Source organism: Elaeis guineensis, chromosome 12 (assembly GCF_000442705.2).
Source record: "Elaeis guineensis isolate ETL-2024a chromosome 12, EG11, whole genome shotgun sequence".
NCBI lineage: Eukaryota > Viridiplantae > Streptophyta > Magnoliopsida > Arecales > Arecaceae > Elaeis > Elaeis guineensis.
This window is the reverse complement of record NC_026004.2, coordinates 20,402,482-20,546,660: the sequence shown is the minus strand read 5'-3', so window position 1 is coordinate 20,546,660 and position 144,179 is coordinate 20,402,482. Positions and strand designations below refer to the sequence as shown.

The 144,179-nt window shown below is 39.1% G+C and overlaps 5 protein-coding genes across 14 annotated transcripts; 2 read left to right on the top strand and 3 right to left on the bottom strand.

The window, feature by feature from the left end:
• Window positions 1-2,368: 2,368 nt before the first annotated feature.
• LOC105054730 (salt tolerance receptor-like cytoplasmic kinase 1) lies at window positions 2,369-4,003 on the bottom strand. The gene is made up of 2 exons (XM_010936309.4): window positions 3,417-4,003; window positions 2,369-3,321 (listed from the first exon to the last, which is right to left on the bottom strand). Exons 1-2 carry the CDS (start codon window positions 3,796-3,798, stop codon window positions 2,612-2,614), a joined length of 1,092 nt encoding a protein of 363 aa, XP_010934611.1. The 5' UTR covers window positions 3,799-4,003; the 3' UTR covers window positions 2,369-2,611.
• Window positions 4,004-45,654: 41,651 nt separating this feature from the next.
• Window positions 45,655-77,712, top strand: LOC105054729 (uncharacterized). 6 transcript variants are annotated; one of them, XM_029267502.2, is made up of 8 exons: window positions 45,655-45,874; window positions 47,724-47,851; window positions 47,944-48,154; window positions 48,261-48,395; window positions 54,995-55,066; window positions 71,240-71,302; window positions 76,106-76,177; window positions 76,967-77,712. In XM_029267502.2, the coding sequence occupies exons 3-8, from the start codon at window positions 48,011-48,013 to the stop codon at window positions 77,129-77,131; spliced, it is 651 nt and encodes a 216-aa protein (XP_029123335.1). In that variant the 5' UTR covers window positions 45,655-45,874; window positions 47,724-47,851; window positions 47,944-48,010; the 3' UTR covers window positions 77,132-77,712. The 6 variants fall into 6 exon arrangements, with proteins under 6 accessions (XP_029123335.1, XP_010934608.1, XP_010934610.1 ...); XM_010936308.4 differs by lacking the exon at window positions 47,724-47,851 and having other exon boundaries at window positions 45,656-45,874; window positions 76,967-77,138; window positions 77,287-77,712; XM_010936304.4 differs by lacking the exon at window positions 47,724-47,851 and having other exon boundaries at window positions 45,656-45,874; window positions 76,967-77,138; window positions 77,241-77,712.
• Window positions 77,713-79,563: 1,851 nt separating this feature from the next.
• Window positions 79,564-94,446, top strand: LOC105054728 (dihydrolipoyllysine-residue acetyltransferase component 2 of pyruvate dehydrogenase complex, mitochondrial). Of its 2 annotated transcripts, none has more exons than XM_010936302.4 (20): window positions 79,564-79,705; window positions 79,803-79,879; window positions 81,528-81,621; window positions 83,448-83,581; window positions 83,667-83,764; window positions 83,845-83,885; window positions 86,419-86,474; window positions 86,568-86,642; window positions 86,746-86,838; window positions 89,530-89,769; window positions 89,939-90,011; window positions 90,651-90,742; window positions 90,835-90,920; window positions 91,022-91,097; window positions 92,914-92,981; window positions 93,094-93,160; window positions 93,237-93,332; window positions 93,412-93,514; window positions 93,847-93,942; window positions 94,099-94,446. In XM_010936302.4, the coding sequence occupies exons 2-20, from the start codon at window positions 79,841-79,843 to the stop codon at window positions 94,167-94,169; spliced, it is 1,698 nt and encodes a 565-aa protein (XP_010934604.1). In that variant the 5' UTR covers window positions 79,564-79,705; window positions 79,803-79,840; the 3' UTR covers window positions 94,170-94,446. The 2 variants fall into 2 exon arrangements, with proteins under 2 accessions (XP_010934604.1, XP_010934602.1); XM_010936300.4 differs by having other exon boundaries at window positions 79,798-79,879.
• A 1,082-nt stretch (window positions 94,447-95,528) lies between these two features.
• Window positions 95,529-101,110, bottom strand: LOC105054727 (uncharacterized). Of its 2 annotated transcripts, none has more exons than XM_010936298.4 (4): window positions 100,770-101,110; window positions 100,494-100,606; window positions 99,090-99,259; window positions 95,529-96,205 (listed from the first exon to the last, which is right to left on the bottom strand). In XM_010936298.4, exons 1-4 carry the CDS (start codon window positions 100,804-100,806, stop codon window positions 95,722-95,724), a joined length of 804 nt encoding a protein of 267 aa, XP_010934600.1. In that variant the 5' UTR covers window positions 100,807-101,110; the 3' UTR covers window positions 95,529-95,721. The 2 variants fall into 2 exon arrangements, with proteins under 2 accessions (XP_010934600.1, XP_010934601.1); XM_010936299.4 differs by having other exon boundaries at window positions 100,494-100,601; window positions 100,770-100,788.
• Window positions 101,111-103,156: 2,046 nt separating this feature from the next.
• LOC105054725 (protein ENHANCED DISEASE RESISTANCE 2-like) lies at window positions 103,157-110,617 on the bottom strand. 3 transcript variants are annotated; one of them, XM_029267501.2, is made up of 3 exons: window positions 110,358-110,617; window positions 104,955-105,959; window positions 103,157-103,473 (listed from the first exon to the last, which is right to left on the bottom strand). In XM_029267501.2, coding segments are annotated over exons 2-3 (954 nt in total). In that variant the 5' UTR covers window positions 105,908-105,959; window positions 110,358-110,617; the 3' UTR covers window positions 103,157-103,472. The 3 variants fall into 3 exon arrangements, with proteins under 3 accessions (XP_029123334.1, XP_010934598.1, XP_029123333.1); XM_010936296.4 differs by having other exon boundaries at window positions 104,955-105,934; window positions 110,358-110,609; XM_029267500.2 differs by lacking the exon at window positions 103,157-103,473 and having other exon boundaries at window positions 104,954-105,934; window positions 110,358-110,616.
• Between the last annotated feature and the right edge of the window lie 33,562 nt (window positions 110,618-144,179).

The window sequence follows — 144,179 nt, the reverse complement described above, 5'->3', positions numbered from 1 at the left end:
TGGAAGCAAAGGGAAAAAAAAAAAAAGAAAGAAATATTACAATCTTGTTTTACTATTATACCCTTGAAAGAAATTCAATAAACTTAAGAAAAGAACCGAGAAAATATCTTATCTTTTAATTTTTTTCCATCTTTTTTTTTATTTTCATTGATTTTTTTCATCCACAAGAGTTCAATCAGATGGGAGACTCGAAATAAGTTTTAAGATTGAAATGTAATATTAATTTTGATCTTCATTATTAAAGGGGTAAGATAAGAATTATAAAAGATTCATTAACTTTCAATTTCTTTCTCTCTAATTCCACTTGATTTGAAAGAGAAAAAAATTACAAATTTGAGATGATTTATATTCCCTCTATTTTTCTACTTTTCTTTTCCTTTCTTTTATAAAAAAACTTTCAACCAAGAGAAAGTTAATACTTTCTTTCCTATTTTTTTTTCTCTCCTATTCTTCCCTCCCAACTAAGGCATTAGAGAGTGAGCTCTTGAGGGGGAGTGGTAAAACATGATATTCTCACAAGGACAAATTGGCATGGAGTTTAATTGGAGATTGGTGGATTGGAATTAAGGAGAGTTGAAATGGCTCGTATGTGAAGAGGAAGATTGTTAAGGGTCATGTGTGAGACTTGTCATACCTGGAAAAATTAATGGGGAGTAGATGGATTAATATAGATGATTAGTTTTAAAATTGAATTGGATAGGATTCTAACTTGTATATCTTATCATTCTTCTGACTAGACTCGAACACTATTTTTCTCTCCAATAATCTGTCATTGCTCCGCTAATACCCTGTCTGTCATTTTGCCTCTTAGACCTCGACTTCACTCGCTACTTTATCATCCCGTATAGCCTCACCTTCTAGGTTGCTAATGTTGCTGCTATTTTACACATCCCACCCAACTGTCTTCCAAGTGAAACTTAGTGTTGGCTTCACCCTTTCCATGGTCACGTTCTACCACTACTACATCTCCTCCCCTAAAGAAACCCTCCAAGATCTCATCTATCGTCAAAGAATCAAAGACTTGGGAGGAATTAGAGCCAAATTTGTAGGATTACGGCTCCAACGGCTCGACGGTAGTAGCACACACCATTGGATTCACGGGTTCTATGAGTATCCTGAGATCACAACGAAGGAGATAAAGATGGTGACTTATATTTATTTTTATTTGAAATTACACAATGATGTATGCATATACCAAACTACTACTACTCAACTCCTGCCTGTACACAGGAGCAAAAGTGGCCAGAACAAAATCAATTCATCCCAAAAAAAGAAAAATCTCCTACCTCATTCTGCAAAATCAATTAGGAAGTAGCTTTTCTTTTTTCCTTTTAATAAAAAAATCTCCAAAGAAGAAACCACAAAGAAATACTTCTTTCATGATAGAAGTCCATATCTATTAAATACTTTGAAGTAATAATTCTAATGGCAAGAATTTCAATAATCATCCAATGTTTTATTGTCTCACCAACTATTTTACTGTACAATTTCATTGAAAAGAAATTGCAAGGAAGTGCACAATTCTAATCTAAGTGCTTTTATAACCTAAGTATTTAACCCTTTTGGATAGTTGGTTCTTTAGTTTCTAATATTAGTCTGTGATTCACTGAAAGGTCAAAAGAAAAAAAAAATGTGCAGTTAAATGCATACTTCATTTCGTTTATAATTTTTAGTTCACCATAGACCAGCTGACATTGTCGCGTTGGCCTTTGCTTGAACTAAGGTATCCCATTGTGTTGGTTCCTGAGACTCATACCACTAGTCTAAAGCATGCAACTAAGGTTTTGAAATCTCGAGATATCACTTATCTAAATGGGAGATGATTAATTAAGATTTCGGCTTATCTCAACCACCATGGTAATAAAACAAAGATTTTCATCTTGGCTGACATTTTCAAACCAGTATATGCATTTCTTGACGGAATCTGGATTAAAAAAAAAAAAATTAAACATAAATTCTAAAATTTATTAATTACAAATTATATTTCAAAAATAAAAAGTGATTAAAAAATATCAATCGAGATTAATATATTGTATCAGCTAATAATTCGATTTTAGGACCAAGATTTTCACGTGTATTGCATCCCTAGGCATCGATACGAGATGAAACCTTTATGCACAACTAGGAAGTCATCATCCTTCTTCAGCACCAAACAAGCACAAAATCTTCCTTATAAAACTTAGAAGAGAAAAAAGGTTTCATGGAACCATCAGTACAAGACTACAAGTTCCATTTTAGATATTAGCCCACCATAGACATAAGCAAGACATTCCTCCGAAAAATGATGAACACAGAAAGACATCAATTCATCAAGCTTGTTCACTAAGGACTAGAAATCTTCCAACAATATTGGCTTACGGGCTCACAAAATAAGAAGAAAGAAATGAGTGACATTCATCTGATCCCCATTCAGCACCACACAAGCAAAAGCCATCAACGTAGGTTACACAACACTGTGAAGCTGCTCCCAACGTTGCTATTTACATCACTAACCCTTCTAAACAATTGGCCCCCATAATTTCCCCATTTCCCCCAATCAACTCTTTTAGCTTCTCTTGTAACAGCTTTCCTGCCTTCTATTTGCGTCTAGTCCGTTTTAACGGTCGGCAGATCAGAATAGGGTGACAGGGGAACTTAAAGACGCCCTTTTACCGTCTGATCCTGCAGCAACGACTGATAATGAGGAGCACACCTCCTCCCACATGATCGACCGTATCTCCGCCATCGATGGCCGGAGGCTGGGTTGCTCCCCGATGCAGCGGGCGACAACCGCTGCCATCGCCGCCGCCTCCCTGGCGTCGTACTCCCATCCCAGCCTGGGGTCCACCACCTCCGCCACCGCCCTCCCATCCTCTCTCAGCAGCGGCCCCATCTCCGCCGTTAAAACCCTCCCCTCCCCCGATCCGACGGCCGGCAGGCCCGTGATGAGCTCCAGCAGGAGAACTCCGAAGCTATATACGTCGGTGGACTTGGAGACCATCCCGGTCCGGAGGTAGTGCGGGTCGGCGTAGCCCGGCGAGCCGATCATCGGCCCCGCCGACCGGACCGCCGACGAGAACCCGGCCCGCGCGGACCCGAAGTCGCAGAGCTTCGGGTCGAGCCCGTCGTCGAGGAGGACGTTCGCCGTCGTGATGTCGCCGTGGACGATCGGTAGCTCGCCGCACCCGTCGTGGAGGTACTCGACCGCGCCGGCGACCTCGTATGCGATCCACATCCGCCGTGCCCACCCCAGGGCGGCGCCGCCGTCGCCGCCGCCGCCGCCGCGGAGCTTCTCGTGGAGGCTCCCATTCGGCACGTACTCCAACACCAGAACCCCTTCCTCTGTTATCAAGAAACGCCCAAATTAGAATTAGAGGCGGCGAGGGACGTTGGGTTTTGATCTGATCACAGGGGGGGGGGGGTGAGCGTTGGGTTACCTCGGTCGTCGCAGAAGCCGAGGAGGCGGACGATGCGGGGGTGGCGGAGGCGGATGAGGACGTCGAGCTCCTGGAGGAAGGCGCGGTGGAGCCGCTCGCCGCTGCGATGGACCTTGACGGCGGCCAGGGAGGAGGGGGCGGCGGCGCCGGTGAGGCGAGCGAGGTAGACGATGCTGAAGCCCCCCTCCCCGATCACCGCCGCGGTGAAGTTCCCAGTGAGCGACTCCACCTCCAGCCACCCGTACCGGCGGACGTAGGCGGTCTCGGGGATCTCGTCGGCGATATGGGAGGCGTTGGGGCCGCTCCCTGGGTACGCGGGGCTGGGGCGGAGGCAGCAGGGTAGGGCGCACCGGCGGAGGAATTTAAGGTAGACGACCGACATTAGCGCGGCGGAGGCGATGCCGAGAGCTCGAGCGAGGCTTATTCCTCTCTCGCTCCCGGTTTCGGTCTCCGGCTTTCGGAAATAGGATATATTAAGTTGCTCCGGCGGAGGAGAGGAATGTGGATTTCGCTGGGTTTATAATTAGTACAAGGAATAATAATAAAAGAAGGGTTGACCAAGATCTTCTGATATATACGAGAGCCCGACACGCTCTCACAACCGCTGTTGCTATAATGAGACGGAGGATATATTGAGAGAGGAAGGGAAGTAGGAACAGAGGCAGGGAGAGGAGGGGAGAAGAGGAGTACTTATATAGATAAACGTAGAAGGCACGATGGGCCTCGGGAAAATTTTCAGAGCGTTAACATCGTTCTCAGGGGGATGGAGATGGGGAGTCCATTACTTTCAGAAGGAGACGAATGGAGGGGATTGGTGACGTGGAGGCATGAGAGGGTTAGTTTACGTGGAGGCATCAGGATTTGATCTTGATGTTGTCGGTTAGCGTTTTGGACTTAGTGCAGCTCTGACCGGTCAAAGAGGAGTGGTGGGGGCGAGGGGAAGGGGAGTAGCAACAGAGGTCATTTTCTTTCACGATGTAAAACGTGGTATTTACGATGGAAAGAAGGTAGGATGGGAGATGGTTGGCGGAAGGCAGCGTTCAAGGTTTCTGGGCCCGGGTTGTGGGTCTGACGAAGCCGACCCGAACAAATGCCATCCATGTCGCGGGGCGCTGGCTTTTGCGGTGGGCCATAAATGATAGCTAGGAAGAGGGATGAGATGGCCTTGAGGGATGGTGGAAAGTGTAAGGTTGAGTAATCCTTGATGTTTATGGCGAGAGGATGGCAATGTTGACGTCTATTTTTGCATTTGGCATTGTGCACGAGGGAATCGTTTGATTATGGCAACTCCTAATTTTATTTGGGAATCTACGACTACGAAGGACATTTCTTTGATGGAAAATGGTGCGTGTATTTATATGTATGCCAATTTTTGATCTTTTTATTTATTTTCTCTTGCATGCATATGGTTGGTAGATCCTTGCTTCTTGCGCGACCTTGTTGACAAGCAATGGTGCTGTAGCATACAAATTTTCCATCTCTTGTATATATTTTACTTAGCCCCTTCTTTGTGGACTGGACTACTTGGACATTAGATAAACTCTTGATTCCATGAGAAAAAAAAAAAGTAATTCCTTCAACCAGCTCAACTTGAATTTATATATATATATATATAATGAAAATATGCTTTAGATCATCTTTTCTTTTATTAAAATAAAGTAAGTTATAAAACTTCTATTTATATATACAAGTGATGTCTGTCATTACATAATTTGGATCGAAATATTTTTTTTGTTAAAAAAGGATACAACTTTTCTAAAATACATATCACGGTTTAAAATAATAATAATAAAGTTAAAATTCTATAAGAGATGGATCTCAAATTTTATATCGATTTTGTTTTTAGTTACTTTATTTAATTCTTTCCAGATCCAAAGATATATCCAACCAAAATTTTTCCTAAATTGTTCATTTGAGAAAATAATAATAAAAAAAATAAAAAATTGAAATAAAATTAAAAAATAAAATAAATATGATAGCATTTAAATCAAATAAATTTAAATAGATAATAGAAGATTCAAACATGAATAACTTGTTAAATATAGCAAAATGATGTAAAATATAAAAATACAAAAAAATAAATCAAGGCATAAAAATGAAAGAAGCAAAAATATAAAATCATAGTAGGACCAAAACACTAAAAAAATCATAAATAAATCAAAATGCAAATATTTAAAATAAAAAAATAAAAAAAGTATGCAAATAAGAACAAAAGAATGATAAAAAATATCAAAATAGTATTCATGAATTAAAAGTTAGAAATAAGTTGCTCATAAATAGAAGTCATAAAAGTGAAATAGAGGATTTCATTAAAAATAAGAGGTAATTGACATGATAATCAAAAATATTAAAAAATGATATAATTATAAAAACAAGATTATTTGAAATATGAAATCAATTATGTAGAATTATAGCTGAAAATATATTAATAAAAATAAAATCCCGCAACCTAACAAAAATAAATGAAGGATGAAAATATATAAAGAAGAAAAAGGGTAAAATAAGAAAATATCAAATAATGTAATAATGAAGATACAAGAAAATTTATAAATATGATAATTTTTTTAAAAAAGAAAAAAAAGTGACCTAAATGTAAAATAAAAATATAAACAAATTAATAAAAGTTAAACATGAAACAGGACTCTCTAGAATACGAAATATTAAAAAATATGAATAATATTTTCAAAATAATAAATATATAAAAAGATAATAAAAATAAAATATATAGATATATGTAAAAGAGGGATAGAGATGGGAGAATAGGAGAGTGAAGAGAAAAAAAGGATAGAGGGGGAGCGCTATGGGGCAACGGGTAGAGATGGAAATAGAAGGTTATTGGCTTGAGAAGATTAAGTGAGAGCAGGAGGGTGCCCATAGAGAAAGAGCGCAGGAGAAAAGGTTGGAAGAGAAACTATTGAAGAGGAAGGAATGTGATAGAGAGGGAGAGAGAGGAGGGGAGCCAAAAGCATGAATGAAAGGGCAGGATAGAGGGAGACGGGGAGGGATGAAAAAGGAAGAGAGATGTGTGAGAGATTGGAGAGTGGAGAGAGCCATGAGTGAATTTTATTTATTTAGAATTTTAATTATTTTGTTCATCTTTTGTTATTTTATTTAGAGAGACTAATAAAATATATTTTTGATATTTTTTTTGTATTTTAAATTTTAAAAAGTGTCTAATTAGTTAAGAATGTAGATAAATGATGAGTATTTTTTAAAATAAAGTTATTTTATTTGAGAATTGCATGAATTAGAGATATAAGTATAGAAATAAATAGAGCATTCTCGAATTATATATTCAGCTTGTCAATTGTACCTTTTCATGGATATTCATATAGAGTTTAGTTAAAAGGGTGTTTATAGCAAAATTTGATAGAAGAAATCTACAATGATATATTCTTCTCTCATTTAACAATATAGCATATATTTTTCACTTGATCATTGTCTAATGTCGGTGAGGTATAGCAAATGATGATGTAGATCAAAATCGTGATCGAAATTAGAACACCTTCCCAATCTCTTATTACCCTACGTGCATTAATTCATGCCTCGAATATTAATCCTATATGGTGGTTGATAATATATTGTGTCTTGTGGGAGGATAACACCAGATAGGTGTTAGGAAATGTGTGAAAGGGCAAAGGGTCCCAAGAGTAGTTAGACATAGATGTCACATTCTCCTAACATCAACCAGGTAATATTTATTAAGGAGTAAAAGAAGTCTTATTCTATTTAATCGAACAGTTGGATTCCAACCTACGAATATTAGTGCATGCGATGCCTAATCAATGGAATCAACAAACCCATGATTGAGACTAAAGACTGCCAGTGTCACAATCCATATAAACATTTTACCTATGGCATCCTCCCAAACAGGATAAATATGTTCCAAGTTGCTGATAGCATCACACAAAACCAACAATTTGGAACATTGGGCTTCAAACCTAAAATAAGAGATTTTTTTTTTACATTTATTGGTTATGGGGGTCCATAAGCACAGGATACCTTTTTTTTTTTTTTTGACCCTTTCATTACAAAGGGTAATTAAAATTTTCAACTACTAATAAATAAGGTAAGTTCCCTAATCAATTTAGCTGTGATTTTGCAGCTTGGAAAAACTTGATATATGAATGTCGCATTTCAAAATGAAGTTTGTGACGCCAAATAAATTGGAGCAGAGTTGAACTTCATGCCAATGGAAAGATATGTAAGTGTTGATTCATGTGCAAGAAGATAGAAATTGATGAAATGTCTAGAAATATTGCATATTTTTTGTGATATTATCGTGGCCATAGCAGTCATAGTCTCGCTATATTTTAAATAATAATATGAGACCAATATGTTTGAAGATTCTTCAATATTTTTTCATTAGGCATTTTTTTTAACATTTTTTAGGGAGTTCAGGGTATAAAAAAAAAAAAAAAAAATTATGGACACCGTGTATTTATGATAATATGATGTTTATGTTAAATACTGATGTAGTGTGTGCATTTTAGAGGTATTTATCAAAAATAAAAGCTCAACATTCTGCAAATTGAAAAAGAATAACTCCATTTTAATAGAATCTTTTTTTCAAATTGTTTTGAAAAAAAAAATACATTTTTTGAGAGGGTATGTATGTAATCTTTTGTGCTCTCTATTCTTTGAAGGCCAAGACATGAACCCAATAAAATTTGCTTTTGTAAAATATTTAATGAGATGACGAAAGTAATCAACTCATTAGTCTAATCTCCATCTCATAGAGCAACTTAATGATGGAGAGAGACAAAATATATTGCAAAACCATGGCATGAAACCAAAAAATGGATAGCAAATAATTCTAAATATAGTTATATTTTTGTGAGACCATTGCATTCTATGCTAGTCTATATCACTCCAGCACTTTAAAGAATTGAAAGAAATAGAAAGGAAAAAAATTAAAGATAAAGATATATATATATATATATATATATATATATATATATATATATATATATACACAAGCCAGTGCTCACATTATGCAAGTGTAAGTAAGATATTGGATCACTTCACTCATACCTTGAGAAGTCTTACGATAGGTTGGTATTGGCATTCTTTTGTGGACGAGGGAGAGAATTTCACCACGGAGACTTCCTCAAATTATATCCACAATGGCCAGACGATTGGTTATGTGGTGCCCTAGAGATGTCATGCAATTTTGGGATTTGGCCTGGTATGATTTTAACTATAGTTGTTCCAAATAACAACCTCCAATATAGCCTCATGAGAGTAGTATCTGATACCCATCAATTTGGATTGCAAACAAGTCTAGCTGCTTGCGAGCTATTCGAGCTCTACTCGAGTCTAGATTCGACTCGATTTTTGTCGAGCTCGAGTAACTTAAATAATTTTTTGAGTTGAGTTCTAGTAGTAGAATATTCGACTCGAAAGCTCATGAGTTTATTCAAATTTATATATATTTTTAATAATATTATTTTTATTTATAATATATGTATATTAATATATATTATTAGTAGGTTAAGGATCGATTTTGAGCTTGAGCTCAAGTATGACTTGGTTGATATGCGAATTGAGTCGAATCAAGTCGATTTCGAGTTTTGCCTATTTTTCATAAAACCGAGCTTGAGCTTGGGATATTAAGATTTGATTAATCTCGAATCGAATTTTGAACTCAAATATCTTAAATCAAATCGAGCTCAAACTTTCAGCTACTTGACTCAAGTCGACTCGATTGCACCCCTACATGCTACTCCAACCTCTTTTTTTTCAATTTTTCCTCCTCTCGAGTGAAAGTCATAAGAGGAATCCAATTTATAAAATTGCTTCAGTCTAATGGATAGGCATGGCAATCTAGTTTGGAAAAGCTATGCATGGCATCTTAACTATCTTGTATCAATTAAAAGCCAAAAGGAAATACCCTAAAAATTTCTAGTAGCACTCAATTTCTCCTCCCCCCATACCTGATGCTTTCCCCCACCACCCTCCTCTCAAGACACCTCTTTGACACTGTCGGCCTACATCCTCCTCTCGTGTAACAAGAGTGCTAACTCCTCTGCCTTCCTCCTGCTAGCTATATCTTTGGCCTAAAACTCTACACTTTACCCACCTCCAATCAATGCCTACCAATGGACCACCGCTTAGGTAAAATTTTTTGAAACAATTTAGAAAATTACTATTTGTGACTCATTTAATCAAAGTTTAGCTCGTGCAAGTGTGATATCATATGTATAGCTCTTTTTCATACGTTTCTTTTTTATCACTACCATAGAAGGTGTCAATTGATTTTAAATCTTACTTTACAAGTAAATTTTATCTTCTAAAAAATAAGTAAATAATTTAAAATTTATATATATATATATATATATATATATATAATTTATTGGACATAATAAAATATCACCTTATATCTAAAATATTATAATCTAATTCTAAACTAACACCAGTTGAACCGATAATATACCCAAATCTAATTTAGAAAAATAAACAAACTCCATATTTTAATCCAACCTTGACTACTAATTTTTCATGCCTAATCTCTAGTATAATATTAAACTAATTCGGCCCAATATGTCTTGAATAGATACAAGCTCATAAACAAATTATTTATTATTAAATATTAAATCTTAAAATCAATCAACAAATATAATCTATAATTTTAAATTTATTTTTTAGATTTGAATTTTCTAAGCTGCGTGTGTGTGTGTGTGTGTATTATAAATTCATATAATCAGTGTGTGTATTATAAATTCATATAATCAAAACTATCAACTTTATTTATGTTGATCTTTGGATATTTTTAGATCATATACAATTAATTTAAATATTTTTATATATTTCAATATAAGATTATAAACTTTATTTATACTAATTTTTGGATATTTTTTGGATCATATATAATAATTTAAATATTCTTATGTATTTCAATGTAGGATCCTAAAATTAATCTTACAAATCCAAAAAATATTTTTTTAATATAGTAGTGCCATCCAATTAATACAATCAACTTTATTTTTTCAATTTCTCAATATTTTTCATTGATATATAATAAACCTAAATATTTCATATATTTGAATCTAAATTATTGAAATTTATCTAAAAAATTCAAAAAATTCATAGTCGGAGGGATTTCTTTGCATATCCTATCTATCCCAAGAGTAGTTAGACATAGACGTCACAGTCTCCTAACATCAACTAGGTAATATTTATTAAGGAGTAAAAGAAGTGTTATTCTATTTAATTGAACAGTTGGATTCCAACCTAGGAATATTAGTGCATGCAATGCCTAATCAATGGAATCAACAAACCAATGTTTGAGACTAAAGACTGCTAGTGTCACAATCCATATAAACATTTTACGCATGGCATCCTCCCAAACGGGATAAATATGTTCCAAGTTGCTGATTGCATCACACAAAAGAAACAATTTGGAGCATTGGGCTTCAAACCTAAAATAAGAGATTTTTTTTTACATTTATTGGTTATGGAGGTCCATAAGCACAGGTTACCTTTTTTTTTTTTTTTTTTTGACCCTTTCATTACAAAGGGTGATTAAAATTTTCAACTACTAATAAATAAGGTGAGTTCCCTAATCAATTTAGGTGTGATTTTGCAGTTAGAAAAAACTTTACACACGAATGTCGTATTTCAAAATGAAGTTTGTGATGCCAAATAAATTGGAGCAAAGTTGTGTTAGATATATGTCCTAAAAGTCAATTATTGACTGACACATTTTATAATTTCAAAACTTTATTTTGTACTAGTAATAATTTTATTATTAATGTTGCTCCTAGATTGATTTTGATGATTACAAAGCAGATTGAAGGGGTACCAATATTTTTATTTGAAAAAGTCTTTGTGCTCTTCAGGGGCAAAATCATAATTTTATCAAAACCCTAATTTAATAGTATCATTTGGTAGAACAAAAGATTTGTGATCTTTTGGCGAAAATTTCATTATTTTTGGACTTGTATTTTTGAAGTTATGCATGTTTCAAATCCATGAGTCGACTCATGAGTCAGCTCATGGCACAATGAGCAGTTTGGCACGCTGAATTTTTGGCTTGGCACGGCCTGTGAGTCGACTCATGAGTCGACTTTCAAGACATGAGTCGACTCATGAGTCGACTCCTGCAGTTTTAGGCCAAAATTAATAGAACCCTATTTTCTGGTTGCTTCAACAGAGGTCGACTCATGAGTCGACCCCTGCGACGGGATTTTTCCGCAACGGCTAGTTTTTAACCCGTTTTAAGTGCTTTTAATGCTCATTTAATGTGGTCTAACGGCTCTTTTTCAGCCTAGAATGTTTTTCTCTATTTTTTAAAGCTATAAAAGGATTCAAAGGTGGGAAACAAACAACAAGAAGAAAGAGAGAGTGCAAGAGATTAAAAAGAAAAAGAAGAGCATTCAAGAGAGCATTCAAGAGCATTCAAAAGAGAAAGGGTTTCTCAAGCCAACTTTTCAGCCCTAATCAAGAGCTCATTTAAAGCTTCCAAGAAGCCATCAATCCAAGCTCACCAACTCCTCAAGCGCTCAATCAATTCTCCATCCACTTTGAGGAAATCCAAAAAGGGGCTTCTTCTCTTGAGTAAAGTGTATTTAAAGTTATATTCGCTCATTAAAGGGGCTTTTCTTGTACTTATTTGTGCTATAAATTATTTTACTCATTTTGAGTGATTGTTTTTGTTTTGGAGGGGTTCCAAAATAAGGGAAGGTTGATCCGAACCTAGAATCGGAGTGTTTTGGGTTGGCTTGTACCCGAGAAACAAGTGGACTAGCTTGGGATAGCTAGTGTCGGAGTTTTCAACGTTTGTATTCGGGTTGAATACAAGTTTAGTGGATTGAAATTTCCAAGTAGGAGCTTGGGGAGTGGATGTAGGTGCAAGGTTGGCACCGAACTACTATAAATCTTTATGTTTGTGGTGTGCATAATTGCTTCTCTTTAACTCTTCATTATTTCCTTGCATTCTTGCTTTTGGCAATTAATCTTGAACTTAGGTTTTTCTCCTCATTCATTTAGCTATTGACAAACATTTTTCATAAGTCATTAGTTAAGCTTAAAATTTTTAGAAACCCAATTCACCCCCCCTCTTGGGTTGCATAGCTGGGCAACAAGTGGTATCAGAGCCCGGTGCTCTAGCCCATCTTTGATCTAAACAATCAAAGAGCCAAAGATCTATGGCAACCCACGTCGGTACTTCTCTTGCCGAGGGGCAATCTACCAACCGACCTCTACTTTTCAATGGGTCTAATTACACCTATTGGAAAACTCGGATGAAAATATTCATTCAAGCACTCGACTATGATATGTGGAGTATCATAGTGAACGGTCCTCACACACCCACTAAAATTATAGATGGTGAGGAATCAACCAAACCCGAGAAAGAATGGGATGAGGTTGATAAGAAGATGGCCCAATTAAATGCTAAAGCAATGAATGTACTTTATTGTGCTCTTGATGCAAATGAATTTAATCACATTTCTACTTGTTCATCTGCTAAAGAAATATGGGATAGGTTAGAAGTAATCCATGAGGGAACCAATCAAGTAAAAGAGTCTAAAATAAACATGCTTATGCATAAATATGAATTGTTTAAAATAGAGCATGATGAGTCCATAACTGTTATGTTTACTCATTTTACTGATATCATTAATGGTTTGAAGAGTCTTGGTAAGTCCTATACTAACAGTGAGCTTGTAAGAAAGATTCTCAGGTCCTTGCCAAGAACTTGGGAAGCCAAAGTGACTGCCATCCAAGAAGCCAAGGACTTGAACACTCTACCTCTAGAAGAGCTTCTTGGATCTTTGATGACTCATGAGCTAAGCATGAAGCAACATCAAGAGGAAGAAGTCAAAAAGAAAAGAACCATTGCCCTCAAATCCACAGCTTCTCTTGATGAAGAAACGGATGACATTGAAGATGAAGAACAGGATGAAGAGATGGCTCTCATCACCCGAAGATTCAAGAAATTTTTGAGAAAAAAGAAACAGGGGATGAGGAAGAGGCCATTCACAAAAGGAGAACAAAGCAAAGAAAAAGAGAAAGACCAACCCCTTATCTGCTACGAGTGCAAGAAGCCGGGACACTTCAAATCCAAATGTCCACAACTGAAGAAAGGTCCCAAGAAGTTCAAGAAGAAGGCCATGATGGCCACATGGAGTGCGAGTGATGACTCAAGCTCCGATGAGGAAACCTCAACTGAACAAGCTAACCTGTGCCTTATGGCACACGAAAATGAGGTAATTTCCGAAACCCCTAGTGATTTTACATTTGAAGAATTGCATGAAGCATTCTATGATTTAGTTGATGAATTAAAGAAACTAGGGGTGAAAAACAAAGGTTAAAATTGAAAAATCAATCCTTATTGAAACAAGCTCAAAACTTTTCAATTGAAAAATCCACCTTGCTTCAAGAAAATCAAAGCTTAAAGAATGAAATTGCCAAGCTGAAACCAATAGTAGATAAGTTCACCTTAAGTTCAAACAAACTCAATATAATTCTTGATAATCAAAAAGTCGTATATGATAAGGCTGGACTTGGCTATAAACCCTTGAAGAAACAAAAAATATCTGAAAAATATTTATGTAAATTCTTTAAGTAACAAGTCTACCAATATTACTTGTTTCAAATGTGGTAGAGTAGGACATAAGTCATACACTTGCTTCCTTGACAAATCTGCAAACTCAACTATAAAGAAAATATGGGTTCCAAAAGGAACCATTTTGACTAACCAAAAAGGACCCAAGAAAGCTTGGGTACCTAAAACAAAAACTTGACTTTTGCTTGCAGGTGTGTCTAGCATCCCAAGAAAAAAATAGGAAATGGTATCTTGACAGTGGATGCTCGAGACACATGACTGGTGATGAATCATAATTTATCACGCTTGATGCTAAGGATGGAGGGATGGTCACCTTTGGAGATAATGGCAAAGGAAAGATCATCGGTATAGGTAACATTGGTATCACTCCCTCCAAATACATTGAAAATATTTTGCTAGTTAATGGTTTAAAGCATAATTTACTTAGCATTAGTCAATTTTGTGATAAAGGGTATAAAGTTGTTTTTGAATCATCTGTCTGCATAGTAACTAGTCCTATTAACGATGGCATTAAATTTATTGGACATAGACATGGCAATGTTTATATGGTAGATTTAAATGATTTAGCCAAACTAAACATGCAATGCCTAGTTTCCTTGAATGCTAAAGTTAATTAGACTAGTTGACTTTGGCATCGTAGACTTGCACACATTAGCATGCATTCTCTTTCAAAATTAATGAAGAAAAAATTAGTTCTTGGCTTGCCTAAACTGAATTTTGAAAAAGATAGAATTTGTGATACATGCCAACTAGGTAAACAAACACGAGTTTCATTTAAATCCAAAAATATTATTTCAACTTCTAGACCTTTAGAGCTTTTGTATATGGACTTATTTGGACCAACTAGAACCACTAGCCTAGGAGGAAAATGATATGGTTTTGTAATTATAGATGATTACTCTTGTTTTACTTGGGTTTTCTTTTTAGCACACAAAGATGAAACTTATCATATTTTCACTAAATTTTATCGAAAAGTCACTAATGAAAAAGAATTTTCAATTCAAAATATTCGAAGTGATCATGGAACTGAATTTGAAAATCAAGACTTTGAAAATTTTTGTGATGAAAATAAATTGGCCATAACTTCTCTGCTCCTAGGACACCCCAACAAAATAGGGTAGTTGAAAGGAAAAACAGAACCTTAGAAGAAATGGCCCGTACCATGCTTTGTGAAAGCAACCTTCCAAGATATTTTTGGACGGAAGCAATTAACACAGCATGTTACATTTTAAATCGTGCTTTGATTAGACAAATTTTAAAAAAACCCCCTATGAACTTTGGAAAGAAAGAAAACCAAATATTGCATATTTTCATATTTTTGGGTGCCGATGTTTTGTGTTAAATAATGGTAAAGAAAGACTTGGTAAATTTGATGCAAAATCAGATGAAGCAATCTTTCTGGGTTACTCCTCCACTAGTAAAGCTTTTAGAGTTTTTAATAAAAGAACTTTAGTAGTTGAGGAGTCCATACATGTTGTTTTTGATGAATCTAACGATCTTCCTTCAAGGAAGAATGAGGGTGTTGATGATGCAGATCCTCTAATAGAAGGAATGAAGGAGATCACTTTAAAAGATTAACAACTCCAGAGGACGAGGAACAAGAAGACAAACAAGATGAGAGAGATGAAGAAATTCAAGAACAATCTCAAGGTACAAATGACCTACCCAAGGAATGGAGGTATGTTCACAATCACCCTAAGGAGTTAATTATTGGTGATTCTATGCATGGGGTAAAAACTCGTTCTTCACTTAGAGATGTATTTAATCATTGTGCTTTTGTATCTCATCTTGAACCAAAAATATTGAAGAAGCTGAAAATGATCATAATTGGATTAATGCAATGCAAGAGGAACTTAATCAATTTGAAAGAAATAATGTTTGGACTTTAGTATCAAGACCTAAAAATTATTCAATAATTGGCACAAAATGGGTCTTTAGGAACAAATTAGATGAACATGGTAATGTAATTAGAAATAAAGCAAGATTGGTTGCTAAAGGATATAATCAAGAAGAAGGAATTGATTTTGATGAGACCTTTGCACCTGTTGCTAGATTAGAAGCCATTAGACTTCTACTTGCATATGCTTGCTTTATGAAATTCAAATTATTTCAAATGGATGTCAAAAGTGTATTTTTAAATGGATATATTGCTGAAGAAGTCTATGTAGAACAACCTCCGAGATTTGAAAATCATGCTTTTCTAATCATATTTTTAAATTAAATAAAGCTTTATATGGATTAAAACAAGCACCTAGAGCTTGGTATGATAGGCTAAGCAAATTTTTACTAAATAATGATTTTTCAAGAGGTAATGTAGATACAACCCTCTTTATTAAAAAAATCAAAATGATATGTTAGTAATACAAATTTATGTTGATGACATAATTTTTGGATCTACTAATGAATCTCTTTGTCAAGACTTTGCTAAGCTCATGCAGGGGGAGTTCGAGATGAGCATGATGGGAGAACTTACCTTCTTCCTCGAACTTCAAATCAAACAAACAAAAGAGGAATCTCCATCACCCAAAGCAAGTACACCAAGGAACTACTCAAAAGATTTGGAATGGAGAACTCCAAACCAATTGGCACACCAATGAGCCCCTCATGTAAGCTTGACAAGGATGATGAAGGTAAATGTGTAGACTTAAAATACTATAGAGGTATGATTGGCTCTCTATTATATTTAACTGCAAGTAGGCCTGATATCATGTTTAGTGTTTGCTTGTGTGCTAGATATCAATCTAATCCTAAAGAATCTCATTTGAATGCTGTTAAAAGAATCCTTAGATACTTGAATGGTACTCAAACTCTGGGGTTATGGTACTCTAAGGACTCACTAATTGATTTATTAGGATATTCAGATGCTGATTTTGCTGGATGTAGATTAGATAGAAAAAGCACAAGTAGAACTTGCCAATTTCTTGGAGTTAACCTAATCTCCTGATTTAGCAAGAAACAAAATTCGGTAGCACTGTCTACGGCTGAGGCCGAATACATTGCAGTCGGAAGTTGTTGTGCTCAAATCTTGTGGATTAAGCAACAACTCGAAGACTTTGGAATCAAACTTAATAAAACACCAATAAGATGTGACAACACAAGTACCATAAATCTATCTAAAAATCCAATTCAACACTCAAGGTCCAAACATATTGAAATTAGACATCATTTTATAAGAGAACATGTTCAAAATAAAAATATAATTCTTGAATATGTTTGCACTGAAAATCAATTAGCTGATATCTTTACAAAGGCCCTTAGTGAGGACAGATTCTGTGAAATTAGGAGAAATCTAGGAATTCTTGATCCATATGCCTAAATATTTCTCCAATTCCAAAGATTTGATGTCAAAAATTCTTTGAGCTCAATTTCCATCATCTCTCTTGGTTCTAAATGCTCAAGATTATCACTCTCACAACTTGTCACTGAGCAAAATTCTTCTCCTAAAATTTTAAATTTTTCCAAAATTTATTCATATTTTTTCTGAATTTCTGAGTTTCATGAGTCGACCCCCTAGGGTCGACCCTTTGGCAAACTTGTAATTACTGCCAACTTCCCACGGGCTCTTTCTTTTTAATTGGAAGCCTGTTCATGAGCCGACTCATCTCTTCGTCTTCCTCCTTCCAAGAACCGACATCCTCATCCTCATTCTCTCCAAAACCAAGGATCTAGCTCAAGATTGTTCTCCCTTCTCCTCTCCATCACAAATCACCGCCTGGGAAAGAAGACTTTCGCATCTTTCCCCTTTAATTGAAATGGTTGGAGCGTGCCCTAGCCTCCACCGTTCTTCTCAAAACCGCCTTTCTCTCCGCCAAAATCCCTCTCCATCCTTTTGTAACCCTTCTTCCACTCATCCACTTGATCCTCCAAGTCTCTCTGCCTGCTGCTGTGGTGAGAATGGCTCCAAAGATGAAGCTCCCTCAGAGAAGAAAGTCGGTCCGTGAGCTAGAAGAAAATGTTCGCAGAAAAAGGCAAGCTGCTCAGTCCTCCACTGCTCCCACTCCGGCTTCTGTGTCAGCTCAAGGTCCCTCTCAGTCTTCCCTTAGCCCCAGTAAGATCTCTCTATCTGATAGGAAGGTTGAAACCAGAAAGAATGTAGATTTTAGATTCTTTGAAAAAGAGGGTTTCACCTTTGGAACAAAGATTAAAAACCAGGGTTGGGGTTTCTACTGCTCTCTTAAGGAAGTCACTTTTGTAGACCTAGTTAGAGAATTTTATCAGAATCTGCATTATGGGAATGGAACAGTGACTTCGACAGTTAAGGGAGTTGATATTTGTCTGGATCCTGTCATTTTGGGAGAGATACTTCATTTGTCCTGTGAGGGTTATTCTTACATGGAACTCCCTGTGAAGGAAGAGGGAATCAGTGTGATTTTAGAGGAAATCTACTCAGGAAGTTTGAATAAATTGGAAGCCAAAATTTTATCTATTGAGATGAGGATCTTACATCAGTTAGTGACAAAGCTCTTCTTCCCTAGGAGTGGTAGGCATGATCTACTTTCTAGCAGAGATATTTGTATCATGTTTCATGTGATCACTCAAACCCCCTAAACCTCCCTGCACTAATGATTGAGGCCATGAGAGAGACACTGAACAGATCCAAGGCACATCTGCCTTTTGGTATGGCCCTTACATGAGTTTTTAGGAGGTTTGGAGTCAGCTTTGAAGGGGAGGTATCTGCAAAGATTTCTCATGTAGACACCATCAACCAACATACTCTGCACCGCATGGGATTTACTAAAACTGATGGTGGTTGGATCAAGGGTTCTGAGGAGAGAGCTGAGGACAGAGTAGAAGACAGAGCTGAAGAAGAAGATCCATCATCTCCTATCCATGACTTCAGGGCTGCATCTCCAGATATCCAGTTTATTCCAGACCCAGAGGCTGGCCCTTCAGAGTTCACCAGGAGGCACACACCAGTACATCAGCCAGAGAGCAGAGCACCACCTTCAGAGTTCAGACTGGCTGATGATCAGATCGAGCAGATATCTCAGCGTGTGGCTTCGTTGCTATCTCGACAGTGGAGCACTACTACATTTGCACCAGGGTCCACTTCATTAGATTCATCTGATCAGACCCTGATTCTCCATATCTCCATTGTGTTTTAGTTGATCTCAGATCAGTCTATTCGGATTCAGCAGCTAGAGGACACTGTTTGGAGACTGACTGGGAGAGTTCTTGACTTACAGGGGCAAGTCCTAGCTTTGGCCCATCCTCAGCCACAGGAGTCCACTATTGGGGTCACAGACCTTACTGCAAAGGCTGGCAGGCTCAGAGGTGCATTGGGGGTGGCTATGAGTTATTGAGGAGAGAGATCAGAGGCTCGAGTGAGCATGCATCTACTCAGTTCACTGCTCTACTTCAATCTATTTTCAGAGCACTGAACGTTCTTGATTCCATCAGACTCACTCTTTCAGTCCAGTCCTTGGCCTCTCAATGTTTTCAGCCTCCTAGTTCATCTCGCTCACCTGCTCGTGCCAGAGGCAGACGGGGTAGAGGACGTTCTTCTGGTCGAGATCCATCATCTCCTCACCCTATATCTGATGACTCCGATCCTTCTAGTCATGATCTTTACTAGATCCTAGGTGTTAGTCTCTTGTTCTTTCTAGGATCTGTATTTTGGGGCCATGTAATGACATTAGCTAGCTGACTTTTATGTTATGAAATTTGTATTGAAACAATTATGGTTTTAATCATCTTTTACCTATATATCTACTTTTTGTAATGATGTCAATCATCTTTTTGGTTATATATATTCTCCTTGTTGAAATATCTTCTCTTTGTTGATGATTGCTGTTAATGATTGCTGTATTAAGGGGGAGCAAACATCAATGATTAGCACTAGAAGTATTAAAGAGAAAACATATTCAGAAAAAGAGGGGGAGTTAACAATGTTTGATGATGTCAAAAAGGAGGAGAAATTAAAGAAAAAGCAACCCATCAAAAGCAAAACTACAAATTATGAGAAATTAAAGAAAAAAAAACCCATCAAAAGCAAAATTATAAATTATGAGAAATTAAAGAAAAAAAACATATCAAAAGTAAAATTATTACATGACTTAAAAATACAATGAGTAAATTGCTAAGTACAATGCAAATGAGCAACCTTTAAAATTACTTCTTTAAATATGCTCTGATATGCTTTAAAATTCTTACTTGCTCTGATACATCTTAAATTTAACATGCTCTAATATACTTTACAAATTAACTCTTAGACATACATTGGCACACTTAATTATTTTTGCTCTAATACTAAAACTAAATAATCAAATGAGAATGAGCAAATTTTCAAGATACAGCTTGCTCTGATAACAAAAACAAGTTTTCTGCTCTAACACCGAAATCACATAATCCAATGAGTAAATTTTCAAATCTTCAAGCAAATGGGCAAACTTTTTTTGCATATGACCATTTGTATCACATGCCAAAAGAATCAATATTCTTTTCAAGCATATGCACCTATAATGCATCCTTTTGAAATTCATGATTCACATAAATGCTTTTGTTCAAGTATTTTGTCATCATCAAAAAGGGAGAGATTGTTGCTCCTAGATTGATTTTGATGATTACAAAGCAGATTGAAGGGGTACCAATATTTTTATTTGAAAAAGTCTTTGTGCTCTTCAGGGGCAAAATCATAATTTTATCAAAACCCTAATTTAATAGTATCATTTGGTAGAACAAAAGATTTGTGATCTTTTGGCAAAATTTTATTGTTTTTGGACTTGTATTTTTGAAGTTATGCATGTTTGAAATCCATGAGTCGACTCATGAGTTAGCTCATGGCACAATGAGCAGTTTGGCACGCTGAATTTTTGGCTTGGCACTGCCTGTGAGTCGACTCATGAGTCGACTCTCAAGGCATGAGTCGACTCATGAGTCGACTCCTGCAGTTTTAGGCCAAAATTTACAGAACCCTGTTTTCTGGTTGCTTCAACAGAGGTCGACTCATGAGTCGACCCCTGAGGCATGAGTCGACTCATGAGTCGACCCCTGCGACGGGATTTTTTCGCAACGGCTAGTTTTTAACCCGTTTTAAGTACTTTTAATGCTCATTTAATGTGGTCTAACGGCTCTTTTTCAGTCTAAAATATTTTTCTCTATTTCTTAAAGTTATAAAAGGATTCAAAGGTGGGAAACAAACAACAAGAAGAAAGAGAGAGTGCAAGAGATTAAAAAGAAAAAGAAGAGCATTCAAGACAGCATTCAAGAGCATTCAAAAGAGAAAAGGTTTCTCAAGCCAACTTTTCAGCCCTAATCAAGAGCTCATTTAAAGCTTCCAAGAAGCCATCAATCCAAGCTCACCAACTCCTCAAGCGCTCAATCAATTCTCCATCCACTTTGAGGAAATCCAAAAAGGGACTTCTTCTCTTGAGTAAAGTGTATTTAAAGTTATATTCGCTCATTAAAGGGGCTTTTCTTATACTTATTTGTGCTATAAATTGTTTTACTCATTTTGAGTGATTGTTTTTATTTTGAAGGGGTTCCAAAACAAGGGAAGGTTGATCCGAACCTAGAATCGGAGTGTTTTGGGTTGGCTTGTACCCGAGAAATAAGTGGACTAGCTTGGGATAGCTAGTGTCGGAGTTTCCGATGTTTGTATTCGGATTGAATACAAGTTTAGTGGATTGAAATTCCCAAGTAGGAGCTTGGGGAGTGGATGTAGGTGCAAGGTTGACACCGAACCACTATAAATCCTTGTGTTTGTGGTGTGCATAATTGCTTCTCTTTAACTCTTCATTATTTTTTGCATTCTTGCTTTGGCAATTAATCTTGAACTTAGATTTTTTTCCTCATTCATTTAGCTATTAACAAATATTTTTATAAGTCATTAGTTAAGCTTAAAATTTTTAGAAACCCAATTCACCCCCCCTCTTGGGTTGCATAGCTGGGCAACAATTAATGAAAGGCTTTTCATTCCAATCATATTTATGTGTCCATGATTTGTCCTAAAAAGTAACAAAGATGATTTTTGTATATTCTCAAAGTATTGAGAATTTGAGATATACATTAATTAGTGGTTAGTTTCTAAAAGCTCCTGATCAAAAGATCGTCATAGAGGACAGTGATCAATCCATTCGAGATCGGTGCACGGTTCACCTCTCTTGTGAGCAGATGAGTCTCCGAACTATAGTGTAGGGACACTGGGATGAGGATATGAGTGGTTGTTAAAAAATAACTTGTATTGAGCATGACCAACATGAAAAATCACTTGGATGTCTATTCACTCGTCAGTAGTTGATTCGATGCTGTAGTGGTATGAGTGATTCTTTGACCTACGGTGTCATCGACTATTCACAGCGAGGCTATTGAGTTTGACTGTATGTTTTCTTGGTTCTTAGCCATTCAGGATCTTGCTGTGTATGTTGGTTACAGTAAGTTCAAGTTTGCTGTTAGGAGTAGGATGCACCTACATAGAATCTATTGACTTTGATAGAAAAGAAGAAGTTCTATGCGATTTGCGAGACTGAGTTTAGAAAGTTTTTGACCAAAGTAAGTGTGAATACTGAAAAAAAAATTTCACGAAATTTATAAATGAACTCGAGTTAAGTCAATTTAGCATATGACTAATGATGGGATCTGACGAGTTCTCCATGACCTCCATCAAGTCGGAACTCATGATAGAAGGACTAAATCATATGATAACTGCACCTATGGGTTCACATTTCATTCTACAAGGTTGCCACTACATACTGCTAGGTATCACTGATGGATTGTGGGACTCATCGGACGTCGTCTTGATGATCGATGACCCTCAAAGGATAGAGTTGAAATTATTCCAATCCATCGAAAGAAGTTTCGATGATGTTGTAATGGAGATCACAATATATCTCACTACTAGATAGAATGGAACCTATGGGATCACACATTAAGGGATTTAATCTTGAATTAACCAACTGGACTTGTGAAGTTCTAATTAGATTAGGATTTATTGAAATCTTATTGGGTTTAAGAGAACAATGCTAGCACATGGTTAAACCCAATTCTTCTCTAGATTTCGATTTCTTATTAAATAAGGATTGGATCAAGTCCATATCCTTGAACCTAATCTAAATCCATTTTGATTTAGCTTTAGCTGGACATCTATTTGTGAGCCCAAGAGAATTGAATCATATCAATGAGTTGGCAAACTTATCTCCTCTTTTTCTCTCTTGATATTTTCTTTTATAGCATGAAATTGATGGAAAGAAGAGAGGAGGCGCAAGCCTCCCTTTTTGGTAGGACCAAGAGGTGCCAACCCCTTGGGATGGCGTGACGATGAGAGAGGGGCCCGCCCCTCTTTTGACTTGACGTGGAAGGAGAGAGAGAGAGGGACTATGCCCCCTCTCTTGTGTGTGAAACCTTAAAAGGTGCACTAAGAGTTGGTGCTCCAACTACTCTTCTCTTTAGTTAAGGGGCACCCACTTAGTCTGCCTTTTCTGTTGTGGGGCGGCCCATATACTTGCCAAAGGAGGTGAAGACCATACCAATTAAGTCTGAGATAAGGATCAGTCTTTTTAGATTGATTGGATCTTGATTTGGAATCAAGATAAGGTCTCTATATAAGATATGGTCTTCTACAATTTTAGAATTAAAAAAAAATTCATAATTAGATTTTTATTGATTAAAATCAGATCTCTCTCTCCTCTTCACGCCTCACCCTCTCTCCCTTTTCTCTTTTCAATGTCCAAGGGTTGGACATCCATCATATACATGCTTGAGTTGAGAAGAGTCTCTTATACGGTAAGGAATAAAAAGAAAAGATTGCAGTTCAAGGGTTGTGATCGCAATCAAGATCAATAGTTGATCAAGGTTCAAAGAAGTTAGGATCCTACTTAGATAAGAAGGATCTACCATAAGAAAAAAGATTTAAGATTGATCCCGGTGGATATCTGTAGAAGTCAGATACATGTGCGGCTCAAAAAATTCGGATCTAAGATTATCGGTAACGGTGTATTTCAATCCGCACAAAGGTATTGAGATTTGATCTCATCTTTATTTTAATTTTTAGATTATATGTATATCTTTATTTCTGGGCTCGGGTAGGAATAGATGAGATCTATTGCATGTGGGGTTAAAAGGTTTAACTCAGTTCGTTTCCGTTGCTATTCAGAAAGATTTTTAAAATCTATGCATGCATCCTACTTGATTTTGTAACAGTGGTATCAGAGCTACTGATTTTTAAGACATATATATTCTGATTTTTATCTTAGATCTGAAAGCTTAGATGATTTAAAATTGATCTTATACTGGTATAAGGTTGTCCTGGTATAGAGTTTACCCCTATATTAAAAAAATTATCCAAGTACAAGATTGATGAATTTTGAGAACTATTTTTGAAATAATTAAATCAATCTTTTAGATCTTAAAATTGATATATATGATATATCTTTATTCAAATTAGATATGAAATTAGAATGATTAAAAGTTTGCATCAGATTGGTATAAGGTTGTCCTGGTATAGGATTTACCCCCTATATTGAAAAGGTTGTCTTAGTTTGATACGAACTGATTTTTAATAAAATATTTTTAAAATATTTTAATCATTATTTTAGATCTAATTTTACATGTATTTGATATGTGTAATTCTTGTTTTAGATGTATAATTTAATATATATATATATATATATATATATATATATATATATATATATATATATATATATATATATATATATATGATATATGTTTATAGTTTAGATCTAAACTATATATATATATATATGATATATAACATTAGGTTAATATCTGAAACTGTTTTAAGATCATAAGCGACTAATGCATGCAATAAAATATAATCTAAAAAATATTTTTAAGATTTAAAATTATATTTTTGTATGTGGGTATGGGTTGAACAAATTAGATCTAGTGATCAAACTACAATTAGGGTCAATTGATTAGATCAGGCTAGAACTTGTTGTCGATTTTGATCAGTTGATTGAACCTAATCAATGGTTAATTAGGATTAAGTCAAAAGAGCTCAAAGTTGAGTTTAGTTATAGTTGGTCACATCAATTCATATTTTGATGTGAGTTGATTGACTCAAAACTAAATTTGGCTCAGTACTTTGGGTTTATTTCAATAGGTTAATCTGATCGATTTTAATCGATCAATTTGATGTTTAAGTTAAGTATCTAGATGGTGGTTATTTAATTGGTTCTGTTGTCTAACCTAATCAATTCGTTGGTGTCTAAGAAAAGCAATGGGGGGACCCCCACTCATCTTAACTTATCTGATCATTTTGGAAGATTCAGTTTCGCACTACGTTGCTTGTTGACTCGAGTTCACCTATGCCGACTAGGCTGGTCAGACATGTGGATGTACTGATCTGAACTTGATTAGTCAGATGTTATATCTATTGATTTAGAAGAGATCTAACCCTAAATTTTTTTACTAAATATTAAGTCTAGAGGTCTTCTATCGTTGTAGAGATGTGGGTGTCTTTCTAGTGTTGATCGTTCTCGATTGGTTATAGTAGTTCGATTGCATTAGAAAGATACAACCACTCTATTAACATTTGATACCCTGGGATAGAAATAGGGTTGGACCAAATAACTATTAGATGAGGATCTCAATGATGACTTTATACTCACTAGTGAATGATGGATCTGACTTAACTATGAAATATGACAATAACTGTTAGGTGAGGTCACAGGACTTAGAGACCAAATCTGCTGCATCTTGCTAAGTGAAGCAATGGATAAGAAGCTGTCCACTCATTAGTCTATGCTTACCAATAACTATTAGGTGAGGTGTATATAGATTAGTGGGATCGCAGTATCCACTTGAAACTGATTGCGTATAGATTTTCATTTCTCCACCCGAGGAGTGTGAAAGATTCGAGGAAATAAAGAGAGCCTTTGTTTATTTTTAAAGTCTCTAAAATAAATAATTTATAAGTACAAACATCTAACTAGAAATTATTCTCTCTGTAAATAATCATATTGAGTTCCAACTCCTTAGCTCATATCTTTGATACCAATAGATTGATCGGTACAAACTACAAAGACTGGCTCCAAAATTTAAAAATTATTTTCAGTTCTAAGAAACTAACCCATGTCTTTGATCAGGATGCGCCTGTGTTATCAGCTCGTCCATCCTCTGATCAATGAGCTGCACTTGAGAAGTGGATGGATGAGGATAATAAGACAAAGTATTACATTTTAACGTCCATGTCTAATGATCTTCAACGATAGCATGAAGGCATGAGGACTGTCGAGGAGATGCTGACTTACCTACAAAAATTATATGGCAAGCAGAGTCGCAACGATCAAGGACATCGAGGAGCTTCAGAAGCTCGGGATGAATATGGACAAAAAATTGTAAGTAGATTTGATCTTTCAGTCTCTTCCTGATTCGTATGGGCAGTTCATCATAAACTACTATATGAATAAGATTGATAGCACTTTGTCCGAATTACTGAACATGCTAGTAACAGCTGAGGGCACCTTGAAAAATTTAAGGGGTACAGTTTTAATTATGGAGTGAGCTTCCTCTAAGAGAAAATATTCTTTCAAGAAGAAGAAGAAGCATGCGAAGATTCAAAAGAATGAGGCTAAGCCCAAGAAGCAGATTCTGAAGAAGGCTGACGACAAAAGAAAGTATTTCCATTGTAATATCGAAAGCCACTAGAGAAGAAACTACGACCTACCTGACGACTATCAAGCACAGAAAGAAGGATGTGCCTTCTGAAGGTATGTCTGACTTACTCGTAATTAAAACTAATCTAATGATTTTTTCTTCTTCTAGTTGGGTTCTAGATTCTAGTTCAAATGCTTATTTTTGCACTTCTATGTAAGATCTTAAAGAAGTTAGAGGACTGAAGAAAAGCGAGATCACTCTCTGGATCGACAATAGAGCAAGAGTTACTACTGTAGCCGTCAGGACCTACCCTCTGTGATTATCATTAGAGATTAGTTTAATGTTAAAAGACTGCTATTATATACCTATAGCTAGTAGAAATTTAATTTTCATATATGTGCTGGCATGGAATAATTATAATTTTTATTTCAGTAAAGATATGTGTTCAATTTATTTTGAAAATAAAATTATTACACATACTTTTTTAATTGATGGTCTTTATCATTTGTATATGGATACGAGTGTCAATATTAACGAGCAAACTATGAATGCCGTAGGGTCTAAGAGACTTAGAGATAGGACTAGCCAAAAGTATCTATGGCACCTTAGGTAAGGCCATATAGGAGAGGACAGACTCAACAAACTGAAAAAAGATAATCTTCTTGGACCATTAACTTTCGAGTTTTATCCGATTTGTAAGTCCTATTTTTAAGAAAAAATGGCTAAGCTGCCCTCAATGGGACAAGAGGAAAGGATCAATAAGGTATTAGCCCCGGTACATACTGATGTGTATGGTCCATTTGATGTGTAAGTCAGAGATGGCTATATCTACTTCATAAATTTTACCGATGATTATTCACTATATGATTTTGTATATTTGATGCATCATAAATTTGAAGCTTTTAAAAAGTTTATAGAGTTCAGACATGAAGTAGAAAATAGATCGAAAAATCCATAAAGATTCTTCGATCAGATCGAAGAGGAGAATATCTTAGTAAAAAATTTCAGACCTATCTCAAGGATAATGGCATAGTCTCACAGTGGATACCTCCAGGGATACCTCAGCTCAATAGGATATCTGAAAGGAGGAATCAGACCCTATTAGATATGGTCAGATCCATGACGAGCTTCACAGATCTTCCTATATTTCTCTAGGGATATGCATTACTTTCTGCGATTCATCTTTTAAATCAAATTTTCTCTAAAACTGTTTCTACTATACCATACGAGTTATAGTATGGTAAGAAGCCAACTCTTAGGTACCTCAAGATTTAGAGATATCCGGCCCATGTCAAGTGACAGCAGGCAGACAAGTTAGAGGGTAGGTCCTTTAGGGCTCGTTTTATAGGATATCCTAAGGAAACCATGGGATATTACTACATCTTTCTGAGGATCACAATATAATTGCGAGCCGTCATGCCATTTTCTTAGAAAAAGAGTTTATCCAAAATGGAGCAGTGGGAGGAGGACTGAGCTTGAAGAGAAGGTCTCTGAAGAGTATCGAGTTCAAGAACCTGAACCCAGTAGTGAGCCAGTAGATGTGGTACCTTCTTCACCTCATAGATCAAGTAGGATCTCTCGTCCTCCTGAAAGATATTTAAGTATTCTTACAAAGGATATAGAGGAAGCATTTCTTGTGGGAGATAGGGACATTAGGAATGATCTCAAGATCTACGATAAGGCAATATTAGATATTGACTCCGAAAAATGGATGGAAGCGATGAAGTCAAAAATTGACTCCATACATTCCAACCAGATATGGTCATTAGTAGATCCACTTGAAGGTATTGTACTTATTGAATATAAATAGATTTATAAAAAAAAAATAGATCGGATGGTAAGGTAGAGACCTATAAGGCAAGGCTGATTGCGAAAGGTTATAGTTAAACGTGAATGTATTGACTATCATGAAACCTTTTCATCCATGGCCATGCTAAAATCCATCCGTAGTCTGCTTGCAATTGCAGTTTTTTGTGATTATGAAATTTAGTAGATGGATGTGAAAACTGCCTTCCTAAATGGATATCTTGAGGAAGATATATATATATAGAGTAGCCTTTGGGTTTCACATCCAGTGATAGTGATCATAAGGTCTACAAACTACAAAGGTCCATATATGAACTCAAACAAGCATCTCGGAGTTGGAACACTCATTTTAATAATGTAATCAAAATGTTTGATTTCATAAAAAATAAGGAGCCGTGTGTATATAAAAAGGTCAGTGGGAGCACTGTCATATTTTTCATATTGTACGTGGATGACATCCTTCTGATTGAAAATAATATTTTCATGCGGACATCGGTCAAAGTATGGTTGTCAAAAAAATTCGCTATAAAAGATTTAGGAGAAGCTTCCTACATTCTTGGTATAAAGGTCTCTATAGGGATAGATCTAAGAGAATGATAAGACTCTCCCAGCAAATGTACATAGAGAAGGTGTTGAAGAGGTTCAGCATGAAAAACTCCAAGAGAAAATTTTTGTCCCTTAGACATGGCATTTATCTCTCTAAAAAGATGTATCCTGACACACCTGAGGAGATCCAGCACATGAGCAAGATTCTTTATACTTCGGCAATAGGGAGCCTCATATATGCCATGTTATGTACACGATCTGATAGTCCTTGTCATGAGCGTCACGAGCATATATTAGGCGAATTCAAGTGAAGAACACTGGATTGCTGTGAAAAATATCTTTAAGTACTTAAGAAGGACTAAGAATTTATTATTGATCTTTGATGGAGGATCAGAGCTGAAAGTTGAGGGATATACAGATTCAAACTTCATGACTGATGTTGATAATAGAAAGTCTACATCGGATTATATTTTCTTGTGTAATGGTGGTGCGATTAGTTGGAAGAGTTCTAAGCAGCCGATCATTATAGATTTGATCATAGAAGCTGAGTACATCATCATCTTAAAGCTGTTAAGGAAGTCTTTTAGTTCAAGAAGTTTGTTGCAGAGCTGGATGTGATGCCATTGCATTACACTGCGACAACAACGGTGCTATAGCACTCACTAAGGAGCCCAGTTCTCATCAGAAATTCAAGCATATAGAGCGGCGGTTCCATATCATCACAAATACCTTGAGAAAAAATTCGTCGAGGTGCAGAGAGTTAACTCCATACACAATGTGGCGGATCCGCTGACCAAATCTCTCAGCCAGCAGAAGACTGAAGCTCACTTTGAGAAGATGGATCTTAGGTATATGGTCAATTGGCTTTAGATCAAATGAAAGTTTGTTAAATATGTACCATAGAAGTCAATTGTTGGCTGACATTTTTTGTAATTCTAAAACTTTATTTTATACTTGTAATAATTTTATTATTAATAAAGGACTTTTCATTCCAATCATGTTTATGTGTCTATGATTTGTCCTAAAAATTAACAAAGATGATTTTTGTATATTCTCAAGGTGTTGAGAATTTGTGACATACATTAATTAGTGGTTAGTTTCTAAATGCTTCCGATCAAAAGATCATCATGGAAGACTGTGATCAATCTATTCGAGATCGATACATGGTTCACCTCTCTTGTAGACAGACGAGTCTCAGATCTACAGTGTAGAGACACTGGGGTGAGGGTGCGGATGGTTGTTAGAGAATAACTTATACTGAACGTGATCAATATGAAAAATCACTGGGATGTCTACTCACTCATCAATGGTTGATTTGATGCTGCAGTAGTGTAGTAGTCCTTTAACCTGCGATGTCATTGGCTATTCGAGTGAAGCTACCGAGTTTGACTATACATTCTCTTGGTCCCTAGTCATTTGGGATCTTATTGTATATGTTGGCTACAATAGATTCAGATTCATTGTTAGGAGTAGGATGCACCTAGATAAAATCTATCGATCTTGATAGAAAAGGAGAAGTTTTATGTGATTTGCGAGACTAAGTTCAGAAAATTTTTGACCAAAGTAAATGTGAATACTGAAAAAGAGTTTCCACCAGATTCATAAATGAACTCGAGTTGAGCCAATTTAGCATATGATTGATGATGAGATCTGACGAGTTCTCCATGACCTCCGTCAGTCGGGACTCACGATAGAAGAACTGAATCATATGATAACTGTACCTAAGAATTTACACTTTCATTCTACTGGATTGCCATTACATACTGCTGGTGTTACTGAGGATTGTGGGACTCATTAGATGTCGTCTTGAAGATTGATGACCCTCGAAGGATAGAGTTGGAATTGTTCCAATTTATTGAAAGAAGTTTCGATAATATTGTGATAGAGATTATAATATATCTCACTACCAGATAGAATAGAACTTATGGGGTTACATATTGTTGGTGCAGAATTTCGTCGAAGTCGGAGAAGCTGGAGCTGGGATGACCGCGGCGTCGTTGGGACCTGCAAAGAAAGTCTAAACCGGAGTTGGGGGTGCTCCGGCAAGACCCTCCGATGCTCAAGTTAGTACTCTACTTCAACAGAAATGGAGTGCTCGAGCCAAAATTTTGGCAGAGTATCGAGATAAAGTTACCAGCTTCGAGAAGAATGTATCTGGGGGGTCCTTATTTGTAGACGGAGGGTGTAACTGACCGACAGCGACGTCTGTAACTGTCTGGTAGTGGACCGCTCAGAGCCGCATGGGGTTTGTTACGGAGAGTAGTAGCGTCAGGGGTTGTTCAGGGCCATGTGGAGCTAGTTGCGGAGAGTGAAGTGGTGTCCATTGTCGGGACTTGTCAGAGAGAGGTGGGGCTGGATGGAATCCGTTGCAGCGAGTGGAGCGGGATGGTAGCTTTTGTCGTGGCTTGTCAGAGAGTGGTGGAACCACGTGGAATCCGTTGCAGCGAGTGGAGTAAGGTAGTGGCCCTTGTTGTGGCTTGCCAGAGAGTTTGGATCCGTCGGCTGAAGCTCGACTGGGATGCCTGATGGAGCAGAATGGCTCTTTACATCATCGTTCTAGGAGAGGCTCGGATGTTTCGAGGTCGCCGATGAATCTACTGTTGTCGGACGCTTCGGGTGCTGACATTTCAGGTGGGAGTCACCTGCTGTAGGAGCTCGGGCGGAGATTTTTGTTGACGAAGTTCGGAAAAGTCTGTCTGGGATTTATCTGATGCGGAAGCTCATCTAAAGATCGTCTGTCGGAAAAGTCCGATTTTATGGAGAGCCTGGTAGGAGGTCGGCCAGTGATGGACTTCAGATAGCGCTGAGGAGGCTCGACAGACATCAGAGACGATCGACTATCGCAGGGACCCAGTTGCTGGAGCTCATCCATCATAGAAGCTCGTCCGGAATCCATCCGCTGGAGAAGTTTGAACGGGCTTCGATTCTTGCGAGAGGTCGAAAAGGGGCCACTTATTGTAGGAGCTTGGGCGAGGATCAGTTATCGTGGAAGCTCGGAGTAGTATCCCGCTGTAGAAGTTCATCCAGAGCCCACTTGCTACGAGGTAGCTCGATTGAAGTCTACCTGTAGTAGAAATTCGAAAGAAATTTATTTATAGTAGAGGCTTGAGTCGGAATTTGCTTACAGTCGACGTCTGGGATAGATAGCCCGCTGTAGGAGTTTGGAGTAGACCATTCGTAGTAGAAGTTCGGCTCTCGCAGGAGCTCGATCGGAATCTGAAAGGCGATCGACCGTCGTAGAACTTAGAAGGAGTCTGGTTACTGTAGAAATCTCGTTGTCAGGGAAGCTCGGATGCTGACGAAGTCCCGAAGAAGTTCGGAGTAGGGTCGTCCGTGGCCGGAAGAAGTCCAGAAAAGACTCAGAGAATGGTTGGCTGCTGTAGGAGGTCGACTGTCAGTGAGGCCCAGAGGGCCTTTGGGGCGGCCCGATGGGTGAACGCAGAAGTCCATTGTCGGAGAAGTCCGAACGGTCGAGGGAGTTCGGAGAGGTGCCACATATAAGGTCGGGAGCCGGAAGAGCCCCGAAGGATCGGTCTTTTACAAACTTCGATCGGGGGGGTATTTTATACCCAACATCAGTCCCCCTACTGTCGAGTTCGGATTTCGAATGAAGAAAGTACAGAGAAATTCTCACGATCGAAGCTGCTCTCCTCGATTTTTGTACTCGACGGTTGCAGGATATTTTGACATTCGGCACGCTGGTACTGGAACCTTTTCGAAAAAGATTTTTTCTTTTTGAAATTTTTGTCGGGGCGTGGCTCTAGGTATGGCGTAATAATAACTCTGTCAGCTGTCAGTCATTTTCAACAGTCTGTCGAGGTGAGTGGGACACGCGGCGAGTGGGACACACGGCGAGTGCAGGCCGGCCAGGGGGGATCCGCAATCATTATTGCGTCAGATCCCGGGGTCTATTTAAACACGTTCTCCTCCTTCAGGGGTTCCACCTTGCTCGAGAGAATCCCTCGATTCCCCTCTTCTTTTCTGAGAGCTCCAGCTTCTCCTAGCATCCTTCCCGACCTTAGGCATCCTCCGGGTCGACCTCCATCATCCTTGCCGTCTCCCTGCACTCCTGGGATCAATCTAGGTCAGTTTCGAAACTTTCTGATATTTTTTCTTCTTTTTTCTTCGTATTCTGTTCGTTTAGCTTTCTCGGAGACCTTTTTGCTATTTTTTCTCGATTTTTTGAGATTTTTATGGCTTCCATTTGATCCAAAATGTCCTTTGATATCTCCTCTTCTAGCAGTTCTAGGAGTTTGTCAGCCCCAGTTTTCCGTAATACTGGTATCGTAGATGAACCCGTAGCTAGGACCGAACCCTGTCTGGCCTTTACGCCGGACACCATCCCCGACTCCTTGACTCCGGATGAACTCTCACTGATAAGGATTCAGTACGGAGTTTCTTCGGAGTACGAGCTGGAGCTTTCCGGGCCATCTGACCGGGCTAGCGCCTCTCCTCCCGACCGCTTCTGTCTGTACCAGGAGGCCTTCCGTGCCGGACTTCGGCTTCTGCTGCCATCTTTTATCATTGCTCTCTTCCATTTTCTGAATATTTCTCTAGTTTCCGTCGTGTCGAACTCCTTTAGGTTTTTGATAGGGTTTCTTTCTCTTTGTAGTTTAGCCGAAGTTCGACCAATTTTTTCTTTATTTAGGAACTTCTACACCTTCAAGCGCCATCCCTCGATAAAAGATTGGTGGTACTTCTCCCCCCAGTTTGGTAGAAAAGGGTTGGTGAAAGGCGCCCCCTCTTCCGTCCATAACTGGAAGGAGAAGTTCTTCTATGTCCGATGCCCGACCTTGGAGCTAGGATTACCCCCTTGGGGCTCTTTGAGGGATTCCATCCGTCGGGCTTCTGTTCTGGAAAGGGACGACCTCGAGGCCTCCAAAAAGCTCGAGGCCTATCAAGCCCCCCTCCTCCCCAACCTTCTGAGGGAACAACTTTTGTTCAACGTCGGCCTGAGCCCCCTTAACCCTGCCGGTATCTCTCCCTCTCTTCTTTTTTTTTTTTGTTCCATTTCGGAGCCATGCTGAATTTCTTTTATCGCAGACATGGATGCAAGCATGGCTCGAAGGTTAGCCCAGGGTCTCAAGACCCACAAGAGAAAAGATGCCTCAACTTTGGGGTTGGTGAAGAGAGCCAGGACAGAAGGGACAAGCTCGACCGCGCCTGCTCCGATGCCCGTCACCGTCAAAGCCCCTTCCGACGCCGAACCAGAAGTCCCCCGAGCTCCTTCACAGAGCTCCCCGACCGAGGGTCCCATTTCGGAGGTTCGTCCCGAGGGGGCATCCGGGACCGAAGGGAGGAGGAGAAAGAAGACCCTGGCCTGGAGGAGTCACAGTCGCAGGGCTGCCGTCGAGGGGGCTGGCGGCTTCGAGAAAGATCTGGGGAAAAATCTCTTCAATAACAGGAACTTAATAAAGAGGCTGGTCGAAGGGTGCATTCTGCCCGAGATAGTTGAGAGGATCGTCCTCTCCAATCTCGAGCTGCGGGCCTGAGACTCTCTGGGATCTTTTCTCGAAGTAGGTTAACTCATCCTTTTCCTTCTCCTTGCTTCTTTAATTTATTCTTCAGCCCTTATGTCGACTCTCCGACCCTTCTTGCAGATTGGGCACCAGCTCATCGCCAACATCGAGGCGGTGAAGATCGCCAAGAAGGAGGCAGCTCGGGCAGAAGAGGGTCGCCTAGCCGGGGCTGCCCGCCTTGAGGAGAAGATCGTCGAGGTCCTAAGCCTCCAAGAGGTGCTGGAAAAGGAGAGACAAACCTCATCCGATCTGAGGACCGCCTTGGAGGAGGAGAGAGGGAAGGCTGAGGCCGAGGTCTCCGTGTTAAGGGCACAGGTCTCCGAGTTGAAGGAGCAAGTTTTCGAGTTAAAAGTGCGGATTCCGTCTCTGGTCTTGGAGGCAAGGGCTCGAGCAGTGGAGGAGTTCAAAGCCTCCCCTGAGATGGAGGATCTGAAGGTCCAGTTCGGCCAGGACGTCTTCATCAAGGGGTTCGAGCTCTGCCAAGAGAAGGTGATCGGGAGGTTTTTCGAGTTGGATCTCGATTTTCTAAATGAGACGTTCGATGATGAAGCCGGACTGTCCGAAGTCGCTGCCGGTCCTCTTCCAATCGAGACCTCGTCGACTGTCGTGGCCGCCGCTGACGATCTTTCGAAGACACCGACCCCCTCTACTTCTGCCCCAGAGGTCCGAAACCTCTAGTTTTGTATTTTTTTCTTGGTGGTGATTTTTTTCTCATTCTCTTGTACTTAGAATTTATTTGATCAATGAAGCCAGACTCGCCATTACAGAGGGTCCCTCCTCTCTTTTTTCGTATTCTTTTCTTTTTTTTTGCCTTCTTGTATTAATTTGAGTCGTGGCGCTCTTGTCCTCTAACGACAGTGTCCTGCCGAAGCCTTTCCCCTGTCGGAGGGTATTCCCTTGAAGTCGATGATACGAGACCTCCAAAGGAAAGTTCATCAGTTGACAAGAAAATTCAAGAAGCTGGAAGACGAACTTCACCGGCTGAAGGAGAGCCATTCAGAGGCCACCGCGGAGGCTACTCGCTTTCAGGACCTCCACAAGAAAAGTTTCATGGAATACACCAAAAGGAAAGCTGACTTCATGACGGAGCTTGAGGAACTCCGGACACGTGCCAGCGACCGGTCTTGGACTCAGGCTTCCAAGATCAGCTCCCTTAAAGTCGAGCTGGCGGCTGCACGAAAAAAGATCAGCCGACTGGAAGGGAGCTCGTCCCGGCTCACAGTCCAGACTGACCGTGATCAAGACTGGTCGAAGAGGTTCTCCGACCTTCAAAAATGGCTGCAGGATGCCGAGGCAACTTACAATGCCTATCGAGTCGGCTGGAGCAGACAAGTAGAGGACTACCGAAGGAGGCTCCAGACGGTGACTGACGAAGTTGCCCGCCTTCAGAGGCGGCTGTCCGAGAGAGTCCAGCCTGTCCCTGCACAAGGTTCTGACGAGCTTTGCTCTTTGAGGAGGACTATGGCGGAACTGTCTGTAACCCTTGGGTGGGAGGAAGCCGAATTACGACAGCTGAAGGTTCAGCTGGTCCACGAGCAGCAGGCAATCAAGGATGCTGAGGCAGAGTCCGAGGTCTTGAGGAGGAGGCTTCGAGAGTCAGAGGACGAGCGCCGGTGGTTCCACCGGATGTTTCAGGATATGCTGCTGAAAAAGATGAAACTGGAAGAGGAAGTTGAAAATTTAAGACAATCCATAGCAAGAGCCGGAACCGAGAGCTCGAAGTCGGAAGAAACTGGGCTTCCTTAGAGCCTCTTTTTCTTCTTTCTTTTCTTTTTATTTTTTGGCCTTTAAGTCTTTGTGACATGTACTTTACCAACAAAATGAAAATGAAATTGTCTATTACCTTGTCCATTTTGGTATTAAATGGTTATTTACCAAGCTCCATTTGTCTTCCGTCTTGTTTGGCTCGACGTAGTTTGTAATCCCTCATCGGTTCTTGCTTTGAGTCGTCATTCACCGAACTTCTTTTATCTTCCGTCTTGTTCGTTGCTGACATAGTTTGAAGGTTCTTGGTCATCGTCGTATCGATTTGCCCTTAGGGACTAGAGATTTTCGACAAGGATTTGCTCTCTCGTCGAGACGAGGTCTCTTGTGCCTTTGATGTAGTTCATTTTTCATCTATCGTCGGTGTAGTTCGTCACTTTTTATTTTTATCTCTCCTTTTTCTTCTGTGTTTGAGTGAGGATCTTCCCTCTGCTCTTGATGGGGTCGTGAGAGTGTAAAGGAGTCATTGAGGAAGCTTTCCCCCTCGTCGATCAACCGAGTCTTTGGTTGCATCGGGACGAGGTCCTCCCCTTGTTCCCGACAGTCGTTTCAGCTCGTGTCAGGATGAGGTTCTCCTCCTGTTCCTAACAAGGCTGTGGGGGCACATAAGGGCCATTGTGAGGGCCTCTCCCTCCATTCGGTCTTTAAGAAATTGGACCTTCGACTTTGCTCATGTTAGGACGAGGTTCTCCTCCTGTTCCTAACAAGGCTGTGGAGGCACATAAGGACCGTTGTAAGGGCCTCTCCCTCCATCCGATCTTTAAGAAATCGGACCTTCGACTTTGCTCATGTTAGGACGAGGTTCTCCTCCTGTTCCTAACAAGGCTGTGGGGGCACATAAGGACCGTTGTAAGGGCCTCTCCCCCCATCCGGTCTTTAAGAAATCGGATCTTCAGCTTTGCTCATGTTAGGACGAGATTCTCCTCCTGTTCCTATCAAGGCTGTGGGGGCACATAAGAGCCGTTGTAAGGGCCTCTCCCCCCATCCGATCTTTAAAAAATCGAGCCTTCGACTTTGCTCATGTTAGGATGAGGTTCTCCTCCTGTTTCTAACAAGACTGTGGGGGCACATAAGGGCCATTGTAAGGACCTCTCTCCCCATCCGGTCTTTAAAAAATCGGGCCTTCGACTTTGCTCATGTTAGGATGAGGTTCTCCTCCTGTTCCTAACAAGGCTGTGGGGGCACATAAGGGCCGTTGTAAGGGCCTCTCCCCCTATCTGGTCTTTAAGAAATCGAGCCTTCGGCTTTGCTCATGTTAGGACGAGGTTCTCCTCCTGTTTCTAATGTGCTTAATTTCGTTTGCATGGGGGAGTTATCTCTCATCGTTATAAGCTCATACCAAAAGAAAGAATGCACAAATATGAAGAGAATTTTCATTCAGGACAAAGTTGTTGGTAATACATTCGTAGATCTTTCGAACCCTATAACCGCGGAAGGTCTGCTCCCTGTCGGGGTCCCCCCGAGATGGAGTTGATAATCTCAATTGGAGGTCGATCTTCTGGCTGCTCCTCCCTCCTTGATGGTTCCGACTACGGTAGGGCCCTGGACCGATCTTCCCTTCCTTCAGGTCGGCATCGAATGAATCTATCGAGCTGACCTCGTCTGATGAGCTCCTCGATCTCATCTCAGAGCTGAATACACTCCTCCGTATCGTGGCTGTGGTCACGATGATAGAGGTAGAATTTGTTCGGATTGTGCTTTTCAAGGTGCGAGCGCATCCTCTCTGGCCTTAGGAGCTGCTCCCTGACCTCCATCAGCACTTGAGTTTTCGATGCATTGAGAGGGGCGTAGCTGTGGAATCTCCCGGGAGGGGAGCCTCGCCAAACTCGACGGTCTGGGCTTCTCTGTTTACGAGCTCGGAGAGGAGTCCGGGTGCGCCTGTGCTCGGGAGGAGTTCGAGAGCGTGGCCGAGCCTCGCTCGGCCCTTTTTCAACTGCAGGCTTACTCGAGTCTCCCACCTGCTGCTCTCTCGTGGTCTCCTCATCCTTCATCTTGAAGGCTTCTTCTGCTCGGGCATATCCTTCGGTCCGAGCCAGCAAATCGACAAAATTCATGGGGTACTTCTTTTCCAAAGAGAATAGAAGGTCGTTCTTCTGAAGGCTGCCTTTCAGAGCGGCCATCGCGATCGATTGGTCTAAGTTCCGGACCTCCAATGCAGCGATGTTGAAACGGTTGACGTAAGCCTGGATGGATTCCCCCTCCCTTTGCTTGATGTTAATGAGGGACTCCGAACCTCTCCAGGGATGCCGGCTGCTGATAAAATGAGCCACGAACTGGTGGCTCATCTGGTCAAAAGAAAAGATGGTACCCGGCTTCAACGCAGAGTACCAGTTCCTTACTACTCCCTTCAGGGTGGATGGAAAAGCTCGGCACAGAATGACGTCTGGCGTGCCATGGAGCAGCATCATCGTCCGGAAGGCCTCCAGGTGGTCGACCAGGCCCGAGGTCCCGTCATAGCTTTCGAATTGAGGGAGCTTGAAGTTTAGCGGGATCGATTCCTGCATGATCATTTGGGAGAAGGGAGGGTCAGTACAGATGTCTTCACCATAAGCAGGGGGAGCGTGACGGAGTTCTTCGATCCATCGGTTCATCTCTTGGAGCCTTCGATCCAGGAAGTCCTCTCGACTGCGGGTCTCGAGGGTCTTCGGGCAGAATGGAGGTAGAGATCCTCTGGGAGTAGAATCGTGATCGGACTGAGGGCTCTCCACCTTCGGATTTGTCTTTCTGGGAAAGACGGGGCGATTGACCCAAGTGGCCCGTCCTACCGTCGAATTTTGGAATTTCGGTAACGTTCTCTCCAACCGCACCGACGCCTGCGGTTATTGTTGCTGTTGCATGACCTGCACTGCTTCAGTGAGGCTTCTGACCTGCTGAACCAGCAGGTCGAATTGCTCCGCATCGATCACTATTGCCGGAGGAGGAGGAGCCTGGAAAACTAGAGGTGAGGTCGGAGCCTGAGATCTGACCGCGGAGGCCGTGGATCGCCTGGTGGATGCTCTGCGGGGAGGTATCGGGTGAAGATCTAGTAGAAGAAGGAGAAGAAGATGTCAGAGAAGATGACCGAAATCAGTCCCGTTGAGCACTCCTTTAAGAACAAGGGTACTGCAAAGACACGCCCTTCCTCTAGCGCCAATTCTATTGGTGCAGAATTTCATCGAAGTCGGAGAAGCTGGAGCTGGGATGACCGCGGCCGCCGTCGGGACCTGTAAAGAAAGTCTAAACCGAAGTTGGGGATACTCCGATAAGATCCTCCGACGCTCAAGTCAGTACTCTGCTTCAACAGAAATGGAGTGCTCGAGCAAAAATTTTGACAGAATATCGAGATAGAGTTACCAGCTTCGAGAAGAACATATCTGGGGGGTCCTTATTTATAGATGGAGGGTGTAACTGACTGACAGCGACGTCTGTAACCGTCTGATAGTGGACCGCTCAGAGCCGCGTGGAGTTTGTTACGGAGAGTAGTGGCGTCAGGGGTTGTTCAGGGCCACGTGGAGCTAGTTGCGGAGAGTGGAGTGGTGTCCATCGTCGGGACTTGCCAGAGAGAGGTGGGGTTGCATGGAATCCGTTGAGCGAGTGGAGCAGAATGGCGGCTTTTGTCGTGGCTTGTCAGAAAGTGGTGGAACCGCATGGAATCTGTTGCAGCGAGTGGAGTAAGGTAGTGGCCCTTGTTGTGGCTTGCCAAAGAGTTTGGATCCGTCAGTTGAAGCTCGATTGGGATGCCTGATGGAGTAGAATGGCTCTTTACATCATCGTTCTAGGAGAGGCTCGGATATTTCGAGGTCGTTGACGAATCTATTGTTGTCGGACGCTTCGGGTGCTGACATTTCAGACGGGAGTCACCTGCTGTAGGAGCTCGGGCGGAGATTTTTGTTGATGAAGTTCGGAGAAGTCCGTCTAGAATTTATCTGATGCGGAAGCTCATCTGAAGATCGTCCATCGGGGAAGTCCGATTTTATGGGGAGCCTGGTAGGAGGTCGGCCGACGATGGACTTCGGATAGCACTGGGGAGGCTCGGCAGACATCGAAGGCGATCGACTATCGCAGGGACCCAGTTGCTGGAGCTCGTCCGTCATAGAAGCTCGTCCAAAATCCATCCGCTGGAGAAGTTCGGACGGGCTTCGGTTCTCGCGAGAGGTCGAAAAGGGGTCGCTTATTGTAGGAGCTCGGGCGAGGACCGGTTGTCGCAGAAGCTCGGAGTAGTGTCCCATTGTAGAAGCTCGTCCAGAGCCCACTCGCTATGGGGTAGCTTGGTTGAAGTCTACCTGTAGTAGAAATTCGAAAGAAATTTGTTTATAGTAGAGGCTTGAGTCGGAATTTGCTTACAGTCGACGTCTGGGATAGACAGCCCGCTGTAGGAGTTTGGAGTAGACCATTCGTAGTAGAAGTTTGACTCTCGCAGGAGCTCGATCGGGATCCGGAAGGTGGTCGACCGCTGTAGAACTTGAAAGGAGTCTGATTACTGTAGAAATCTCATTGTCGGGGAAGCTCGAATACTGACGAAGCCCAGAAGAAGTTCGGAGTAGGGTCGTCCGTGATCGAAAGAAGTCCAGGAGAGACTCGGAGAATGGTTGGCTGCTGTAGGAGATCGACTGTCAGTGAGGCCCAGAGGGCCTTTGGGGCAGCCCGGTGGGTGAACGCAGAAGTCCATTATCGAAGAAGTTCGGACGGCCGAGGGAGTTGGGAGAGGTGCCACATACAAGGTCGGGAGCCGGAAGAGCCCCGAAGGATCGGTCTTTTACAAACTTCGTCGGGGGGGTATTTTATACCCAACACATATTAAGAGATTTAATCTTGAATTAATCAATTGGACTAGTGAAGTTCTAATTGGATTAGGATTTATTGAAATCTTATTGGATTTAAGAGAACTATGCTAGCACATGGTTAAACCCAATTCTTCTCAGGACTTCTATTTCTTATTAAATAAGGATTGGATCAAGTCCATAGCTTTGAACTTAATCTAAATTTATTTTGATTTGAGTTTATCTGGGCACCTATTTGTGAGCTCAAGAGGATTGGATCATATCAATGAGTTGGTAAACTAATTTCCTCTTTTTCTCCCTTGATATTTTCTTTTGTAGCGTGGAATTGATGGAAAGAAGAGAGAAGGCGCAAGCCTCTCTTTTTGGCAGGACCAAGGGGTGCCAACCCCTTTTGATGGCATGAGGATGAGAGAGGGGCCTGACCCCTCTTTTGATTTGGCATGGAAGGAGAGAGAAAGAGGGACTACGCCTCCTCTCTTGTGTGTGAAACCCTAGAAGCGGCGCTAAGAGTTGGCGCCCCAACTACTTGCCCCTTTAGTTAAGGGGCGCCTACTCAATCTGTCTTTTCTACTGTGAGGCACCCCATGTACTTGCCAAAGGAGGTGAAGACCATACTAATTAAGTTTGGTTTTCTTTAAAAAAAATCAGATTCAAAAGGATAAAATCTTTATGAGATAAAGACTAGGCTTTTTAGATTGATTGGATCTTGATTTGGAATCAAGATAAGGTCTCTATACAAAAGATGGTCTCCTAGGGTTTTAGAATTAAAAAAAATTATAATTAAATTTTTATTGATTAAAATTAGATCTCTCTCTCCTCTCCACATCTCACCCTCTATCCCTTTTCTCTTTCCAATGCCCAAGGGTTGGGCGTCCATCATCCACATGCCTGAGTTGAGAAGAGTCTCTTCTACAGCAAGAAATAAGGAGAAAATGCCGTAGTTCAAGGGTTGTGATCGAAGTCAAGATCAACAGTTGATCAATATTGAAAGAGGCTAACCTCCTACTTGAAGAAGAAGGATCTACTACGAGAAGAAAGATTGAAGGTTGATCCTGATGGATATCTGTAAAGGTCGGATACGTGTGCAGCTTAAGAAATTTCGAATTTAAGATCATCGATAGCGGTGTATTTCAATCCATGCAAAGATATTGAGATTCGATCTCATCTTTATTTTAATTTTCAGATTATATACATGTCTTTATTCCTAGGCTCGGGTAGGAATAGATGAGATCTACTGCATGTGGAGTTAAAAATTTTAACTCAATTCGTTTCCACTGCTATTCAAAAAGATTTTTGAAACCTATGCGTACATCCTACCCGATTTTCTGACCAGTTGAACTTCATGCCAATGAAAAGATATGTAAGTGTTGATTCGTGTGTAAGAAGATAAAAAATGATGAAATGTCTAAAAATATTGCATGTTTTTTGTGATATTATCATGGCGATAGCAATCATGGCCTCGCTAATGTTCTAAATAATAATATGAGACCAATATGTTTGAAGATTCTTCAATATTTTTTCATTAGGTATTTTTTTAAACTTTTTTTAAGGGAGTAGCTAGTTATCAGAGTGATATATGACAGAGTATAAAAATAAAAAAAAATTATGGACACCATGTATTTATGATAATATGATGTTTATGTTTAAATACTAATATAGTGTGTACATTTTAGAGGTATTAATCAAAAATAAAAGCTCAATGTTTTGCAAAATGAAAAAGAATAACTCCATTTTAATAGAATCTTTTTTCAAATTGTTTTGAAAAAAAATGCATTTTTTGAGAGGGGATGTATGCAATCTTTTTGCTTTCTATTCTTTGAAGGTCAAGACATGAACCCAATAAAATTTGCTTTCATAAAAAATTTAATGAGATGATGAAAGTGATCAACTCATTAGTCTAATCTCTATCTCATAGAGCAACTTAATGATGGAGAGAGACAAAATATATTGCAAAAACATAGCATTAAACTAGAAAATAGATAGCAAATAGTTCTAAATATGGTTATACTACCGTGAGACCATTGCATGCTATGCTAGATTACATCACTTCAGCACTTTAAAGAATTGAAAAAATATAAAAGAGAAAAAATTAAAGATATATATATATATATATATATATATATATATGTATATATATATATATATATATATATATATGTATATATATATATATATATATATATATATATATATATATTGATATTGATATTGATACGAGCGGGTGCTCACACTATGCGAGTGTAAGATATTGGATCACTTCATTGATGCCTTGGGAAGTCTTACGATGGGTTGGCATTGGGGTTCCTTTGTGGATGAGACAGAGAATTTTACCACAGAGATTGAGTCGAATTATATCCACAACGGCCGGATGGTTGGTTATGTGGTGCATTAGAGATATCATGCAATTTTGGGACTTGGCTCGATATGATTTTAACTATTGTTCCAAATAACAACCTTCAATATAGCCCCATGAGAGTAGCATCTGATACCCATCAATTAGAAGTGCAAATAAGTCTAGCTGCTTGCGAGCTACTTATGCTCTACTCGAGTCTAGGTTCGACTCGACTCAATCATTATCAAGTTTGAGTAGCTTAAATAGTTTTTCGAATTGAGTTCTAATAGTAGAATATTCGACTCGAAAGCTTGCGAGTCTATCCGAATATATATATATATTTAATAATATTATTTTTATTTATAATAATATTTTAATATATATTATTAATAGGTTAAGATTCGATTTCGAGCTTGAGTTCGAGTATGACTCGGTTGATATTTGAATTGAGTTGAGTCAAGTTGATTTTGAGTTCTGCCTATCTTTCATTTGATCAAATTTGAGTTTGAAATGTTAAGACTTGATTAATCTCGAGTCAAATTTTGAACTCGAATATTTTGAATCAAATCGAACTCGAACTTTTAGCTACTCGACTCAAATCAACTTGATTGCACCTCTACCACCAACTATGCTACTCCAACCCTTTTTTTTTTTCTTTTTTTTCTCCCCTCGAATGGAAGTCATAAGAGGAATTTAATTTATAAAATTGCTTCAATCTAATGGATAGGCGTGGCAATCTAGTTTGGAAAAGTTGTGCGTGGCATCTTAACTCTCTTGTATCAATTAAAAGCTAAACAGAAATGCCCTAAAAATTTCTAGTAGCACTCAATTTCTCCTCCCCAATACTTGACGCTTTCTCTCACCACCCCCCTCCCAAGACACCTCTCCGATACTGCCAGGCCGCCATCTCCTCTCGTGTAACAATGGTGCTAACTCCTCTCCATTCCTCCTGCTAGCTATATCTTTGGCCTAAAACTTTGCATTTTCCCCATCTCCAATCAACGCCTACCAGTGGGCCACCGCTTAATTAAAATTTTTTGGAACAATTTAAAAAATTATTATTTGTGACTCATTTAATCAAAATTTAGCTCGTGCAAGTGTGATATAATATGTATAGCTCTTTTTTATGTATTTTTTTTTTATCACCATCATAGGAGGTGTCAATTGATTTTAAATCTTACTTTACAAGTAAATTTTATCTTCTAAAAAATAATTATATATATATATATATATATATATATATATATATATATAATTTATTGGACATAATAAAATATCATCCTATACCTAAAATATTATTAATCTAATTCTAAACCAATACTAATTAAACTGATAATATACCCAAATCTAATTTAAAAAACTAAACAAATTTCATATTTTAATCCAACCTTGACTACTAATTTTTCATACCTAATCTCTAGTATAATATTAAACTAATTCGGCCCAATATGTCGCAAGCTCATAAACAAATTATTTATTATTAAATATTAAATCTCAAAATCAATCAACAAATATAATCTATAATTTTAAATTTATTTTTTAGATTTCAATTTTCTAAACTAAATATTTGTGTATATATATTATAAATTCATACAATCGAAACTATCAACTTCATTTATGTTGGTCTTTGGATGTTTTTAGATCATATATAATTAATTTAAATAATTTTATACATTTTAATATAAAATTATAAATTTTATTTATATTAATTTTTGGATATTTTTAGATCATATATAATAAATTTAAATATTTTTATATAATTCAACGTAAGATCTTAAAATTAATCTTAAAAATTTAAAATATAAATTTTTTTGATAAAGTAGTGCCATCCCATGAATACAATCAACTTTATTTTTTTTATTTTTTTAATATTTTTATTGATATATAATAAACTCAAATATTTTATATATTTGAACCTAAATTATTAAAATTTATCTAAAAGATTCAAACAAAATCGTATGGTACATGAGCCCAAAAGTGCAATAAATCAATCCCACGTGGAAAACTATGATGGACTTGTAGCTGGACGGATTTCTTTGTATATCCTATCTATCCCAAACTCAAATAGGATCTATTTAAATATATGTTATTGAGTGTGAGATAGGTTTGAAATTTAAAATTGATAGCTGTTCGGATTGGGGACTTGCCTCTCGAATGCCCCCGGATTACCTATATATATATATATTAATTATAAATTTATCTATATATATTAGTTATAAATTTTTATAAACATATATAAATGATCGGAGGATGAGAGAATTTGAGCCTGGCTCAACAGCTGTCTTAATCAACAAAATTATATCTATTTTTAAATTAATTAATAAAATTTTTATCTTGTTTAGACTCATATATAAATACACCACATAAAACCCAAGCCATTCTGTAAGCTTTCCTGTTCAGCCGCCCAAGCCTCCGATCCGATTGAAACTCGTTTAGTAGATTATAAATAAATACCCAGCACAAAACCCAAGCCATCATCGTCAAAGCTTCTACATTCGGCTGCTCCAAGCCTCCCACCCGATTGAAGAAAAACCAGAGGAAAACACGGGGAAAACATAGGAAAAATCAACGGAAAAAAAAGGGAAGACGGAAAAAATCGAAAGGTAACATCTTTTTCCACATAGATTGATATTTTTTTCCTTTCCCTTCTCTTTTTTTTTTTTCATTTTTCTTTTTCGGAGATCTGTCGGGAAGGAGGACACCTGAGAGATATCGGAGGGGTTTCTTAGGTTCCGGTTGTGGTTTTGTCTCAAGCATATGGGTTTTGTGCGAGTTGTGGCGATGTGAGTTGGTCCCTTGAGGTTTTGAGAGCTTAATCTTGGTAGAAGCATGATATTGTAGGGTTTGGGGATTTTCCATCGAAAGGATTCCTCTTTGGCTACAAATTTTCAATTCATGGTTTTCCTCTATCTTGCTAAAGGGAAAAAATATCCCGCCATTTTTTTAAAAAAGGGAGGCTCTGAACTCCCCTTTGATGTGTTAGAAGATGAGTGGAATTGTTTCTATAATATTTTGCAAGTTTTAAGCTTTTAAGATAGATATCTAGTTAGAATTGTCATAGAAAATATCTCAAATCCACGGATGTTAGAATTCTTTCTTTTATAAAAGTCTTGCATATTTCAGACTTTTTAAAAGAAAAATCTAATAAAAATTGTTATTGGACATTCAGAATCTTTGAGAGTCATCTGATCAGGATTATTTTTGAAATTTAAAGATCAGGAAATTGAGTCATATTTACATAGTTAATTAATTTAATTAAGGATTAAGGATAGGGTTACAAATTTTGCCAGTAAATTCTATGCATTTTTCTTACATTTATCTATTTTTATTTTTTTTACTTTATTTTAATTCTTAATATATTCCTAGTTCAATCAATCAAGGCGGGGTTGGACCAGTTTGTTCGGTAAGGTCACCCTGCTCCAAATTGGGCTTTGGATGCAATTGCCAACTTTGGCCGGGGTCAGCCACATTGTGTTGGCATGTAGGTTTTAGATGCAACCAATCACTATTAGGGCTGAGCATGGGTCAAGTTTGGTTGGATTGAGAGAAAAATTTTATCTGACCGAATCCAATTGGATTGAAGAAAATTCACCGTTTATCATGTATAAACCATTCGAAACCGAGGTGAATGACTTCTAGCGGGTTTGAATGGGCTATTTCGATTTGGACTTCAATGTTGACCCAATATTGATTTTAAGTCCAATGTTGGTCCACTTAAGTTTATTTATTTATTTTTAATTAGTATTATCAATCTAATGCAAAAATAGATCTAAACCTTATAAACTACAAATTTTGGACTTATTTTTTAATCTGTATAAAATAAAACAGAAAAAAAAGATTTACTCATCTGAAAACAACTACATTTGAAAGCTTTCACTTTAGAATTGTCTCAAATTGATGTGCTTCCATCAACAATTCAATATTAATATTCCTATGAATTCAAATGGATGATGGAGTATTTTTTAGAATGAAGTATTGAAGTCTAAATGACACCGTCCCAAAATGAAAGTGAGTTTATGAAATATCATATCGGCTGGGTTCGGTTTCATACAGATTAAAAGTATAGAAATTGAATTCGACCGTAAATAACCGATGTTTTACAAACTCCAATCTGATTCCACCCGATTTATGTCTTTCAACCGGCTGGAATCGATGTTTATTGGGTGGAATTGGGTGAGTTTCTTCGGGTTTCGATTATTTGCTCAACCCTAATCACTATCCACTAGCCTATGTATTGCATGAGATTGATAGTTTTCATACTTTTAGTATGTATGAATTGTGACAAAGCCATTGCATCTGGTTTGCACTTTGGTGTCAAACAAAACTCTCTGCTATATGGCATGAGAGAATTGCTATAATTCCTAGCAGCAAACTCATATATACAGTGGGTTGCTGTATGAAACCACAATTTCTTTATGACGTGCTAAACTGCTAATAATTTTTTTCTTTTAGGCTGCTTTAAAAGATAATTTAGCCTTGTTCAACATGTTGGCACTTGGTCATTATTTTTGGATATTCCGGAGCTGGTTATTTGCCTATCTCTGCATTGTACAACAAACATGTTAGCACTACAGCACCTGGTATACTGTTCATTATATCACGTGTAACTCACATGCTTCACTATAAACCCTATTTTATTTTACTTTTTATGAGCACCCTGCTTTGGCTCTAGGGCACGTTCAGGAAAGCAGAAGGTTTGACACTTCTGGAATTCCATCTTGGCCCGAACTCGAGTGCAAATGGCTCACGTGCGCTGTGGTCGAGATGCCCTTCGCCGCCTCGTTGGAGCCCAGACTTCCTCCTCCACTGCCAGCATCACCAATCCTATCCTCTTCGCTGGCCAAGGCCTCAGATATCGGAAGCTGGAGGTCATCCTCACCACGGTGAGCCACCACCTTGATTCAGCCATGGGATCCATGTGCTCCTCCTCCACCTACTGATGATCTCTTTCTTTGTCTCTGTTTATCTTCTTGTTTATTTGGCTTTCAGACTATCGACAAACTGGGGAAAGCCGGGGAGACGGTGAAGGTGGCCCCGGGGTATTTCCGCAACCACCTAATGCCCAAGCTGCTCGCCGTCCCAAACATAGACAAGCATGCCTTCCTTATCAGAGAACAGCGCAAGGTTAAAATCTTCAGCACCCCATTTTATGTTTGCAAGATTTTAGCTTCTTTGGTGTCTTTTGTTTTATATCTTCTTTTTATTTTTTTCCTTTTGCTTTACAAAATTAAGGAATTGAATATTGAAAAGTGTTGTGTTATTTGCTGACTGCACCATTGTGCAGCAACCTTCCTTTTATCATCATTCAATAGATTTCTTGAAAATTGGGAAGATATTTCTGTAATAATGTGAGGTTTGCTAATAAAGATGAGATTTTTCATGAAATAAAACAAGCACAAGATGGAATATTGCTGATTATAGCATTGTATAACAAGAAGCATGTTTGAATGCTAAACATTACTAATAATGATTTAACTGAGTTTTTCATTAATTAAAAGTGGTGATTGTTTTGATTTAATGATTTCTTGTTGTTGTCTTAGATGGATAGAAAGATATGAAGAATATATGAATTTTATAGCAGTGCACCCATGAGAGAGCTCCAGTAACAAAGCATTATCTGGATTTTTTATATTCAATATAAATTGTGAAACCAGATCTTTCCCTTGCCATGCTGGAAATTAACAATTAGGTTTTATTTTCATTTATTGGCTGCTTAGCTTTTTTTTTTTATTCACACATTGTTCTTCTGAATTTCAGTATTCTTTGTTGGCTATGTGTATCTGCTTTACTGCTATTTTTTTTTTAAAATTAAAATTTTAGGCCCTTTTTTAGGATTTGTTTTTGAGATTTTATGAAAATAGCAGGATGATTGAGCTAATGACTTCATTTTTTCATTAAATGTAAGCTGCATCTCCTTTTTGCTCCCCTCCCTTCCTCCCCCCCCCTCCTAGTTGCAAATAACTTCTTATATGAGCCTTCCAAGAATCTTTATTCTGTGCTGAATGTGTCACGCCTCAAACCCAGCACCTGAGTTGGACACGAGACACGGCCACACAACCTTAGAGCAATGCCCTGAGGATCATGTAAGGCCTAAAATTTAACACTTCAAAATTTTAAATAACCAATTAAATGCCAAATCAATCAACCGATGTCACAACTTCAAATCGAATGTAAACTTGTTCAATACAATTATTCAAATGTTCATTGGCATCAGAGAAGTTAAACTAACTAAATTATTAAAGACTTCAGTTCTCATTTGCTCTCGCCCAAACCATCCAACTAAGCATCCTGTGAGTCTGAAAAAAAATAAGAAGGAAAATATGAGCTTCTCCAGCTCAGTAAGAATCACTGCACATGTACATCAAGCCAGTAGATAAAATTAATATTTCTAAAACCAAAATAATTGAGAAATCTCATAGGTATATAATAACTGGAATAGTGTCACAAATATGCATATGTATCATCATACATCATCAGGTGAAATCTTCATTCATTGTTGAATTTCATATTAAATGTTGTATCTTCTCACATTTTCAGTCTGTCAATGTTTTATCCCTTTTTGGCTTTGGACTAACCCAGACCATACCTCAATCTCTTACCAATCCAATTATTCTTTCATATAAGCCTTTCAAGGCTATCCCAGGATGAGCTCCTGGCCGGCTGTCCCACGTACGAAAGCCCGTGAGAGGCTGTCCCAGGTATAAGCTCCTGGCGGGCTGTCCCAGGCATGAGCTCCTGGCCGGCTGATTCATATGTCGAGGCTAGTCCAAAACACATCCTTTCCATTTAATTCTTGATTTTTATCGAATTATTTCAATTACAGAATGATGAAATTGATAAATCATATCCACAGAACTCATACCATCAAACATAAAAATCCTTTCATAACATACTTATATTTTAAAAGAAATATTCATATAAGCCATATCTCAATGTCTCGAGTATAGAAAAAAAAACTCATCGATTATAATTTCAATATTGCAAATTCAACATATAAGACTAACAAATAAATAACATATATTTAGCGATGATCATGTACAGGATTCTTATCTTGATAATTGAGAATTCAAATTCACAGCCTTATAGTCAGAAAATCAAACCCTACTCGTTGTCCCCCTGGTCGTTGGACTGTTCTCCTATCAAACAAAAATAAATTATTTTAACCAAATAAATTTTCTATATATATTGAGGTCATCTGACTCATACCCATGTCCCCCCTTTTTATATATATATATATATATATATATTATTTATTTATTTATTATATATATATATATATTTTTATTTAATTAGAGAAGGGAGAAGAGGCTTCTTCTTCTTCTCTTCCCCATGTTCGAAAACAGGGACCCGAGCCCCCATCCGAACTTCTCCCTACATCCCGACCAAGAGAGCACTTCCGGCCACCTTCCCCGGCAGCGTCCGACGCCGGCGATGCTACCATGTCGGTGGCAGTGCCACCTTCCCTGTTGCCGGCGGCAGAAAAAGAAAAAAAAACAGAATCACACAAACAGGGTATCCCTGTTTGAGCCCGAACCGGCACCTCGCCGGCTTCCAAAAACATCGGTGACCGGAGAATAACAAGGAGAAGAGGAAATACCTTGTTCCGCCGTCCAAAGAAAGCTCCGACGACCCCCCTTTCTTCCGATCAACCCCCCCACGGTAACCTTTGAGAAAGTTTCTCAAATCCCTCGATTTTCCTCAAAATTTTTGTTGTAATTTCCTAAGAGAGGACGGGGGATCTTTATACTGGAGGTTTCCTACCCTAGCCGGACTCTTTGAGTCCGATTTTGCCGGAAACGGGAAGGAAGAAGACTCCGGCTAGGAGTCTTCCTCCTCCTCTGCATTATTTTTTTTTTTTTGTTGTTGGGCCGTCTGGGCTACAGGCCCAAGTAACTGGGCCGTTACAGAATGTCTTTTGATTCGCCCTTGTACATTTGCATGATAACCTGGATGTTGTGCCATACAAAGTTATATGCATACAAGCTAGCTGAGTTTCCTCACTTCTTATTTACCTGAAATTTTCAACATTTCTTAGCAGTAGCTTGTAGACATTGAATTGAACCAGTTAATGAAGGTATTAAACTATCATTAAGGGTAGTGACATGTTGCCATATATGACTGTGTATGGTAGAGGTGTTACCATGTATTTTAATTGCAAATCATGCTGTTTTAATTGATAGAAAAAAAAATTGTTTTATGGAAAGTCTAGAGTTATGAGGGAAACTTTCCTAGACATAGATCTAACAAAAAGCTATCAGTTAAAATATGAGGTCCGAGTCCATACTGATGATGAAGAGATATATAATAATCTTTTATGATATCTTACATTTATTACATAAAAATTGGAGATATTGATGATATTGGAATAGAGCAAAGCATAGAATTGATATTATCCAGCAAAGTTTTGTAGGACGGTAAAAATCTGTAACTGTGAATATGCTAAGCAAATATAGTGGTGTCTCAATCAAGGTTGATGGCAAGGAGATATGCTAGTATTATATTTTTATGCTATCTTGTATCTACTATGTAAATAATTGGAGTTTATAAAGTCAAATATTATAAATATAAGGTGAAGTAGTTGAAGTTGAAGGTGCCTGTCTGCATGCCTAGGAGAATGTGTATGAGTATTAAGGCTCATAATTTTGAATGAATTGCAATATCACATAGAAAAAGGGTATTGATGAGAATAACAAGGTGAATGGGTGAAGGTGTTGATAAAAACATGAAAGATAGGATAACAAAAGGTACGATAAAGTAAGGTTTGAGTTGAAATAGTTGAGGATCATTGGAGACTCAGGATGTTATGACTATGTTAAATAAATTATACTTAAAAAAAAAAGACATATTCAATGAATATTCGACAACTTTGTTGAAAGGAGAGGGGCTTGGGTTTGTGTACATACTCAATAGGAGGAGACTTTTAAGGTAAATTAGGTGGAAGAGCACTGTCAAGGATTCACAAAACCGAATTTTAATAGTTAGATAATTGATTGTTTATGGCTAAAACCGAATTTCAATAAAGTAAGCGAAGAGTTTTAGTAATTGAGGGCCAAGGTTTTAAATATTGGTGGACGGTATGGCATCCCACTGTTCCATGTAGGGATTGCCAAATCTTCCCAAATCAGGCGGTTTAGGGAAATACTACCCAGATTGGTCCTTGATAAGGATGGTTCGACTCTTCAAAATGGGTTAAAAGGGGTGGTGCTTGCATTTGACCCTTTGACTCTTTTCTCACTTCTCTATCTCTCTCATTCGCTCTTGCTCTCATGTTGCCACTTGCGCTTGTCTTATGCTTCATCGACCAATGCCGGTCAAGGAACACGAACACACACACACACACACACACTCTCTCTCTCTCTCTCTCCCCCCCTCCTTAGGTAAGGCCCCACCCCTCCCTCTCTCTCCCTCTCTCCCCTTTCCTCCCTCTCTCTCTCCCCTCCCTCTCCAAAGATTTAGGTTAGGTTTTCTCTCCCCCTCTCTCCCTCTCTCTCCACCCCCCTCTCCTCCCTGCATCCACGACAGCCCTCCTCCCAGATTCCACCTTCCTTCCCTCCCTCTCCCTCTTCCCTCACACTCTCTTTCTCTTTCCCCTCTCCCCTCTTCCTCTCCAAGGGTTTGGGTTAGGGTCTCTCTCTCTCTCTCCCCCCCTCTACCCCCTTCTCTCTGTGTCCACAGCAGTCCTTGTCCCTGTGTTCCATCCCCCGTCCCTCCCTCCTTCCCTCTCCCTATTTTTGGTATGCTCTGGAATGGCATGGTACGAACCCATATTGTACCAAATCGGTTGTTGGCTGGTATGACCTTTGGTACCGGTTTAGTTAATCTTGATTTCAAGAGTTGGAACAGGGTATTGTCTTGTGTGTTGGATGGGATGGGACATATGTGTCTCAAGTATTGAGGTGTCAGTCATCTTATTCCAAATAGAAATAGGCATAGCCCTATTCCACAATATTTGAAATCTTGTTGAGGACCATCTCAAGTAAATCAAGTTTCTATGATTGTGTTCCTTGTTATTCAGAACTTTATTCTAAGGAGAGGAACTTGGGCTTGTATACTTAATTGGGGAGAGATAATGTAACTAACTGGAAATTGTATGGAAGAATTTTAAATACTTAACATTAAATGGGGAGGCAAACATCGATACATAAGAACATTGAGTAAGGATTCATAAATTAGAATCTTTAATAGTTAATATATTAGCTTCCTTGACTATTTGGGGTGTAACTTCTAGTGGCTACAAGTTACAAAATCTAGCCTTTAGTTGCAAGAATTGGGAAGTCGTGTAGATTTTGGTTTAGGGAAGTAGACATTTTTAAAAAACTTGAAGGAAACATTTAGAAAGCAGCTGCGAGTTTGAGATTTCATGGATCTACGTTATCTGGAAGCTCCATTTCTAAGTTGTTTGACAATGTCAACAATTTTTGGACACCATAAGACATGGCTTACTCCACTTTGAAGTGTCCCACTATCAGCAAAAATGTTTGACATTTGGGCACTCTTTTTGAAGTGTCATGCAAGGAATCTTAATTTTCAGTGCTGGGCACTTTCAAAGAAGTGTCATCCGAGTTATTTTAGACACTTGAAGCAAGGTCTCCTTAATTTAGTTTGGAAACATCAAGCAAAGTGTCCTTCTATTTTTAATGCAAAGATCTCAAGATTATCTGGATACCTTAAGTGAGATGTTATTATGTTTTAAATATAATTTTAGTTATTGATTTAAGTATTTCAACACATTTTAAACAGACCTAGCAAATTATCAGAGAACTTGCAAACTCATGGCTATTCCATTGATTTATTTGTTAAATACAATAATACTTACATTTGTGTGGGTATGTAGTATGTAAATATGTATGTTTGTGTGTGTGCATGCACCTGTATGTGTGCATCTGTATGTGTGTATGATGTGCGTGCATACATGTGTATGTATTTATGTATGTGCTGTGTCTCCATGCTTAGATTTTTGGAGGCTGCTGTGTCTGACGTGTTGATACTTTACACCTGTGCCAAGTGGTTGGGCAACATTGTTAGGGAGTATTTTGAAGCAGGTATATTACTTTTGGTAGAAGTTTTCTACCACTAGGATCTATACACATGATATTCTTGATATTGGCCCGGTGTGATTGTAATGTTGAATTTGTTGTGTAAACATTATGGTACCTCTAGTTCAACTTTGACTACTATATTGCCATTTAATTAAAATTTTATAATATTTCAGTTACAAAAGCAACAAGGAATCATGACCTTGAGCTTGTTTTTGTCCCTTATGATGTGGGCTTGCCTTTAACATGCATACTGTCGGCAATCCATATTCATTGACACGGGTACCAGTGATGCTGCTGATGCTTTTTACCTTTGATTGCTGGTTAATACACATTGTTCAATTAGATCTTTGCTTGTGTGATTTCCAGAAGTACCTGGGCTCTGTTTTCTTGCACATTTCTGTTTTCTTTTCCAGCTTCATCTCCAATAATGTTGATGAACTGGTAATCCAGTCCTTTCAGGGTGACAGGCCTAGGGTCCTTGCACAGACTTAGGTTCCATTGCAAATTTAATTTTTGCAACTCCTTTAACTACAAGTCTTCTTAAAAACTTATGACTGAAATCTTGTAAGATTGCTTCTGCTCTCCCAGCTTCATCTGCAATAATCAACATGGTGTAATAGAAAGATCACAATTTTCCTCATTTTAGCTTTTGAATCTCATGAATATACTACATTGTTTGAACAGCTTTACCAACGTGAAGAAGCAGAAGCTGTGACAGAAGTTTCAAAGACTGAGGATGATGCAGTGCAAGATCAGGTGTGTGGTTTAAATCAGTCTTAGTTCTGCAGTTCCTTACCCTGTAATTAAATTACTATTGTAAAGTATTTTCCAGGTGCTTCTTTCATTTCTTGTAAAACTTATGCCTTGCCATAGTTTATCTTATTTTAACTGTCTTGGTGTAGACTTAATGTACATGCTTTTGTATAGCATGTGCAGTTGATGATTTACATTTGATAATAGTTGCTATTTATTGTTCTACTGCTACTAATTTTTCCTTTTATTTTCACCATCAATGTTTACATAAGAGGTTTGTCAGATGCTGTTCTTCTTTTCAATTTTTTTATTTCCTTTTCATGAGTTAGTTATGAGTCATATTTTAAGCACTTAGAAGGATAGTAGTTTGATACTACACATACTATGACTCGTAAAGGATAATTTCCATTGAAATGTTTATGTTACTAGATAATTACTCTTAGAATTAATATCACTGTGATATAATTCACAACTAAAACAAATTAATTTATGTTTTTCATAAGGGTAGACTTATGTTATTTTTTACAGGAATCCTTCTGATTTGAGGGTTTGAGATATCTGGTAGTATTAGTAGAAAGCACCTCCATGGAGTATTTTGACATTTGAGAAGCAATGCCTCCAATGATTTTATGAGATTTTCTAGTGTGCTGGTTCTCACATTCAATTTGATGTGATGTGAACATAGCCTAAAACTTCATTTCAGATTTGAGGTATGGCAGAATAATATTGAACAGTCTTTGGACATAGAGTTGATTTAATATTGAACTAACTATAAAAACTATAGCAAGCATCCAGGGTCAAGGGCATTTGGAGTTCTCAGTGAAGTTGCATCTGAAGTGTGGAGTTGTCTCAATTAATGCTTTGAAAGTGCTTTTGTTTACCAAATCAACCAGATGATGTGCTTGATCTTGTTGAAAATCCTACTATTATGGTAATTTAGAGGTTGTCTCTGAAGAGAAAAGCCCTTCCCCATCCTCTTAAAAAAACATGCACATTTCTCTCAAAAAGGAAAGAAAAAAAAAGCAAAATGCAGAGGCTTTCATAGCTGATAACCTATAACTTCAGGAGAATATATGTATTAAATGAGATAGTCTTACCATTACATATGGTTAAATACTCACAAATTAGAAGAGACCCAAGAAAACCAATTCTAACATTTTAAGGATGAATAAACAGAGTCATGTAAAACTGAAAGAAAATAGATTTGATGCACTACTACCTGTACCAGTACGTAGGCATGCCAATGAGTTGGGTCATGGCCTGACCTGTCTTGATTGTGACTGGGAACGAGAAACCAGTCTGAGTTTTCAAAACTGCTTATTTATAGCTGATTCACACAGAGAGTTGGCGCGGAGGGGGCGGGGGGGTATCACCTTTTTCTTCTTTTGGATTAAGAGGATATATTGATTTCATGAAAACTACCTTACTTTAACCAATGTAATTGATCTTTGGGTCATAGTCTGATTATTAAATCAACTACGGTTGAGAGATTAACAGTGGATAGACTCACTAGCTAGTTGTATTTATTTAGGCCAAAGCCCTGTTAGGCACTAGTCAGTGGATAAGTGCCACATCCTGCAACAAATGTTAGGAATTTCCAACTTGGCCTGTAACAAAGTAAGGTTTTCTTAATCACCTGTGGTCTTGCTACAAAAACACAATTTATGCATCACATGCAACTGCTGATATTTTGCAGTGCAATGCCAGCTGCTGGGTACATCCCTGTAAGGTTCAGTATGATCAATTTTAACATCACTTGGTAATTGTGTAGCTTGAAGTACTCCAGATACCTCCAACCACCTTCCTATGTTAAACTATATTAGGTACTAATTTCTTGAATGTTAATTAATTATTAACACTTATCCAATCCTCTTTATCTCTAAAACCACATCCTTTTAGTCTTATTCAATTGAGTTGAGTATCAGCTACTAATCTGTTTATGCTTATTGTGTATCATTTTATGGAAAATAGGAGAGATAATTAAAGGGTTATTACCAATTGGTTCCTTGATAGTTCACAAGAAAGAAATGCAACCTAGTCATCACACGGCAAATCAGATAAACACACTGAGCATTGAGAGTTCTGAACCATATTTCCGTGGAGTCTGGTCCACTATCTGTCAGGCGGTAGAGATAAATAGTTCAGGCCTGCGTTTGAACCTGGGCAATATCTGATGGCTGCAAAAGGAAACCTAATGAGGTATCCAACTCTTTATTAGGCTTATCATTTTTCTCCCAGTGATTCTCAGAATTAGAGCAATACTGACTTGAAGATAATTAGAAGGCACATCACCAAGAGACCAAAACTATCCTTGTCCAGCACACAATGAGAAAAACTACATGCAGCAGTTTAAAGCGAAATGGGTCTAAAATCTACTTTCAGCAGCCTTTCAAGAGGGCCACCAACCCACCCTTATTACCTTCTTACAAAGGACCTAAGTCTATCTATGGGAGATTCAGAACCTTGTTTTAGATTCCTTACCATCTCCATGAGAGATCAAGGACTGCATATAATCTAATATGACTTAATAAAAATCCTATGCATTTGTAATTTTAGAATTTCTGTTGATTTCCTCAGCACTTGGCTACTTTGCTAACTCACCTTTAAATGTAGAATTTTGGAAGCTGGGTGCTCAGAGTATTAGTTAGTTGGTATTATAAACAAGTTCACAGCAAGGCAGAAAGTTTATCGACAAGCCATCCAGCAACAAGAAAAATTGGAAATCCAATATTTAGATAACTAGGGTAAACAGTTGTCACACTACAATCAAAACGTTGTTTTGATCTTTAGACACGAAGCTCAGCAGCTTTTGTACAAAGGGATATCTCAAAGCATCATGAAGGCCCACATCGTTCTCCTCCCCAAAGAACAGGGAGAGCAGTAGTTTTTCAGTTGCTCATTTTGACAGTCCACAGTCACTATCACTTGATTCAAATTAAGAGCTGGAGACATTATGATCAACTAAATCTTTAATCCTCACTGACTTCATTGCGGCCTTAGCTTCCTCTCTTCTTCTATTCATCTTCCTGTTTTCTTCCTTCTCTTCTACATCTCCTCTTGAGCTCCTGGCTGCTTCATTTGTATCTGCTGCATCCTGCATTCAGGGACCCACACACAATACCAAAAGTTTAATGTTCTGTATCCAAATTTAAAACTCCAGCTGCTTCCAGAAATCAATTATGAGAAGATAACAGAAAAAAATAAAAAAATATTCACGAGCAATCAAACATTAACCTAAGATGTACCAAGAAATCGTTAACTGAAATAATATCAGGATTCAGAATCATCAAGTTGATTCCCCCCCCAACCCCAAACAACAACAATCTAAAGCCATCTCCATCCAACAGGGCATCATCTATAGAATCATATTATATTGGATCCTACATCATACCAATAGAGTCTGTGCTAGGCAAGTTTTTGATATCAAAGATCAGTTATTTCCGAAAGTCAATCATGACAAATTTTTGTTTAATCTTGTGACGTGCCATTTCAATAAATATGGGTGTCAAACATAGGTTCTCTTGCAAACATTATTATTGCTTCTTAGAAATATGGATTAAAACCTGTTAATGATTAAACCCTGTAGATGTGATGAATTCAACCATCCATATTGGCTTCTGCTCAAATTTAATTATTACTTGACTAATTGCTAAGTCATGAACTGCTTTATAACATCATTATTGATGATTGAAGATGCCAAGTTCACCACTCTAAGCAATGCCTGGAGATTGGTTACCACAACTGTGCATTCTCCCTTCTCGTCATAATCTGTGAATTCCCCTCCAAATATATCCACTTCCAATAAAGTGCCAGTTGTCTAGGTAATGTTGGTACCACCTCAGCAGTATATTTCAGAATATGTGCAAGTACCAACTTAGAATTATACATATTTTATTTGCTCAAAATTCTTAAGAAATGCACATCTGGACTGCTTATCGATTCTATGAAGTGTAGAAGATTTGCATGATCAAGAAACAGTCACTTGGAAGAAACCTGTAAACCAGAACTTATAGTGATAACTTTTGCACATCTTGTTGCTGAGCAAACCCAATGCTGTTTTCAATGTTCACCGCTATCATCAATATTATTCACAATTTTCAGCATTCGTTTGAGATGAGGCAACTATTGAAAGTACATAACTATTACTAACTTTCATTCGACATGTCTCACTAATTGCTAGTTCATATGCTATATTTAATTTTTACTGTTTCTTCCAACGATGAAAATTGGAATATTAATACCTGAAATTGGTCATATAGTTCAAATAGTGGAATGTCAAGCAGTTTCACAATCTTCATGATCCTTATCTTGCGTCCAATGATGCTAACCTACACATGATGGAAAAAAGAGAAAGTAATACATATGGTAACAGAGATATCCTTTGCATGTTGGAAGAAATAGTGCAGGAGCTGGAAGAAGAAAATTAGGGCTCCTTCCCATTCTTCGATTCCTCCGATTAGACGATGCTAAAGCTTGAAGAGGTGGTCGTCTGGATATTGGTGGCAGTGTCATGGAGGCTTTAGTAGTTGGAGTTGTAGGCGGAGATGTGGATAGAAGAGGTGACGATGGAGGTTGTCATAGGCGACAGAAGGTGTTTGTTGGAAGAGCTGGGAGGTAGGAACATCGGGACTTGGGAGGAGAGGAGATTTGAGAAGAGGAGAATTCTTCTATCAAAACCTAGGTCAACGTGTACAGGATTGGGTTGGCTCATAGACGACAGGTCACTAAGTTGGATTGAGTTTAGGTCTTCATGCTGGAATTATCGGATTGGTTTGAGTCATAGTTAGGACCAAGGATTACCAACTCATAAGTGGATCTCATGGCAGTCAGCAGGTTGTTCGAGTCGGTACGCCTCTATATAGGACCATGCCAGATCCGAACCGACACTGAAATGAGGGATCGGGGATGAAAAGAGAGAAAGAAAGGGGAGAGGGAGAGGGAGAGGGAGGAAAGAAAAGGGAGGCCGGCGGAGTTGTCAGTGGTGGCCACCGGAGGGCCCTCTGAGGCCTTTCAAGCTCTGCGTGAAGGGTTCGATAATAACATACACAGCAGAGGCATAATCGATTTCAAAATTTTTAGCATTATGAAATCCTAGATTACTAAAACCCAAAACCCAGGAACCTCCTTGATGACATTTAATCATTTAAACATATAAACATAGTGATGATAAATAACATACCTTAGGTTGATATAGATGGAAAGAAGCCAGTATTCAATCTTTCCACTAGGCGCCCAAGTGTTCGCCCTCCAATGTTGATCGACACAGAACCTTGATCAAGACACTCTCTCCTTAGACAGGTTCCTTCCCTCGGAATTCTTCCTCCAAGAACTCCTTTGGGCAGCACAAGTTCAGGGCTTCCTTCCTCTCTTTCCCTAGCCTTCTCTTTTTCCTCTTTCTATTCTCCTTGCTTTTCCTTTTTCTCTTTCTAGGCCCTTGTCCTAAAGCAGACCCTTTGTCCTAATCTGGACTTGGTCTTAACAAGGGAAGGAAGAGGAAAATTCAGACACCTAGGAGACTGTAAGAAAGAAAGGATTTGAGATTTCTCAGATGAATGGAATACCCCGACTGCGTCCCTTATTTATATCTGAAGATCAGACGCTTATCCATTCTATCTCATGCCTTTCCATGCAAAATCTCATGCCCATCTCACGTCGGTCCAACCTTGTCACGCCCGGTGGAAAATTCCATACCACGTGGAATCATCGGAATAATTTTCAAGAGTCGCTTTGCGCAGGACTCTTCGAAAAATAATTCATCGGTGTTTTTTGAGAGGTTGCGAAGCTTTCTTAGGAGCGTCCAATTTTCTCCACCCTTGATTAGCAACCAATGGCCATCAAAGGAGGTGCTAATCTGGTTTAGGCATGGGAAAAATTTGAGAATAAGTTGGCGTGTCATAATTTTAAGAGTCCATAACCATATGGACTTCTAGGTGGCGTTTGGATTAGAGTGTAGCTAGGGTTTGGATCAAATCGAACTTAAATCAAACTTTATCCATTCAACCACCCATCAGATGGTCGACTAAACTCCACGCCCCATAAGAAAATTGGTGTGGATCTGAATGGACAAGGACGAGGAATGAGGCATCTCATCCCATGGGACGCCAATCATGTTTCTGTCGCACAAAACAAACTCCACGCTCCAGAAAAAATTATCTGGGGCTTGGAAGCCTGATAGGTGGCGCCTAACCCTTTGGCTCAACCAGCCAAGGGTCAACCTAATTTAAACCCAAAAAAATTTGGAGCTTAATTGGATTTAATTAATCCAAATAGGAACCAATTTTGAATCCGATTCGAACACAGAAGCTAGGATTTGTAACACGTGCTAACATGTTCATCTTACAAATATGTTCTAATCCAATTAGACCTTTAATCAATTTTTTTTGTGTGTGACCTATTGGGTTCCACATCTAGCCAGCAGTAGGTCTGAGTGCAAGTTGATGTAATTTGATTAGAATCCAGTCTAATTGGTTTAGGTCCAGTCGAGCTCATCGGAATTCAATAATTAGAACTCTTTCTAATTGGCGATCGAATTAAACTTTATAATTCGATCAAATCCACAAGACAAGATTGACGTCTAGCAACGTATCATATCTATTCGGAAGATGTGAAATTTTGATGGAAATACCAAAAATACCTTTTAGTGGTAAGTTACTATGCAATTCGATCCTGCAATCATACTGCATCCCGAATATGTTTATGGATACAGAATCATATCAAATTCAATTTCATATTCATCTCTTAATCTTATGATGATGATTCGATTAATAAAACGTTAGAAATCCTTTCTAATTTTTATTTTGCTTTGATCAAAGTCTCTTTGAATCATCGTATGATTAGAGCAAATAGGATGCAAACTCTTACCAGAAGTGATCGATTTCATATTGATTTGCTCACAACCTCTATACACAATCTACCATATCTAGAGCACCCCGTACATGACTAAGTCATGAATGAGTATGAATCAAAAAATGAATTTATGTATACAAAGTTCTATGATAATCTCAGATCAAAGGATTACATACACAACTTTCACTATGAGAAAACATCTTCTGACAGATAAGTAGATTCCATAAGATGTTTCTAAAGATGCATCAGTTCAGTGAACTCATTCTCTAATGAGCACGCACATTCTTGTATTAATGTCTTGCACCAGTGGCTTATGAGATCAACCACTCTCATCATCGAGCATACATAGGATGTGCCAGTCTATACGGAATATTGATCCCCTACTCAGTGCTCTTGTGACTAGAAATATTCTAAATCACAGTTTTAGGATTTTACGTCTCATATGTATGATTTCATCATAACCCTAAAATCATTATCCTGATTTATAGGATTCATCATAATCATTATAAATGTAAGATACAGTATATGCTAAAAAATAAATGCATTTTATTTATTCATAAAGTGTTAATTACATGAGTCTGAAAGATTACAAAAAAAAAATCATTAAAATACAAATTTCGATTGGTTTATAGATCATATTTCTTTCAATCTCCCACTTGCATTAAAGTCAATCATCCTTAAATTTTATCCCCATATATCAAGATGGCGATTGAACTGCCACTGTGGTAGAGCTTTAGTGATCGGATCTGCTATGTTCTTTGTATCTACTCATTCAACGATGACATCTTGTCTTTCGATAATTTTACGAACGAGGTGGAAGCATCTTAAAATGTGCTTAGATTTATGATGAGATCTCGATTTCTTTGCTTGAGCAACTGCTCCAATATTATCACAGTAAAGTGGTACGGATTCTCAATTTCAAGAACGACACCCAATTCAGTAATAAACTTTTTCATCCAGACAGCTTTGGCGGTTTTACTTGCAGCTATGTATTCTGCCTCAGTGGTTGAGTCAGCTACAGTCTGCTGCTTGAAATTTTTTTAACTTACTGTTCCACTATTTAGAGTAAAGACATCCTGAAGTGGACTTGCGATCATCAGGATCTGATTGAAAATTAGAGTCAGAATATCTTTTTAGTTTTAGATCAGATCCTCCGTATATCAGAAAAATATCTTTAATTCTTCTCAAGTACTTAAGAATATTTTTCATTGCTTTCCAATGATCCTCATCTGAATCAGCCTGAAATCTACTATGCCTAAGGCATAGCCAATATCAGGCCTGCTACATAATATAGCATACATAATTGATCCTACTACCGAAGCATAGGAAATAGAACTCATTCTATTTCTCTTTCGGTGTCTTAAAAGACATCTTTTTAGAGAGATGTATGCCTTGACTCATGGGTAAGTAATCTCTTTCACTCTCATCCATGCTGAACCTTTTTAGCACAAGATCTATGTACTTGGATTGGGATAAGCTTAACATTCTCTTAGATCTATCCCTATAGATCTTTATACCAAGTATATAGGATGCTTCATCTAAGTCTTTTATGAAAAGCTTACTTGATAGCCATGTCTTGACCGATTGTAATATTTGGATATCATTCCCAATAAGAAGTATATCATTCACATATAAAATTAAGAAAATAATGGTACTCCCACTAGTCTTCTTATACACACAAGGTTCATCCATATTTTTGATGAAGTCAAACTCTTTGACTGTGACATCAAGCGGATGTTCCAACTCTTTGAGGTCTGCTTTAATCCATAAATAAATTTTTTAAGCTTGCATATCTGATTTGCTCTTTCACTTGAGACAAATCCTTTTGGTTGGGACATATAAACCTCTTCCTTAAGATAATCATTAAGGAAAGCGGTCTTTACATCCATTTGTCAGATTTTATAGTCATGATATGCTGCTATAGCGAGTGTAATCCAAATAGATTTGAACATGGCAATGGATGAGAATGTTTCATCATAATTAACACCCTGCTTTTGCCTAAAACTGTAGCTATCAATCTGACTTTATAGGTTTCAACCTGACCATCTGCTCCAATCTTTTTCTTATAGACCCATTTGCATCCAATAGGGATAACATCTTCTGGTGCATCAACCAAAGTTCACATTTGGTTGGAGTACATTGAGTCCATTTCAGATTTCATAATCTCTAGCCATTTATCTGAGTCCTTACTCATGACAGCTTCCGTATAGATCAAAGGTTCATCATTCTCAATGATGTGGGCTTCATTATTCTCAATAATGAATCAGTACCTTAAAGATGCATTTTGCACTCTATCCCACCTTCGAAGAGGTGTGTTGTGGTTGTACCTTATCAATAGGTACTTTTTATTGAGGAATATCTTGTGCTTCTACTTGTAGGTCTTGAACTTTACCAAGTTCAATTTTTCTCTCACTACCTCTTTCTAGGATAAACTCTTTTTCCATAAAAGTGGCATGCTTACTGACAAAAATCTTTAGTTCAGTAGGATGGTAAAAGAGATATCCCATACTTTCTTTAGGATAACCTACAAATAAGCATTTATCTGTCCTATTACTTAGCTTATGTCTAAAATTTTTTTTGGCATAAGCTGAACAACCCCAAATCTTAAAATACTTGAGATTAGATTTCTTTCCTTTCCATAACTCATATGGAGTGCTAGTCATAGATTTTGAAGATATTCTGTTCAGTATATATACAACAGTCTCTAGGGCATATCTCCAGAAGAAAATAGGAAAGTCTGTAAAGTACATTATGGATCGCATCATATCTAATAAAGTACGATTCCTCTTTTCAGCTACATCATTTAACTGTGGTGTATAAGGAGGGGTCCATTCTGAGAGAATCTTTTTTTCTTTAAGATGTAGAAATTCACTGGATAAGTATTCTTTTTCTCGATTAGATCGAAGAATTTTAATACTTTTTTCAGTTTGTTTTTCAACCCTGCTTTGATACTCTTTAAATTTATCAAAAGCTTCGGATTTGTATTTCATCAGATATACATATCCAAACCTAGATAAATTATCAGTGAATGTACTAAAATAAGAGTATCCTTCTTTAGCTTCAGTTGTCATAGGATCACATACATCTGTATGTACAAGTCCTAATAACTCATTTGTCCTTTCTCCATGTCCACTAAATGGAGTTTTGGTCATTTTTTCCATAAGACAAGATGCACAAGTTTCTAATGATTCATAATCATAAGGATCAAAGAAGTCTTCTTTGTATAACTTATTAATTCTTGTCTCATTTATATGATCAAGTCGATAATGCCAAAGCAAAATATTATTTATATGTTCTCTCTTTCGCTTTTTGCTTTCATTAACATGAAATACATTGTCATTAAGAGATAGAATCAGAAGATCATTATTCAGAATGTCATGATAGAGAATTTCATTAAAAAAAAAATTGAACAACTATTGTCCTTTTTATTTATTTCATATTGTTATTGCAATAGCAATTGTATAGAAATAATATTTCTAATGATCTTAGGCATATAATAACAGTTTTCTAGCTTTAAGATCTTCCTAGAAGGTAACTTCAGGATACATGTCCCCATAGTTTCCACCTAGATGGACTCTCCTTCAGTGCTGTAGAGCTCGAAGTCATCTTTCTTCAAAATTCTAATTTTCTGCAGCTCCTACAATGACTTGCATATATGAGAACCGCAGGCGGTATCTAATATCCAAGAGTTCGAATTAGAAGAACTTAATGACAAAATTATATGTATCTCATACATATCTTTTGATGCATTGCTTGCATCAGTCTTTATAGATGCAAGGTAAACCTTGCAATTTCTTTGTCAATGTCCTGTCTTGCCGCAGCGAAAACAGATACCTTGTCCGGAGGTTTTTTTTCCTTCTTCGTCTTGCCACCTTTAGGGTTCAGTCTTTTCTTTGAACTCTTCATATCTGATTTTTTCTTAGAGGTCTTATCCATAAGAAGAATTGGAGCCTTATCCTTTTTAATATGGTCCTCAGCTGTTTTGAGCATATTTAACAGCTCAGACAAAGAAGTATTCAGTTTGTTCATGTGATAATTCATAACAAACTGAGCGAATGATTCAAGAAGAGATTGCAGGATCAAATTCTGACTCAGTTCTCCTTTTATTACAAAATCCAATTGATCCAATCTAGTGATCAAGTTAATGACCTTAAGGACATAATCTTGTACGGATGATCCTTCAATCATTCTAGCACGGAATAACTGCTTAGATATCTCATACCTAGTAGTTCTACTTTGTTCTACATACAACTCCTTTAAATTGAGGAATATGGATTGAGTATCTATACTCTCATGCTACCTCTGTAAGTCGTTGCTTATAGAGGTCAGTATGATATATTTGACAATCAAACTGTCATTCTTCCACATCCGATATGTGGATACCCTTCCTCAGTGGCATCGTCCCTAACCTTTTGTGGTTCAGAGATATCAAGAATGTATGAAAGCTTCTTTTGAGTGAGCATAATTTTCAAATTCCTCAACTAGTCCACGTAATTGGGACCGGTCAATTTGTTGGAATCTAAAATTCCTTGCAATGATAATGAAGATGCCATTATAGAATTTTAATCTACATTAAATAAAGAACATTACATAAGCAACTAACTCATGATGACACACACAATTAAATAAGGTCTATTGTCTAATTGTCTTCCACTATTTTATCGAACATCATAACCCTCTTTTATGATGAATGGAACATACTAAATATTTATCTTAGTAGGGTTGAGATCCTAATTCCTCGTAAAGATCTTGTGGTAATACAACAAACTCAGAGTTCATAGGTAGAAAACTCTTTCCAATTGCATCTCATGCAATTTCCAACTTTATCTTGGCCTCTAAAATATTAATAGTCTTGTAGTAACAACAAATTATAATGTTTTAGTTAAGTAAGATCCTTCATTTCCATACAGTCAAATTTGAATATAACTGTTCTTGTGGCAATACAACAAAATAGCAAACCCAAATTACCATAAGCATCTTATATGCATCAGGATTATATTACATCAGTCCCCATAGCAAGTCTTATGGTAACACAACAAACCTGCTATGGTTCTTGATATAATATTGACCTAGCATGAAGGAAGATCCTTAGTAGTGTTTTCAATATTAGAATTTTTCAATTTCAAGATTGCTTAACCAAATTGGCCAGGTAAGTAGGTGGGAGGCTCTCCGTAGCTTTTTTTAGACACCAACAAGTTGGCCAGGTAAGCAAACAGACCTAATTAGATAACCATCTTTAGTACTTTCCTAGACACCAACTGATCAATTGATTAAGAATTGGTTAACCCATAGTTGCTGTCACTAAATATAATTTTTATGAGGGCTGCACTTGGTCTCATGCATATTCTAATATGAACTGATAGTTTTCAAAAATAAAACATCTTTTTGCGGTTTTTCTTCTTAATTCATACAGGCATCCCTTCTATTATAGTCCTCTATGGAAGGATGGCCTTTACTATGATTCTCAAAGAGTACTAGGCTACTGAGAATTCAATCCTCTATTAGTACATATCACATATGTATCAAATATGCATCAATTCATATTATCATATGAAAATATAATCATAAACATGATTATAGGATAATTCATAGCATATAATGAACATTTATATAAACATATGATTGAGCCAAATAAGGTCGGGCTCTGATACCACTGTAGGGTTCGATAATAACATACACAGTGGAAGCATAATGGATTTCAAAATTTTTAGCATTATGAAATCCTAGATTACTCAAATCCTAAACCCAGGAACTCCCTTGATGACATTCAATCATATAAACATATAAACATGGTGATGATAAATAACATACCTTAGGTTGATGTAGATGGGAAGAAGCCGATATTCAATCTTTCCACTAGGCGTCCAAGCATTCGCCTTCCAACGTTGATCCACACAGGACCTTAATCAAGACACTCTCTCCTTAGACAGGTTCCTTCCCTCGGAATTCTTCCTCCAAGAACTCCTCTGGGCAGCACAACTTCAGGGCTTCCTTCCTCTCTCTTTTTAGCCTTCTCTTTTTCCTCTTTCTATTCTCCTTGCCTTTTCTTTTTCTCTTTCTAGGCCCGTCCTAAAGCAGACTCTTTGTCCTAATCTGGACTTGGTCTTAACAAGGGAAGGAAGAGGAAAATTCAGACACCTAGGAGACTGTAAGAAAGAAAGGATTTGAGATTTCTCGGATGAATGGAATACCCCGATTGCGTCCCCTATTTATATCTGAAGATCGGATGCTTATCCATTCTATCTCGCGCCCTTCCATGCAAAATCTCATGCCCATCTCACGTCGGTCCAACCTTCTTACGCTCGGTGGAAAATTCCATACCACGTGGAATCATCAGAATAATTTCCAAAAGTCGCTGTGTAGAAGGACTCTTCGAAAAATAATTCATCAGTGTTTTTTGAGAGGTCGCGAAGCTTTCTTAGGAGGGCCCATTTTCTCTACCCTTGATCAGCGACCAATGGCCATCCAAGGAGGCGCTAATCTGGTTTAGGCGTGGGAAAAATTTGAGAATAAGTTGGTGTGTCATAATTTTAAGAGTCCATAACCATATGGACTTCTAGATGGCTCATGGATTAGGGTGTAGCTAGGGTTTGGATCAAATCCAACTTAAATCAAATTTTATCCATTCAACCACCCATCAGATGGCCGACTAAACTCTGCCCCATAAGAAAATTGGCGTGGATCTGAATGGATAAGGATGAGGAATGAGGTGTCCCATCCCATGGGACGCCAACCATGTTTCTGTCGCACAAAACAAACTCCACGCTCCAGAAAAAATTATCTGGGGTGTGGAAGCATGATAGGTGGCGCCCAACCCTTTAGCTCAACGAGCCAAGGGTCAACCTAATTTAAACCCAAAGGAATTTGGAGCTTAATTGGATTTAATTAATCCAAATAGAAATCAATTTCGAATCCGATTCGAACACAGGAGCTAGGGTTTGCAACATGTGCAAACATGTTCATCTTGCAAACATGATCTAATCCAATTAGACCCTTGATTAATTCTCTTTGTGTGACCCATTGGGTTCTACATCTAGCCAGCAGTAGGTCCGGATGCAAATTGATCTAATTTGATTAGAATCCAATCTAACGGATTTAGGTCCAATCGAGCTAATCGGATTAAACTCTTTAATTCGATCAAACCCACAAGACAAGATTGACGTCTAGCAACGTATTATGTCTACCCAGAAGATGTGGAATTTTGATGAAAATATCAAAAATACCTTTTAGTGGTAAGTTACTGTGCAATTCTATCCTGCGATCACACTGCATCCTGAATATGATTATGGATATGGAATCATGTCAAATCCAATTTCATATTCATCTCTCTTAATCTAATAATGATGATTCGATTAATGAAATATTAGAAATCTTTTTTAATTTTTATTTTGCTTTGATCTAAGTCTCCTTGAAGCATCATATGATTAGAGCAAGTAGGATGCAAATTTTTTTTATCCGGAGTGATCTATTTCATGTTGATCTACTCATAACCTCCATACATAATCCATCATATACAGAACATCCCATACATGACTAAGTCATAAATGAGTATCAACTAAAATATGGATCATGTATACAAGATTCTATGGTAGTCTCAGATCAAAGGATTACATGGACAACTCCCACTATGAGAAAACATCTTCTGACAGGTAAGTAGATTTCATAAGATGTTTCTAAAGACAGATTAGTTCAGTGAACACATTCTCTAATGAGCACCCACATTCTTGTATTAGTGTCTTACACAAGTGGCTTATGAGATCAGCCACTCTCACCATCGAGCATATATAGGATGTGCCAGTCTATACAAAACATTGATCTTCTACTCAATGCTCCTATGATTAGGAATATTCTAAATCAGGATTTTAGGATTTTAGGACTCATATGTATGATCTCATCATAATCCTAAAATCATTGTCATGATTTATGGGATTCATCATAATTATTACAAATATAAGATACAGGATATGATGAAAAATAAATACCTTTTATTTGTTCATAAAGTGTCAGTTACATGAGTCTGGAGATTACAAGAAAAAATCCATCAAAATACAAATTTTGATTGGCTTGTAGGGTATATTCCTTTCACTGCGGTCCTCCATGAGAAAAAATGAGGGAAAGGGAAAGAAGAGGGAGGGGAATATAGAGGGGAGGCCGCTAGATGGCCGCCATTTTCGTTGGATGACCCAAAACAGCCCCTCAAGTGCCGCAGGTTCAAAACAAGGGCGAAGCTCCTGTTTCATTGTGTTGTTTAAAAAAAGACGATACGCAGTGAAGCCGACAGATCCTCCGATGGCCTCGCCGCCATCTAACCTTCCCTCTTCTTCTCTCCCTTTCCTTTCTCTATCTCTCTCTTCTCTCATCTCGTGGAGGACTGTGGAGCCTTGGTGGCCTCGACGGCTCTTCGACAGCCTCGGTGGGCTACTATCGGTCTTTCCCTTTCCTTTACTCCCCTCCTCTCTCTCTTTTTCTCTTTCCTTCTCCCTTGCTTCGTTTTCGCCGGCGGTTCGGATCAAATGTCCGAACTACACCGGTTAGCCGCTGGTATATTTCGGCATCGGTTCAGGGTGGTTCAGCGAGCCATGTTAGGACTGTTTTCTGGTCATGTTGGTTTAGGACCCAATCTATTGACAGGCCTATTGGCACTAATACAATTACCTTAATACCATTACCTTATTGGTTATTGTGTCATCATGACACAAGGTACACCATTTCATGTGGGCACATCAAAAAATGTTCTATTTGTTGATACAATGAGGTACTGAGGAGCTTATTAGTCCTAGTACCTTACTACTACATTACGATAGAGTCGGTACGGACTAGCATGCATTGACTTTTCTATCCTTGCTCAACAGTTACCGAATTATGAGGCCTGTAGTGGAATTTTAAGTTTGATTTGATTATCCTTATTTTTAGATTGTATCTGTGGTTTGGCTGTCATTTCAAAAGTACTATATGTTGCCTCCAATGTTTGTTTTAAAAATGTGCTAAATACTAGTATTGAGGTATTGCAATTGTGATAGAACTGTGTTTATAGCTTCTTAATTTAGTTGTGCTAGTGATCTGTAACCTTTTTATCCTACTGGGCATTTGATTAAAATGACCACCTATACTTATTTCTTCTTATACAAACTTACGCAACCTTTTTTGCATTGAGGCATGAAATGATAGTCCCCTACATCATTGGGAAATGAGCAATTTTTAGTTGTTTTATAATTTTAGAGGGTTCATGGAGTGCCAATTTCACCTTTCATTACGTATGTTGATGCATTCTACCTTTCTTTTGCTAGGTTGTTAACCTGTTGAAATTTTTTGTTTATTTCTTTTAAACAGCAAAAGGAGGATAAAATGAAAGAATATCAGACAGCAGCAAAACGTCTTGATAATGCTCTTCTGGTATGTTATTTGGTGGTAATTTGCACTTTCTTCTTTGTTTTATGAGTTGCAGCGTATACCATGTTTTTAATTTCTAGTGGCATCATTGCTATGTAACAATATTCAGCATGGCCCTTCAATGTTAACGACCAAGCTGTATCCCTTCAATATGGATCTAACTTCAAGCATCAACTTATGGCCCATGAAAGCTTGAAGTTAACAATCTGTTGCTAGACAAGGCTTCATTGGAGAAGAAAAGAGGCCTACAAATGAACCCTATGGGACCAATTTGCACGTAGAAGCTTGTTGAATTGTTTCATTAAATTTTGCATCCTCTAAATTTCTAGCAATTACAATCAACAAGCTAGTGTGTGATCCAATTTGGTAAACTTATGATATTGTTATCGAGTTTCTCGCGATGTTCTGCAGTATTTTAAAAAGTGGCTATGCTATGCAAGCAATCGAAGAACTGCATAGTGCATATGCATTTTGCAGGCTACATATGCAGGTGCATACGGGCTCCTATTTTTTAACTCTATTTTTAACTATTCAATAAATATAAAATATTGAGTACAATAAAAGAAACAGTAATGATAACATATTTTTTATGGATGGATAATGGCAATACTAAAAGCAACTAACAACTAATAATTAGTGCTACGCAATATCAATAATTATAACTTAATCAATATTGTCACTATTAATACTAGTGGCCGATCTGAAACTCATATCAAGCCTAACCATAAACTTGAACCGGCTTCACCTAGTTTGCCCACATGAGTGGGATGTATATATAGCTCTAGAATATTAAGTGGTCTCACATATGTTGCCATAGAATACTAAGTAGGCTTATTTGCAGTTGTGACTGCTTACAATACTGCATGTAAGCAATGTGATGTGGTCAAGTGCATGTGCGGCAGTATGCATCGCATTTTAGAACATTGATTTGTTCATTCATTACCATGTTGATGAAGATAATTTTTGCTTTTATGGATTTTGCTGGCTTGATGCCACTATGGTGCACTTCATTCCTGCAATCAATATTTGAAGAAGTTTAGGATCCAATTTATGGTTTTGATTGAATAGACATTGTATGTTTCATTGAATTTCTATAGTAGATTATAGCAGATTCTTATTCCAATTAGCAAAAGTCTAAGCAAGGTTCGCCAAACTCTGGTGTCAGATGTTCTACTGGCCGGCGATTGGTTTGATACGGTATGGATCTATACCGTACTGTTCCAGGGTGTAAAATAGGAAGAATCAAAGAGGGAGGTGGAGAGGGAGGTGGAGGGAGAGGTGGAGAGAGAGGGAGGGGTGGAGAGGGGCTTACATGGCTATCGAGGAGTCCTTGTTTTAGTCACAGATGAGGAATGAGGAGTCGATCTTGATCTCAACGTTGAGGATGAGGGGGAGCTTCTACTCGGCTTTCTGCTTGGGGTGGTTCATCCCATCGTTCTCTGAACTATCCTGAACCAGATGGTTCAGGCTGTGTCGAACCGTATCGACAGAAAATAGGTCCGGTTTTGATGTACACAACGGCACAGCGGTCGTCTCGGAGGGAGAGAGAAGGAAGAGAGGAAGAGAGAGGGGGGAGAGGAAGAGGGCCGTCGGAGGCTATCCTAGCTTTTGTCGAGCTTGATAAGGTTGTCGGAGGCCTCCGGACAGATGGTGACGCCGTCGCGACGTCTCCGATGGTCGGCGAGCTAGCGTCGAGGGACCTGAGGGTGGTCGAGGTCGGAGGAGGGCCTCCACCCTTTAATGCGAAATAAGGGTTCGCCCCTGTTTCATTTTTTTTTGGCTTTTATTGTGTCGACTCGTTGCCGACTTTGCCATATTTTATTTTTTTTATAATTTTGGTTGAAGTCGGCAACGTTCATGCAATAAAAGCCAAAAGAAATGCAAAATAGGGGCGGACCCCTGTTTTACATTGGAAGGCGGAGGTTCTCCTTCGACCTTGACTGTCCTTAGGTCTCTCACCGCTAGCTCGTTGGTCATCGGAGATGTCGCGGTGGCGTCGCCGTTCGAGGCCTCCGGACATTGATAAGGATCTCCTTCTCTCTCCTTCTCTCCCTTCATCCTTATCAAGCTCGACAAGAGCTCGGATGGCTTCCGACGGCTATCGGAGGCTCTCTCTTCCTCTCCTTCTCTTCCCTTTCTTTCTCTCTTTCTTCTCCCTTTTCCCTTCTCTACCCTATCGGTTCGGCCTGGCATGGATTGATATGGATCCGTACCAAACCGCACTGCTCGTCGATCGGCCGGCATAGAGTCCGACTTCGGTTCGACAGTCCTTGGTTTGTCCCATCATTCTTCAAACCATCCCGATCGGATGGTTCAGGCTGTACCGGTGGAAAATCGGTCTGTTTCCGACGTACAAAACAACACAGTGGTCATTTTGGAGGGAGGGAGAAGAAAGAGAGGAATAGAGAGGGTGGAGAAAGAGGGGGAGAGGAAGAAAGGCCGTCGGAGGGACTTGAGAGAGGCTGGCGAGCCAGCATCGAGGGACTTGAGAACGGCTGAGGTCGGAGGAGGGCCTCCACCCTCCTCCAGTGCGAAACAGGGGTTTGCCTTTGTTTCGTTTTTTTTTTTTTTGGCTTTTATCGTGCCAAGTCAGCAACCGACTTCAACCGAAATTATGAAAAATAAAATAAAATATGGTCGACTTCGTGCGATAAAAGCCAAAAAAAACGTGGAATAGGGGCGAACTCCTGTTTCGCACTGGAGGCCCTCTGGCTTTGCAGCGCTCAGGTCCCTCGGCGTTGACTCGCTGGCCGTTGGAGATGTCGCGGTGGCATCGCCGTCCATTCGAAGGCCTCTGATGGCCTCCGGACACCTGGTAAGGATCTCCCCCCTCTCTCTCCTTTCCTCCCTCCGTCCTTATCGAGTCGGCAAGAGCTTAGATGGCCTCCGGCGGCCGTCGGAGGTCCTCTATTTTTTTTCCTCTCTCCTTCTCTGCCCTATCGGTCCTCTCTTTTTTTCCCTCTCTTCTTCTCTGCCCTATCGGTTCGGCCCGACTTGGACCTATACTGAACCATACCGTCGGCTGGCTAGCACGGGGTCTGGTTTCGGTTTCGGTTCAGTGGTCCTTGGTTCATCCATCTTCATCGCTAGCAGCATCAGTTGCGGCTTGAGCACCACGATATTCACCGCCTTTGCTGCTCCCCCATTCTCTACTCCCTTTGCCATGGTTGATTGTTGAAACGAAGAAGATAAGAGAAAAACCCTAGCAAAAATTCAAATTTTGAGAGAGAAATGTTTGTGCGAGAGAGAGAGACAGTCAAGAGAGCCTTGAAGGCTCTTGAAACGTTGAAACAAAATCAAAAGCAACCTCTGAAACATTTTGTTTCGGCCGAACCACCCAGATTCTTGTGGTTCGGCAATCACTGACCTTAAGCAATATATAGAATGGATTGGGTATAGAACTTTTTCTGTGTATTTCTGTTCTTAGATCATTATACCCATCATAGAACCCTAATAATTATGGCAGAGGGCTCCCCCACCTCTCCAAATAGGGAAAATCTCAGTTTCTTATCAAGAAGATAAAGCAATTTCATGGTAAATCAACCTAAGGCTGAGGAGATAGATAAAGAATTTGTGGTAGTTATTCTCATCATTGAACGATTCCCCTTATGCTTTAAGTGAGGAGAAATCTGCATCTCCATATCTTTCTTAATTTTCAGATGAGTTGAATTTATCCCATCTTAATTAATGGGATCCTCGTTTAAGTTCAGCGATTCCTCATTTAAGTTGTCAGCTATTCCTTCTTCAATATATAAAAGTGGATGGTCTTCTCAAGTTGTTATTGGGTCCATACTAGAGATAACATCCACCATGTCAGTAAGAATGATTCAAGTAACTTGTCAGTAAGAATGATTCAAGTAACTTGTTAATGAAGAGATGAACCAATTGACATACTGTACTCATGCTACAACATGTCTGAACATGCACCAGTACGTGTTGCAGATTTTCATCTTGATCCTTTGAGAATATTCATGGGATGGTGATGCTATTAGTTTTTTTTTTGTTTGGTAGAAATGGTGATGCTATTACTTGGCAAGACATGTTTGTTCATATTTAAAGTTTGTGTAATATGAGTTACCATGTCTTCCTACTTTTTATTGTTTCTTTCTGATCAAAATGTGTAAATAATGTTAAATTACACCTTTTTAGCACTGAATTAAAGGATCTTGAAAATTAATAGAATGTGTTTGTTACTCCATTAAAATCTTGATCCATTTGGCATAATTTGGGGCTCTAGCTAATTGTTTTGTCTCCTTGGTGATGGCAAACAATTAAGTTTTTGTGGAGATCAAGCAAAATGATTAAGCTTTCCTAAGACGAGACAAGTATTACATTATTTTTGTCTGGCGCATGTGCTAACATTTGTGTCTTCACATGCATAACAAACATTATCTTATATTTTTATTTCTAGATGGCAAGCTTCGATTTAAACTATGCAGAAAATCGTGAAAAGAATGCAAGGACAGAACTTTGGGCGATGTAAAGTTGCTTGTTTTGATCCATTTCTATGCTCATCATATTTGAGAATATGTGAGATTGCCATATATTAGAAGTCCAAATATGTTCCTCAACTTATGTTCACCTAGTTAACTTTAAATGCACGAACACGTGAAAAGATGCTCTGCCCACTGGCTGGTTGATTCATTAACATAATTTTCACCTAGTTAACTTTAATTGATTCATTTACAATCCTAGATATTAACTAACCTGTCAATGCTAAAAGCTTCAGCTTGACTTTAGTTTTTATTAAACATAATTTTCAGTATTGCTAGATATGTTATTTGACTATTGCAAACATAATTATAGGTTTTGAGAAGGTTCATCAAGGTTGACAGTGAACTGCGTACACCTGTGACAAAGGAGGAACTTGTGGCTGAGGTAAACCAACTTTGCTTGACACTTTGGGCATTTGCTTTTGCACAATTTTTATATATGTGGAAGAAGCATAAAGATGTTAGCTTGGCTTGACATTTCAATCAAAAAGCTGTTTTGATCTTCTTGTCCTTCGGATCCTAGAAGCCGGTGCAAAACTATAAACTTATAGCTGAATTACATGTTTTAAAATAAAGTTGTTCTTAATTGTTTATATTCATATGGAATTTTCACATGCCGCACAAATGCGCAAGGCCTTTTGTATCTTCCTGGACGTCCCATTTCATTCTGTGTTCAACTATGAGATAAATAAGATAAAAGCAAGATGTTGGATTTCAAATTCTTGTGCTTGTCATGACGATGAACATCTTAGTTCGTGCTATTCAGATAAGAGCTACATTTTCAGTTGTGATAAACGTTTTGGTTCAAGCATTTATATTGTCTGTCCCTTTACATGATATTTATTTATGAAAAAGTTGTTCTCAGTTTATAGCTGGTTTGTTGTCAAACAATTTTTCAGAAAACCCTCCTCACATTAGATACATTTTAATCAATCTCAAAAAATCCCGGTCACATGAACCATGAAAGATTTGGAAGATCATTGCTAGACCATGGGATTGGGTTCTTTCTGGTAATTATTTAATTCTATTTTTTTTCTTAATTTAAAATTTGATTGTGCCTAAACTCTCTCTCTCTCTCGTGCTCATGCACACGTGCGTGTGTGCGCCTTGGATTTTTTTTTTTCCTGAATAAATTTGATCATGTTGCAGTTGTTCTAAAGCATTTCCTTCTCAGGTGGCAAGACAGCTTTTTGTTAATATCCACCCCGATAATCTGCACCTACCATCACCACTCGAATCGTTGGGGGAGTATGAGGTGCCCCTCCGCCTACCAAGAGAGATTCCACGGCCTGAGGGAAGGCTACAGTGGACTCTAAATGTTAAGATCAGGAGAAAATGAACAGCAGGTTAGCTGCTTCCATATTGAGATCGCTTAAATTGTCCAACATACAAACCTGCTAAGTAAATTCACTGTTTAAGTGTATGAGCATGCAATTTGATTGTTTCAGCTGTAGGGTGATATTATCAACCCGCACGGTTGACTTTCATCTGCAGGGAAGGTGTGAGTTAGGGTCGTTGGGAACATCTTTAAAAGAGGGGGATGATGTGATTGGCTTACAAATATATGGCACCAATATAACGAAGCTGCAGAATTTTCTTCAAAAATGTTGCTGCCGCCAAGGGATCTGAAGTTTTATCAATCAGATTGTTTGTTTTATGATGAGTTGATCTAATGATTTTTGTTTTCTTTTTTGGAAAAGGAAAGAAAAAGAATGCAAGGAGCTATCCTTTTTCTCACTTATTTTTCTGCCAGAATCAAATTCCCTCTCCAAAAACTGCGGTCATACTATGCTTCAATGCATGCAATAATTGTTTTACCCAAATCGAGATTAAGCTGCTTTTGTACTCATTGGATAATCTAAAAATTTATTTCAGGATGCATGGAAGAATTTTATGAATAAATATTAGTGGTTTTTCAAATTTCAGGTCAGAGCAGTAGGCGCAGATGGAGATTCAGGATGAAATTGTGGGAACTGATCAATTTTATATGACAATTGGTTTTTTGTTTTATTTGGAAGCTCGACTAAGAATAAGACGCCTCCATATTCCCTACAATCTCAACTATATGAGATCACTCATTGCCTGCAAGTCTCAGCCATAAAAGACTTTACCCCCTGTTAATCTCTCTACCTGAAGAGTCGGCTAGCAGGCCCACCGGCGGCCATGCGGTGGATAATTCCCCAATCACTGGGGAACTCCCTAAAACTGCCCAAAAGTAGCCTGTGCTTGTGTGCCCTGCGCAAGCATCAGGTGCTGGTGTGTATGCTAGCCGGTGCTTGTTACATGCCTGTGCCTGCACCCATGCGCACCCTCATCCAAGTATTCAAGCCCACGCTCCTCTGGTGCTTGCGTCCTACGCACACCGTGCGCACCGGTGCTCGTGTGCCTGCACAACTGCGACTTGCATCACGGTGGCCTGCGTGCCTGTACCCAACCATCCGACGCTTGGCTGTCCGCATCTTTTGTTCCTGCACACGCCTGCCTGTGCCTAGACGCCCAGCACCTAGCATTTGCATCCTCGCATCTGCGAGTGCCTGGTCGCAACGACGCATCCATATCTGGTATGCGTGCCTTCCTGTGCGGTGTGCATGCCCTATTAGTGCCTGCTGCTGTCTATGCCCCAAGCCATATCTGCACGCACATGCCCCTGTAGCACGTGCCATGCATTGGCACCCCAACCTAGTGCCAATGCCAGTCACTCGAGCCACCTTCAGTCCTAATGCATGTTTTCGTTGCACCTTGCAGCTAGTGCCCAGCCAATCAGGCGCCATGATCATGACTTGCCAAAGCCATCTATGGACCATCAAACCACTGGGCCAATGAATGCCACACCCATGGCTTATGTAATCCTTGAGCCTTGCTTTAACGGCAAGTCCTCTCACTACCGACGTGATGGTGCCTTTAAAGCCTAATTGTTTGCACCCTAAAATCAGATCATTAATTCTATGCTCACATGTGCAATGCTACTCAATAATAAAAGAGATTGTGTGTTCAAATTCTGTAGGTAACTGGGCATGTGTCACCCACCATGTTACGCCTTTAAAGTCTAATTGTTTGCAACCTCGAATCAGATCATTACTTGTGAACTCCCATGTCAAATGCTATAATGGCCATTAGTATCTATTCAAATGCCTTACACTGATACCAAATCTCAAAGTCCAAGCGCTGTGCTGCTACTTGCGTGGATGAGCTACGGAACTAAATATGAACAACTCTAGACCCTTCGGTTACCTAAAAATTTGAAACATTTTATGAACATTCATGAGACGGATCACTTCAAAGAACAACTTTTTGGAGAGGTAGTTGATAAGCCACAATAATTAATATATCATTATCTAGGTTCATAAAATACAAAGTCTAGATGTCTTTTATGAATTTAATATGCTTGTTTTTTTACACAAAACTGGTCTTATGAAATGAACTACCGGATTGTTTTCGTTGATGAAAGAAGTGAATAAATGCTGATGAAAAAAGTTATGGGAGATCAACCACGTCCACGTCCTGGACTTAGTCCAATAAAATAACAAAACAATCCACTTAGCATTACTCTTATTGGCGGTGAAATAATTATAAGTTATTAAGTACATCATCTTCTTTTGGAGCTAATCAATTAAGAAATCAAAGGCAGCACCAGAATTTTTGGGTCTTTGGTATACTTTCTTGACCCAGGCACGGCGGCAAGCCAAGTGCCCCAGGCTGACCACCGCAGTATCAAAATTGCACCCGGCTCCGTTTAGCTTCCGTTATTTTCCTTCATGCAATAAATAAAAACCCGCCTCCACCCCGTTCCCAAACCCTCGGCCGTCTGTCACTCCTTTCTTTCCCACCTTCCCTACCTTCCCTTCCGGTCTTCCCCCGAAACCCCTGTCTCTCTCGCGCTCCCTCCAGAGCTGTCGCCTTGCCACCTCTTCGGGTCAGCTCTCTCTCTCTCTCGCATGCGCGCGCTCTCTCTCTCGCTCTCACTCTTTCTTCCTTATTGGATAGTCTGACTGGATGTTTGGACAGATTAGATTGGTGTTGGTGGAGGGAGATCAGATCGGATCCGATCATGACGATTGCTTCGCAGATGCTGCGCCACTCTCGCAAGGTTTCCTTCTTGATCCGGTCCAAGGCTTCTTTGGGTTGGATTTGGTTGATATATTCTTATTTTTGAGCATTTTTATAGATTAATCTTTTATTTGAGTAAAACTCTTCCGGTTCCAATTGAAATCTTTGCGTGCCATGAGGCATTTTGTTTTTTTTTTTTGATCACTCCTTTTTTTTTTTTGGATGAGTTCCTTTTACTGATATGGAGCTGGAAGATGCTTTAGAATGATTAGATATAAATAATATTTGAACATTGTTAATGTGAAAACTTTTCAGGGATGAGGCTGTGATAGGTCGCACCGAGTCCTATGTTACTAGTTCTGTTTCCTTCACCATCTGTTTTGCTATGATTATGGATCTGAATAGAAGATGTCTTACCGGTGGATTTAAATTTCATTGCTAGGGGTTTGTGCTTCAATTTGACTCTTTGGCTTATAATGATAGGTTGCACTGAGTCCTGTGTTACTAGTTCTGTTTCCTTCACCATCTGTTTTACCATGACTATGGATCTGAATAGATGATATCTTCCCGGTGGATTTAAATTTCATTGCTATTTGGGTTTTGTGCTTCAATTTGACTCTTTAGCTTGTAATCCATTCCCTAGAGATAATCTTGGTTCCCTATATCGAACACTGTCATGCTGCTTGTTCATGTAGGTGCTAGTAGCATGAGCTTAAACTGCAACCAACAAGATTAATCTTGCCACATGTAAGGGTGGAAATGGGTCAGGTAGGTTCTGGTTCAGGTTGGGTCAAGTAAGAACAACAATATATAAAACCTTGACTCATACCCGATCCGACTCAACCGACATTGGTTCAAGACCTCTTGAACCATACCCAGCAATGGTTTATTTTGTGTCACCCATTTGACTCTAACCTAATCTATTTTGCAATACTCAATCTCTAATAAATCTATGCTAACATATCAAAATTTATAATTCCTATTGGTTATTTCAAAAATGATTTAAACAACTAGCATCAATAAAAGAATTGATTGCTAAAAGATTCTTATCTAAGATCATGACACAACCAGCTAATCGTCAATGCTTGGATCTATATGCAACCCATTGAAAGTTTGGGTGATAAAATCTGGCTGTACCTGACCCTAACTAAAAAAATTCTTGACCCAAACCCAACCCAAATAGGGTTGGTTGGCTCAGTTTTTTTTTTTTTGGATCTGATCAATTTCTGCTGCCCTCAGCTACATGCTAATTGGGCTTATTGAGCTAATGGCTGGCCTGTTGTTTGCTCAAATCTGTTTCCTTTGCTAGGAGGCGGGCGTCATTCATTAGAGGTTTGACTTAGGTTGAGAGCTGGTTGGAAAGCCACTTAATAATTCCATGGAGCTTTCTTAACTTAAATTCTGAAGGGAAACATCTTGAATGATGATTATGATGATGGTGCTGTTATTCTGCTGCTGTTACTGCTACGCCATCTTGTTGGAAGCTTATTTTCGGTTCGGTTATGTCTTAGTTAAAATGATACCATAAAATACATGGTATTCTTTATGAGATGGACTGCCCTATTAGGACTCCAACATTCATATTAGGATTGCACGCTTAGCATATTTGGACATTCTCTGGTAATTTGTTAAATATTCTTTATTTTTTAATCCTTGGTGCTTATGTTTCTATTTTCCTGACATTGCAGTTAGGAAATGCTCAATATGTTCTACAAAATGAGCCTCCTGTTATTGTTCGTTATTTTTCAAAAGATGTTGGCATGTTTGTTGGCAAAAGAGATGGTATGGGCACTTCCATCGATCATTCCCTTTTATTTTGCTTTTGATTTCTCTCTCAGTGCTACGTATTATGCTCAATCAATTTTTGTAGTGTTTTCTTCTATTTAACTATAAAGTGGGCAAATAGGAAAGGGGTTAGGTTCTTTAGTAACTGTAGTGCTTTCGAAGACACCAAAAACAGGCAATCAATAAATGTTGGCTATATTTGGTTGCATGAGAAGCTAAATAACCAGGGTGCTTTCCAACTGGCACCTGTTCATAAGTAAAACTAAGAACTACTCTAAATCACTTATTCTGTTCTTTGCAAAGATCAAACTGTTTTTAGATTATTTAGATTGTAGAAAATTCTATGATTTCGCTGGAATCTGAGAACAACAGAGAAAAGAAACAATTCTGGTGTAGACTTTTATATCCACGTAAAAGCTTCAAGACAGGTTGGAGTGGGAGCACCAGGGTGTATTTAAGGCAACAAAAACTTACCATAGAAGTTGTATAAAATGATCATTCACAAGTATTGGGAACATTTCATTGGAAGAATTTGAATAATTGAGCATGAAGCAAGAAGAAATAGCATCTTCATCTTAGCTAGCGTGATTTTCTGAAATTGATCAACTTATGTTGAAGCCACAATATGTTGACATCCTTATATGTTACTAAGCGTAGTATGCCTTATGGACTTCATCCTAGTGACAGCAACGTCATTCCTTTGGAGCAATCAGTGCTATACTAAATTAGAATTTCAAGCCAAATGCCAGAACCACTTCTTACTTCCTTCAGATATCATGGTATGGTGCACAGCTTGCTAATATTTCTAGTCACCACAAATCCCAAATGAATGAGATTTCTGGACTATGCAAGACTTCCAGACAAGTTTCTTGCAATGGAAGAAGCACTTGATGCAACTGAAAACTTGAAGCTATATGATTAGAAAGCTGGATGATGAGTAATATTTCGGACTTTTTTTTTTTTTTTGAGGCAAAAAGACAGTTTCAGGCATCAACTAAGATATATTAAAGGGAGTACTAATAACGTAGTAATTTTTCCTGTGTTTCATGTTGTCTCAAGTGGTCTGTGTTGGAAATGCAGGATCGAATACTCCACTTGTTTTATTTTTTAATAAACTGAGTTAAGGTCAATGAAATAGACTCTAGATTTTGTTCAGCTAGCCCTCCTCTATATGCAGGAAAATGCTATTTCAAAAGTTGCTTCTATAACACCGGAAGAATGAAAAGACCTGTAGTTGAGATGTTCCCCTTATTGTTTTTCCTTTCCTTCAGCTTATCCTCTTGTGTTTTTTATCTAAAATCTAAAATAAGGTCAACTCTGAAAACTGGACTGATCTTCTGACTCTTATTTTTGTTCTTTAGCTATTTTTTCAGCCAGATTGATAACAGATATGGTCTACACTCGTCTTTCAAACCTTTTTGTACCATTCATTTCTCTTGTCCAAGTAATGGATCATCCATCAGTCATTTTCCAATCCCTAAGATTTTGATTAACATGACTCTAGTACTGATCTGGACAAGAATCCATCGAACTCTATAAAACAAGACCTAACCTCCTCTAAATCCCAAATTTTGTTAACCTTGCTTTTCAGGTCACATTAAGATGTAAGCAAGGATGACATTGATGGTGTAGAAAAGGTGGCCAAATCTCCATTATGGAGAATTAGTGATTTATCTTGCATTAAATATGAAGCTTTCATGTATATTGTGCAACTCTAATGCAATTATGGCTTTGTGAATATGCTAACATTGCGGTTTAATGATGTCACAACCAACTGAAAGATGTTGATTCATAATATTTCAAGTGCATTTGGTTATTTTCAGATATGTCAAGGAGACATCAGTGTGGTTTGCATAAAAATAGGGATGGAGATTCAAACATTTCTGTTCGAGGCATTCCATTTAAAACCAACAGCTTTGAAGGCCAAAGCAGCATGAAAGACCTTGATGTCTTCAAGGTGATGACTTTTGGCAAAATTGTTGTTTTCTAGTTGCTTTTTAGTGGCTTGACATGATCCTAAGTGTTATTCTTGAATTATTTAGATATCTTCTCTAGGGCTAGTCAAGACCAGCATTTCTAGAAAAGCAACTAAAATGAGTATTCCAATGGCTGGCATGGGGTTCAACAGCACTTTGTCATGGTTTGTGAATTTTTTTTATGTCATTTTATTTCCTATTATTAACACCGTAAAAGATTTCTTATAGCTTTACCATTCCTTAGTATGCAGGCAACTCCAAGGAGATGTTTCTCAAGCAACTCGGGTATGTTTTTGCTGTTTCTTTAATTTCTGGCTTGTAAATCTTCGGTTTCATTTTCTAGTTAGAAGTTGCTTTTCTGGTATTAGTTTATCTTGAACTTGAGTTTTTGGATCTAAAGATGTCCTTGTTGTAGTATGAGACTGGGTGATATTATAGGTGTCCAAAAGATTGTTGGTATTCCATATGTTTGAGACATGCTCTAGAAGATTGTAATGGTAGATGATTAGTCAACAAAAGGTTAGGGATGTTATGAGTGCCATACACAGAAAACAAATATGAAATATATGATTAAAAATTATTTGGTAGGGAACTCTTTTAGTTAGCCATTTTCAGTTAATTTCTAATTCCTAAATTGTTCTATTGCATTAGTTTTCTTTAAAAGGAATTATGTGACTATAAATAGCATTGATAGCTTGATAAGCTTTGCTAGATTTTAATGATTGCTTATTTTTTAAAAACAATTGAACTATCATGTATCATTCTTGTTGTTTAAGGGTGAGCAAAATACACATTGTGTAATAGAGAGATGCGCTACTCCATAAAAATGTTTTGCAATTGGCACATTAATATAGACTATTTTATTCAATATTTTGAAACGTTGACTAACCACTTTGTCCTATTTTCTTTGCAAGTTTGCTAACTGATGCATTATATAGTTTCAAGTCATATGAATTAATGTCACACGATTATGTTTTATCTTTTCCCATTTAAAACACAAACAAACCAGACTTCATGATGGTAAGCCCCAGAAAACAACTATATGTTCACATTAGCCACAACTTTTCGTGGAGGTGTCATAAACATATTGACAGTACTGCAGGAAGGTTATTGGTTATGGTTACCTTTGATTTCCAATGTTACAACCATGTTGAACATGTGGATTGGACTCTTAAATCCACAAAAAAAAAGAAAAAGAAAAAGGAGAAAGATTGAGTTCTTGATCATCTCGGATGGAAACAAAATTATCTAGGACAGCTGGGTGTATGAGTTTAGCACTGCAATGCTGGGTTTATTCTTTTATCACTTGTATGAGTATATACTGATGCTTGTTGCTTTTATATGCATTTATGCAGACCTATGCATAGAAATATCTGTTGACATTGATAGTGTAGATTTACGCACCTTTAAGTCATGATGATAATGTATTAGCATTCTCGGTATTGTAAATAGGGTAACACATGGATGGGCACTTTGATCCTTGGAGATAATTAAGCTTCACAAACATATTTCCCATGTATCTAGATCTATTTCCTTAACAAACGACCTTATCCCTTCAAATCTCTATTTCCCATTTTAATTGCGACCTTTAATATCTAATCCTCCCTCTCCGATGTTATTTCAAAAGTTTTTGATATTTTAGATTTTTAATACACTGTTTTGTAAATTTATCTGAATGATCAGGACAAACCTGTTAGAAAATTAAACTTGATTGGTCCTCATCTGAACTTTTCATCAAAAGAAGACCGAACTAAGCTGATTACCTTTTAAATCTAAAGGAAATTAGACTTAAGTGGTTGTGAAATGGAGATTACAGGAATAACTTAAAATCCTCATTCACTTAGTTGTTTCTTTCTTTTCTTGTTTTGTTGGAAGATTATCTCCCATAACGTCTGCTTTACCCACCCATACTGCCTCCTAATGACTAGACCATACCATACTGCTAAGGTACTGGAATGGTACCAATATCCAGTTTGATATATGAGCCAAATTAGTCCATACTAGTCTAAATTAAGCAGAGCCATCCTGTACTTCCTAGTACTGACCTGTACTTTCTGATTCGGGTGGTACTACGGCTGGGATTGAAAAAAAAGTGTTAGGAGCCTGTTCAGGACATATATCGTACTGATTGCACCATGCCAAACCAGTAAGTATTGGTATGGTTTTGGATTCCAGTTTTGCAAATCATGATCTCTCCTATCACATCAATATGCTATGAATAGTAATTAGTGAAAGAAAAATCACACTTATCGATAAAGTACCTACCATTTATAGTTCCCAATAAAATGACAACTTGACCACGTAAGGAACATGTGTTATAAGCATGAGCAGTCCAGCAATAGATAAAATCCATGGAAACCCTATATCAAGATCATATATCTAATGGATAGATCTACAGGTTCCATTTATACATTTAATTTTTCTTGTAATACCTTATAGCCAAGTGGTTCAGCTTGTTGCAAATAGTATCAGGATAATAGAAGGCATTGGATTTTTGGGATTTGATATGCATGATTCTTGGATTTTTTTTTTTTGCAACAAGAATCTAAAAAATCTTTCAACTGTTGGTACATGCATCAATATGTGTACAACACTAGTGCCCCTTCCCAGTAGAAAGATCCAGGTAACCTAGTTATATCTATAAGGTTCAATTTTCTGTAATTTTTTAAAATATATTTTTTTCATCACTCTCATGTATTCCTTTTCTTTGGTTGTGTTATGCAGCATGTGCCACAAAATACTTTTGTAGTTTGAAAATAATAAGTAATTGGTGCACCTGGAAGAACTTCTTAAAGTTTTGTTGAATATATGATTTCAGATTTGCCTCCACATCAAGAAATTGGGATGCCATCACTTTCTCCCACCATGACTGAGGTACGAACAATTGTTATAGACATCAAACACGAAGACTTCTTTCAGAGAGTGTTCATGTTGTAATTTAATGGTTCTTGTTTGTAATGCCTATAGGGAAACATTGCTAGGTGGCTGAAGAAGGAAGGAGATAAAGTTTCTCCGGGTGAAGTGCTCTGCGAAGTTGAAACTGTAGGTTCTAAATAGTTAAATTTATCAGATTGTTTGGTACATAACTTATTGTATACTTCAGGTATATTTGCATAACTGAAGAATTTGAGCATGTCTGTATTAGGATAAAGCTACTGTGGAAATGGAATGCATGGAAGAAGGCTATATTGCTAAAATAATACGTGGGGATGGGGCCAAAGACATTAAAGTTGGCGAGGTATTTACTGTAATAAATGTGGAATATACATTTTGAGCCAAATCATTATTATGATAGATTCTTATTGTTTTAGATTCTTTACAATTTCCTTGTCCTTTTTTAAGGAAATTGTGTTCTTATTGATGTGATACTTATACTAGTATGAATTGGTCCCTCATTTTATCTATTCTCTTTAGTTGCTTTGGCATTGCTTGGTATTCAGCCATGTTGCTAGTTTTTGAAGGTAAAATTTAATCACAACATCATAGTTCGACAAATGGTCTTTTTCTTATTGCATGAAACAAATAATGCATAGATTGATGTACTTTTTTTGGGTATTGGATTTCATTTTGTTGATAGTGTTTGAGGCTTATTTGTCCATGACATGGTTTGCTGTATTGCCCTGTATCACTTGGTACGTGGCCTACAATGTTGTATTGGTACTGTATATGTTGTACCATATGTGTACTGACACTACTTTACCATACCATACCAATCCGCATACCAACACTATAATTGGACTTTACAAGTATAGGGTTTGGTGTCGAGATGGCGAATGTTGGTTCATGACATGATAAATGTGTACTTACAAAAATATTTTTTTATTAATAGCAGTTTTTTTTTTTTTTATATTCTTTTCAAGGAATACGGAATCGTCTTGAGCCATCCGGTTTTGGGCGTACCAAGCTGCCAGCAGCAGTGGATCGGAATGGTTTTGGCATTCAAAACAAGTAATTGGTGAAGGAGGGTGAGAAGGAGAAGGAAAGGGGGGAGAGAGAGGGGGGAGAGGAGGGAGCGCTATGGAGGGCCGGAGGAGGTGCTCCATCCTCTGACGTTTGAATAGAGGAAACAGAGATCCATCAGCTCCCAACCTTTTTTTATTTTGTGATTTTTAAGTGAAGTTGGCAATGGGCCTCCATGGCCCTCCCTCCCTCTCCCTCACGCTCTTCCTTTCACCCCCTCTTCACCGTGTCGGGCCATGCTTCGTCAGCCTTCACCATCTCTCTCCTTCCCATCCTCTCTCTCTCTCTCTCCCTCTCTCTCTCCCCTCCCCCTCTTGTTCTCTCTCCCTCACCCTTCCTATTGTGTTGGTATGGTCTTGGCATGAAACGCTAGCATGGTGTGCTGAACCATTTGGCCGGCCGATCAGTCTAGTCCCTGGTACCGGCACATTAACCCTTGATTCTTTATCTTTAGATATGTGAGCTCCAAATTGTTCTTTTTATTAAACAGCAAAGATATTATGAAGGCATGTTTTCTTCTTGATTATGGATTAAGGCATCTTGTTACTTATCTATATAGCCAGCACATTGACTGAATTCTTCATTTATGCATTTGAGAAAAGTATCATGTTTGAAATTCAAACTTGTACCTTGTATGACTGTTTCTTTCCGAGTCCTGGGTTCCTATTAATTCAGAGCATATATGTCCGTGATAAGTTAGCCCTTCCAAGTTTTAATTTTTTTCTACTCCCTTAACATCCTCGAATCCGCATATTCTATTTTCCAAACCTAACACTTTTACACAAGGATTGTCAAACCGTCCTGAATCGGATAGTTCAGGGTGTTCCAAGCTGTCCTGACAGCAAATCGGGATGGTTCGGCTGAGCAAAATGGCACACTGGAGGAGGGAGAGGGAAAGAGATGAAGGGAGATAGAGGACGATGTCATTAGAGGTCGGTGGTGGCCTGTTGAGATGTCGGAGGGCCGCAGAGGCCTCCCCGGCTCAGCATTGCCCGATAGAGCATTTAATCGAGCGAAAAAGAGAGAGAGGGGGAGTGACGGTACCGAAGAGAGGCGCAGCTGGCCGAAAGGTTGCCGGAGGGCATCGGGTTGCTGTCATGGCCATTGGATGGCAGAAAACATGCGGGCGGAGCTGCGGTCGCAGAACAAGGGTGATCGTTGTTGTTTACTCGTCGTTTTTTTTTTTTTTTTAAACGAAGATGAATAAGACTGCGATTGCCCCATCCAGGAGCCATGACAGCCAGCCAGCGGCCTTTCCAGCAGATTTCTCTCCCTCCCCTCCCCCTTCCCCCTCTCTCTTTTCCTCCTCTTGGTTCTCTTCTCTTCTATGTCAGTTTGCATCGGTCTGGTCTGGTACGGATCCGTACTGACCCGAACCGTCAGCCGGTCAGCATGGGCTTCGGTGAGTCCACCAACCTTGCTTTTGTACATTATATTGCCCTTGTTACACTATTGTTGCGGTTCTTTATGACTTTTGTTGCATTTTAGCAGCTTTCTAATAGTTTTAACCTTCCCCTTTTCTTTTCAGTCATGCCTTTTCCAGTTGTAAAACTTTATGACATTCGTGCTTGCAAGCCAACAAAAGTAATATATAGTAGTGGAAAGAAGGCAAACACAATCCCCTCCAAATCTGCTGACCCTGAATTTGATCTTGCCTAGCCACCACCCTTCTGCCAACGTAATCAACATCATCCTTTTGTGACCCATAAGTATGTCTTCCATAAAGAAGGCTAATATCATGAATCTGTGTCTTAATCTAGGAGATCCAACCTAGACTATTTGACAAGTAGCCATTTAACTGCAAAATCGTTGAATTAAATTATACACCGATTTTTTCCTTTGTGAGTAGCAATTTGTTGCTTTGATGATATCCTTCATGAAATTATTTTCAGGAGTGAAAAGTATTTTTCTTGTAAAAAAGTGGTTTCTCTTTGAAGTAAGCATATTGTACATAACATCCCTTTAACAGGTGATTGCTATAATGGTGGAAGAAGAGGATGATATTGCAAAATTTAAGGATCATGAAGTTTCAACAGCTGCTGCTCCTGCTGAAGTTAAGGCACCATCCGAGCCGACATCACCTGTGAAGGAGGAGCAAGAGCCTGTTCAAGCTCCTGAACCAAAGGTTTCAAAGACTGAAGAAGTTTCTCACACAGATGATCGTATTTTCTCCAGCCCTCTTGCAAGAAAGTTAGCAGAAGATAACAATGTAAGCCATTTAATTACTGAAGTAGTTCTTGATGTTAGACTAAGAATGTCACCAGCTGAAACAATTTGGTTGTTGGTTCTCACAGGTCACATATGAGCAGTTTATGCATCAATCCTGTTTCTGAAGCATATAGTCTTTACTTTTTGATGCTTTTATTCTGTCAAACCAGGTACCTCTTTCAAGCATAAAAGGCACTGGTCCTGATGGGCGCATTTTGAAAGCAGATATTGAAGATTACTTGGGTATGACTTTTTGTGCATTAACAGGAAACTTAGAATCTTGTTTTCTTGCAAAATGAGTGCCTTTTTTGTGTATGCTGGAATCAGTGGATTAATGAATTTTATTTTTCTTTTATTTTTCACTTAATGCGCATCTCGTAGTGATAGAGACGTCTGGATCTGTTTGTCTAAGTGATGAAAGTTAGCTAAGTGCTGAAAGCAATCCCTAGTAATCAAGGGATTGTCCATGAAGTTTCTTGGACTTGTGCAATATGTGCAGTAAATAAAGAAATAATAAAATTAAAGATGAATTTTGATCTGTTGTGCTGATTCTGACAACAAGCATGCATGCTGTCACACTTCCCTCTGGTTTCTTGAAGATTTCATGATACACTGCTTCAGTGCTTTTGAAATTTAAATGTGCTGATGTATTATTTTCGAGATGCATGCCTTTCAGTTCCATTTATTTGTGGCATGAATGTCTTGATCATTAGATGGGTGGAAGCACTTCAAAGTTCATGAAAAGTTGTGTGATTTCTGTTTCTACAAACTCATATCATACTACCAGTTAAAAATCAAGCCTCTGAATCATATGCTTGCTTGTTTTCTTTTAAGATCTAATGTTGTCCCTTTTCTTTAATGGTGCATCTCTACTTAATAAAGCATCTACTGCTAAGGGTGTCTCCAAGACAAAGGAAGCAGCTGCTGCGCAAGCCTTAGCCTATGTGGATATTCCAAATTCTCAAATAAGAAAAGTAAATATAACAGTTCCATAGACAATATCAGCACCTGTTTGAATTACTCTATTGTGAAAAGTTTGTTAATGTATGATGATCCTTGTTTTCAGGTTACTGCTTCTCGCTTGCTGCTCTCTAAGCAGACCATTCCCCATTATTATTTAACAGTTGATACTCGTGTCGACAAACTTATGGAGTGAGTATCTATAATTAAAAGATTTCTTGTTGGCTTTTGTTTTCTTTGAAATAAATGGTGATCCCTAAACTCTATATTGATGGCAAATCTGAAATACTTAGGTTGCGTGGCCAACTTAATTCTTTTCAAGAGGCCTCTGGTGGAAAACGGATTTCTGTCAATGACCTTGTCATAAAGGTGCTTAACCTACCTATGGTGATGCTACCATAATGAGCTTCCTGCTTGCGTACTATAGGGCTGATTGCTTTTTGATTTGTATTTGCTAAATACTTCATATGGATGAAAAGGTATGCAGATTATGTAGTGTGCTTAAAAAAAGGATTAGTTGCCCTTTTGTATAATTGGGACTGTTATAAGATTGAGGGTTAAAGAAAGCAAAAGATAACAACATGGCTGTTTGTTTGTTTTGTCTAATGTGAGAAATGCTGGTGTGGGTCCAGGGAAGTAAGGTCTTTACTTCATAGTATTTGGCATGATAGTATTGAATTTTGAGAAGTTGTAAAGTAACATGCTTAACTTTGATCAATTATGACAAGACATTGTCTGCTATGTTAACTATAATATGTGGTAATGTTCAACCATGGTTAAATATAGAAACAAAAATATTGTTCAATTTATGTCAAGTGACTTGGAAATCTTTTTAGTCAAGTTTCTGAAAGTGGGAGGCAAAAATGTCTTACACAGGAAATGGAGACTTTCATGGCTTGTGTGACTTCCAAGTTCCAACCAAACCCTAAATATTTCAACCAAATGATGATTTTAATTGCTTTTCTCTAGATCAACCTGGTTTTGAATTTTTGTCAGATATGAAGTATGTTTCAAATTTTTGGACTACCAGAACAGCATGGGATGCCAAAACGATGTTTACCTATAGTGGCAACTGTCGCATGTTTTTCAAAGAAATGATTGTCTCCTTTACAATTATTTAAAAAAAATTTCATTGATATATATGCATTTTTAACAGGTACATACTTATACCTCTTAAAACAACAATCTATCTAGTTATATTATATCTGGTAATAATATCATAAACTACAAAAGGTCATAATACACTTGACAGTATATTTTATATTGTCATGTCTTCGACACTTATTTATATTGATCATGTGCTCCATATCCAACATCATTTTATTGGAAAAAGAATTGCTTGGATGAGGATCAGCATCAGGTTCATGTTTTTCCCTAATATTTCGTGATTTATGATTTTCTTATATCATCTTCGAAAGTTAATTTTGCTACTTTTGGCCTGTTTTAGACAAATCTAGTTTGGAGAAAACAAATGTCCAAAGTGTTCTGGTGGGATCAAATTTGCTTTGGAAAAGAATATTGAAAATTGGTTATACAAATGCTTTGGCAGTAAATCAGGGAACTTCCAACAGAGTTGGAGCAGGAATAATAGATTAGGATACTTATGAGCCACTGCTTTTGTATCTACAAGGGTTTTCATTTGTGGCTTTTCTGAAAGCCTCGTCTTTTAATATATTGGAGATCATTCTGCAGGATTGAAATCTTCTGCAGGAGGAGCATTAATTAGATGATGTTTCCATCATCTCACTTGTTTGATGAAAACATGTCCCAATTCAGTGTTGTTTACTCTTCAAGGAGAACAAATTCTCATTTATTTACTTCTGCTTTTCAGCTTCACTAAGGGATATTCAAGTATGCAAACATGTCCCTTGTTTAAGTATAGTTGCTGGTTGTACCTATCAACTTCCTTTTTTTGTTTTTATTTTCATGGAAAAAGGAGAATGAACTTTTGTTCCTATGCGGTTATTTTGTACAACCTTTTTAATAATATGAAGAATGACAGTAAGCTTGAAGCATATCCCACTTCTTCCAAGCTGTTTCAAATAAACATTTCAATTTTGTTCGGATTTACAACCAATCATGTCAACTCCTTTATATGTTGATTTTTGAAGGTTCAAATCAGCAAGACTTCTTTCTGAAAATTTTCATGTACAAGGAATTTACCTTATTTTATCCATGGCAACAGGCGGCCGCATTGGCTCTGCGCAAAGTTCCTCAGTGTAACAGTTCCTGGATGAATGATTTCATCCGTCAGTAAGTTTTCAGAATCTGGATTTTAATATATCTTGGATGTTTTCTCCTCAAATGTAATCAAGAATAAGTGATCATGACAATTATCTTGACAATGCCTAGTTATTGAATGCAGGTATCACAACGTGAATATTAATGTTGCTGTACAAACAGAAAATGGATTGTTTGTTCCGGTTATTAGGGTATCTAGTGTGACATTAATTCTTTCTGGATTCCTGTTCACTTAGGCAATTGTAACACAAGATAGTGATTTCTCAGGATGCAGACAAAAAGGGACTATCTACAATTGCAGAAGAGGTGAAGCATTTAGCTCAAAAGGCCAAAGATAACAGTCTGAAACCAGAAGACTATGAGGTAAGCACCAAACATATGTCATGAATGTGTATGAAATAGTTATAATTCCACTATATGAATTTCTGAGCTTATTTTACAGGGAGGCACTTTTACTGTATCAAACTTGGGAGGTCCTTTCGGAATCAAGCAATTCTGTGCCATTATAAATCCGCCCCAGTCAGGCATCTTGGCTGTTGGATCTGGTAATTATTTTTGACATGAAAACATCGCATTCATTTTGATGACTAGTCTGTGTATACGCGGTCTCAAAACCCTTGATACCATGTAGTTTATTAATTGCATTCCTTCCCAGAGGCATAATACCCTGTAAGATTAATTTCTAAAAAGCATGAGCTTATTGCTCTAGAAAGATGGAGAAACTCTTTTTTTAATGCTAAATGTCATCTACATCTAACCAACCAAGCTGGGGCTCAGATGGTGTTTAGTATTCCCAGATTGTGCATTTTTGTTGCAGTGTTTACTAGATGTAGTAATATATACTAATGCTGCAATGTTGTTTTGGGCGTTGGAGCAGCTGAGAAGAGAGTAATACCTGGTGCTGGTCCTGATCAATTTGAGTTTGGCTCCTTCATGTCGGTCACATTGAGCTGTGACCACCGTGTGATTGATGGTATGTGCCACCTGACATCAGGATATGATAATAACCTCTACCTTTATTTGTTTATTTATTCATTTTGAGAAATTCTTTAGGAAGTATAGATCTTGTGGCCTCTATTTTCACAAATGGGTAAACTGCCAAATCTGACTCTTACTGTGCTTATGTTAGGTGCAATTGGTGCGGAATGGTTGAAAGCATTCAAGGGCTACATTGAGAACCCGTACTCCATGTTACTGTGAAGCAAAAGCAGCATCTAACATTTTTGTAGAATTTATCAAATAAGGTTCCCCATTTTCTCTGAATCTTCCGTTTTTACGGTCTTCTCCGTTCGTTTTGTGGTTGGTACAAATTAGCCTTGAGGATCTGAAAACTAAGAGTTCAGAGACAATACAAGAGGACCAAGTTTGTAAAACGTTTTTGGTGCCTACCCTCGTTTAATGGGGAACTGAGGCCAGGTTGGCCGGCAAATTAATAACCTTTGTGTATTCAATACTCTGGGTTTCCAGAATTTTCGTCTGATCCATGTTATTTATTTTTGTTGAGATCTGTAAGGTTGGTCTTGTTTTTGCGTTCCTAGCACGCATCGGTGTACCTTTTGAATCTTTCTATGAATATTATCTCCTTACCAAATAAAATAAATCTGAATTCTGAAATGGGTGCTGGCAGTGGTAAATGCACCTTATTTATAAAGGTCGAGCTAGTGAAGACTGTTGGTGATGGACGTTGTGATTTGGATTTCAAGTTTACCATGATTTCCTTGTATGCCAGTAAATGAAAATTTATTTGAGCAGGATGGTAGCAATAAAAAATCCCTCAAGTACTAAAATCACGAGCCTCAAGTGAATCCTAAAATGCAGGATGAGCTTTGGAGGTTTAATCGGGTTTCTTATGTTTTTGTAGCAGTGAGACAGCATCATACTCGAGTGCCCCGATACTGGCAGTAGGTGATTCTTGATTATTCAGTTTACCAAGTCATTCGTAAAATATCGTGATATTTCGTGGTATACTTTTTAACAGGGATTAAACATAATGGCAGCCTGGCCGCGAGGGTGGGTTTCTATTACCTTTCGTCTTGAAAGTGGAAGTTTGCAACACCTCTATGGCCCGGAGAGGGTTTTGCAGGTTCTAAACCCTCATATATTGATAATTCCTCCTAGGTTGTAATTTGCGAGTGGCAGACCCAAACCCAATGGTGGCCACCGTTCTACGCATAAACGCTCTGGAACCCCAGGAACTAGGTCCAGGTGAAATTAGCCCTGCGACCCTCCATGCCATGCTTTTTGCTGCATGGGTGCTAATAATTCCGCACCTACAATAATTTTAAGTTCCTCGAGCACCCGATGTGATTCAAATTATGACATGCATATGAAAGGTGAGAATGGCTTGGCCACGAAATACCATCAAATGGTTTTGTTAGCATTCATGACCTCTTGATTGATAACTTTTGCAAAGTAGCTCAAGTCAGTTTATACGTGAAATAAAACAATCCTATAAACAGATAAATTACCAGAGTGAAATAGGTTCTTCCATGATGCTTCATCCACAACCTGCACAAATGGAGTGAGGTCCAGAAACATCCTCACCAGGGTTGCACAAAATTGAAATTTCAATCAGCATGTCCTTATTGAAAAGTGCAAATAATAAAATAAAATACAGCTCAAATCTGTTATATACTGAACTGGAATTAAAAATAAAACAAATTTTTATATCAGAATATAAAAAGAAAATACAGAAGGGAAACATTAATATATGAAGAAACTGTCATACATGCAGTGACAATTAGAATGGGATTCAATCACCAGACCCAGAGAACCTATGGCGATCTTCAGGCTCTTGAAGCCATTCTTCCAATTTAGCTTCTCGTTCAGATTTGAACTTATCATATATTTCCATCATGGATGACATATCATGACCATAAAGACTTTCACCAACAGTATCTGCTTCATCAAGTCGATCATCTGAGACGGGGCTTGATAAAGGCAATTCCTCACCTTCTGCATCTGGAAGCCTTGAGAGAGCACCAATATTAACCGCTGATGGTGATCGAGTTGAGGATGGCACTAATTGCTCGTTCTGGGGGCCTTTTGGCACTGTACCAGGTTGGCCCCGCCTGAAACCAGCAGCCTTCTGCTTTGCTGAGTTGAAAACAGCTGAAAGATAACCACGGCTGCTTCCTCCACTCTGCTGACCACTGCTAATGTCATAATTGAGAGTGTACTGTGTGCCTGAGCTAGCTCTACCTGCCTCAAACCCCCAACTAGGGTTTTGGATTAACCTGATAACAGCTACTTATCAGCTATTGGAAGAAGGTAAATGTTTCAAAATGTCATTACTTTCTACCTATGCAACTGTGAGCTAAATATTAATGTGCAGGGATGCAAGTCCGAATATTTAGTCCCATGAAAGATTTAGCAATTAGCAAATTAGGTTTCAAATAAAAGAGGCATGCTTTCGCTTGATTACTCTGTAATTTACATTGCAAGAAGAAAAGCAGACTCATACCATCAAGCATGAACCTACAATCAAATTGAGGGATTTGGGTTGCAATCAAAACCCTTCCCCAACACCTTAAAGCTGAAAACTACATCTTAAATACAAAAATAACCCAAAATTCTTTGTATACAGCATAGTGGAGTGGATGAGGTAGTTTCATGACTGGTACCACGACAACACATCACCCCACCAGTATCATGCTTCATGGCTGTCTTTGCTAGTTACGTGAGATGAACCTGGTAATGGATGAGGAGATCTACAAGTCCACCAGGCAGTTGATGTGCCACTGAGGTGAGGATACTTTATGATAAGTTTACAATAATGTATTAAGTATCAATGACTTGTCTTTTAGCAGTATTAACTTGAAAGTTTACCAAGATTTGTCATGTGTTTACATTAACACACATTTCAATTGATTAAGGCTACATAAAATTAAAAGAACATTTTAATGCATCTAAAGTAGCCTACCTGCTCCAGAAGTGAGCTTACAAAATCAAGAAATAATTAGAAAAAAATTCACCATGCTAGTTAAAAATTTGCTATGCCATTGTTGGCCAGATAAGTTCAAGCTACCCATTCTGTGTGTGCAGGCATGTCACAGCACCTGCTCCTAAATCCTTGGTAGGCATCGTTTGGTTTGAAGTAGCGAAAATGCTATAGGTTCAAGCCAACTTCACTTGTAAGTAGACCTCAAGTTCGATTAAGTTGATGTTCTTCGTCTTTTAATATCATTACATAACCCTAACAAGCTACTTAAAAATCACCGCCTCTATGATACACCTAAGTAGAACTTATTCAACATTGATGGAAACCACTTTGTAACAACTTCTTATAGCTTTATCATCACAGTACTATATTGTGTTTTCTAAATGTAAGAAAACTTCATTTTCCTTTAATCATGGTTTTTATTGAGCCATGAACTTGGCTGAAATACTAGCATGTCTTAAATTGGTGCATTCATGAAAATGCTTGGCTTGTACTTGTACAAACTAATGTATCTTGTGATATCAGCTGATACAATATAATATAGTAGCTGGAATTTTTATTCTCTGTTATTGATCTTATTATGTTTTTTGTAATCACAGAATATTAAAATTGATGAATAAAGGAATAGTCCATCCCCTACTCACCATGTTGATCGATATTTTGATACCTCAGTTATTATATATCAAACAAGACATCTGTAAATCTCAATCACCTAAGTAATTCTTTGGCTTTCCATCTGAAAAAATATAAGCCAAATCTCAATTCATCATGGCATCAGTTGCCAACGATGATTGCCGACGTCCAAGCTTAGAAATTGGAGTTCTAGTACACATGATTCCAAACCTTCTAAAGGCTAAAGTGTCCTATTTTCTCTTTTGTTTCATTATTATTCCTTCCCTCTTCACCATGGTTGGCCGTACAATGGGTGGTTCGGGGCTTGTTGCATTGAACCAATGGGGAACTAGGATGCTTCACCCTGTCCGCTTGGCAAACAGACTGAACCCAATTAAAAAGGCTCCTCCAATTCAAGTAGGCCAGTCCCCACCCTTGGCAGCTCATGCAAGAGAAGCAACCCCCCCTGCATCCTCCAAAAGTCTTCAAAACCCATCCATCATCGTTGCCCCATCATGGATCCCCCCTCCTCTGGCCCCTTCGCTGCCTCCTCCAGCCCTCCCCCCCTCTCTCTCCTCCCTCACTCTTCCCTCGTGTAGACCCTTTGAAACCCTTGCCTCTCTCGTTCCTCCACTAGCCAGCCAATGTATGCCTCCTCCTTTAGGCCTTTCTTCCATTCCCCATCCTTCCCTGGCTACAGTTGCTGGACCTGAGAGACCAACCGGTGCTGGTAGGTCAGTGGATCCATGCCTCCAAGCATCTCTCCAGCCTCTATATGGATCGATCCCACCTCTAGGTGAGCCCCCCCATCTCTCTCCCCCTTTCTCCCCCCGTCTACCCCTCCTCCTCTCCCTCCCCGTGGTTCCAAAACACTGTGATTCAATATGGCATGAACCAGTACCATCCCATACCAGTCACCGGCCAGCACGCCTGTTGGTACCAATTTTGCCATCATTGCCCTTATATTCTTTTTCGGATGTTAAAACTGAAAAGAAATTCACATACTGCTCCAAATATCTTTCTAATTCATGGAGAAAAATTCAGATTTAAATAGGGTACTAGGTTAAGCCTTACAGGACTCAAATGATCTCTTCATACCAGCTCACATCGGCTAGTAACAGATGTCCAAAAACCATTTGAGCTGATAAATCTGGTACCAGCCTGTATCTCAGCCAGCAGTCACAAAGAAATACCAAACCCATAATAGCTAGTATCAATACAAACTAGTGCATCAGCATGACTACAAGCTTACAGTGTTCATTATTCAATACCTAATCTTCAGACAACTAATCATAATGTGGTAAAGAATGCATGTCCATGGACAGAAGGCAATCACTTTTGAGGTTGAGGACATTATCTCCTTGAAATGATCAAATCTACCCAACTTGAAGGTTCAGATACAGTGTCAAAAACAGCGGTGTCAGGAAACAATCATTGCGGACTGATGACAAAAAACTCTTAACAGTCCATGTAATCTGCACATATAGTCTCTTTATTGTTATAAGAAATAAAGATTAAAAACACTAACCAAAATGAGGCTTTTCTGAAAGACAGCAGCAGAGTCATACCCCCTCTTTGGTTTGGATGTTGACATGATATGTAGAGACTTGTTGATGTCCTTAATCATCTCATCAGCAATAGGAAGCCCATATTCTGTCATTGACCTCACCACACATATAGAATCCTCGATGTCTTCAGTTTGCAGGGTTACCTCATGAATCTCTTCCACAACTTTGTCCTAAATGATATCACCACATTGTCTTATATTTCTAATGGGTATGGGCTTGAGATTTTATAAAATGTAGTACAGATAAATCTAATGTAGTCAGCATATGAGCATGTAAAGAATTCAATGGTTCATCAACACATACAAGGAACATCCAGAAAGGTAATTGCAGGATGAACTATTGAGCTCATCAGACATGAACAACAAACAAAACAAATTCAAGAAATATGATAGGAATTTATCATGTGGACCAAGCAGAAACCAAAATATGCTGTAGTAAGATGTTAAAAAAAAGGAAAATAAGTAAAGTGTTATACGATATTACTATAACATATAACATGTGAAACACATATGATAAGATATATCATTGTGAATAATACAAGAAATGAATATGACAAGTTATAGCATTTTGGGTCCATGGTGCTTCACAGATGCACTACTACATGAATTTGGTTAGCATGAGATCCAGATCATTGATAGCCAGAAAAATTGTTTGGGTTAGTACCACTCCTAAGGTCAGTCACAGTGGAAATTCATCACTCAAAAAAAAGTCTTTGTTGCAAGATTTCAAAGAAGACAGTAAATTCTCATCTTTTGTGATATAAAATTTTCATGTTTGACCACAATGTCAATTGAAAGAAACCTTCCAGATGTCATTCAATTATACTACATGACAATAGTCAGGCTATTCATATGATGATGGTTAATAAGATCAACTCCATAATCATCCATTCAAGCACCAACAATTCCATAATCATCCATTCAAGCACCAACCAAAGTATACTTCCCCTACTAGAATGCAGTTGCTATGCCAAGTAGTATCACAAACTTTCTTCTCTGCCAGGACCAATCATTTCCAATAGTTAATCCTTGTTCCTTAAATTTCCCAATCACTATGCCTTAATAACCATTAATCAGCTCAACAAGTAGTTTAAAATGTAAACCCTGAGCGTACATCCCCAATCTCTTAAATGCAAGAACGCAATTACTCAGCAACATCAGTTAGAAACCCCCACATAATTGCGCTCAACAACATCAGTTAGAAACCCTCACATAATTGCGCTCGGCAACATCAGTTAGAAACCCTCTAGGCTTTCTGTCTAAGCATACAATTACAACCAGTCGAATTCAAGAATTACATCGTTACGGACATCACCAGACGAAACAATAAAAGAAGACAATCTTATAAATCACAAAGCAAGGGGAATTAGAGCAGGATAAGTAGTAATAGCAGCAGCAGGAGTACCTTGACGTTGAGGAGGTAGGGCATGGAGGTCTGGGCATGCTGCTGGACGAAGAAGAGCCCCATCGAGGGTTCGTTCGCCAAATACTTTATCATCTCATCCACTCCTTCCTTCACTGCCCCAACCCCCGCAAAAAAAAAAAAAAACAACAAAAAAAAAAGTTCAAGAAATCATACAATTAAAAAAAAAGAAAAAGAAAACAAGAATCCAACTCTAAACCCTAAACTCGTGAATGAAAATTCCGTAAGAGAATAGAAATAGGTATGAGGGGTGGGTACCGTTCAAGAATCCGTCGACGGTCGAGAATCCGTGCATCTTTTTGCCGGAGAGCAACAGGAGCTCATCACTGATGACTCGGGTGAAGAAGATAAGGCGTTGGATGGGGCGGTGGGTGGATTAGGTAAGTCGCCAGGAGGAGGAAGAGGGAGGCAGGGCAGAGGACAGCGTGGGAGTTGGAGTTGGGCGTCACTCGACTAATGATTGGAAGTATGCGATGGGGGCGATGGCTCGATGGTGTGGCGAGGCGGGGAAATCTCCGTGCGGCAGCGTTTGCATCGGATCCCTCCAGCCTGACAGACAGTCCGCCTACGGGACAAGCACGCCGCGACGCTCGTGCCGAACGGGTTGGTGGCGTGACCCGCTTGTTATTATACCACGTGGCAAGAGAATGGTTGTCCGCATATTACATCACAGGAGCCCATGGGACTGTAGACTGAGAGCATCACGAGTCCTAATCAGATGTAACCGGCACTCAACCTCCGTACTGTAAAAATTTAATTGATAATAAAAATAATATTTTATATTAAAAATTATTTTCATCAATTAATTTCATTACGAGATTAAAAATAATCTCTAAAAATACTTCTTTTCAAAGATAACTTCTCAGATCAGTAAAACTTGATAAATATTTATGTATCGCTTTACGATTATTATTATATAAATAAATAAATAAAATATTTTTTATTTTTAAAATATTATATAATAATTTAAAATATTTTTTAATTTTATCATATTATTTTTATTTTTATTTTTAAAAAATATAAAAATAAAAAAATAAAATTTGATATGTGGTGTTGTAGAAGATTATTCCATAATCTTACGTGTTAATACGGAATGTCATCCCTAATATCCGTATATCGCTTTACTATTATTATATAGATAGATTAAAATATTTTTTTATTTTTTATCATACTATTTATATTTATATTTTTATTTAAAAAATATAAAAAAATAAAAAAATAAAATTTGATACGTGGCAAATCTCCTGTACCCATATATCTCTTTACTATTATTATATAGATAGATTAAAATATTTTTTATTTTTTTATCGTACTATTTATATTTATATTTTTTATTTAAAAAAATATAAAAAATAAAAAATAAAACGTTATTTTTAATATCCGTATATCACTTTGCTATTATTATATATATATAGATAAATTTAAAGTATATTTTATTTTTGATCATACTATTCATAATTTTATTTTTTTTAAAAATATAAAAAAATAAAAAATATAATTTAATATGTGACACTTTGAAAGATTATAGTATAATCTTACATATCAATATAAAATGTCACTCTTAATATTTATATATTATTTTATTATTATTATATAGATTATATTCTGTATACATCTTTGCATACAAAAATATGGTTGAAAGCTCTGTTTTTTTTTTTTTTTTTTTTTTTTTGTTAAGTAAAATGGTGGAGAGCCTTGTTATTTTCTGTAGGAGGCATCTATCAAGAAAAGAATCCTTGTAGGACTACTAATCTAGCATGCTGTCTTTTACTTTAAAGAGGATAGGAAAAGAAAATAAAGAAAAACTAAACACATTCCATACTTTTTCTCAAAACAAGTCATTTTCAGCTAAAAATTAGAAACGTTTTTAGCAAGGCATAGGGTTACAGGAAAAAAGTTACACAACGGACATGGAGATTTCAACGGGAAAGAATTTTTGTGCCGGCAGCGGTCGTTGAATCGGAACTTCGAAGGGAGCCATATGAGAATTTGGTGTTATATTAGCACTTCTAACTCAAAAATTACTCCAAATCTGTGACATGTAATAGGTCACCACTCATCCTCTGCCCAAAAAGATTGAGGCAGCTACCTGAATGGACTATAGAACTGGACAAACCTAAAGTTGGAATAACCTGGTTGCTATTAGATTCATACAATAAATTCAAAGGTTCCCATTAATTCATGATAATTTTTGGAAAAAAAATGAAGTGTAAAATATTGCGTCAAATGGAATATGTAACAACAACAATTAGTAATTACAATAATCTGTAACGACAGTAAACACCCTTCATTTTCACTTGGCTGTAATGACAGAATCGCCTTGGAGGGCAAGGGTATCATTTTGATTCAGTCCAAAACACCAAATGCTCCGCACGGGGAGACAGCACCAACCATAACCACAGGATTACAGAGCTGTCTAATAGGAGATTGTCTTTGTAATGGACAAATATTTAAATCTCTGAAATGCTTTATTAGAATAATATCATTAAAGGTAGACATAATTTTCAGATATTTGGTATTCACGAAGAAGAAATTGCTTCAATAGTAGCTTAACAATTTCCCTTTAAATCTTCATAATATTTTGAACTAATATTTTTCCAGCACTGTGTTATAATCACTCTTGTTAGAGACAAAGCCACCGGTGATGAAGAAAAGCAACCATTGCTTTCACAACTTTGTATCTCGATATCCTATGTACATACCAACCAGTAATGCACTAGAAGACATGAAGCTCACAAAGCAAAATAGCAACTGTCTAAGCTTTTTGATTATCAATTACATGATCTAAAAAAAATAAAAGCAATGAATGACTCAAATGCTAAAAGCAATGAATGATTCAAATGATCAAACACAAGTACTAATTTTAATTATAAATTGTACAATTAGGTCTCTCCCTTCTTTAAATGCATAATATTTACGTCATTTCCCATCTCCAGAAGTTCAGGACCAGCGATAAATGAATCTGCAGAAGAAAAAGAATCATGCCACTGATATTTAAAAAATGGTAGAGGATGCCATAGTCATTAATTTCAGATATTTTGCGAATAAACACTTTAAATTAAGCCACATGTGGTAAGAGAACTGCTTAACTTATACACATTGATAAATTGTGTCGAGAGCCATCTAAGACTCACTACAGATTTTTGCAAAAGACAATGAGGGTCATACTACTTGCGTATGTATCACTTGACAATCACTGGCAAAATATGATTTAATGAGGACCACACCAATTGTGATTTGTGAATAGAACAACTACGTGAGATTGGACAGGAATAACAAAGTTACAATAATATACCAACTGCAGAAATCAATGTGGCTCTCAATTGACTCCTTTTGAGAACTATCAAAACAATATATCATTTGATTTTATGAAACATGCAAGCTGAAAGAGAGGCATCCTGTTGCATTAGAACACAATAGAACAGAGATGCATGGTTGAAGTTGAAATAACCTCTGGACTTGCTAGAGAAGAAGACTATTAAATATCTAGAGAATTCTATTTGTACAAGACATCTAGATAATTTAACAGGACCAGTCATAATAACGAAAGATACCATTACCAACCACAAACAGGACAAGCACATGTAAATAAATCAGAACATGTATTTAATGGGATAACAGGCTTGGACTCCGTACAGGATTTGATCAGGGGAATTGATGGAATGGAGTGGAAGTGGGGAGGTCCATGACCCTATGGTGCCTATTTCAATCTAAAAGGAAAATACAGGAAGGACTCCTAGGTAAGCTTTACAATAAAGTACTTCCAAGCTGTAAAATTTTTGAAATTTTCTGACAAAAGGTTTTGTGTGTTTTAAATATACAAAAAGGGTTAGTTAACTCATCTCTTTCTTTCCCTTTTTGGTGGTGAGTGAGTATTCTCCTTTGTTATTATATCCAAAATGACTAGTGCATCACCAGTGTTTATCGGCATGAAAAGATGCAGATGCCAGGAACTCTGCATCTAACTTAACATTCAGATAAATTATCCACTCTTCTCTGGCCAATTTGTGAACCTCTCAGACTGTTTGAAATTGTTATACAGTATGGCTTTGAAAGAATATGTGCAGAAGTAGAAAGGTGTCTGGTGTTCCTTATGTTGGACAAAGAAGAGAAAAAGGAACGCGCATAGTTCCAAGTATATGAAAGCAACTTAACATAGATCTAAATTGTCACTAGTTAAAATTACCATCATGGAGATCCTCCTTTTCATTTCAAGGATCACATATGTTTTCAATTTTCATTCTAGTAAATGCTAAGTGGGTATGCGACCTACCAAGAATACATGAAAGAAGCATGGATGCTCTAGTGAACTCTGGTAAGTTAGGTTTCTGTTAACAATTTCAGAATCATAAAACAACTAAACTAATCATTTTATATCTACACTGACATAAAATACCAAATATAAAGGTGGCATGAAATGTGATTTTGTGCTATTTCACTTACTATTTCTCCATATTTTCACCACCATCTTCTCCATGAGAACTGCCATTAACATGTTCTGACTGGTCTGGGGTGGATGTAGAGCCATCCTGATTGCCTGGGTTTATCAAATGAGAAAAACCCTGCCCAATTGATTTCCACCATCTTGTAGGAAGAGATGTCTGAAGATTTCCTGAATTTTCTTCAGATGGCTGCTCATACAGGCCAGCTGAAGCTGGATCAAGTTCTGAAAACCTTACAGCTCCAAGAATTCGTTCTGGGAGCTCTGATTCAGTCTGACTTTCAATAAGAAATGCTAGGTCTACTGTTAGTGTTGTGACGTAACCAAATGCCAAGTGGACAATTGCATTGGCAACCATTGAAGCTCCAATGTCCACATCTACCTCGATGAAATTCGATCCAAACACATACTTGCAAGAAACAGCTCGCCCCAATATGCAGATAGCCTGCTCACCCACAGCTGTTCTAACTATCCAAGGCCCCTTGACTATGTTGGCAATCAATTTGAGTCTTGAATTACGAAATGTGTCATCACCTTTCAAAAATTGATCCATGAGAGATCCATCTTGTATAGGCTCAAGTGCTACAAAATAGGCAATTGCACTGTAGTTATCCTTGCTTGGGAGCTGCAAATTGAAAGCCCAAACAAAAGGGTTGTTGCCATTTGCAATTTCATCATCAATAGCTTTCCTAACCCGATGATTTGGATGATTTAATACCTCACCAATTTTTGTAGGACCTTTGATCCAATCAAATCCAAGAGGCTTTAAAAGGTATTCACCACCGGGTACTTTTACCTTGTTTGAGAGATAGTCAGGGCCTCTTACCATAAACTTGTGACCCAGTGGAGTAGCCCAACCATTTGGACAGTTTTCTGGTTCAAGACATGGAACCGGCCCTCCAGATTTCACCTGCTCTATCCACTTATATTCACTCTCACCATCAGGATCAGCCATGTGCAGGAAATAAACCTTGAAAACTACCTACAACGATAACCATAGAAAAGATCTGTCAAATGAAAAGGTGAGTATGTATTCATGCATGCCTATATAAAACCAAATACTTATGCATCTTTACACAAGTGCATGTCCATGCAAGATCAAATCCTGCATGGATTTAACCGTATAAAGTGACCCTTGGTATTCAGACAAATTATTAGAGTTGGTGTTAGGTTTGAATAAGGAGAATGACAGTTTGATCAAGTCATATCTTCGCATTTGTTGCTTAAATCGTAATGATTCAATTGAATTTCCTCCCTCAAGTCCTGCATGGATTTAACAGTATAAAGTGGCCCTTGGTGTTCAAACAAGTTATTAGAGTTGGTGCTAGGTTTGAATAAGGAGAATGACAATTTGCTCAAGCCATATCTTTGCATTTGTTGCTCAAATGGTAATGATTTAATTGAACTTTCCTCACCCTCCCTCGGTGGTGGAAGTACTACTATGGATTTTATAAAGTGGTATGAAACATGGGTTCATCAAATCTAATCTATGGACCACTATAATATTTTCTTTGCAGAGAGTGTACAAGTGAGGAACAGCATGAAATTAGATTTAACAATGATAGAATAAATAAATAGATAAATAAATAAATACATAAATAAATAAATACATGAATAAATAGATACATAAGTAAATAAATAAACAAATAGAAACATCAATAAATAGACAAACAAAAAAACAAATAATACATAAATAAATAAATATGCAAAACAATAAATAAATAAATACATAGATACATAAAGAAATAGATAAACAAATAAGAAAATACTAGAAATTAGGCCACGAATGAATGCATGACCAAACAAACTTTTTTTAGCATTATAAATTTCAAAGGAGTTGACCATTTTGGAGACTTGAATAGAAGAATCACAGAAGCAAATCCATTGACACTTGTGTCAAGCAACAACAAACTCTTTAAGATTTAGTAAGAACCAAGATCTTAAATCCCGTGGGACAAAGGTCTCTTGGTTTCCCCATGGAACGGGATGCCCCACTGTCCCGTTCCATCCCAACAATAGTCTTGATCATGCATCGCAGTGGATATCTTCCATCTTTCTCCCCTTTTTCTTTCTTTTTTTTTCTTTCTTTTTTTTCTTTCTTCCTTTTTCTCTACTTTCCTTTTTCTTTCCCTTTCTTTTTTTCATTTTTCTTCTTCTTTCTTTTCATTTTTTTCTTTTCTTCATCTTTCTTTCATTTCATTCTTTCCTCTTTTTTCTTCTCTTCTTGCAAAGATGGGTTTCGGAGTTCCAACTTGTCCTGATCCCGTTTTCGCACAAGAATGGGATGGGACGACCGGGATGCCCCCTTCTCCGCCGGGACGTAAAACCTTGGTAAGAACACCTTGCACAAAAATTTTTGCTAGCTTATAGAAGTTCAGGTTTGCAGGTCAATTCTGCCTCTGGCTATAAAGAAAGCATGCGAACATTCTTATGCAGCCATATAACCCCAGAGAGAATTATCATTCCAGCAGGGCAGATGTATTGTAACTAAATTTCTTCGCATTCAAATTATTGGAAAAGCCTTTGTAAATGTTGTATAGATAGAGAGCTAATGGGTTTAAGATCAAATACTTCTTCAGCCCCAACTTTCTTAGGGATTAAAGTAAGATATTGTCAGAATACAATGAATTCTAGAAGCACAATGAACAGTATGAAGAACAAGCAAATACTTGAAAGTTGAAACTTTGGATTCACCAAGTCTTCGAGCAAATCTGAATGTGATGAATCCAAGAAGACATGACTGAGATTTTAGTGTAAGGGAATGCATATAGAAAATTTCCATAGCAAATAACTTATTTTACTTAAACAAAACCAAAAGACAGATGGGATATGTACCAGGCATAATGGGCTGAAGGAAAGAAAAAAAAAATGAGAAGAACATAAAGGAACTTGAAGACAAACCACAAGGAAGAATCCACTGCCAAAGAATATAAATAGCCCTTCTGGCAATGAAAATATTCAAAAATATGAGAGAAATTTCCAAGTTTGATGAACTCAGACCCAATTTCAACTCCCAAGAATCCACCATTTCCTTCTGCCTTGAGAAAAGCTTTCTGTTACCTCAATGGATCTGAAATTGAGTTGCATCCTACCAGACAAAACTCTGATCAACAAGGAGTACTTCGACTAATCAGTTAGAGCACAACAATGATTTTTGGCTCTATACAATATGAACATGTATTAAACTATTAAAGCATAACCTTTATAGTGTAATGGTTATCATATCTTTGCAATTACATTGAAATCTCATTGCCCAACCATCTCATTTAGCTTTAAGCCATTTCCATCTTTGCAATTACAACTTTTTTTTTCATTCACATAACTTCTGATCAATACAGTATGGACATCTCAGTGGCTTTTGAAAATTCCATATACCTCAGGTTTCAAATCACCACAATACCTTACCATATTGATGCCATTGTATCTACTTGTATTGACTCAGAGGTATCATCTGGTTCAGCAGACCGCAGTTAGACACAAGGGACATAGCACATCTTGTATGAAACCAGTATTTGAATGGTACGGGGGTGTACCAGGAGATATGAATCCTTGTCTATAACAAAACTTGTCATCTTTCTTCTTCATCTATACTCTTATCAAATATAAAGGTAATTTGGAGAGCTGATCTTTCACCAAATGCGCCTTAATTGTGACCAAATAGGTAGGTTTACCTCTTTCTGACTGGCTTTCTAGGTTTCATGGCAGCTCTTTACTTGATTGATGTTGCTTTGGCCAGGAATTAAAACATCTATTTGTGCTTGTATTTCCTTTGGTTTTCGCTATAAATTCTGTCACTTGCTGATAATAAATGTTTGAACACACATAGTTTCCATAGTAGGGAGCAAGTGCAGATGCACTACATATAACAAAAGAATGAAATAAAGTAGGTTCCATATGGGAAATGGAAAAAGGTTTAAAATACATGTTGCTCCTATGTACTAACACATTATTATGTGCAACATATTGAGGATGTCAATGGAAAATATATTTTAAAGTTTAGCAGTGTTTTTCAGTAAACATCAAATCATTCTCAAAGAGAAAAGGCTGGGACAATTTTTCATGTGCAGCAACGAATAATACAATGCACTAAATGGATTCCAAAGAGAAAACTCAAATGCACCACCAAACTAAACTAATCCAGTTACATAAGCAACCAGCTTCTCAGCAAGCAAATGAAATGCTTAAAACTATATCAGAAACAATAAGATGTTTAAAGATTTCTTGGAGGAGGATATCTAAAGCACTCATCGCCATAACACCTACTATCACTGGAAAGATAATAAAAGAAAGAATTTTCTGTGGATGAAGTCAATGGAATCCATTTTCCACACAATTTCAAGTACTGAAGAATATCTGGTGCTTTAGGAAGCCTGATGGATCATTCTGAGATGTGTAAAACTTCTAGAAGAAACTTTATCTTAAGTTATCTAAACGTAGCTCCATCCAAGCCAAGGAGCTTGTCTCATCTTGGGCAAAAAGTTGAAGCTTAGTAATGTCAAAGCTCATGCTTCCATCGAAGATTATGTAAATCACCATAAATATAAATTTATAACCAATAACCTTATTCCAACTACCTGAAATCAGCTGTACTAATCCATCTTTGCCATTCAGTCGTACTGAATACTTTCTCGATGACTGTAACCATGTTCACTTTATAAGAATTTCCATTGCCTCATAGATCCACATGAAATTCAAGGATACAAATCCAACCAAGACCAATCGTACGAAACTGGATGGATTATTGAAAACTTGATCCTCATACTTAACAAACAACCCCTATTTCAAATCCACATATATCTACACCAGTTTCCAAATGACTCCTTTGGAATTATATGCATCTCCTTTTCTTTTCGGCATTGTAAAAACCATCTAATGGTCCGCAAAGGCAAAGAAACCAATGTAACCCGTGCTGCAAAAATTATATCTTGATCACGGAAAGAAAAGATAAAGTTCAATGTCCAATACCTAAACCATCGACGGCATCCAAATATCCAATATCCATCCAACACTATTATGATCAAAGCTCGAAAGATGCGATCTTGACGTCTCTTGCATAACGTAAATTTAATTAAATTTTCTGGACCACGTTTCAAGAGCTTTCAGCCCAGAAAAACAAAACGACAAGCCCCAATTAGAGCAAAACCGAACCAAACCCAAACGACCCCCAAATCAAAATTATCAAAAACGAGCCAATAGAAAACTTCCAGCTAGGGTTGATACTATAGGTCAAAAACCACAACGCAAGCCAAATTTCCAGACAAACACAAAGATGTTCCCATCAAAAAGAGGCAAAAACAAGAATAAGAACAGAAATTAGACTGGTAATGCATCAAAGAAATAAAAAAGGAGAGGAAGAGAGAGAGAGAAAAAAAAAAAACGGAGATTAATCCAAGATAAACCCTAACCTTTTCAGAGAGTCCCCGATCAGATCGACGACAGCTTCGAGAAGTGTCGGACTTCGAGCGAAGAGGAGCCGGCGAGATTTGGGGAACGATAGACGGCAAATCCCGACAGATCCTTCGGACAGCAATGCCGATTTTAATTGCGTGGACGTTTGCGGAAAACGAAAACGTGTAGAGGAAGCGAATATTCCGATTCCAGATGGCGGTTGGAGTGGGACTTCCATCACCCGCCGAGAGCCCCCAAGAACTTAACCTAAAGAGCCAGGTCAATGGGAGCTATCGTATGCCATCTAAGTAGCCTGATTAGATTTCAACAAGGTTTTAGTTAACCTTGATTTAACCGTTATAACGGCTGTTTTATAGGTTTGGTGCCAACCCGTTATGTTATATTATATATATAACAGTGAAAAAAATGTATTGGCCGTTATAATATATCATTAGTTAATTTTATAATGGTCTTTTATAGCATAGATAACGGATGTTTTTTTCTTTGCATCTTTCTTTAAACAAACATCTATTTTTTTTCAAAAATTTAAAATTTTTCATCAAATTTTTTTCAAGCGATTGTTGAATTCAAAAATAAAGATTCTTTACCCATTGTAACAGTTAGATAATTAATATTTGGTTTAAGAAATTGAAATGACTCTTTTTTGAGGTTAAGTAATGACCATTGTAACCATTATAATAATCAATGATTTAAGCCAGGGTCCGTTTTAAAAGGATGATGTGTTATTTAAAATCTTGTTAGGTGATGTTACTTCATAACAAGTGTTGGCAACTAAACATATCTTATTTCTAATGGTTGATATGTATGTGAAGTCTAAACTCATATACATGGTAAGATCTTGACCTTTTCTAGTCGCCAGCAACTCATAAGAACTAAGGCCCTCTTAGATGGGTTAAGCTAGGGCTAAGATGGTCTCAAGCTGAATCCATGTCAGAAAATGCTTGACTCAAGCTTAGTCCAACTCATATTCAATCCAAAATTTATGATCCAAGCTCACATAAGCTCATATTCAACCCAATGTTTTGTTGGTGGTGTAATAGAAGTTGCAAGTCAATTTAAAAGAAACTTAAGGCTGTTAAAGATCTAAATGGTCAGTGTTCCGATGACTGGTTTTGTGATTTGGAAGGCTCCCACTCCCCCAAGAATTAGAATATTTTGATGGAGAGTTAAATGGAAAAGAATCCCTTTAATCTTAAGAATATTTTGGTGGAGAGATAATGGACAAGAATCTCTTGAAACCTTGTCGACAAGGCATCCTTAGTCCAAAGCAATATGTGCGATTTCTGCAATTATGATGATGAAACTATGTTCAGCTGGTATTTGTAAATATCATATAGAATTCTTTGTAGAATTAGCTCAGAACTCATATATGTTTTGGCTCATTGGAGTATATAGTGTAGTATCTAAATAGATGTGATTTAGCTTATAGAAATGAATGTTTATTTCATGGGAGTAACTCTACTATATAGGCTGTTACGGTGGTTACCGTGAGTATCTCAGATCAGCGTGCTAAGCATGGGATATCTCAGGTCTTCCAGTTATCATCAGGATCGCTGACCCAAGAGCAGAGCTGAGACATGCAGAACCATATACAGAGCAGAGCTACTTGCGTCTGATCTACCGTACAGTCAGTCCGACATGTAGGTTATTCCCGTTGCCTCAGCTGACCAATATCTTAACACGTAGGCTGCCCCTGTTATCACAGCCGACTAACTTTTTGATGTATGCGACAGCTGTCCGCTCCGAGTAGATAGACTCAGGCATAACCAACTCTCCTAATCTCACAGGAGCGATTGAGGGTTAAAATGTCTTACCCGTTATAGCATATCCTGCAATCTCGAGATTGCACAATCTCACAACTGTGTGACCAGCTGTTCGACGGCATTCTATATAAAAGATCAAAGCTTCGAAGACCAATATAAGTTAAGTAATCTCTCTTAGAGAATTCATTACTGTTTCTTTATTCTCTAACCTAACTTGAGCATTGGAGGATCCTCATCAGAGCAAAAATCTTCAATTTGGATTTATTTTGTAGGTCACTCCAGTGTTAGCATCTCTGTGCAAGGCTCGTTTGTCTTCTCTCTGACCTCGACCGAATCGTACAGTAACAGATAGAGGAATGGTGTAATCTTCATTATACCTTCAAAACGAGCATCGTCCCAACTTTTCAATGCCACCGCCTCTCGCTGGATGGAGAGCCAAGCCAATAGTTGGGCACAGCAACCGATGTCGAGACTCCACCAGTCCAGTTAGTGTTGGTCACGGCAAATCAATTCAACCTGCACTTTCAGCAGGTCTAAAACTTGATGACTGCTGTTCCAGTGGTCCAGACTGTTCTTGAGCCTCCCCCAACGGAGCAACAGCCTACTCATGCTACTCCTGCACCCCCTTCAATGGTGCAACTCATGATTATCTCGACGACACCATCGGTGCTTCTTGTCGTAGCACCACCACCAAATCTGGCTCCACACTCGGCTCCTCAGCCACTGCTACAGCCAGAGCCATGTGTCCCTTTTTAGAGCCTGAAGAAGAGACAGACTCATCGAGCCGTCCCAGGGCCCAGCAACCGGCCAGACGGCGATCTCCTAGGCTACGATCTGGGTACGATTCAATTCCTAGTCGCCATTCTCTGTAGCATTTCGAGGCCTGCACCATCTAAGATCTCAATATTGAAAGACGATTTCAGGTGATTGGCAGGCAGATGGAAAAGAAGATTGAGAATGCTTTCAATAATAGCCATTTCTCGACATAGCCCTATGAGGGGTTTAATAGCGAGTCGCTCTTTTCACCGAGGATAGTGCAGGAGCCACTCTTTCAGCACTTCAAGCTGCCCCAACTAGAGGTCTACGATGGGACTGCCGACCCCGTCGATCATGTGGAGACTTTCAAGATGGCGATGCTCCTCCAAGGAGCATCCGATGCTATCCTCTGTCTAGTGTTTCTTCCTACCCTCAAGGGGGCCGTCTGATAGTGATATTCGAGTTTGAAGCCAGCATCCATCTACTCTTTCGAAGAATTATGTCGGGCATTCATCGACCATTTTGTCAGTAGCCGATGACAGCAAAAGTGATCCGACTACCTCCCACCATCAAACGAAGGAAGGATGAGTTGATCTATGTTTCTGTCAATCATTTTAATGCGGTGACCTTGGAGGTCCGTGATCTGGAACAGTTAGTCGCGATGATCGTGATGATGGATGGCCTACTCAAGAATGACTTGAAAAAATTATTGATGAAGATTTATCCCTAGGATTTCTCAGATATGTTGGCCCGTGTGGAGAAGTATGCCCGCATGGAGGAGGCCTTTGTTGAGGAGATCCCTACAAGTTTTGTTGCAGCAGGACAGAATAAGGAGCGCCCTCCAAGGTGAGAGGAGAGAATCGCTGGCGCTCCAGATCTCTATTCCAGAGGTGAAAGAATGAAGGATCCCGAAATCGTTGATCTCGAAGTTTCCAGAGGAGGGATCGACAACCCTCACCTCCTAGGCATTACACTAATTATATGCCTTTGACTGTTTTCAGAGGGGAGGTTTGATGGAGGTACGAATCGAGCTGTCGGAACCTCAAAAATATGGACGAAATCGAAGCACCGCTGTGATCCAAATAAATACTGCTTCTACCATCGTGACTATGGTCACGACACTGAAAATTTCCTGCAACTTCGGGATGAAATCGAGAGGCTTGTCAGGCAGAGGCGGCTGAATCACTTTGTCCAAAGGATGGCACCTCAACATCGACCCTGGAGAGCTCAACAGCCACCTCCTTTGCCCTGGCAACCGCTCCCTCTGCCCCAACCACAGCCAACGTCAGTGCAGTAGGGGAGACAAGTGGTAGGGGAGCAGACAGCAATGGAAGATCGACCTATCCGAGGAGAAATTCACATGATTTAACAGGGGGTCGTCTAGATCGATGGAGCTCCCAGAAGCAAAAAGGCCATGGTTCGAGGATAGGCCTGAAGATGCCATTATTTTCATCGAGCGGGATATGAAAGGTGTACTTGCTCTGCATAATGATGCGGTGGTTGTAATAGCAAACATCACTGATTATAATATACACCATATTTTTATTGATAATGGAAGCTCGATTGATATTTTGTACTACTCTATCTTCATCCAAATGGGGTTTACATTGGACCGGTTAAGTAGATTCAATACTCTAATTCAGGATTTCTTCGAAAGTTCAGTGATTACGGAAGGGATGATCAAGCTCTCCCTTACCGTGGGTACTCCACCACATAGGACAACAATCCAAGTCAACTTCTTGGTAGTCAAACTTTCCTCGACCTACAACATCCTTGGCCATCCGAGCTTGTGGATTTTAAAGGCCGTTGTAACGAGTTACCACTTGATGGTAAAGTTTTCAACCAAAAATGGAGTGGGGCAAATCAAAGACAATCATGCCATGGCCCAATAATATTTTGCTGCCAATTTCAAGGCAGATGGCTAACCTACCCAAGCAGAGATCCAGCCTGAGCTTTCAATAGGACTGGATGCTCGAGATGATTTGATCGAGGAACATGCCCAACCAACGAAGGATCTCCTAGATGTTCCTTTGAGGAAGGAGGATCTCAACCGAATGGTCAAGATCGGCTTACACTTGGATGAGTTGACCAAGAGTCGACCAATTTCTCTTTTGTAGGAGAATATAGACCTCTTTGTTTGGTTGGCTGTGGATATGCCCGGTATAGATCCAGCAGTGATATCCCATCAGCTGAGAATAGATCCGACCCACCACCCAGTAAAACAAAAGAAACAGAGCTTTGCCCCATAGTGCTAGAGGGCCATAGTCGAGGAAGTGGATAAGCTGCTCAAGACTGGCTTCATCAGGGAAGTCATGTACTTCGACTGGCTGGCGAACATTGTGCTGGTCAAAAAGGTGAATGGAAAATGGTGCATGTGCATCGATTTCATCGACTTAAACAAAGTCTGTCCTAAGGATAGCTATCCATTGCCTCGGATAGACCAGCTGGTGGATGCTACTTCTAGACATGAGCTCCTCAACTTCATGGATGCCTTCTTCGATTACAACCAGATCTGGATAGCGCCTGAAGACGAGGAGAAAATGGTCTTTGTTACTGATCATGGATTATTGTTACAGGATGATGCCTTTTGGCCTAAAGAATGTAGGGGCCACCTATCAGCAGTTGGTAGATAAAATTTTCAAAGATCAGCTTGATCGTAATATGGAAACATAAATGGATGACATGCTTGTCAAGAGTCGAGCTGCCCCAGACCATGTTATTGACCTTCGAGAGACTTTCGACACCCTCCATCAATTTCTAATGAAGCTGAATCCGGTGAAGTGTGCCTTCAGAGTTATCACTGGCAAATTTCTTGGGTTTATGATCTCATGAAGAGATATTGAAGCAAACCCCGAGAAGATCAAGGCCATCCTTGAAATGATGCCACCAAGGACCATCAAAGAAGTGTAGTGTCTTATTGGTAAGATCGCTTCGCTCAATTGCTTTATTTTTAGGTCGGCTGAGAGGTGCTTCCCTTTCTTTCAGACTCTTAAAAAGTCAAAAGACTTCCAGTGGACTATCAAGTGCCAGAAGGTATTTGAAGAGTTGAAGCAGTATCTTAGCTCTCTATCATTACTTTGGAAGCCTTAGTCTAGTGAGTTCTTATTATACGTCACCATCTCTCCAGTGGCGATCAGCTCAATCCTTGTTCAGGAGGAAGGACGGGTTCAGAAGCCCATATACTACACTAGCAAAGTCCTTCACGATGCAGAGACCAGATACTCTAAGCTTGAGAAGCTAATCTTTGCATCGGTTATCACAGCGAGGAAGCTGTGGCCTTACTTCCAGGCTCACACTGTAGTGTTGCTTATAGATCAGCCGATCAAGGCTGTTCTCCACTGTTCGGATATCTCATGATGGATTGCAAAATGAGCTCTCAAGTTGGTTGAGTTGGATGTATAGTATCGTCCAAGATCCGTTATTAAAGCTCAAGTATTGGCAGACTTCATACTGAAATGCACTATCCCAAATGAGCAGAGCTCGAGGAATGGAGAAGGCTCAAAAAGTGAAGAGGCAGAAGTGGGATCTGACTTAGAGGAGCTATGGATGCTGCATGTCGATGGCTTGTCAAATGCAACAGGGGCAAGGGCTGGGCTCATTTTGATCAGTCTTGAAGGAGATGTTGCAGGGTACGTCTATGCTTTGAGTTTCCGACAACTAATAATGAAGCAGAGTATGAGACTTTAATTGTCGGCCTCAAAGTGGCAAGAGAAGTAGAGGCCCTACACCTTAGAGTCTTCAGTGACTCTCAGCTGGCGGTTGGACAAATCTGAAGAAAATACGAGGCTCGAGAGAACATAAAGAAATACCTTCACAAGGTAAAAGATTTAATCTTGCCCTTTTTGAGTCTTGACATCCAGTAGGTCCCCAGAGCAGACAATATTGTACAGGATCCGGTACCACACATTGCAGCAGGAAGAAAGAAGAAATAAAATAAGAAACACAATACAAATATATGGATTGGTCTCAAGTCTACCTTCATGGGGCACGTAAGCTTCACTATGAGAGAATAAAATACAACAATACAAGAAGAACTTATCACTTAATAGTTGTACAAGAGTCTCTTAATAAGAAACCCCTAAATCCTTACAAAAGCTCTCTGAAACCTCTCTTGAAGTTTTTTTCTATCTTCAAGATGTCACCAGCTATTCAACATAATAAACGACTCATCAATCAAAGCTATATAGGCTCCAGAAGCTTCAAATAGTGTTACACTAGAAATATCGAGTCTAAATCAGTCTTAGAACCATCTATGGTCATCCGATCATGATCAGCTCACATCAGAGCCGTTCGATCGTATACTACAGTCTCAGATCAAGTCTGATCATATCCGGATTGAGTTTCAGCCATTCGATCATGACCGCATGTGATCTGGACCGTCAGATTGTGTAAAAATACCTCTGGACCGTGCATAGACCGCGTGATTGGTCCACGTAGCCTCCATGGACCACCCAATACCTTGCGGTCCACGATGGATCGCGATAGGGCACTAGACCTGGATGCCTGCATGCTCATTGGGCTGGCTTGCGCTCCTGCACACGCACATTCATCGGGTCCGACTGTGCCGTCGCTGGCCTCCACCATCTCATGGGCTGTGCCACCTACTCCCAGCCTTCTTTTGCACGTATCTTCACCATCTGGACTCCATTTGGACTATTTTTGGACTCATTGGACTTCATTTATCGTTCTAGACCTCATTGTGGGCTCAGTATGGATCAAATTTTGAGGTATCAAATCTCAACAATCTCCATCTCGACTCGATATTCGATCTTCACCTGTCTTTGAGAGCCTGTAATCCATCTCGCCCCCACACCTTGGGGCATGCCTACTGTTTCATAGATGGACAAATATGAAAGTCGAGCAAGGTCGCTCAATCCCACTTTCATCATGGATTGTGTTCACTCTGACCAAAAATCTGCTCCAAGAAGTATCTTGTAGCAATAAGAATTTCACTCTGCGATGTCACCTCTCGTCCTTCTGAGTCTCCCATCTAGTGTCCGATCCACCTCCACCTAGAGCTCCATCTTGCTCTAGGCTCCTCCTGACTCATAAAGCTCCACCTCGCACTGGACTCCCCATCAGATAGTAATATCCTCTCATCCTCTTCTTCTCCTCTAGAATAACTCTATCACCGTGTATGACCTTTAAGATTTCTCTATCAGCTACTGTCCTATAGCCTCTTGAATCCAGTCTACTCAGTGAGATAAGATTTCATATAAAATCGAATATGTATCGGACCTCCCCCAATCTTCTTACTACACTATCATGTATCCTCCAACTGACCATCCTGATGCCTTTGATCGTACAGTTTGATCCATCCGATAGATAAACAGTGCCTTTAATGCTCTTCAGGGAGTCAAACTACTCTTCTCTGCAATATACATGATAGGTATATGCAGAATCTAAAATCTACTGCTGAAAAGAAGTAGATACCTCATCAGATATCTCCAGGACATCATCCTCTGACTCACCACTAATCGTCGTTGCAGTAGCCCTCATTCGATCCTTGAGTTGAGGGTAATTTCTAGTTAGATGTCCTAACTCATCACATCGATAACATCTGATCTTGCTCAAATCTCTCATCCTGGACTTGAACCACCCTCATCACGATCTCCTGTCACTCTATCTACCACCTCCTACTCCTCTAAAAACTATCAAAGCTGAGCTGTCACTTGAGGTTAAAGTCAGATTCTTCCACCTGAGAATCTCATTCTGAAGAATCACTGCGGTGATCTCATTCATCTTGATGGTGCTCTTCTCCACTAGAAGAGCAATCACCAAAGACTCATACGAAGAAAAAAGTGATGCTAGCAAGACCAGCACTCTGATCTTTTCTTCAACTTTCTCTCCAATGCTGAGGAGGTCGGTAAAGATTTTTTGAAAGTAGTTGAGATGCTCCTGTATGCTCTGTCCCTCAGTCATCCACAGCTGGTAGAACTGTCTCTAGAGAAAGAGAGTATTGGTGAGAGATTTCACCATATACAACTTCTCAAGTTTCGACCATAACACTGTCGAAGAAGTCTCGTCAAATATATGTATCACCACATTATCCGTCAAATACATGCAGATGGTACTCACTGTTTGCATCTATAACCACTCCCAGGTCTTTTCCTCCATGGTGTCTAACTTCTTCTCATATAAGAGAGCATCGATCAATCCTTGTTGGATAAGCACGTCCTTCATCCTTGCTTGCTATAAGAAAAAATTACTTTTTTCATTGAACCAATTGATCTCTATCTTGATTGTGCTTGTCTTCTCCATCTTCTATCTCGATCACCACCATTGCAACCTATACTCTGATACCACCTTGCTCTGATACCAATTATTGTGGAGAATCTGATATCACCATTACAGCAAAAAGAAAGAAGAAACAAAATAAAAAATATAATACAAATACATGGATCGACCTCAAGCTTAGCTCTACCAGGTGTGCAAGCTTCACTATGAGAGAATAAAATACAACAATATAAGAGAAACTCACTACTCAACCCTTGTATAAGGTCTCTCAACAAAAAATTTTAAAATTCTTATAAAAGCTTTTTAAAAGTTCTCTTAAAATTTTTCTGTACCTTCAGAATGTCATCAGCTATCCAACACAATAAACGTCTTGTCAATCGAAGCTATATAGATTTCAAAATCTCCAAAATAGTGTTATACTAGAAATATCAAGTCCAAATCAACTCTAGAACCATCTACGACTGTCCGATCATGACCGGCTCGCACCAGAGCCATTTGATCGCATACTACAGTCTCAGATCAAGATTGATCACATCCAAATTGAGTTTCAACAGTTCGATCATGATCGCGATCTGAACCATCGGATCATGCACAAATATCTTTGGACCACGTGATCGGTCCATGCGGCCTCCATGGACCACCCAGCACTCTACGGTCCACGATGGACTGCAATAGGATGCTGGGCTGGCCCACGCATGTGCTCGACTGGGTCACATGCTCCTGCGCATGTGCGCACATCCGCCAGGCCCGACTGCACTGCCGCCAGCCTCCATCGGTCTCTGTCGCCTCATGGGCCGTGCAACCTACTTTGAGCCTTCTTTTATGCGTATCTTCACCGTTTGGACTTCGTTTAGGCTATTTTTGGGCTCGTTGGACTCTGTCTGTCATCTTGGACCTTGCTGTAGACTCAGTATAGATCGAATTTTGAGACATCAAATCTCAACAGACAACGTCAGGGCAGATGCACTATCGAAGCTAGCAGCCTTGTTGCTCACTGGCTTAGAGAACAGGACCTATTTTGAGGTACTAAAAGTCTCGAGCCTTGATGAGCCTCTCATTGTCTGACAAGTTGATGAGGAATCCTACTGGATTGATTTCTTGCTCAAGTACGCAGGTCAGGCAAACTACCCACTGACCACAAGGAGGCTCAGAAGCTAAGGAAGCAAGCCACTCGTTATGTTCTATACGATGATAAGTTGTACAGATGATCATTCTCCTTGCCTCTGTTGAAATGTTTGCACCCATCTGAGGCTGATTATGCCTTATAGGAGGTCCACGAAAGAATTTATGGAAGCCACTTGGGGGATAGGTCCCTTTCTTATAAAATCCTCTGGCAGGGCTATTATTAGCCCACTATGCAGCAAGATACATGCGCCTTTATTAGGAAGTACGATCGGTGTCAAAGAATCTCCAATATTCAGCATCAACCAGTGGCACTTCTGACTCCCATCAGTGCCCCGTGGCCGTTCGCTCAGTAGGAGATGGATATTCTTGATTCTTTTCCTCTCGCATCTGGCCAACGTAAGTTTCTTCTGGTTGCCATCGACTACTTTACAAAGTGGATCGAAGCTGAGCCACTAGCCCGCATAACCGAGGCCAGAGTAAAAGATTTTGTCTGGAAGTCTATCATCTGCCATTATGGCCTTCTTAGAGTGCTCATCACAGACAATGGTAGGCAGTTTAACGGTGCCTAGCTTCACGAATTCTGTAGAGAATATGGAATAGAGCACCGCTTTATCTCACTGGGCCACCTGCAAGTGAATGGAGAGATGGAGGTGACTAACAGAACTCTTCTATAAGGCTTAAAGATCAGAATGGATTGGACTGGAGGGTCTTAGGTAGAAGAGCTTCATCATGTATTGTGGGCTTATCATACCACTCAGAGGCTCCCAACTGGCGAGACTCCTTTCAATCTTACGATCGGCACCGAAGCAGTCATCCTTGTGAAATTTGGGCTCCCTTCCCTTAGAGTCGAAGAATACAATAAGGATACCAATTCAGTGTAGCTCCAAGCTAACCTCGGCTTGATTAAAGAAAGTAGAGAACATGCCGCTGTCAGAATAGCTGCTTATCATCAGAAGGTGGCCAGGTATTACAATGCCCAGGTCAGAACCAAAGAATTCCATGTTGGCGATCTGGTATTATGGCGGGTTGAGGTTCACAGCCCACTGAGCAGGGGAAGCTATCACCTAATTGGAAGCGTCCTTACCAAGTGGATGATGTGATTCACTCAGGGACTTATCGGCTCAAGCTGCTCGATGGAATTTCACTTCTTAGGATGTGAAATTCGGCCAACCTATGTATGTACTACCAATAGTGTTGTAACACCACATTATGTATTAATATGGATTCTCAGATTTATTAATCTATATTTACTTACGAAAGTGGCATGAGAAGCTTAGGATTCCTTTTTATGAGCTTTATAAGGAGCTCCTCTAATCGAAAGCTGTAATTAACAAAAGAGGGCTAACTTATAAGACCTTCAACTTAAGATGTGAAGACGAGAAGTACACATGCTGCTCCGCTCCTAGCACACACTGCCTCTCGCCTTACGAAAAGTACACACGCTGCCACTCACAAAATGAGTAGAGCACAAGCTGCCTCTCGCACAAAGACACGTGAAGCAGAGCCAAACAATCGCTCCTAGGGCAGAGCCAAATTACTGCTCGTGGAGCAGAGCCAAACTACCACTCATGGGGCAAAGCCAAAGTGCCGCTCGCAGAGTAAAGCAAACTACCGCTTGCGGGATGGAGCCAAATTGCCGCTCGCAGAGCAGAGCCAAACTATCGCTTATAGGGCAGAGCCAAATTATCGCTCGCGAAGCAGGACCAAACTTTCGCTCGCAGAGCAAAGCCAGTTATCCTCTGGTTGGAATTATCTCCATCAAAATTCATTCAGAGTAATTTTATTATCTCAAATTGGAGTGAGTTCATATAAATTCCTAAGGTCTAGATCGACTCAGATTGGGATAGTTCTAAATACCTTAGGTCGAGGCTCGCCTCTATGCGTTAGATTGAAATATACAAGCGTGATTAAAAGAGACACGAACTCTATGAAAGAAAGTTCTTTTTTATTCATCTAGCTATTTACAAACAAGAGGATGGCATTTTCAACGCCACCTTACAAAAAAGAAGAAGGAAAAAAATGGGAAGTTTAATCCCCATCCGATGAAGGAGCCTCCTCGTTGTTGTTCCCAAGCTAGAAGCCATCGAGCTCTAGATACGGCATCACCTGCAGCAAGTAGGCCTTGTAGTTTTTGAAACCATTGATGAATTCGGTAGCGGCAATATCGATGGCCTCCCTCTTAAACTCTGCTGAGTCCCAGTACTCTTAGATGCAGTGAGCCTGGACGTTAGGAGGAATCTGCTAGAATTAGGGGGTACGCCCACCCTCAAGCCTCGGTGGAGACCGTGAGGTGGAAAGTGCCCTGTGAGAAGTGGATGGGCTAGCACGCCTGGCTCTCACTCTTCTCCAGGCCTCTCTCATGAAGGCCCACCTCTCCTTCACTCTGGCCTTCACAGCTAACACAGGAAGATGCAGTGGGGGATGCGGGGGTGATGCCATCACGACAGAGAGGAGAAGTTTTAGCTAAGGAGAAAGATAAAATATAAGATTTCTATGCCCTTTGGCCCTTGTTTATAGGCACTAGTGCCCACACCAACTGTCAATCGATGACTTGAGGGAATACAACTGTCCATCGGATAATAAATGGTGGGCCTTCGCACTTTCAGAAATAAGTCCAGACGATGCTTCTCTGATCAGGATGTGATTATGTGGTGCATTCCCATAGGTCCTATACACTTTTTCAGGTGTTACTCCATCAGAAAAGTTAATAGCCGTCATTCCCCATGACCACTAGCATTGAAAAGGATAGAGCGAAGATGCCACCTGGATGATCATCTCAGATCGACGTATGTTTGCCATTGTCTCAGATCAGCATGCGTTAACTATTGCCTTGGATTAGCGTATGCTAGATGTTGGTGCAAAAATTCGCTTGCGCCGGAGAAGCTGGAGTCGGGGAAGCCGCGGTCGCCGCCGGGACCTGCAAAGGAAGTCTAAATCGGAGGTGGGGTTGCTTCGGCAAGACCCTCCGACGCTCAAGTCAGTTCTCTGCCTCAACAAGAATGGAGTGCTCGAACGGAGAATTTAGCAGAGTTTTGAGATAAGAAATGAGCTTAGAGAACAATGTATCTGGGTCCCCCTTTTATAGGCAGAGGAGGCAACGGATTGATGGCGACATTTGTAACCGTCTGGTAGTGGGCCGCCCATGGTCAGGGGAATTTATTGCGAAGGGTAGTGGAGTAGACCCGTGGCTATTGTCATGGCCTGCCACGTAGAGCCTGTTGCAGGTAGTGGAGCGGCGTCCGTTGCCGCTAGTTGTCAGAGAGTAGTGGAGTCACGCAGCACCTGCCGCAGGGAGCGGAGCAGAATCGTGGCCGTTGACACAGCCTGTCAGAGAGTAATGGGTCTGCCGCAGGGGGTGATGGAGCCGCGCGGAATCCGCTACAGGAAGTGGAACAGGATCATGGTTGTTATTGTGACCTGCCAGGGGGCGCGGATCTGTTGATTGAGGCTCGGCAGCGGTCGGAGTCCGGCCTCTGTAGAAGTCTGGGAGGGGTCCTCCTTGCGGTTGGGGCGTGGGTGGAGTCCGGCTCCCGTAGGAGTCCGAATGGAACTTACCAGCAGTTGATACTGAGAGCGGAGCTCGGCTCCCGTAGGAGTCCGGGCGGAGTCCTCTTGAGGTCGAAGTTGTCGGTGGAGTCTGGCTCCCGTAGGAGTTCGGACGGAGCTTACCAGCAGTTGATACTGAGAGCGGAGTCTGGCTCCCGTAGGAGTCCGGGTGGAGTCCTCTGCAATCAAAGTTAAAGGTGAAGTCCGGCTCCCGTAGGAGTCCGGACGGAGCTTACCAGCAGTTGATACCGAGAGCGGAGCCCGACTCCCGTAGGAGTTCGGGCGGAGTTCTCTGCAATCAAAGTTAAAGGTGAAGTCCGGCTCCCGTAGGAGTCCGGACGGAGCTTACCAGCAGTTGATACCGAGAGCGGAGCCCGGCTCCCGTAGGAGTCCGGGCGGAGTCCTCTTGAGGTCGGAATTATCGGCGGAGTCCGGCTCCCATAGGAGTCCGGATGGAGCTTACCAGCAGTTGATACCGAGAGCGGAGCCCGGCTCCCGTAGGAGTCCGGACGGAGCTTACCAGCAGTTGATATTGAGAGCGGAGCCCGGCTCCCGTAGGAGTCCGGACGGAGTCCTCTGCAATCAAAGTTGAAGGTGAAGTCCGGCTCCCGTAGGAGTCCGGACGGAGCTTACCAGCAGTTGATACCGAGAGCGGAGCCCGACTCCCGTAGGAGTCCGGGCGGAGTCCTCTGCAATCAAAGTTGAAGGTGAAGTCCGGCTCCTGTAGGAGTCCGGACGGAGCTTACCAGCAGTTGATACCGAGAGCGGAGCCCGGCTCCCGTAGGAGTCCGGGCGGAGTCCTCTTGAGGTCGAAATTGTCGACGGAGTCTGGCTCCCGTAGGAGTCCGGACGGAGCTTACCAGCAGTTGATACCGAGAGCGGAGCCCGACTCCCGTAGGAGTCCGGGCGGAGTCCTCTTGAGGTCGAAGTTGTCGGCGGAGTCCGGCTCCCGTAGGAGTCCGGACGGAGCTTACCAGCAGTTGATACTGAGAGCGGAGCCCGGCTCTCATAGGAGTCCGGGCGGAGTCCTCTGCAATCAAAGTTGAAGGTAAAGTCCGGCTCCCGTAGGAGTCCGGACGGAGCTTACCAGCAGTTGATACCGAGAGCGGAGCCCGGCTCCCGTAGGAGTCCGGGCGGAGTCCTCTGCAATCAAAGTTGAAGGTGAAGTCCGGCTCCCGTAGGAGTCCGGACGGAGCTTGCCAGCAGTTGATATCGAGAGCGGAGCCCGACTCCCGTAGGAGTCCGGACGGAGTCCTCTTTCGGTCGAAATTATCGGCGGAGTCCGGCTCCCGTAGGAGTCCGGACGGAGATTTCTTTTGAGGTTGGCCTTGTTGGCGGAGCCGTTGATTCTGTGGAGGACTTCGGCTGGGGGTATTTTATACCCAACACTAGAAATTATTTTTGATCAGCAGATGAGAGCAATTGCCTCTGATCGGCCCTAGCTTAAAAGAAAAATTGGTTTGAAAGAAAAATCAGTTACTGTTGAAGTTCTTTTATTCGGAACATTCCTATTTCCTATGATTAGAATTAAGTTCACTATAAGATCCAATTCCTAAATTAGCCTGTGTACTGCATAATAGTGTATAATCATGAGTAAAAGGCAGGAAGTAAGAAAAACAAACTTTATTCATTTATTCTCTATAAAATATTTACAATGAGAGATATTACAACGACCTTGAAGATCCAAGTACAGAAAGAAGAAAAAGCAAAAAGTCTAAGAGGCGGTGTTCGGAGCTAAAGCACCTGTCGCAGGTTCGTTGGCTACAGTAGTGTATCAAACTTCATCTAAAAAGTTCAGATTCAATTTCAAATACTTAGCGGCGATCCTGTCCCAGACTGACTACTTTCTAAGATCGTAAGTGCCAGCAGTAAATTCAATCTTCTCATCTTAATACTCTACTGACGCTCGAAAGTCTACAACGACTTTAGAAGTGGCCTCTGCTGCCTTCTTTTCTGTCACCCCCAGCTGAGCTTCAAGCTTCTTTATTAGTCTCTGCAGTCGAGAGTTCTCTTCGACTGTGGTCGCACTGTCCTCGAGCTGAGCCTCAAGCTCCTTTATTTTTCTTAGTAATCGGGAGTTCTCCTCAATAGCTCTTCTTAGCGCCGCTTCAACATCATCAGCTTTTCTTTTGATGGCATCGGCTCTCATGGAGGCCTCTTCAGTCTCCCTTGTAGCCGTGTTCTTTGTGCCCTTGAGCATTTCGGCCTCGAGCTCATACTTTTTTGCATCTTTTACAAGCTTGATGGAGCCGTTCATATACCCATTCAAGTAATGGGCAAGCTGTTAAGAGAAACCTCCTATTAGTGCTCAGGATAAGTATGCATGAAGTGAATAAAATTACAAGGGCTCCCACTTACCTAGATGATGGTCTCCATGTCTACTTTCCTCATCTCTCTGCGTGGCACAGCTAATAGCTTGATCGCGTCGGCTGGGAGGAGCATTCCAGTGGACAGCTCATGCGTCAGCTTGTAATCTTCTAGAGCTGAAGCTTCTAACTTCAGTCCGACTGGAGTGGCTCTACAAACTCTAGCTGGCACTGCCATGGAAATCCCAGCTATCTTGATCTGTGCTCCATTGGGGGAAGAGTCAACAACTTAGAGAATCGACAAAGTTGGTAGGTCCGGAGGGGCTGGCAGGCTCAGAGCTATCTACTCGAAGCCACAGTCTGTTTGACTTTCTCAGTCGCCATCGGAAGTCGAGGTAGCCGATAAACTGACTCTCACAATTCTGAAGTCATCGGCATGGGGAGGTTCAGACTCTTCCGACTTAGAAGCAAGTGGCATTGGGGGACTTTCGATCCTAATACGGGTGCTCCGACCACCCGCAAGCTCAGCTATCCTTTTTCGACTGACCTTCTTCTTCAATTTCTTCATTTCTGTCGGACCCATCTCTGTAGCAGTCTCTGCAACTGGTATAGCCAAAGGCTTAGCATACAACCAAAGGCTTAATAAAAAAAGGGGAGAAAGTAAAAGTTAAAAGATGGATGGTTCCGAGGCAGGCGATGCGTGTGTACCTTGAGGGTCGGTCTAACTTGAATAGTATTTGGGCCGACAAAAGCTCTTTCAACTCTGGGACCTTGAAGCTGCATAGGATTTCCACCTCCTACCTCAGACGTTCATCCATCAAGGGCTCTTTTAACACTACCTTTTGTGGTTGACCCCAGGTGACAAACCCCCAATCTTCACCTGACACTTGAGAGATGAAAAGGAAATGTCCCTTCCAGCCATAGACTGTCATTGGAATGTCTTGGATTAGCAGGTGGATGTTCTTCCTCCTCCGTGGTGGCACATACCACCACCTATGGGACTCTAGATACCTTTTCAGGTTGAAGAAGAAGCGAAAGAGTATGATGTTGGGGTCGATTCTAGCCAGCACGCACACTGCAGTGAAACCACAGATGTGCCACCATATGTTGGAAACTATTGACCACAGCGATACCCCAAAGTATTGGAGGAGGATGATGAAGAAAGGATAAAGGGGAAGCCTTAGCCCAGTCTGGAAGCATCCTCGTAGATGCTCATCCTACTCGAGGGAGGTTGGCAAACTCGATCGTTCACCCCTAGAATTTCAAGCTGAAACACTGGGGGAATCTAGTACTGCTTGTGAACCAGGAGTATGTTCCTCTCCATCACCTCAGATCGAAACCCCAGTAATGCAAAGTTAGAGGATTTGAAGGCCATTCTCCTCACAGAAAGGAAGCTTTCGAAAGAATGGAGGAGGAGGATGAACGAAAACTTACAACAAAGAGAAAAGGACAGTCAAAAACCCTAAAAGCCTATGCTACCTGGATCTTAAATAGACCCCAGATCAAAGTGATCTCAAAATGATATTTCTCTTCAGTGCATTAATTGTTTAAGGCATAAATCAGTGAGATTTGAACAGACACCTGACACATGGCGACTGCTCATTATTCACAGCTCCTACCGTCAATTTGGTAGTTAATGCAAATAACAGGCAAATCATGCTCTGCACCATTATTGGAGGGATGTAGGAGGCGTGCGACAGTACTTGCTATGTGTGGGTGCTTAAAATTTCAGTATTTTCAAAAATTCTCATGATGGATAATAAAGACTTTCGGTATGCCATTTACCTTGAGTCGTAATTTGGATTATGGCTTGGATTGTATTTAGCTTAGCTTACAATTCAATTAACATGGCTCGTAGTGTGATCCACACCAAGTGGAGCATAGTGAATGTTAACAGTGAAAATTTTATTCATTTTATGCAGAATTTTACCACATCACTTGGATTGTCAAAAAAAAAAAAAAGAAAAAAAAGTGGTGCAAGCCATTACTTTGAAGTACCATCGGGATGGCTTGCTCCAGAATAGTCTCCCCCGGTGTCAGTAGCTTCTTCAGTCTGGACGGCCACATTGATTTTATTTGCTTCACCGGAATGATGAGACATCTTTGTAAATTTCTCCGTGTTGTCCGCCACCATGGTTAATAAACTCTTGTCTAGGCAATTGGCCTAAAGAAGCTTGATACTTTCAGTAAAGAGATACGCCTAGGCCATTGCTTTACATCTCTCAAAGCCCACAAAGAATGTTGTCTTGCAAGCTTGATTTATAATTTTAGCACCTCTTTTTGTCAGGTGTTTTTCTCCTTTTTCAGCATTCTTGGTTAGAAGCTCCAGATCTATGAGCTTACACCAGAGAAGGCCGTTATTCTTCTTTTCTTCGTTTAGTTTCTTCTTTAGGTGCTTCGCTGTTGACAAAGCCTTCCGAGGTTCAGTTGGAGGTGCAGTCAGCTCTGGAGTCACTTGGATTCTCTTGGGGGTGGAACCCTCACTCCTCTGAGGCATCCTCTCTCTGTGGCTTGCATCACTTAGAGTTCTAGTCCTCTTGGGTGAGCTCCTACTAGGACCCCTAGGAGAATGAGCCTCGGAGGAGGTATAATCCTGCCTTCTCTTCCCTCTGAGTGTCCTCCTCAAGCATTCTAGGTCATCATGGGTGTGGTGCCAATCTCTTTTGGCTCTGGACCTTTGCTTCTCAAGGTCCTCAATTCTCCTTTCAGCCCTCCTCAACTCATTATCCCAGTGGTTGATCATCTTCTGGGCTTCTTGAAGGGCCTCTTCAGAGGAACTGAGCTCTTTTGTCAACTCGCCATTATTTTTCTCTATCTGCTTCAACTGGTATCTCAGCAAGTCTGTTTCTCTTCTCGCCACTGTAGGCTCCAATGTTGAAGCATCAGGAGTGGAACTGTCGAAACTGGCTAGGTAATGCCCCATCAATGCAAAATTTTATAAATAAGAATTAAAATATCACAGGTTGTAAGGAATTAAAAGAAAATGCCCAAAGACTCCCCACCTGGGTGAGGAATCTGAGAGCACCCAACATCTACTCTTGGGCTCCTTGTCCATCCAAAAGTTGCCTCTCAGACAGAGAAAGAAAGTCCTTTAGAAGTCCAACCACGGCTTTGAGATCCTCTGCCATGGAAGGAGTAGAAAGCGCCGGTTGTGAAGTACCTGCTTGAGTGACGATGAGGGGAAAGCATTTAGGAGGAAGCATCGGCTCCGAAAACTCATTTTTTTTTTTGGATAGATGGATCTTGAGTATGCAGTATGGGGATACTGAAGCAAGAGTGCAGATGGTTGTTAGAGAATAATGGTACTGAGCGTGATCAAAAATGAGAAGTCATATAGATGTCTACTCACTCGTCAGTAACTTCTCGATGCTGTAGTTGTGTGAGTGATTCTTTGACCTGCGGTACCTCGTCTATTCACAGAAGGATTGCTGTAGTTTGACTATACATAAACATGGTCCCTAGTCATATGAATCCTTATAGTAGACATTGGCTGTAGTAGGTTCATTATAGTAGGAGTGCACTTATAGAGGATCTATTAGTCTTGATAGTTGAGGAGTAATCCTATGCGACCTAAGAGGCTCAGTCCATAAGTCTGTGGCTACAGCAGCATGATTATGAAAAAAAAAATTATGAGATTCATGATTGGACTCGAACTAATTAAGTCTGACATATGACGGATGCTTAAGAGTTGATGAGATTCTATGACCTACATCTTATCGAAACTCGATAGAAGAACTTGATCACACGGTAACTACACCTAGGGGTTCATCCTTCTGTTCTACTAGATTATCACTACATACTGCTAGGCATCACTGATGGATTGTGATAACTCACTAGGATCACTTTCGGATTAACTATCCTTGTTGGGGTGAGTTAGAATTATTTCAGCACATTGAAAGAAGTTTTGATGATACGATGATGGAGATCACGGTATGTCTCACTACTAGACAGAATAGAATTTGAGGGATCACACACAACAGGAGCTCATCCTGATTAATAGCTTGGATCATGATTAAATTATCAATTAGATTGATGGTTTGGATCAATTTGTAAGAGTTACAAATTTGAAAATTGCTAATTGTTAGTATAAGGGACTTAATTGCAAGTGTTGCAATTTAATTAGATCTGATAAAATTATGAATCAAATCTTAATTAATTTAAATTAGATTTAATTTAATTAGGCTTGACTTTATTTAATACTTATTGAGTTTAATTATCCTAATTAGATTTGGATTACAATTCTGATTAGATCAGGATTGACAGTCTTTTCGAATTGGATTCGAATTGGATTCGAATCAAATTTAACTTAAAATTTAATCAAATTAAATACCTTAGGATCCTTTTACTAGGATTCTCTCTCAGCTTTTATGTAGAGAAGGAGAGTGGGGGCATGAGAAATCATGCTGCTTTCTCTTTTGTACGTGTGAAGGTGTGAGGAGGCGCAAGTTGTCACCTCCCCACTTCTCTGGGACTCTCTCTCCCTTTTTAACCTAACTTTCTTTTGAATTTGATTCAAATAAGAAAGTAGTTCAAATCATTATCAGTTTTGGGGTGTGGAGAATTTTTTTTGTGTGACAAAAATAAAAAGAAGAGTGGGCGTGCACTATTTGATAGCATGCAGATTTCTGCGTGGTGATTCCTTGCCGCAAGAGACATCTCAACACCTCCATTTTTCTCCTTCTTCATCCCACGCCACACCTCTAGATCTGAGAGAGAGAGGGAGATTAGAAGGAGAGAAGAAGAAGTATCTTCTTTCTCTTCTTGATGATCTTGTGAAGATCAAATCAGTTCAGCACAATGAGATCGCGTTGCAGCCTTGTCGATCTCCTTTCCTCCTCATCCCAATGCCCCATATCCTCTAAATCAGATCTGAGAGGAGAGTTTAGAGAGAGAGAATGAGAAAGAGAAGAAGAAAGGTTCTTCTTCTCTTCTTGGTGGTCTAGATCTGATTCGTTCAGATCCGTGCGATGAGATCAGGCTGCAGCTCTGTTCTTCAAGGTGTTGAAGAACGAATTCAAATCCAAATAAAAGAGCGAGACCTACAAGGTGCTAGCATTTCGGTGGCCTTGACGCTCCGATCAGATCATCTTCATGTGGATACCAATAAAAGTCGGACGCTTTTGTGGCTACATCAGAAACTCCAAGCATCCATAGGATCTGATCCGATAGGAAGATGAAAAAGCGATTAAGGTAATCGATCTTTCTTTCTTCTTTATTTCTGTTTTTCAAATCTAAATACTCTTTATGTATATCTAAACTAGATCCTTAGGTGATATTATGATTAGATCCTTTGCATGCCATAAATTAAAATAGTTTTAATTTATATTTCTGCTATCCTATTTTCATGAGATGAAAATTTGGCATGCCAATCACCTGGATTTCTTTCAAGTGGTATCAAAGTCATGTCATTTTTACATACATTAAAAGTTAATTTTTTATTTAGATCTAAAAAATTAGATTATAAAATTAGATTAGATCTAATTAATAATACATGAGTTGTATTGGATATTAACAATGCATGAGATGTATTAGATCTTATTTTTGCATGTGATGTATAGATCTAAAAATCATCATTGCAATCTATTTTATGTGAAACATGAGATGTTTAGATCTGATGTACATATGATGTAGGATGTATGATCTTGATTAAATCATATTTATGTTAGATATTTTAATTAGTGGCTGTAGATTATATTTATTATGTAAGTCATAGTCTTTAGGGTTAATCTAGAATCATCCTGATATAAGGTTATCCTGACATAATTTATATTATGCTATATGATTGTCCTAAGATGAGACTGATGTAAAAATTCAGTGCAGGGGCAAAATGATAATTTTAAAACTTTTTCAAAATTATTATTTTACAGTGAAATTATTAATTAATCTCATTAATTAATATTAATTAACCCTACACTAGGATCTAAATATACAACAGCATGCATTTAAATTTGAAATTCAAATTTGAAATAGTAAACTTTTTACTGTACTGTGTTCAGAACACATCACCTTTTGCGGGTAGTCGATCACCGTAATCTGATCACCGTCGGGGGGCTCTGATCATCACGTCGCAGCCACACTAGTGTCTGATCTCTGCGGATCATCCACACGAAGCTCCCGTCTGATCGGCTCCTCACGAATGCTAGTTCGTGATTTCACCCTTTTGGTGGCTGATGTTGATCGAACTCCTTCGATCGATGTGTGCCGACTCTTCGGATACTCTGGATTGCCTGCACGATTGGTTGAGAGGCTGATGGATCTCTTCCTAAAATTTGGTGGACTCACAACACTCGTCGCACACCAATCTCACTTCCCGAACCCTAGGTAGAAACCCTAGGGCACACACCAAAAACCCTGCGCCCAATTTTCTTTCTTTTCTTTCTTTTTCTCTCGGAAGGTTTTGGACCTTCACCTCATGCACAAGGCTTCCTTATGCCCCACTTTCTTTCTCAAAATTTTTCTACGCACGCCCCAGCTCCCTATCTCTTTTAAAATAGTTCAAAACGTGTCTTATCCGCGTGAGAGGATAAAGACAAGTGGTTACACATTTGAATTCAAATCAAATTTGAATTCAAACTAAAACCAACTCATCCCTATCCACTTGGGCGTGAGAAGAGAAGGTACGAGTCTGCTTTGTGCATGGAAAGGTTTCACGAGAAACTCTTTCTCGTGTGAGATGTGGGGTGCTAAAGTGGATAATGTCATGTATGCACAAGAGATAAGTTATCCATTCAAATTCAAACATGCTTTGAATTTGAATGGCTAACTAATCATCTTTATCCAAATATTGGCGCACAAGAGTGGGTGTGAGAAGGGCTTTGCATGAGAAAAAATTTATGAGAAGTTTCTTCTCGTGAATTCAAATGGGCGCAGAGATTTAAGGTGGTGCAGGGATTCAAATTCAAATGGTGGTTTGATCTTAATTGAATCAACCTAATCAAAATAGGTTAAACACAATTATACTAAATTAAACCCAACTTAATTAGGCTTAATTAGGCTCAATAAAATCTTAATCAAATCAGAAATTGACTAAGCCCAACCCCTGATCAAATCAGAGACCAAACCATCTCGACGATTAGGTCAACTCTTAACCTAATCGGGTCAAACCCAACTGAATTCAATTCAATTGGACTTGATCCAAAAATAATTACTCAATCAAATTGAGTTAATTAGTGATCAAATCACTAATAAAATTTCTCATAATTATTGAGTCCAAATTCGATTGGCAATTAGGCATCAGAGACCATCGATACGAAACCCTGATCAAAGAGTTCAAATTTCAAATTCAAAATTTGAAATTCAAAATTTTAACCTCGGTACCCAAAATGTGTGAAACTCATGATCAGAGAATCCTAATTCTCAATCATAGAGTTTCAGACACATAAGACTCATAATCAGCCATCAGATCAGAAAGGAACCTCTAATGTGTGTAACCCCGCAGGTTCGAACCTAAGCCGGTAGCACAGGAACCAATCCTGTACTAATCGAAGTGACCATCTAGCAATGGTACCCGACGATCGGATAGGTCGAATAGTCGCAATCACAATATTCAGAATCTACGTGAATATGGTTACCGTATAATTCATCCTTTTTAACCCCTGTGTTTAGGACGACTCAGGGTTAAACTGTCAACCCTGATGAGATCATCCGAATCGTGCTCAACTCAATTAGTCCTGTGACTCCTCACTAGGACTACCCTGGCCAAGATTTTGCTAAATTGAAACACGACTGTACACAGCTCCTAAACTAGAGTAGTCAATCCCATCTTGACACACGCACCGACAAGTCAAGTACTTGACTACACCCAGCAGCCTTCCGTCACTGAATTAGAAATTCAGGTAGTCCAGTGCCTAAGTGCAGTGAGTTGCTTGCAAGTCACCGTGGCGGTCTTAGGTCGGAGGGACATTTATACCCATATCCCATCGGAGCAAATCTTGACAGCAGAAATAGCTCCGGAGTCGGTCACGTTCAGTACAGATGTACCATTACATCTCACCTGTATGTCATACCAGTGTCTCCACACTCCTTGGTTATGAGGACAACCAACCCATATGGCACACAATGACCTATGCTCGATAAACGTTGTCATCCTTAGTAACAACGTATCATTTGGTCGCGAACAGGTTTAAGGATTAAGCGACAAATCCTCCTTTGTCGAGTCTAAATAGTCCTAAGGACTTCACCACAACACAGGAGTTCATTAGAAGATGAAACATTTGTGATGAAAAAATACCAAAATAACTTTTATTCATGTACTAATACAAAAGGACACAACCGTCAACAGACTGACGATTGGCTTTGGGACACTATTCCCAACAATCTCCCACTTGGCCTAAAATCAATCGGTGCAGTATCTAATACCCATCTTCGACTTGTAGTCGTTGAACTCCTTCACCGCAATGGCTTTATTGAATGGGTCGGTCAGGTTCTCCTTTCCGTCGATCTTTTGAAGGTCGATGTCACCTCGATCCATGATCTCCCAGATGAGATGGTAGCGGCACAGAATATGCTTCGTCCGTTGGGGTGTCTTCGGTTCCTTCGCCTGAACAATGGCTCCAGAGCTGTCACAGTAGAGCAAAACTGGACCAACAAGGGAGGGTGCTACTCCGAGCTCGATGATGAATTTTCTCGGCCACACCGCTTCTTTGACAGCATCTAATGCAGCAATATACTCTGCCTCGCATACTGAATCAGCCATAGTGTGCTGCTTGAAATTCTTCTAGCAGACAGCCCCATCATTAAGGGTAAAAATAAATCCTGACACACTCTTGCTGTCATCGCGATCAGACTGAAAACTAGAGTCTGCAAATCCTATAAGTCTCAAGTCCGATTCACCATATACAAACCACTGGTCCTTAGTATTTCTTAAATACTTTAGGATAGTTTTAATAACCTTCCAGTGATTCTTCCCTGGATCAGATTGGTATCTACTCACTACCCCTAGTGAGTATGCCACATCTGGTCATGTACATGTCATGGCGTACATGACAGATCCCACTGCCGAAGCATATGAAATCCTACCCACACGCTCTCTCTCTTGAGGTGTTGTCGGACAATCCCTTTTCGAGAGAGAAATTCCATGGCCTATCGGTAGATAGCCTTTCTTGAAATTCTTCATGCTAAATCTTTTCAGCATTGTATCAATGTACGTGGACTGGGATAAGCCAAGCAACCTTTTGGATCTATCCCTATAGATCCTCATCCCTAGGATGTAGGAAGCTTCTCCCAGATCTTTCATGGAGAACTATGATGATAGCCAAATCTTTATTCCCTGTAATGCAGGGACATCATTCCCGATTAAGATAATGTCATCCACATACAATACAAGAAATACTACTACTAGACCATTAGCCCACTTATAAATGCAGGGCTCTTCTCCGTTCTTAACGAAGCCATACATTTTGATCGTCCTATCAAAACGTATGTTCCAACTCCGAGATGCCTACTTAAGTCCATAAATGGACCTTTGTAGCTTGCAAACCTTAGACTCATCTATGGATGTGAACCCTTCAGGTTGTATCATATACACCTCTTCGTCCAGCTCTCCGTTTAGGAAAGCTGTCTTCACATTCATCTGCCAGGTTTCATAGTCTAGATGGGCAGCTATCGCAAGCATAATCCGAATGGATTTGAGCATTGCCACAGGAGAAAATATCTCGTCATAGTCTATACCATAACGTTGACGATATCCCTTGGCAACCAGACGGGCTTTATAGGTCTCCACCTTTTCGTCTGCGTCCCTTTTCCACTTGAAGACCCACTTACACCCTACGGGTTTCACTCCTTCGGGTGAGTCAACCAATGTCCATACATCGTTGACCTTCATAGACTCCATTTCGGATTTCATGGCCTCTAGCCATTTCTCAGAGTTAGGTCTCTCCATTGCATCCATGTAGGTGATCGGATCCTCATCGTTTTCATCAAGTTCGACAGGATCGCCATCCCGGACCAAGAAACCATAGTATCTATATGGTTGATGTGGTACTCTACCAGACCGCCTTAAGGGTGCATAATCAATGGGCTCCGGATCTGATCTAATCAAATCCGGTTCAGGTTCAGTAACATGTGTCGGTTTTTCCACCTGTCGAACTTCGTCAAGTTCGACCTTAGAGGCAACAGTTCCTTCACTAAGGAACTCCTTTTCTAAAAAGATTGCCTTAAGGCTGACAAACACCTTTTGCTCATCAGCAAGGTAGAAATAATACCCTTTGGTCTCTTTTGGGTACCCTATAAAATTACACTTGTCAGCCCTAGGTCCAAGCTTGTCTGTAATTAAACGTTTAACATAAGCCGGACACCCCCAAACCCTAAGGTGCGAGAGTACTGGCTTACGTCCTATCCATATCTCATATGGTATTTTGGCTACAGACTTACTCAAAACTCTATTTAGAAGGTAACAAGCCGATTCGAGCGCATATCCCCAGAAGGAGATCGGCAGACCAGCAAACCCCATCATGGATCAAACCATGTCCAATAAGGTCCGATTCCTCCTTTCAGACACACCATTATGCTGTGGTGTTCCAGGAGGAGTCCACTGAGAGAGAATTTCATTCTCCCCTAGATATGTCAGAAACTCATTGGAAAGGTATTCACCTCCTCGATCAGATCGAAGAATTTTAATACACTTCCCAGTTTGTTTTTCTACCTCATTTCGGAATAGTTTGAACATTTCAAACGACTTCGACTTATGCTTCATTAAGTAGACATACCCATACCTCGATAGGTCGTCTGTGAAGGTTATGAAGTAGAAATATCCATCTCTTGCACTTGAGCTCATAGGTCCACATATATCAGAATGTACCAGACCCAAGAGTTCACTGGCTCGCTCACCTTTTCCAATAAAAGGTGACTTGATCATCTTTCTAAGAAGACAAGACTCACAGGTTGGAAGTGATTCACAATCACCAAGTTCAAGAAATCCTTCTTGAGCCAACCTGTTTATCCTATTCTTATTGATATGACCTAGCCTATAGTGCCAAAGGTAGACTTCTGACACATTATCTATTCTAGGGCGTTTACTGAAGTTTTGAACCATATTAACAGGCTGTGATAGTAAGTAAATTCTATTATTTAATTATCCAACAAACATTGTAACATCATTCAAAATGATATTGCAAATATTTTTTTTTATTAAAAAATCATAACCGTACATGGCCAAAAGGCCTACAGAAATAATATTTAATAAAAAGCTTGGACAACAGTGACATTCACTCAGAATTACATTACGAGAATTGATTACAAGACTCATGATTCCTAAAGCTAGAACTGAAACTTTGCTTCCATCTCCAACATTCAGGAACCTCTCGCCTTCATCAAATCTCCTACTGACCTGCAGATTCTGCATTGAATTACAAATATGATAAGGGTTTTCGGTATCCAATACCCAGGCAGTAGTATCACATATGGAAAAGTTGCAAGGAGTTATCATATAATTACTTTGCTTCTTCTTCGGCCTGTTCGGGTTCAGGGAGGTAATGTATTGAGGATAGTTCCTCTTCCAATGCCCCTGCTTCTTGCAAAAGAAGTACTCCGCCTGGCTCTGGTCGGGCTTGCGCTTCTTGGTCTGACCCTATGCAACCGTCCCAGCATGAGGCTGCACCTTCTTGTTCTTCTTCTTCTTGTTCTTCTTCCCCTTCCCAAAGGGTCGACGATGAGAAGAAGACCCTCCCACTACATTCACCGACTCCTTATAGAGCTGGTGATCCTTCTCAAAGTTCTGCAGCAACCCCAACAACCCGTGGTAGTTTACTGCAGGCTTTGTCATTCGAAAATGAGTAAGGAATGGGAGGAAGGACTTGGGCCAAGAATTAAGGATCGCATCCTTACCGAGCTGCTCGTGCAGAGGAAAACCCAATTTGCTTAGGCGCTCAATCATCTCGATCATGTACAGTACATGATCAGTGACTGAGGCCCCATCCCTTATCCGAGCATTGAAAATGGCACAACTAGTTTTGTGCCTTTCAACGTTGTCAGACGTGCCAAATGAGTCGTTCAATATTTGAAGCATCTCCTGTGGCTGGGCGTTCTCAAACCTGCAGCTGAACTCGTCATTGATTGCTGCCAGCATAATACATCGGACGATAGTGCGGTCATTGAGCCACTTCTGGTAAGTATCTCGGATCGCCTTACTAGCGTTCGGAGCTGGTTCCTTAGGTGCTGGATCCGTTACTACATAAAGGATCCGCTCATACTCAAGGAAGATTTTCAATTTTCGATACCAGCTATCGAAATTAGGTCCCATGAGCTTGTCATTATCTAATAATGACCGGAGTGACAGAGTAGTGGCCATAGCTGTATAAAGAAAAACCAGTCCTCTATTAGTACATAAATTAATACTAAAGACTCGAATTTTAGTCTAAAATTTTTCTCAATATTTTTACGAACTGGTAGCCTCAACCTCCAATTCGAGGAATTACTTTAATTCCTTAATGGGTACTAGAATCCACACAGACTACATACGAGCCCAATTTTGGTTGGTCAACCCATGTGCATCTATGGGTAGGTTCTTAACCAGTTATTTCTCTAAACAACTTCTAGTAATTGATTTTGCCCCAGAACCTAATCAGTAGACTTTGGCCTCCACTGAAAAGATCTGGTTAGGTCCAACCATTAATATGACTTAATTTGGTGAATCAGATCAATAAATGATCAGGCCCGACTTTGGCCGGCCAACCTAACCACCATCAGAAAGACTCAACCAAATTATCATATTATGAATGATAATTCCATTAGCCAATGAGCACCAGATCTTTGGGCCTCCAATGATCATTGAACTAATGGACTCATTATCACTCACTTAATGAGAGGCATTGACTTAGTTATCATTATAACTTAATCATTTTAGGGACCTAATAATTTTTGAGGATTTTATTAAAGGATAGTAGAGAAGAAATCATCCAGCCAATTTCAATCCTCCCACTGACTTCACCAAGTCAGATTAAAAAAGAATTTAATTAAAGCTGGCATTAGGAGCACCTAAATCAGTCACACTGATTTACCTAATGACATGGGTGAGCTCTAATCACTAAATGATCTAATCAAAATCTAACTTACCAGATTGGCCAGGTAAGTGAGATCAGTGGTGGGGATTTGCCATTAACTCATCAATGATCGAATCAATGCGAGTAGCTCCCGTTTAAGAACCACTGGTCAAAACTGCCAAACTTATCTTAGACACCAACCGGTTCATTAGTTTTAATTTTGATTAACTTAGTAAATAGGGCTCCACAGCGTAGTCATGAATTAAGTCCATCTTGATCTAGTTAAAGACATGGACCCATTCAACTACAACTATTGAAGTTGAGTCTAGAATATCCTTGACCTAATCTAATTCAACTTTTGATTAGATTTGACCAATTACTCTATTTAGTCTATTTTTTAAGCTAACCTTAGGTCTAACCCAATTATGGACCTAATTCATCTAACCCATTGACCCACAAGTTTATGCAATTGTCTTAGGTCTTAATTCACAATTCTAGACCTACTAGACAATACTTAATTCTTTTAATTAAGTACTTGGACTGATGGGTCAGAATTTGGCATTTCAAAAATAATTTTTAAATTTTGAAAGATTTTATTTTCTGTTCACCAAATGTGTTGACTCATTTCACAAACGGGTCAGCACAATTCATAAACAGCAATCCTATTGCTCATTTCATAACAGAAAATAACTCAAAATAAATTATGAATTTTTTTTTAGATCTAATCTAACACATTCATGATAAATTTTATAATTAAGTCCTTTCGCTGCTTTATTGGCATGGGATATAATTGCATCGGCACCCCTACCGCTATAGGAGACCCCATCGAATGGGAAGAGAGGGCCTTTAAACCCTACTTTTCTCCTATGACCGGACGGCCATGGCAACCAACCCAATTAGATTACTTGCTACTTGGATCAAGTATATCTAAATATACCAATTTCAAAATTTAAATTTTGAATTTCAAATTTTAAATTTCAAATTTGAGATTTCAACCAAATTTTAAATTTCAAATTTCCAATCTTTGAATTTTAAATTTTGAATTTTGAATTTCAAATTTCAAATTTTGAATTTCAAATTTCAAATTTAAATTTTCAAACAAATTTCAAATTTCAAATTTCAAATTTCAAAATTCAAATTTCAAAATTCAAATTTTAAATTTTGAATTTTAAATTTGAACTTATAGATTACATCTTAATCTACGCATGCATATGTATATCATATTCTAGAACCATGCTCTGATACCATTTGATGCGAAAATTCAGTGCAGGGGCAAAATAGTAATTTTAAATTTTTTTCAAAATTACTATTTTACAGTAAAATTATTAATTAATCTCATTAATTAATATTAATTAACCCTACACTAGGATCTAAATATACAACAGCATGCATTTAAATTTAAAATTCAAATTTGAAACAGTAAATTTTTTACTGTACTGTGTTCAGAACACATCACCTTTTGTGGGTAGTCGATCACCGCAATCTGATCACCGTCGGAGAGCTCTGATCATCACGTCACAGTCACACTAGTGTCTGACCTCTGTGGATCGTCCACACGAAGCTCCCATCTGATCGGCTCCTCACGAATGCTAGTTCATGATTTCACCCTTTTGGTGGCTGATGTTGATCGAACTCCTTCGATCGATGTGTGCCGACTCTTCAGATGCTCCGGATCATCTGCATGATTGGTTGAGAGGCTGATGGATCTCTCCCTGAAATTTGGTGGACTCACGACACTCGTGGCACACCAATCTCACTTCCCGAACCCTAGGTAGAAACCCTAGGGTACACACCAAAAACTCTGCGCTCAATTTTCTTTCTTTTCTTTCTTTTTCTCTCGAAAGGTTTTGGATCTTCACCTCATGCACAAGGCTTCCTCACACCCCACTTTCTTTCTCAGAATTTTTCTACGCACACCCCAGCTCCCTATCTCTTTTAAAATAGTTCAAAATGTGTCTTATCCGCGTGAGAGGATAAAGACAAGTGGTTACACATTTGAATTCAAATCAAATTTGAATTCAAACTAAAACCAACTCATCCCTATCCACTTGGGCATGAGAAGAGAAGGTGCGAGTCTGCTTTGTGCATGGAAAGATTTCATGAGAAACTCTTTCTCGTGTGAGATGTGGGGCACTAAAGTGGATAATGTCATGTATGTGCAAGAGATAAGTTATCCATTCAAATTCAAACATGCTTTGAATTTGAATGGCTAACTAATCATCTTTATCCAAATATTGGCGCACAAGAGTGGGCGTGAGAAGGGCTTTGCGTGAGAAAAAATTTACTAGAAGTTTCTTCTCGTGAATTCAAATGGGCGCAGAGATTTAAGGTGGTGCAGGGATTCAAATTCAAATGGTGGTTTGATCTTAATTGAACCAACCTAATCAAAATATGTTAAGCACAATTAGACTAAATTAAACCCAACTTAATTAGACTTAATTAAGCTCAATAAAATCTTAATCAAATCAAAAATTGACTAAGCCCAACCCCTGATCAAATCAGGGACCAAACCATCTCGACGATTAGGTCAACTCTTAACCTAATCGGGTCAAACCCAATTGAATCCAATTCAATTGGACTTGATCCAAAAATAATTACTCTATCAAATTGAGTTAATTAGCGATCAAATCACTAATAAAATCTCTCATAATTATTGAGTCCAAATCCGATGGGCAATTAGGCATCAGAGACCATCAATATGAAACCCTGATCAAAGAGTTCAAATTTCAAATTCAAAATTTAAAATTCAAAATTTTGACCCCGGTACCCAAAATGTGTGGAACTCATGATCAGAGAATCTTAATTCTTAATCATAGAGTCTCAGACACATAAGACTCATAATCAGCCATCAGATCAGAAAGGAACCTCTAATGTGTGTGACCCCACAGGTTCGAACCTAAGCCGGTAGCACAGAAACCAATTCCTGTACTAATCGAAGTGACCATCTAGCAATGGTACTCGACGATCGGATAGGTCGAATAGTCACAATCGCAATATTCAGAACCTACGTGAATATGGTTACCGTATAATTCATCCCTTTTGACCCCTGTGTTTAGGATGACTCAGGGTTAAACTGTCAACCCTGATGAGATCATCCGAATCGTGCTCAACTCAATTAGTCCTGTGACTCCTCACTAAGACTATCCTGGCCAAGATTTTACTAAATTGAAATACGACTGTACACAGCTCCTAAACTAGAGTAGTCAATCCCATCTTGACACACGCACCGACAAGTCAAGTACTTGACTACACCCAGCAGCCTTCCGTCACTGAATTAGAAATTCAGGTAGTCCAGTGCCTAAGTGCAGTGAGTTGCTTGCAAGTCACCGTGGCGGTCTCAGGTCGGAGGGACATTTATACCTATATCCCATCGGAGTAAATCTTGACAGCAGAAATAGCTCCGGAGTCGGTCACGTTCAGTGCAGATGTATCATTACATCTCACCTGTATGCCATACCAGTGTCTCCACACTCCTTGGTTATGAGGACAATCAACCCATATGGCACACAATGACCTATGCTCGATAAACGTTGTCGTCCTTGGTAACAACGTATCATTTGATCGCGAACAGGTTTAAGGACTAAGCAATAAATCCTCCTTTGTCGAGTCTAAATAGTCCTAAGGACTTCACCACAACACAGGAGTTCATTAGAAGATGAAACATTTGTGATGAAAAAATATCAAAATAACTTTTATTCATGTACTAATACAAAAGGACACAACCATCAACAGGCTGACGATTGGCTTTGGAATACTATTCCCAACAGAGACTAGATCAATCGTTAATCAAAATTAAAATCATTTGATCCATAAAATAATTTAATCACACATAAATCAGATTGACAATCAAATCGATTTTCATAAAATCGATAGTGGTTTAGCCAGCCAAGTCGACTCAATTTTTGTTTGAGTCGACTCAAGATCCTGATGAATCAGCTCAATTGGCTGATGAGCCAATTCAATTGTGCAGGCTGAGGCTACAGAGTTTCTATTCATCATTGTGATGAGTCGACTCAAATTCAGGGTGGGTTGACTCATTACTGTGGACAAAAAATTTTGTATGAGATACAAAATATAAATTATTTAGATCTAAAATTATTTTGATTTTTAAACAAATCTATCATCATTATACACTTAATTAAGAATTAAGATATGAATTTGAAAGATCTAAAATTGAGAATTTAAGATCTAAGATTCATTGCATAAAATATAGGATTTTGGATATTGGTTGAACAAATTAAGTCTAGTGATCAAGCTATAATTAGGATCAATTGATTAGATCAAGTTAGAACTCTTATCGATTTGAGCAGTTGATCGAATCTGATCAATTATTGATCAAAATTAGATCAAAAGGGCTCAAAATTGAGTTTAGTTGTAGTTGATCACATTGATTCATATTTTAATGTGAATTAATTGACTCAGGACCAAATTTGGCTCAGTGGTTTGGGCTCAGGTCAATAGGCTAATCTAATTGATTATAATCAACTAATTTGATATCTAAGATAAGTATTTAGATGATGATTATTTAATTGATTCTGTTGTCTGATTTGGATAATTCGTTGGTATCTAAAAAAAGCAACGGGAGGACCCCCACTCATCTTAACTTACCGATCATTTTGAAAGATTAAGTTTTGTATTAGATTGCTTATTTACTCGAGTTTAGCCATGCCAACTAGGTTGGATCAAACATAAGATGTGCTAACCTGAATTAAGCTTGATCAGACATGAGATGTACTGACCTAAATCAGTTTAATCAGATATAAGATATGCTAACGTAAACTAGATTAGTCAGACATAAGATGTGCTGACCGAAACCAGACCAATCATTTATATGAGATGTATATGACCATGTAGAAGAGATTTAAGTAAAACCTCCTCAATAATATTAAGTCGAGGGATCTTCCACCATTGCAGAGTGCCGTGCCCTTTTTGATATTGATTGTTCTCGACTGGATACAGTGGGTTAGTTACATCAGAGGAGAAGCAACCACTCTATATATGGGGTGGAGATGGGGTTGGACTCAAGATCTGTTAGATGAGGGTCTAATGATGGCTTCACTCATGGTCAATGGTGGGTCTGACTTAATTAAGGAATGAGATCAAGATCT

Coding starts and splice junctions, on each gene's coding strand:
- LOC105054730 (XM_010936309.4), bottom strand. CDS start 3,798: ATGTCGGTCGTCTACCTTAAATTCCTCCGCCGGTGCGCCCTACCCTGC. Junction 3,322..3,416: donor CGGCTTCTGCGACGACCGAG/GTAACCCAACGC, acceptor TCTTGATAACAG/AGGAAGGGGTTCTGGTGTTG.
- LOC105054729 (XM_010936306.4), top strand. CDS start 48,011: ATGGCTCACGTGCGCTGTGGTCGAGATGCCCTTCGCCGCCTCGTTGGA. Junction 71,303..76,105: donor GTCTTGATAATGCTCTTCTG/GTATGTTATTTG, acceptor ACATAATTATAG/GTTTTGAGAAGGTTCATCAA. Junction 76,178..76,966: donor AGGAGGAACTTGTGGCTGAG/GTAAACCAACTT, acceptor TTTCCTTCTCAG/GTGGCAAGACAGCTTTTTGT.
- LOC105054728 (XM_010936302.4), top strand. CDS start 79,841: ATGACGATTGCTTCGCAGATGCTGCGCCACTCTCGCAAG. Junction 86,475..86,567: donor TTTCTCCCACCATGACTGAG/GTACGAACAATT, acceptor TAATGCCTATAG/GGAAACATTGCTAGGTGGCT. Junction 93,515..93,846: donor CATCTTGGCTGTTGGATCTG/GTAATTATTTTT, acceptor GCGTTGGAGCAG/CTGAGAAGAGAGTAATACCT.
- LOC105054727 (XM_010936298.4), bottom strand. CDS start 100,806: ATGCACGGATTCTCGACCGTCGACGGATTCTTGAACG. Junction 100,607..100,769: donor CGTCGACGGATTCTTGAACG/GTACCCACCCCT, acceptor GGGTTGGGGCAG/TGAAGGAAGGAGTGGATGAG. Junction 99,260..100,493: donor CCTACCTCCTCAACGTCAAG/GTACTCCTGCTG, acceptor GATATCATTTAG/GACAAAGTTGTGGAAGAGAT.
- LOC105054725 (XM_029267501.2), bottom strand. CDS start 105,907: ATGGCTGATCCTGATGGTGAGAGTGAATATAAGTGGATAGAGCAGGTG.